The 121,885-nt window shown below is 39.0% G+C and overlaps 3 protein-coding genes across 10 annotated transcripts; 2 read left to right on the top strand and 1 right to left on the bottom strand.

Moving 5' to 3' along the window:
- The first annotated feature begins 32,501 nt into the window (after window positions 1-32,501).
- ABRAXAS1 (abraxas 1, BRCA1 A complex subunit) lies at window positions 32,502-51,715 on the top strand. 2 transcript variants are annotated; one of them, XM_058547425.1, is made up of 9 exons: window positions 32,502-32,624; window positions 34,850-34,940; window positions 37,709-37,745; window positions 41,411-41,477; window positions 43,092-43,288; window positions 44,057-44,176; window positions 45,853-45,937; window positions 48,350-48,464; window positions 48,861-51,715. In XM_058547425.1, exons 1-9 carry the CDS (start codon window positions 32,538-32,540, stop codon window positions 49,295-49,297), a joined length of 1,236 nt encoding a protein of 411 aa, XP_058403408.1. In that variant the 5' UTR covers window positions 32,502-32,537; the 3' UTR covers window positions 49,298-51,715. The 2 variants fall into 2 exon arrangements, with proteins under 2 accessions (XP_058403408.1, XP_058403409.1); XM_058547426.1 differs by lacking the exons at window positions 32,502-32,624; window positions 34,850-34,940; window positions 41,411-41,477.
- Window positions 51,716-52,311: 596 nt separating this feature from the next.
- Window positions 52,312-57,341, bottom strand: MRPS18C (mitochondrial ribosomal protein S18C). 2 transcript variants are annotated; one of them, XM_058547422.1, is made up of 6 exons: window positions 57,115-57,326; window positions 56,265-56,317; window positions 54,298-54,381; window positions 53,198-53,255; window positions 52,515-52,574; window positions 52,312-52,430 (listed from the first exon to the last, which is right to left on the bottom strand). In XM_058547422.1, exons 1-6 carry the CDS (start codon window positions 57,212-57,214, stop codon window positions 52,354-52,356), a joined length of 432 nt encoding a protein of 143 aa, XP_058403405.1. In that variant the 5' UTR covers window positions 57,215-57,326; the 3' UTR covers window positions 52,312-52,353. The 2 variants fall into 2 exon arrangements, with proteins under 2 accessions (XP_058403405.1, XP_058403406.1); XM_058547423.1 differs by lacking the exons at window positions 52,312-52,430; window positions 53,198-53,255 and having other exon boundaries at window positions 52,518-52,574; window positions 57,115-57,341.
- Window positions 57,342-57,488: 147 nt separating this feature from the next.
- Window positions 57,489-105,512, top strand: HELQ (helicase, POLQ like). Of its 6 annotated transcripts, none has more exons than XM_058547416.1 (18): window positions 57,490-57,832; window positions 59,105-59,825; window positions 64,182-64,360; window positions 64,947-65,147; window positions 65,578-65,650; window positions 69,556-69,653; window positions 70,846-70,944; window positions 72,239-72,384; window positions 76,049-76,288; window positions 79,958-80,099; window positions 80,470-80,574; window positions 87,962-88,184; window positions 89,665-89,822; window positions 90,794-90,892; window positions 94,018-94,191; window positions 96,559-96,672; window positions 97,805-97,939; window positions 105,304-105,512. In XM_058547416.1, the coding sequence occupies exons 1-18, from the start codon at window positions 57,515-57,517 to the stop codon at window positions 105,409-105,411; spliced, it is 3,333 nt and encodes a 1,110-aa protein (XP_058403399.1). In that variant the 5' UTR covers window positions 57,490-57,514; the 3' UTR covers window positions 105,412-105,512. The 6 variants fall into 6 exon arrangements, with proteins under 6 accessions (XP_058403400.1, XP_058403399.1, XP_058403401.1 ...); XM_058547420.1 differs by lacking the exons at window positions 57,490-57,832; window positions 59,105-59,825 and adding exons at window positions 59,847-60,283; window positions 60,366-60,603; XM_058547417.1 differs by lacking the exon at window positions 97,805-97,939 and having other exon boundaries at window positions 57,489-57,832.
- Window positions 105,513-121,885: the final 16,373 nt, after the last annotated feature.

Genomic DNA, 121,885 nt, shown 5'->3' with positions numbered 1-121,885 from the left:
CTTCATGTCAAGATGGCATCTTTCTGCCCATTCAGACTCAGGTGCTGAGTGCCCACAATCTGCAATGATTTCTGTTGCTCATAACCAAACTCCATGAACTGGTTTTGGTTTTTTAGTTTTTTTCACTATCATGGAAGAATTATTGTCCCACAAGAGAATGGTGGAATGGAATTTGGAGTCTTAGATTGACTCCAGCAGACACTTAGAAGCGTGAGCAATTCCTATAGTCCTGCGCTGCAGCTTTCTCATCAGTAAAATGAATTCTTTTTAGGGTCGAATGTGATTAGAGTATAAAACTGCTTTGTAAACGACAAAGCTCTATACAGAGATCAGAAGGCAGCCTGGTGCGAGTATGAAAGCTCCCCATCTTTTTCTCAGGTAAAACACAGGAGAGCCAAGATAGGCTCATCTTTGCCCCGATGAGGGAGAGAGAGGGTAGAGAAGAAATGGTGGGTGGTCCTAGTGCTCCCTTTTACTCACCTCACTCTACCCCTTGAGGCTCTTTCAATTAAACCTAGGTAGGACCCTCCTCCCTTCCTGTAGTTAGGACACCCTTCACTTACTGTATTAGCTTTCTAGGACTGCCTTAACAAATTACCACAAATGTAATGACTTAAAACAACAGAAATTTATTCTGTGGGTTCTGGAGGCCAGAAGTCTGAAATCAAGGTGTCTGCAGGGCCAAGCTCCCTCCAAAGCCTCTAGGGAAGAATCTTTCCTTGCTTCTTCCAGCTTCTGGTGGCTCCCAGCATTTGTTGGCTTGTAGCAGCATACCTCCACTCACTGTCTCAGTCTTCACGTGGCCTTCTTCCTAACTCTCGTCTTCCTTTCTCTTCTCTTATCAAGACATTTATCATCCTGGACTAAGGACCCACCCTGATCCAGGATGGTCTCATCTCGAGATCCTTTACTTAATTATACTTAATCTGCAAAGAACTTTTTTCCAAATAAGGTCACATTCACAGGTTAGGATTCGGGCATATCTTTGGGAAGGCTACAGTTCAACCCGCTACGATTATCATCTCTGTAAACTGGGGATAATAACACCTACCTGGAGAGCTTGTTATTGGGATTTGAGATTATATATTTTGTTGAGCTAAAGAAATAAAACAGCTAGTTATTTTACCAGCAAAATGGGTATATTCGGGAATAGCAATTCGGGACGAACAAGCTATAGCAAAAGCCATAAGCAAGTCCAGCAAGCAAAGGAGAGGAATTTTATAGATAAAAAGGAGGAAATTGGGAGAAGTTGTTTTGAACAAAAGTCCATTGGTGGAAAGCAAGTTCAGGTTGGTGACGGTTTCTGATTGGCTGAGTTGCTAGAGTAGTGGATCTCTTGTTGGGATTGATACATAAATGGCAAGCAATAGGATATACTGGAGCATATGAGGAAGCCATTTGGGGTAAAACTAATTCGGCCTGAGTTTGTTTTTCCAACAGGGTCTGTCGCCTTTAAACATGCATTGTGTATCTGCTTTACCATGTCCCAAGGAGAAGAGTAAATGCCCTTAAGATAATGATGCAACTTCCCCCACACTGGCATTTCCTTAAGGATAAGCATTTCTCCCTGGGCTAGGATTTGATTGCTGCACTCATCCTGTGACCACCCAGCTCGAGACAGCAGACCTGCTCCCCACTGTGTCCATCAGTAGCTATTCTGGTAGAGCAATCTGGCAGGGCGATCTTGTGGCTATTGTAAAAGGGATATTGCAATCGTATGTGATACATACTCTTTGACGGTATATAACCGCTCTGTACACCCCACTTCTTTGGTGCCCTTCCTTCCTTGGGGAAGGAAGCCCCCGGGCTATGGTCCTCAAAAGTTAGCTCATAATAAACTCACCCCAATTTTGATTTGTAGATTGATTCTGGATTATTTACGTCAACAGGATGGAATGTACCTCTCTTCCTATTGGGGTCTGTAATTGACTATTTTTCCTGTTGAGGACTTCTTTACTGTTGGGGTCTGTAATTGAGGAGTCTTCCTGTAATTGACCTGGAGTGGTAGCACGTGATAGCTCCCCCTTCTGACCTCCTGACTCAGTTTAAATGAGGTTTCCTTTATTCAGTTTCACAATTTAAAATTTAGATGATAGTAAATGCTCAATAATGAGGTTGTTCAAGACAATCTTGTTTTTCACTTCTTGTCTGGGTATATATTTTAATAACGCTTCCTTTCACTCTCAAAAATGTCCTGGTTTGAGTGATAAATCACATGGTTCCCTTATGCTTCCATAATTTCTAAGATCCCTTCCAGTCCTAAAATATTAGATTCTTTGACGAAACTCAGTGTCAAGTGCATGCATTGCTCCTTCTCAACTTCTGAGGCCAAATAAAGTTGTATTGGAGAATGAAGGGATTAGCGTTTAGTCCAGAGCTTCTCAAATTTAATATGGGTAGGAATCCTTGGCTCTCTTGTTAAAATGCAGATTCTTAGTCAGTAGGGCTGGGATGAGGCCTGAGATTCTGCATTTCAACGAGTTCCCAGGTGCTGCTGATGTTTTTGGCCTACAGACTATGCCTTGAGTAGCAAGCCCTTAGAGTATGGACAAAGAGGGGTGTTTTACATTTGACTGATAATAAAAGGCCATCAGGGTCCTGGTAAGTCTCTGGGAGCCAACACCAAAAGAACTGATTCTGAAGAGCTCACTCTACCTGAGGACTCACTGTATTATTTGTATCTCTTCATACCCCTGCTTTGACAGCAATTGTGGGCAATGTGAAGAGAGGGGTTTAGGCGAAAAAGCTTTGAGCAAATGTCGATACTGTCATGAATAGATGCTTATGGCAAAAAAGATGCCATAGTTGGAGCCAAATGACGAATATTGATTTAATTTAAGAAGTAGGGAAGAACTGAGAAATCTGGGGGTGAAGCAGATTGCTGACGCATTTTATTAAATGGACAAGTTTTGCATTTCTCATCTGCAGTCTCTCTATGAGACCTCTCTTTTCTCAGATTTCACCCTTTCTTGGGTCTTCATCATATCTTGCCTTGATTTGTGTATTTGCTTCATCATCCCACTATAAACTGCTTAATATCAAGAACAGCATCATTCATCCGTAACTCCCTGCCCATCATTATTCTACCCCTTCTCCACCTGCACAAAATTTTACTTCATGCCACACTACTGTTCAAAGCCAGCAGTGACTCCCTAATGGTCACAAATTAAAGTCCAAATATCAAACATCTTAGGCTAGATCTTGAAGCACTCCAACTTTAACTTCCATAACATTCCAACAAAACCTTTCTCACCTTCACCTGGTTTCTGCAGGATTTCCTCTTCTCTGGGTCTTTGATCACATCACAATGCCCCCCCACCCTCACCCCTCCCTGCCCCACCCCCACACACCCATCCTGATCTCTCATCCAAATCCCTCACTCCACAGTTTAAGGATACAACATAGGTATCCTTCCAGTTGCTGAGTATGTCTATTCCAATTATGCATTCCAGAACTGAGGAAATGACCACAGGATGGATTCAGGGACTCACTGGGCCCACTGTTAGATGGACCTGAGCTAAAACTCCATTTTTTCACCTGACATCCGTAAGTTCCTATTTCCACTGATAGACCAGAGTGACATTTGGGGTCTCTAGGTGTTAGTATCAATTCAGAAACAGTGTCCAGTAGTCCCTGAAAAGTCTGATTATTTCCCTTTCTTCAATGCACACTCTGGTAAATGGTTATAGGCCCCTTTAGGGAAGACTGGGAGACAGGTTAACAGTATAGAACTTTGGCAGTCCTCAAGGGGACCCAGCCTCCCTGTCTTTCAAGTGGTTCTGGGTGTGTAAACTGGCTCAAGTTTGGGAATTAATTGAGAGACTACGACTATATGTTGTGATTCAAATTGGACTTCTGTTTACTAAACCTAGATCTCTTCCACTTGCACAGACTACAACTGAGAATTTAGTAGACTGCCCATCTATTTCTTTTGATCAACTAGTCAACACCACAGGTTTCTTCAAGTCCGACTATTCTGATTACTACTTTGACTCTGCTGTCCATTACAGTTATCATACTCACCTTGTTTTTGGCAATTAAGTGCAGCCACTTGGCCCTGCCTTCCTAAGTCCCATTCTCCCCACTGGATTTAGAGATCCCAGTTCAATGGTAGCAGTTCCCCCTGTAAATTCTGACCTACAGAGAAGAGCAACCATAGAGTTCTTCAAGGATTCTGGGGCTCCCCTCACAAATTTATTTCTCACAGTTGAGGTACAAGGTGTATCTTTGGACCTTCTCAATATGAGTCATCAGGTCTTACATGATAAATCCACTCTAACATTCCAATCTTCCTAAGCCTTTGAATACTTTCCTCTACAGTATACCTGTTACGCCACAAAATTGAGGTTCTCTGCCTGATGTGCATAAACAAGCCAATTCATTATGGCATCAGCCTTTGGGGGAGAAATCAGCTTTTATTCTGTGAGATCATTCTGTAGGGAGACAGGGGGCATGTGCCCTCAGATCTTCTCCTCGGTTCAGGATTTGGGGCAAAATTTACGAGGTTAGGGAGAACAGGCTGGCCCATGGAAATGCTGGTGGGATAGTTTTTGATTGGTGGGCTTATGGCAAGGTTTTAAACGTTTATGACAGGGTTCTAAACTCTTATGATGGGGTTCTAAACATTTTTGCATGAGGTGAGGAAGGAATTTTAACACCGGATCTTCCTGAATGGGGGACCCCTTGCTTCTGATAAGAGTGCAAGTTTCAAGTTCCAGTCATGTCCCGGTCCTTGGGTTCCGGGGGGGGGGGTCTTTAGTTCCAAGGTCATTTCAGGTCATGATTTTTTCTTGTGCACATTCCCTGGCTTCCTGACTTTGCATTTTTTCTTTTTTTTTTTTTGTGAGGAGGACCAGCCTTGAGCTAACATCCAATGCCAATCCTCCTCTCTTTTTTTTTTTTTGCTGAGGAAGACTGGCCCTGGGCTAACATCCCTGCCCATCTTCCTCTACTTTATATGGGACGCTGCCACAGCATGGCTTAACACACGGTGCGTCGGTGTGCGCCCGGGATCCAAACCAGCGAACCCCAGGCCACCACAGCAGAGTTCAGGCACTTAACCGCTTGCGCCACCGGAGTGGCCCCTGCAGTTTTTCTGTAAGACAATCCTTAATCACTCTGTTGATAAGAGATGGGATCAGTTGAACTGGTTCTTTTTTTTTTTTTTTTTAATTTTTTGTTTATTGCAGTAACATTGGTTTATAACATTGTATAAATTTCTGGTGTACATCATTATACTTCTATTTCTGCATAGATTACATCATGTTCACCACCCAAATACTAATTACAACCCATCACCACACACGTGCTGAATTATCCCTTTCGCCCTCCTCCCTCCCCCCTTCCTCTCTGGTAACCACCAATCCAATCTCTGTCTCTATGTGTTTGTTTGTTGTTGTTATTATCTACTACTTAATGAGGGTGAACTGGTTCTAAATGGGCCTGTGGTTACATACCAAGTATACCACACCCTTAATATCCACTGCCACACATATTCCCCAGATTTCTGCCGGTATAAAATGGAAAAAATCATGCAGTTCTTTTGGAGCATAACACACCTCCTTATAGGTCACACTTTGTACCTCACCTTTCAGAGCCTGCTGGGACTTGAGTTTAGTTACAGGTCTAGAAGCAAAGAGTGGTGGAGGCAGGTCCTGAAAAGAATCAGCAGTATCTTGCCAGGCAAGTACCTCAGGGGAGGCCATTACAGGTTCTTCAGGCAAAGGAGGGCTAACTTCTTCAGGCAGAGGTAGAAAAGCTGCTTCTACTGGCAAAGATGACTCAGCAGAATTTAGGGACTCAATGCTCCCCACTTCATCAAAATCTGCCCATATGTTCCCATGCCAATTTTCAGGATCCTGTTCCTTACCGATCAATGATCTCACTTCTGTGTTGTAATTCAGCCACTCACAGGATGAGACTCTAGGTTTGGTTTTCAGAAATCTTGGCCCATGCCTATAGGAGATAATAGTTTCTTTCAGGGCAGATATAGAAGATTTCAGGTCGTTTATGTAGATCTCCATCTGAAAATTTGAAGCCCTGAGCTCACCCTTTTCTTTATTCCTGGAGTGCAGTTAGAAGTAACCAGCCAATCTCATTGTATTCCTTATTCTGACTAAAATGTTGTAAAATAGCAAATACATGGTGACCCAGAACCTTGCCTTCTATTGACATCGATTAGGAGTATCCAGTGGCCATATTTTGCATATCTCTTACCATAGCATGACATGGGCTACCAGTTACCACGGAAGATAGAGGCATTAGTGCCTTTAAATCTAATCAGATTAGAAAAACAACTCCAGAAAACTCATCCTTAAGATTTTGTTCCTCTACAGCCACTTCTGCTACCAAAATCTCTGTCAGGGTTAAACCAGAGAAGCAGAACAGTGGGAGATGTATCTTAAGAGATTTACCTCAAGGAATCACTTATGCTGTTGTAGGGGCTGGCTAGGCAAGTCTGAAATCCATAGGACAGGCTATCAGGAAGGGCAGGCCGAAACTCGCAGGCACAACAAGCTGCAGACCACAGGTGGGATTTCTTCCTCTTCAGAGAAGTCTCAGCTCTGCTTTTAAGGCTTTTGGACTGACTGACTCAGACTCACCCAGATTATCTAGGATAATCTCCCTTACTTAAAGTCAACTGTCTATGTACTTTTATCACATATACGAAGTAACTTCACAGCAACACCTAGGTTAGTGTTTGATTAAGTAACTGAGGACTATAGCCTTTCCTGGTGCACACATCAAAAAGACTATCAATCACACATGTGACAGAATGAAGGCAAAAAAGGAAAATAACATCTTAGTATTAGTTGTGATTCATGCAACCCCTGAAATGGTTTCAGGGACCTCCAGGAGTTCCTGGGCTGTACTTTGAGAACTACTGATCTACAAAAAGTATTTCTCCAACAAAAAAATAATAATGCGTGGAGGCACATTATTTATGGTGGAGATGCCTAATGCCTCATCTTCATGCCTCATTTAACTTATGTGAATTAAATTCATATTCAAATCATATTCATTCAAAATCATATTAAATCATATGATTGAAAAAATGAAAAGAGTAAAAATGAAATAGTGGACATTCCACTCAGGTAGCATTTTGAGATGGGAACATAAATCTGCTTTTCCTTCAAGTGGTCTCAGTTTCTGGGGTCTCTCAAAGTGTGAACATTTCCCTTCACCCCACCCCCAAGTGTGATTCTAGTATTTAAAGCTAGAGTGCATATTTTCAAACTGCTCAGCCATAAAAGCCAAGCAACTACTTCATCTGTGCTCAGTCCAAGAAGCAATGAATCTATTCTAATATTGGAGGGAAAACTGACATGGTGGGAGGTAGTCTATTGATCTCCACGATAGAACATTCCTAGGGAACTTTTCAAGGATGATTTTGATATACCCAACTTATTCTTTATGGATGGGCTTAGAACCTTACTCTTGGATCTAGGATGTGAACCCACAGATTCTAATCTACAGTCTGATTTAGACCACTGTCTTAGGACCTGCTATCGGAACCTGCTATATCCAGTCTCTAAGGTAGTAGTGAGAACTAGCGGTGAGAACTTTTCATCTCAGGGCAAACTGTTACAATACAGTGACATACTCAGTGCACACTTGCTGAATTAAACAGAATGTCCCCAAAGGGCAAGAATACAGCTTCAAAGAGAGTGCACACTGGGCCGGCCCCATAGCTTATCGGTTAAGTGTGCGCACTCCGTTGCTGGCGGCCCGGGTTCGGATCCCGGGCGCGCACCCACGCACAGCTTCTCCGGCCATGCTGAGGCGGCGTCCCACATACAGCAACTAGAAGGATGTGCAGCTATGACATACAACTATCTACTGGGGCTTTGGGGGAAAAAATAAATAAATAAATAAAATTACAGAGAGAGTGCACACAGGGGAAAGGGAAGCCTCTGACCAGAAAGCCCAGGCTCTCCTCTTCCCATTTCATTTATTCACTGATTATTTGTAAATCCGCAGTCAGAAACTAGAGGGCCTTCACAAGGACCCATACAATGTTTTTTTAGAAAATTTGAATTGATTGCCCACACATTAAAATTTTTACACTAAAATTAAAATCTCTGGATTCTCTTATAATCAGGCAATGCTGAGCTTGCATTCCTATAGGACATAACCTCTCCAGGGTACTCTATCTCCATTCCTCTCGTGGTCTTTTGTCATCACCACGGCATTGATGCATTTCTTATAGAAGAGGAAAATAGCATGTACTTTGTACCTAAGCACTTATCAAAATTTTTCTTGGGACTGGCCTGGTGGCATAGTGGTTAAGTTCACGCACTCTGCTTTGGCAGCGCAGGGTTTGCAGGTTTGGATCCTGGATGCGGACCGACACACTGCTTGTCAAGCCATGCTGTGGCAGCGTCCCATACAAAGTAGAGGAAGATGGGCACAGATGTTAGCCCAGGGCCAGTCTTCCTCAGCAAAAAGAAGAGGATTGGCAACAGATGTTAGCTCAGGGCTAATCTTCCTCACCAAAAAAAAAAAAATCTTAATCCCAGCTACTTCCTCATTTTCATTACCTGCCCAGCCTCTTTCAGTAGGTATTTGAATTTCAATTTGAATGCAGGAAAAAACTCACCTGGACCCAGTTAGAATTTCTTCCACAGGGAATTCTATTACCCCATCACTACCAAAACTTTAGATTTTCAGTGTTCCTTAGGAGCTGGATCTCATGAATAAGTAAGTTCTTTTTCTCTTTTCTTTCTTTCTTCCTTCCTTTCTTCCTTTCTTTTTGGTTAGAAAAAGGAGAGAATGAGTTTGATGGCCGAGTGCCCTGTGTCCCCAGGACAATATTAAGACAGAAGACCCCACCTTGGAGTTTGGCACCTTTGGGGAAGGGAAGAGAGATGACAAAGGGGAATAAAATTGGAGAATAATAAAAATGTTCGCAAAGTTTCCGTTAAGAAACCACTCACAGGGGTGGCCCTGTGGCATAGCGGTTAAGTGCGCGCGATCCGCTGCTGGTGGCCGGGGTTCGGATCCCAGGTGCACACCGACACATCACTTGTCAAGCCATGCTGTGGCGGCGTCCCATATAAAGTAGAGGAAGATGGACACGGATGTTAGCCCAGGGCCAGTCTTCCTCAGCAAAAAGGGGAGGATTGGCAGATGTTAGCTGAGGGTTGATCTTCCTCACACACAAAAAATATATATACAGTGAATATCAAAATGTTGGGTACTTAATAAGTGCTCAATCAACAATAGATATAATAATATTATTATTCCTAGCTCTTTATTTCAACAGGCTCGAGTCTTTCCCCATTGGCTACCACCCTCTCTCTCTCTTCCCCTTCAAAAAAAAAAAGAAACAACTCACTTAGGGAGGGTCTTCTTCCTCAGGTAGCTGTAATCACTTTATCCCCAGTAATATCCACTTTTACATAACTTACCAGTGTCCCCAAAATATTTCTCCAATTTTGGAAGAATCATTGCATTATTACAATAACCACTAAAACTTTTAACAGATTTTTAAAATTGACTTTACATTTGAATTTTCTGAATAATAGCAAGATTTGCTCAGATACTGATACTATATCTAGCCTTCTGACCTTATCTGAGAGTGGGTAAAGTCTTCATCTCTCTGGTGAAAATGTTGCCCCATATCTACACGCATGCACACACACATATGTGCATGTACATAGGTCTTGTTGGTTTGGTGATTCCAGGCATGATTTCATGATTTGTAATTCTCTAATGGTGTAATCAATCACACACTGAAATTCATTCATGGTTGGAAAACATGTCATAGAGATTGATTTTCTGTCTTCTGTCCTTAAAGTATTCACATTTCAGGGAAGATAAAAAATTTTAAATTTAATCTACTTTAAAAATAAAAATTTTAAAAGACCAAATGCAGCTCTGAATTATATAGTTGGACAAGTGGTAATAAATGGAAACTGGTATTTTAAATATTATTTAGGGGCATACCTTTCCTTCGCTAAAGCAGAATAAAAATAAGTAGGATTAATAGTTAAAGAGAACAGCCAGATTTATCCCAGAATTAGTCTTGGAGTCTTCCATTCTGCCTGCAAGTTCGTAAGTTAAAAACCTTTTCAAATCATGAGAGTTGCTTTTAATTAATGGATTACTGTCACCATCCTGTAATATATAGTGCTAAAGTTCACCTCTGCATTTTGAGCAGAGAGCAACTAGCTGACAACAACAATTAAAAAGAAAACAATCTGCTCGCTAATTAGTAGCTTCACTGTACTCTGGACTCTGTTAAAAATAAAATCTCTTCAGTTACTATGGCGACTGTTATAACGCACTCCTATTATTTATAATGCTTCACCCATTACTCTTCATTTGTCCCTTCCTGGTATCTCCTCCCTGGAGTCCTGAGGAGAAACACTCCCCTCATCACACCAGAGTTTAGTTGAGCAGAGCTTGAAATAGGTAGTGGTGCCAAGCCCTTCCCAGCTGATTTCTGTGCTTCAATCATTCCCACTATTCTTATTGTTATTTTAACAAACATAAACTTTTTTGTTGTACTTACGTTTAAGTCCATCAGGTATTCTCGCTAGAAGACTAACATTTTGGGCAGGACCTCAACATAAATGTAAAGAAAACTGGTAACCCAACCTTGTCTGTGAGGACACAGTCAGGTGAAGACAGTGTTCTCCCCAGTGCTTCTCAAAATGGAGTCCCTGGGACCCACGGGGGACACAGACATATTCTCGGGGGTCTGTAAGTCCTCTGTGAGTAAGTAGTGGCCATCTACTCTTTAATTCAATATTTCTTAAATTACAGTATGCAAACATCTTAGAGATCTGAAAATTCTCTGGTTTAAGCATCCCAGGAAGATGGTGATATGGTTCTGAATCTGATGAACTTGAAGCCAGAGGAAGTGTTCTTTGGAACCAGGGAAAGCCCAGCCTATGATTTTGTCATTAAAGACCTTAAAAAGCAGACGGTTCACCTACACAAGTATTTTAAATGAATTAAGAAGCACATCAGCTTACTTACTCTTGACTGAAATCTCAGCCTCTTAGATTTTGCTATTGACCTGCCTTTATAAAAGTGCATCTGGGGAGCATTTTTTTCATGACTCCTACCTGGAAAATACCATGACCAGTATCCCCAGCACTCGTAAAGCCAAAAGCCATGCAAATGACTCTGCAGCAGAGATTCCGCAAGACTGTCTAGGAATGAGCCACTCTGATGAGGCAGGTTCCTGCTATAGGATTCCTATGGGGTTAGAGAGGGTGAGACAGGGGCCCACCACTACCTTAGTGTGATAACCTCCATTTGGGATAGCTAAAATAGCCCTTGGTTTTAAGATCAAAAACTTTATTTGGGGGCGGGCCTGGTGGCAGAGCAGTTAGGTGCGTGCACTCTGCTTCCGCAGCCTGGGGTTCACAGGTTCGGATCCCACTCATGCACCAATGCACCACTTGTCAAGCCATGCTGTGGCAGCATCCCACATAAAGTAGAGGAAGATGGGCACGGATGTTAGCCCAGGGCCAACCTTCCTCAGCAAAAAAGAGGAAGATTGGCATCGGATGTTAGCTCAGGGCTGATCTTCCTCACACACACACAAAAAACACAAAATTTGATTTGGTCAAGCTTTTGTGGCCAGTTCATAATAATTGAATTCACAGGAGACTGAGCTATGAATCAGAATGCCAAGTGCCATGTACAGTGCTAGATATATTTTTCTAGTGACCAGAACATCTTCAAACCATGGTGCCTTGTCTTTCATTGTGTCAAAGGGATGCGTAAGGGAAAAAAAATTTTCCCTCTACCCTTCTAGATTCTTGACTGAGAACCACCTCCATAAAAAAAAAAAAAAAAAAAAAAACAGATTAACAGGAGAAAAACAAATTTAATTTTGTACGTGTATACGGGAACCCCACAAAGATATGAGACTCAAAGAGGTGACCAAAGCAGGAAGCTTTTATACCTTTTAGATAAGGAAACAATAAATTTGTGAAAAATTGGCAAGACAAACATGTTTGGGCTTGGGTTAGTAAAATGGGGAAGAAGTAACAAGTTTTGTTTATACAGCCTTCTTGGCCCTAAATTCCCTATCTCTGTTGATAAGGATGTCTTCTACCCTCCTGATACAGGGAGGGTACCTTTCCCATGGGATATTTATCTGCTGCTTCAGGGGGACAAAAGAGGGTCCAAGTGTCCTTCTCACCAGCTGTTTCCCAAATATCTTTAATTCAAAATAATCAATATGCCAAAGTGGCATATTTTGAGGTGACATATTCTGAACCCCCTACAGATGGAAGGGCAAATTCACAATCAAAAGAAAAGAGAGCAAAAGTGCTGTATGGTATGGAGGGCTCTTTTGTCCAAGGCCAGGAGAAACCTGGAGCAGGATCACTGCTGTGTGGCTAAAAGATGGGTGACCACCATCCTCGCCTCTCCTGGTCAAACTACATAACCACTCAAGTCAGCCTCTCTGGTTTCTCTCTTTTTCCTGATTCCACTTGCACTCATGTCTTCCTTCTTGAAGAGATTTCTCAATAGTCCATGAGGTCACAAGTTCCTTTCATGTTAGTCATATTCTGATCATTTTTCTGGGAAATCTACTCTAGTCACCTTCATGGGTGTTCGTCACATATCTTCAGCAACACATTTACCATTTTTTTTCTGATCAGGGTTTATCACTACAAATGACTCATCATGCATAGTTTCATTCATCCTCTTAAATCATCTTTGGAAAAAGATGAGAATAAGTAATCAATAAAAGAAATGGTGAGCAAAGAAATAAATATATACATTATTTTCAATCTCAAAGGATGTTCTGTTTCCAAATTCTGGTGATCCAAGGATGTCTTACTCCATACTCTATATAATGACTTTTTTAGTAATCTCCTAATGAAAAAGTCCATTTATTCCATAAGCAAATATGGAGGGCATACTATGTATATGCCAGATACTATGATAAATCTTGGAGGTTTAAAGAAGAATAAAATGGTCCAGTGCATGCAAAGAAATTAACTAAGGAGATCCATAAGTATAGAAGAATCTAGAATAAATCCACTTTTTCCCCATTTTTCACTCTGCTACTGAAGCAGTCATTTTGAAAGCCAGCATCAGCATGTTTTGGCTAATTCAGTCTTACAGTCACGTGTAAGATATCAACAATCCAGCATAGATTGGGTTGTGCCAAGCTCAGTCCCGTTCCTCATTACTGTCTCTTCTAGCAGGACATGATGACTCTGGGTCCTTGGCTCTGGGGCAAGAGCTCTGGATCTCCTGCAAGTAATTCTTGAATCAGCGCTCCCCACCTCCCCAAGGGTAAACCTCCTTTGCTGTACCATGAACTCTAGGAATAAATAGAGTCAAGAAACATTTCTCAACACAGAAGAAAATGAGTCTTAGTGTGTAGCAATGATTCAACTATATACAACTATTTAGAGTCCAAACACAGCATTCATTAAGACTTGTGTCTAAAGCATCTACATTCTTGTTTGTCTTTTAGTTTTCTCCTAAAAACAAAAGGTAAGTAGTTGCTCTACATTGGTGTAATTAAAGGATCCATTCGGGTGATTTCCCAGAACAAAGAAAGAAACAGTGCACAGTTGACTCAAAATAAGATTCCAAAATATACTTTGAGTTTTCTCTTTCAGATCAGATAACCTTTCCCCACGCTTTGGTCAGGGCTTCCACACAGGATGCTCCTTTGGTTGGCACTTGTGCTTTCCCCACCTCTTTTCATCCAAAGCACTTATGTCCTTGAGAAGGCTTTCCCTGATCCCAACGCTAGGGGGTAGGTACCTTAGTTATCCTTGCTTCTAGCTTTCTGTATTTTTTCCTACTAAATGTTTATCAGAATTGTAATTACATCATCATATAACAGATTATGTCTTTAATGTTTCTGTCTCCAACTAGATTATAAATTCCATTAGGGCAGACACTATATCTATTTTGTTATTCAACATACCTACAGTGGCTAGCGTGGTACCTGATTTAAAGCAGATATTCAATAATTGTGAATTCATGAATACAAGGAAAGTATAAGGCAGGATTCCTGCCCTCCAAAAACTTAGAATCTTATGGAGGAAAGAAAAAAAATCCAAGAAACACCTAACTATGCCCAGCAGTCAATAATTAAGAACTAAAATGTCTTCATTCCACAAATATTTATTGAGTGTCAACTTTGATCTAGGCACTATTCCAGGGACTGAAAATAAAGTGAGAGTAGGGGGACAGATAAATAATCTCTACTCATATGAAGCTCCCATTCTAGCAAAATGGTTGATATTGATAAAAACGATTCCATAGGAGTGAAAGTAACTTTCTACAATGGAGAATTCAAGGAGAAACTGGAACTCCAATAGGTGGGATGTGGATTTGTAGAAAAGAGAGAAGACATGAAAGGGTTGCTATGGTCTGAATGTTTTTGTCCCCACCAAAATTCATACTTTGAAGTCTTAACCCCCAGGTGATGCTATTAAGAGATGGGGCCTTTGGGAGCTGATTAAGTCATGAAAGCAGAGCCCTCAAGATTGGAACTAGTGCCCTTATAAAAGAGACCCCAGGAAACCAGCTCATCCCTCATGCCATGTGAGGTTACAGGGAGAAGTCTTTATCAAACACCAAATTTGCGGACACAAAGATCTTGGACTTCTCCGCCTCCAGAACTGTGAGGAATAAATGTTTGTTGTTAATAAGCCACTTCATTTATGGTGTTCTGTTATAGCAGCCCGAACAGACTAAGACAGGAATATAAGTAAATAAAGTTCCGTAGAGAAAGAGCATGACCTTGGCAGGCAGTGGAGAAAAGACTGTGGTTCAGGGCAGTGAAAGATTAGATGGATTAGACAGTGAGGCTTTTAAGCAGCAAAGTAATCTGCTATTTTAGGAAGTGTATTAATTTGCTAGGGCTGCATTAACAAAGTGAAATAAATTGGGTGCCTTAAACAAGAGAAATTGATTGTGTCACAGTTCTGGAGGCTGGAAGTTCGAACTCAGCAGGGCAGGGCTGGTTTCTCCTGAGGGCGAGGAGGGAGAACTGTTCCGTGCTGCTTTCCCAGCTTCTGATGGTTTGCTGCAATCTGGCCTTGCTTGGCTTGTAGACACATCACTCCATCTCTGCCTTCTTGTTCACATGGCGTTCTCACTGTGTGCGTATCTGTCTCTTTACACGGCATTCTTTCTATAAGAACATAATTCATACTAGAGCAGGGGCCCCTCCTATGAGGTAACTTCAGTTTCCTCATCTTTAAAATTTGGATAATAAAAGCACTTATCTTATAATCTCCTGTAAAGCAGTGGTTTACAAATGTGAAGACTATCAGAACAACTTTTTTAAAAAAATGCCAATGCCTGGGCCTCATCTCTGATGATTCCTATTCATTAGCTCTGACTTGGGGCCTAGGAAGCAATTTTTAAAAGCTTCTGAAGGGGTGCTGGGGGCCTAGGGGATAGAAGTGGTAGGGAGACATACCACTGCACACCTACTTGGTAAACTTTGTATCATATGGTGGTATACATTATTTTACAAGAGTAAACAAAATCTAAATAAGATAAAATAAATATAACTCTTAGATGATTCCTAAGATTGTGGTTTGGGAACCACTAATGAGGGAACCTCTTAGTAGTATGCCTCACATGGTAAATGCTTGAAAACATTTTCTCTAATTATGAATTACATATTGTATTTATTTAATTCATGTTTATGAAAGCAAAGATTTGCATTTGTTTTCTTCTTTCTTCATTTACTCATCAGTTCTGATATTTTCATAGTGTGAAACGGGTTTCCAGGAATGGAACTCCAATTTGTGACATTGCATCTATAGGAAATAAGGATTTGGTTGACTAAAACCTTTGAGAACTGCAAAAACTCTCAGCATGAACACTCCATTCAAATCCCTGCAGTAGGAAACTTAACCAAACTTTAGTATAGCTTCTAGCAGCACTAGGTCACACTCCCTGTGGCAATCCAGAAGAGCTCAGGGCTGCCAAAAGAATTTACTATTTGTTCTAGCAACACCTGATGATAGGCCCCTGACCTCCCTTTCTTACAGCATTTATTAAAAAGGGTTTATCATTATAAATTCTTCCTCTGTCCCTTTGAGATGTATTTGTATCTCCTACAACCCAAGAATGTCTTTCTCAAGGACCTGAAAACCATTCCTTTGAAATGTAATCATCAGAAAGAATAGGGTCTCTGTCTCCCAGTCTCTTTGTGAGGGTGGAAGCCTAATTTCCAGAAAAGCTAGTTAGCAGACAAAAATGGTCTACTCCCATTTACACTGACCAACCTCTTACCCCTTTTGGTAACTTTTCACTTCCCTGACTCTGCTCAAGCCCCAGCTCGCTTTCCCTCCCTACTCCCGCATTCTCCCTTGAAAACGCCCAGTCACCTCTGCACAAACTGGAGCGGAGCTCAGCTCTTTCCCCTATGGCAGTAGTTAGGAAATAAAATCTGTTTTTATCACTTTAACTAATATCCAACTTGGTTTATCTTTGACAATACCAATGCCATCTTGATACATAGAATGTTTGGAGAAAACTTTCTAATTCTGGAAGACACCTGCTTATGGAGACCATTTAATGAGCCTCAGGATCAGGTCTCTAGTGGAACTAGATATCTGGGATCCTAAACACAACAGGTTGGTGGTATAGCCTGAATTGTGTCGTCCGCCGCAAAACACTTACGTTGAAGCCCTAACCAACAGTACTGTGACTATATTTGAAGGTATGGTCTTTAAAGAGGTAAGCTAAAATGAGATCATTAGAGTGGGCCATGATCCAAATGACTGGTGTCCTTGTAAGAAGAGGAAATTTGGATACACAAAAAGACACCAGGAATGCTTATGCACAGAGGAAAGACCATATGAAGACAAAAGAAGGCAGCCATCTGCAAGCCAAGCACAGAGGCCTCAGGAAAAAAACAGTCCTGCTGACACCTTATTCTTAGACATCCAGACTCCACAACTGTGAGAAATAAATTTCTGTTGTTTCAGCCACCCAGTCTGTGGTATTTTGGTATGGTAGCCCTAGCAAACTAATATAGCTGGGAAGCATATTCCCACAAGAGTATGCATTACAGCTTAGGAAATGTATTTATGATCTGAAATGTTCCTTTCTAGTATGCTCTAAGGCTGACTTCTGTTGGTGACTCTTCAAAGAAGAGTATGTCTGGTAATGTTCCTTTTGGAAATGTATCTCGTACCTGTTGGACATACACTATGAAAATGATATTTTGAAAATACTTGGCAACATTGGAATGTACCATGGAGGAATCTGTCATAGTAGGAGTTAAGCCAAGTTTCATGAGGCATCCTATAAAAATTTCATACGGTGAGAGTTTATGGGGATTTTGAGGTAGAGATTATATTATCATTATGCTGGGGTAAAACTTTAGGTGAAGAGAGATTATGCTTTTTAGAAATTTTCAATTGTTCTGATTTTATAATAGATTATCTCATTTTACCTTCTGAGAGTTTGAGGAATGATATGGACAATGACATTTCTGATTCATGAGAGTATCTTGCATAGCTCCTTAAGTATTTCACCTGTAAAATGAGGATTTTTAAAACTATTAAAAGGAATTTTTATTTTATATTTTTAATTTATATTAAAAGGAATTCCCCAGGTCGGAAAAATAAAATCCATGGGTTTTTTTTAACAAAATTTAGAGAACAACAGGGACAGTTTAAATCTGACCAGAAAATTTATAAACTATTATTCAAACATACTTAAAGCTTTGCAATTTGAGTCACTGGAGGAAATCTATTTGTAAATTTTTTTTTTTTTTTTTTTGGTGAGGAAGATTAGCCCTGAGGTAACATCCATGCCAATCCTCCTCTTCTTGCTGAGGAAGACCGGCCCTGAGCCAACAGCTATTGCCAATCCCCCCCCCATTTTCCCCCCTTCCCCCCAAAGCCCCAGCAGATAGCCGTATGTCACAGTTGCACATCCTTCCAGCTGCTGCACGTGGGACACCGCCTCAGCATGGCCAGACAAGCAGTGCATCGGCGCGCGCCCAGGATCCAAACCCGGGCCTCCAGCAGCGGAGCGCGTGCACTCAACCACCAAGCCACGGGGCCAGCCCTATTTGTAAATTTTTAAAACAGGTCTTGAAGTGGAGATGCCAGAGTTGCTCTATTTTTCAGGTTTTCCTGAGTTATCACATGCCTATGATAAGGCAAAGTAAAATCAGAAAAAATTCTTTTCACCTATACTTCAATATTGTTTGAACTGATTTGTCCCTGTCATTGTGGGTTAGTCCTTGCAGTGTTTAGTTGTCCTGTTTTGTTTTCTTTAATTCAGAACAGTTTTTTTTTGCTTGAGGAAGATTGTCCCTGAGCTAACATCTTTGCCAATCTTCCTCTATTTTGTATATGGGATGCCGCCACAGCATGGCTTGATGAGCAGTATGTGGGTCTGCACCTGAGATCCAAACCCACGAACCCCCCAGGCTGCCAAAGCAGAGCACACGAAGTTAACCACTATGCCACCGGGCTGGCCCCTAATTCAGAACAGTTTCTTAGTCTTTGTGTTTCATGCCAATGACATTCATGGAGTGTACAGGTCAGTTATTTTATAAAATGTCCTTCAATTTGAGTTTGACTGAGTCTTCCTCATGAGAAAATTCTGGTTTTGTGCTTTTAGCAAGAATGTCACAGAACCAATGTTGTCTTCTCAGAGCATCATATCAGGAGGCATCTGACATTGATTTGCCTCTTTACTGGTGATATTAACTTTCATTCTTTGGTTAAGATGGTGTTTGTAAAACTATTTTTCCTTCTGTCATTCATAAATATCTTTGGGGGAGTTACTTGGAGACTATATAAATAGCCTGTTACTCAAAGTTTACCCACTAGTTTTAGTATCTGTTGACTAAATCAATTATGATGATGATGATGATAGTTGCCAAAGAGGATTTTCTAATTTCATGGTTCCTTCTATATTTGTTAGTCGGTATTCTACTGTAAGGAAGAGCTTTCTTCTGCCTCATTCATTCAGTCAGTCATTCATTTATATCAGTGTGGACTCAAAGATTCTTATTTTATTCAATGAGACATAATCCATTACTATCATTATCTATTTTGATTCTTAAATTGCCTCAGATTTGGTCAGTATCAGCCCTTCCCACCTGACTTCTATGTCAGATTGACATATTTACATCATTCTTTGAGCCAATCTCCACTGCAAGAGCGATGCCTGCACAGATGGTCTGAGAGGTGTCCAAGAGCTACCTTTGCTTCATTTTAATGTTGAGATCTCCTCCCCAAGAGGAGCTTAGGCATTATTACCATAACATGTGATACGTGTGGAAGTGTGTTTTCAAACTGCGCCTGCACGAGTGAATACCCACCTCTACAAGTGATGACAAAACTTCCCTTTTGAATATTCATTCCCCATCTGAAATAAAAGGTACCTGTTTTCCCTTGCTTGGGAGCCACAGCTTTGGAAGTGATTCACCATGGTTTCCCTTATTTGCTGCAAATACATTTTACTTTGTGTGACAACTACTTCTGGTGAAGGCTTTGATTTCAATTCACCAAGGAGCAAACCCACTTTGGTTTGGTAACAGCTCCATGAACAAGTGAAGAAGTACCGATTACACAATTGAAACTACCTAAGAGAAAAATTTTGACCCATAATATTGGCAAAGATTCCATTTAATGATATTTCATTTTTTCAAGACACTCATTTCTTATGGAATTGTAAATTAGAACAACTTTACTATAGGACAATTTGATAATATAAATTAAAAGCCTTAGCAGGTTTTGGTTTTATAGTTCTAGGTAGGGGAAGTGTTCTCCTTCAGATACAATATCTATTTCCACAAAACGGGTAATATAAAGGTATTATACCTTTATATATAAAGGTATAATAGGAGGTACAAAAGGTATAAAAGGAGGACACAACCTCCTCACATAAAGCCAGTTTAAATGTAAAAATTTTTATTCAAACTTCCCGTTAATCCCATTATCAGCTCTTACATTTCTGTGTTCTCTCGTTCTAATTGTAGCCCATGTTAGGGCTTCGCCAACAGGAGGTGGTTCCACAGTGCATAAGGCTCCTGTGTCAGGGAATCTCAGAAACTTCTCTTCTTTATTTCCTGACCATTTGACCCACTCCCGGGTGTTAGGATTTGGGTCCCCGGCCAAGGGACCCTGGCCCTTTTGTCAATCTTTATCTTGATTAATCTGCCTATTGCCCCAGGCCATTCCAGATCAGGTTTCTCACCGTATTCTTTGCCTTCCCATCTTTTAAATTCCTCCAAACTAGGATAAATAGAGCAGGACTTATTTGGGGCATTTTAATGTTGAGGGGCTAGCAGGGGGTCCATTTTGTCCCACCCAAGCTTTGATAGAGCTGTATTAAGACTTTTTTTCAACCCCATCAATATCTGTTCTATTTATCCCATTTTGTAATAACCATCTAAAGATTTCCACCTTCCTGGAAGAGTCCCTTGACTATCCTCTCAGCCTTTCTCCATTTTCTTGATAACTAATTTAATGTTTTTATTAGCCTATATAAGACCCGTGAGGTGAAGCAGAGAAAGCAAATTTGATAAGGTTTCTCAGAGAATTGCTTGATTTTGCTTGAAGAACCACGTCCTGTAGGGGCTTGTTTTTTTTTTAATTTTTTTTTTTTTTCTGAGGAAGATCAGCCCTGAGCTAACATCTGCCAATCCTCCTCGTTTTGCAGAGGAAGACTGGCCCTAGGCTAACATCTGTGCCCATCTTCCTTCACTTTATATGGGACGCTGCCACAGCATGGCGTGGCAAGCAGTGTGTCAGTGCATGCCCGGGATCCGAACACCAGGCCGCTGCAGCGGAGCATGTGCACTTAACCGCTATGCCACTGGGCGGGCCCCTCCTTTAGGGGTTTTAATGCAGGTTTCATTATTTAGGCATGATTGATTAAGTCACTGGATATTGGTGATTGAACTCAATCTCCAGCCTCTCTCACCTAAGAGATCAGGAGTGGGGCTGAAAGTTCCAATCCTCTAATCAAGGCTTTGGTCTTTCTGACAACCAGCTCCCATCCTTAAGCTATCTAGCTCTCCCTATCCCCACCCCCAGACCCCCTCAAGTCACCATTAGCATACAAAAGAAACTTTTGTGACTCAGGAGACTCCAAGGGTTTTAGGAGCTTTGTTCCTGGATGCCAGACAAAGACCAAATATATTTTTTATTGTACCACTGCCATTCTAATAGGTGTGATGTGGTTTTTCATTGTGGTTTTGATTTGCCTTTCCCTAATGATTAGTGATGTTAAATATGTTTTCATGTGCTTAATGGCCATTTGTATAACTTCTTTGGAGAAATGTCTATTCAAATCCTTTGCACACTTTTTAATTGGTTTGGCTTTTTTGTGTTGTTAAGTTGTAGTTCTTTATATATATTCTGGATGTTAATCTCTTATCAGATATATGGTTTGCAAATATTTCTCCCATTCCGTGGGTTGTGTTTTCACTCTCTCGATAGTCTTCTTTGACAGACAAAAGTTTTTAATTTGATGAAGTACAATTTGTCTATTTTTTCCTTTGCTGTGTAGGGAAGCAGAATTTGCCAGCCCAAAATGTATCTCTTCGGCTTGATTATTTTTAAGAACAAAAGACTCAGGAAGAAACCTTGACCTTCCCCCTAACTGCCTAAAAGAATTTAGGATAGAAGGTCTGTACCAAGAAGGAGCTATCTCCATAGATAACTATAGTATAATATGAATAGGTGTTGTAGACAGGGAGGAACCTAGAAAGGCCCTTTTGATCAAAGTCCTCTCCATGTCCCAGTGTGCCTGCAAGGCATGGCAAACATTTGTTTACCAAATGTTTGCTTTTCCAGATCCATGTGAGTTGCCTTCATCCCCTTTGAAGTTACAAACCGCTACCCCCAACATCCTCTTTTGTCTTTAGCTGAAGATGGCATTTAAGACAGTGGCTTTAGCTATTTTGGTGAGTTACTCAGTTTTCCTGGGTTTCTCCCATGCATACATGTTATTAAACTTTATTTGATTTTCTCCTGTTATCCTGTTTCATGTCAATTTAGTTTTTAGACCAGCCAGAAAACCTAGAAGGGTAGAGGGAAATTTCTTCCTCTCCTACAGTTGGCAAAGAGGGTGGGACAAAACTTAACTGGCTGGATGCTGCTTGCTCCAGGACTACTACAGCTGAGAGACCCTGGACCTCTTACAAGAGCTGGCAGGAGATAAGAGTTCTTACCACATCAGTCTCCTGGATCTCCTCCTGCAGGGTGCACTGAAAGTGAGAGTGGTAAATTTTTTCCTTTTCTAAGTTTAGATTAGCAGCAGAAAAGATTTGTGAAATTAGTTTCTAGGACTTAGCGACACTGGGAAGTTTGGCAGAATACTCTTTGGTTTTTATTGATCCTTCTCTTTCCAGAGATGGTCACTGTTTTTCGTTGTCTCTGTCTTGTGTCATTTGTCACAAAAATGGAAAACCATAGTGCAGGACACAGGCATAGGCCCTATAAGCCAGTTGTTTGGGCTGGCCCCGCAGTCTGGTGACAAATTTTGCTGTGGGTTAATATGCACATGAGGTAAAAGCTGTTGCTAGGGGACACCTTGGAAGCCAAAGTCACAAAAGCAGTGAGCACGGGTTGAGCATTTAAGAGCCATTAAGGTGCTCACCACCTCAAGAAGGCTCCAATGATAGGATAAGTTGGTCACAGAGCAGATTAGATTGACAGTAGGTCACCTGCCAACCTCAAGAAAATTTCTGTGTAATGAGGTACTCTGTAAAACACACACTCCCCAACCCCACAGCACATCCTTTTTAGGAACTGCTTTGGCTTCAAGAGACCCAAGGCTTAGCTAAAGCTCCTAATGTGCATTTTAAAAAAAAGGATGAGGTTTTTCCTTTTGTCTTGTTCTATGTCTTGAGAGCTTGGATTTTCGACCAGTGAGAATATTCTCCTTGGTCTCCACCATCCAGAAGGTGCATTTATCCAAGTGCACCTTGGTGGCCAGTCAAATAGACTGGAGTTCTGAGACACTCTTTTTCTGGCTGTGTCACCTCTCGGGGGAGTTTGTCAAAAGAGGTTCCAGTCCATAAAGGGCTTTTGTCATCTCGACATTCATTGCTTGTTAGTGCTAGCAAAATCCCATTCCAGTAGCACCTGCCAGGTATCACAGATTAGGAAGTTTGTGACTGGAAGTGTCCCACATTCCTCTGAAAGACCAGAGACACCATTTTCACTGCACCATCCTTACTGCCTGTGCATCAAAGGCCTTTGATTTCTTAGACTGTTTTTTGGAGTGAACTTTCTGGATCTTGTGAGGGCTACTTCTTTTGCACTCTTTTCTTGGGGACACCTCTTATGTCCATGGCTAAGCCATAAAGGCTTATTGGTTTGAGTTGCTTTTAAGATTCTACTCATCAATAGCCAGATTATGGCTTCTTTAAATTGGAGAGACTTCTAAATTGGAAAAATTTTTAGTGAGCTCTTATCATAAACAGCTGTTTTATTGGTACATTTAGAAAGACCAAATTAAAAAAAAACAAGAGGGCCGGCTCCGTGGCTTAGCAATTAAGTGCGCACGCTCCGCTGCTTGTGGCCCAGGTTGGAATCCCAGGCACGCACCGACGCACCGCTTGTCCGGCCATGCTGAGGCCGCGTCCCACATACAGCAACTAGAAGGATGTGCAGCTATGACAGACAACTATCTACTGGGGCTTTGGGGGGAAAAAATAAAATAAATTTTAAAAAAATTAAAAAAAAAACGCACCAAGATACTTATATTTATATTTATAATATAAATTATATATTTATAAATGTAAATTTTTATTTATATTCACATGACTAGCCTTAAGAACTTAATCAAATTTGGGGTCCCAGCTTTCCCTCATGCTCTTACAGATGCTAATGAAAATGTTAAGTTAATTAAGAAAAGAATGGGAAGAAGCCAAGGGGAGAGTCAAAGGACTCTTCCCAACAAGGTGGAAATATTTTAAAGGGTTATTAGGAAATAAGATAAATAAAGCAAATATTGAAAGGGGGAGAACAGAGAAATCCGAAAGGGAAGAGTCACAGGACTCATCCGAACAGGGTGGAAATCTTTAAATGGTTATTAAAAAATGGGATGAATAAAATGGACATTGATTGGGGTTAAAACAAATAATAATCACTATCTAAGATTGGGTGGGCCAAAGGGTCCTCCTACCAATTCCCCTCAAATTAAAGGGCCCCAAACAAGTCTACTCTATTTACCACAGTTTGGAGAAGTTTAAAAAACTAGAAGGCAGAGATCACAATGAAAAACCTGACCAACAATTGCTTGGGGCAAGAGTTAGACTGATTAATCCAGTTAAAGGTTGACAAAAGGGCCAGGGACCTTGGCTTGCCCTCTCACTGGGGTCTCAAAGACTTGTGCACAGGAATGTGTAAAATGACCGGGAGATGGAGAGGAAAATTTCCAAGACTCCTTGGTGCAGGAAACCCACAAGCTGTGGTACCAAAACCCATTGGTAGGACCCTGACTCAAGCTACAATTAGGTTAAGAAAACGTACAAGTGTAAGCGTTGATAGGATTATGAAGGTTGGAATGTTTGAGCTAGTATTATATGAAGAGGTTATGTCCACTTTGATTGAGTGTTTTATGGGAATGGATATTATGTCTGGCCAGGAACACATTCCCTACCCAGTATTATAAGACTGAGACTTTTGATGGGGTCCAGATGAAAGTTTGTAGAAGAATTGATGTATTGAATTGGCTTTTTTTGTGTGTGTGTGTGAGAAAGATCAGCCCTGTGCTAACATCTGCCAATGCTCCTCTTTTTTTGCTGAGGAAGACGGGCCCTGGACTAACATCCATGCCCATCTTCCTCCACTTGGCATGGCTCGCCAAGCGGTGCGTCGGTGCACGCCGGGGATCCGAACCAGCGAACCTGGGACTGCCGAAGTGGAGCGCGTGCACTTAACCACTTGTGCCACTGGGCCGGCCCCTAAATGGCTTTATGTGAAGTGATTGCATCTATTTTGCCTGATTGTATTATGGGGATGAACATTGTGTCTCACTGGGGAATATTTCCCCTGCCTGATTGTAAAACATGGGGCATATAAATTCACCCTTCAGGCAATGTTAATCAACCATGCTAAAGGCAGTCAATAGGGTTGCCTGAGCCCATAGAGTGTGAGATGAAAACTAGAGGCTGATATTCAAGGGCTAATAGAAAGGATAAAGGAAGCTCCCCCACCCCCCACCAAGGTGAATTGGTCTAGGGTTGAATTGTACACTTGGAAAGAGGGCCTTTGTTAAACACTTTGTGCAGACTTTTTGAAGATGTGGTACATTGTCCTAAAGTTCTAGAACATAAAAATCTTTTGATTTATGTCTTAGTTAAAAATTTCACTAATATAAAGAAGCAAATACAAGAAAGTATAGTTGGATGAGCCAATCAGCCTTTTGATATCACTCAGGCTACAACCCAAGTATTTGAGAAAATAAAAGGAACTATTTTTGTCTTGCAAATGTCTACAAAATCCAAAATGTAAACAGAGCCCACAATCATCTGAGACTGAACCCTGTTAGCTCAGTCGGTAGAACTTAAAAAAAAAAAGAGGGAGAAGAGGAGGAAATATTTGGAAATTTGGCAAATAAAAAAATCTTAAATGTCCTCTCCACAAATATTAATAAAAAGATTTATCTGGAGAACTTAACCGTTTCCAACTGCTTAAACAAAATTCGGACCCAACTATTCTTTTATAAACTAGTGAGTTTTGTATTGTACCTGATTCATAGCAAAAATTTAATTCATAGCAAAAATTTAGTGGAAGCTATAGGGTTTCTGTCTGTGTCTGTCTGTGTGTTCATGTATGTACATCTATATAAAAATATGTCATAAATGTGAGATATTTTTCTACCTCCAGATGGTATAGCCAAAATTAAGAGCTCTATTTAATTGGTTTAAAGTAAGCACTTATATAAATTATGTCTATATGTAATAGAAACTAACCCAAATGCTTTTCAAGTTAACATGATACAAAATAATCTTTGATAAATAAAAGCTAGTTTAGTGCCGGCCCCGTGGCGTAGCGGTTAAGTGCATGCACTCTGCTGCTGGTGGCCCAGGTTCGGATCCCAGGCGCCCAGCGAGGCACCACTTGTCAGGCCATGCTGTGGGGGTGTCCCATATAAAGGAGAGGAAGATAGGCACAGATGTTGGCCCAGGGCCAGTCTTCCTCAGCAAAAAGAGGAAGGATTGGCATGGATGTTAGCTCAGGGCTGACCTTCCTCACAAAAAAAAATAATAATAATAAAAAAAAATAAAGGCTAGTTTAAATTTGTTGATTTACTTAAAAATAGACATATCTTTAAAGTTATCAACATTGAACATAATGCAGATAAACAACTTTTATTCTACCTGAGTTTATTAGTCAAATAAGCTCATGTTATTTCTTTTATAAAATTTGTCAGCAAAAATAATAACTTAGAATGATAGCTAATTCTGTCTAATGTCTTATGAAGTTTTCATGGGTAGTCTAAACATAATTGTTGGGAGCAAGTGATTTAGATAGACGTTAAGTGAGATAAGAGTTTATAGATAAACTTTTTAGCAGTAATTATATTTTATGGTATGTGTACTTAAAAATAGCTTCCAAAATCTCTTTGGTAACTTGAAACCTTCAAGTTTTGCTAAGTTAAATTAAATGATGGAAAATTCATTGAATATCTAGATTATTTTCAAAAGAGATAAAATACTGAAACATTAATTGCTAAACAAGTCGAAGTTTACCCACATTTATCTTCTTATTACAGAGAAACTAAAGATGTTTAGGTCTATTAGTAAACATGTCTTATACCTTGTTGAAAGATTGTACTATGAAGCAGCATATTTCTGGAAGTTATAAAAAATATTTATAAATTTCCCATGCCACGGAATGCTAATGTAAAAAAGAGTTCTTTTTTTTTTTTAAGATTTTACTTATTTATCTTTTTTCCCCCCAAAGCCCCAGTAGATAGTTGTATGTCATAGCTGCACAGCCTTCTAGTTGCTGTATGTGGGACGTGGCCCCAGCATGGCTGGAGAAGCGGTGCGTCGGTGCGCGCCCGGGATCCGAACCCGGGCCACCAGCAGTGGAGCGCGCACACTTAACCGCTAAGCCACGGGGCTGGCCCTAAAAGAGAGTTCTTAATTGTTTATTTCTCTATTTTTCACTAGAAATTAAGGTGTTTAGAAGTTAAAAATTCAAATATGAAGATACACTTTGTTAAGGGAAATGAGAGTAATTTGTCTAAACTAGAACTTCTGGTTATGAGGGACAAAACTAAACATATACAAAAGGTTAAAGAGAGAGAGAAAGAGAAATTTACTTTGTGTAATCAAGTTGGCTAAAAAGTGAATTTTTATAAGAAGAGTTTTAAAATTAAGCTTTAGTATAACTAGTGTACTTATGTAAGACTAGAACTTAATTTTATTTCATCTGCTAAAATGAAAGTTTCCTTACCTTTTTAAATGATCTGCCTAGAAGATGAAGAGTCTATGTTTTATCAAAATAATTTCCTGTGTTTGCTGTCTTTATCAGAGCCCCAATTACTTAGGAAAGATGAATCTTAATATTAAAAGAGCTAAATTTTGCTAACAGCCATGTGATCTTCTGTATTTGCTTTTAATCTTTTACAGTCACTTTGGTTAAATAGATAATTAAGTACTATTTCATATTCATCTGTGATCCTATTTAATCGAGTGTCCAAACCTTTGATAGCTTTAGCAAACTTCTCAAAATCAAATTCTAAAAATGAAGTCTTTTTGATCGGGAATAAACTTTGGGATTTTTCCAGAAGGCCCCTGGAACATTCCAAAGTATTATTGAACTAATTTGGCTTGTTTGGTATGTTAAATTACATGGGAAGAATTGTCAAATAAGTGATGCTAAACCTCCTTTATGGATATCCTTGTATTCATATGTTGTTAATATAAATGCTCTAGGGGCCAGCCCTGTGGCTTAGCGGTTAAGTGTGTGTGCTCCGCTACTGGTGGCCTGGGTTCGGATCCCGGGCACACACTGATGCACCACTTGTCCAGCCATGCTGAGGCGGCGTCCCACATATAGCAACTAGAAGGATGTGCAACTATGACATACAACCAGCTACTGGAGCTTTGGGGAGAAACAGGGAAAAAAAGGAGGAGGACTGGCAATAGATGTTAGCTCAGGGCCAGTCTTCCTCAGCAATAAAAGGAGGATTGGCATGGATGTTAGCTCAGGGCTGATCTTCCTCACAAAAATAAATAAATAAATAAATAAATAAATAAATAAATAAACAAATGCTCTAGAAATTGTATGACCTTTTCTCTGCTATGTCTTGGTATAATGTTATCAGTCATAATTCTAACCACTACATTAAAATGTGTGTTACAGAAATAACCAAATTTCTTAGTCATTTGCATTGTAATCAAATCTTTAACCATGCCATTTTAAATCTTTTGTCATTTTCAGACATTTATTGTTTTACTCTGATGCTTTTGCAAATGTATTTCATCTTCAGAGAGATTCATAGAAAGGATTCTGACACTTACTCTAGAATACAGGTTTCTGATAAACTTTCAGATCATAAAACTGAACTGGGTAAGAAATTACAGAATACCATAAGAAATTACAGAACTCTAACAGAGAAACTGATGGCTTCATAAAACTGCTAACAAAAGATGAAGGATTACGTGGGACTGAATGAACTGATGAGGATTATCATAATTTTTATGACTTTTTGTTTGAAATATTGCTGTTTTTTTTAATGTTTTGTTTTTCCAGATTTAAGGAAACTTTTTTCTCTTAAGCTAACTGTGACTTATAGCAATTTGGTAAGTTATACTTTTGTAAGCAGAATTGAAACATTTATCTTTTTCTCGCTAGCTGATCCCTCCAGAATTTGGAAACTCCAAGTGGATATTCTTATTTTTATGGCAATATAGTTATTTATATAAGTTCAATAAGAATCTGTTCTCCTTATAACAGGACACAATTGGAAACATTGGTTACATTACCAGGACTTTGCCTGGAATGTCATATTGGAGAGAGACATACATAGACTCAGATATGACCAAACAGCTTTAAGGAACAAAGATTGACTTTATGGAACAAAATAAAGCCCCTAGGAAATATTGGCCTAGTACCTTGCTTACAGGGTTCCCAGCAACCTTACCAGGTGAATAAAGAAAGTCATTTCCTGGCAGATACAAGAACCTCAGGATATTTGGGGGATCTTAAGAAGAGAGGAATTCACCCAAATCTATACATATTGCAGGGAGAGTCTGATGGCAAATCGTTGGCTTGGCTGTTCTGGCCTCAAGAAGCCTTTAAAAGGTCGATCTGAGCTTCTGTATGAAAAGTTCCAGTAAAACAGATTTAAAAGAGCCTCTATGATCAGTTACTATTCTCCCTGTACTTATGTAAATAAACAGGCCAAGTTTATTGAAACTAGACTTAGTATACAAACAAATCAGTCATAATTTGACTATCTTTGGTAGAAATGAGGGTGATTTTAGAGAGAAAAATTATGTTTCAGTAGCACACCTTTGGATATTAGATTCTAGTTCTATTAATTGTCTTTGAGGTTTTATTTTCTGCCTATAAGCTGAATCCTAAATTCTTCTAGTTTCCTCAAATATCTGGCTACAAATCTCCAAACTAATGTTTTCAATTTTTTCCCATCCTTTTAATTTGGAATCATTGAGAACTGAAACCACCCTTTTTCCTGAAGCCCTGCACACAGAAGCTGAAAAAATTGATATAAACTTTAGAGAGATCACTACAGTAGTCCATGTTTAGACAATCTTCATGCCTGTTGCTGTGTAAGCCACTCAGAAAGATACTTGAACACCTGATGACATCATCAGAGAAATTTTAAACTGCAGAGAATGCTTCGACCCTGACATCTAGAAATCTTCTTGACTGGCTGTCACCTGGGCTTAGAAATTGGTATATAATTTCCACCAACCATTAACCTTTGTTTTTCTTTTGTTTCCATAGAAATGCCTGTTATTAAATACCTGATTGCTTGCTTACACATTATAGGCCTAACTTTGGGAGCCCACCTGCATCACTGCCCCATGAAATAAATTTAACTGGATTGACCTGTTGTCAGGACTAGGAGACTGGTTCACTGAGATGGAACAATCTACCAACTCAGCTTCTGGACAGTGAAACTTCTTGGAGAAGTTTCAAAGGTGGGACTGTAGGGAAACAGAATTTGCCACCTCAAAATATCTCTCTTTGGCTTGATTATTTTTATTTATTTTTTTGAGGAAGATCAGCCCTGAGCTAACATCCATACCAATCCTCCTCTTTTTGCCAAGGAAGGCTGGCTCTGAGCTAACATCCATGCCCATCTTCCTCCACTTTATGTGGGACACCACCACAGCACGGCTTGACAAGCAGTGTGTCAGTGTGCGCACGGGATCCGAACCCGGGCTGCCAGCAGCAGAGCACGCGCACTTAACTGCTACGCCACGGGGCGGGCCCCAGGCTTGATTATTTTTAAGAACAAAAGCCTCAGGAAGAAACTTTGATTTTCCCCCTAACAGCCTAAAAGAATTTAAGATAGAAAGTCTGTCCTAAGAAGGAGCTATCACCATAGATAACTATAGTATAATATGAACCAGGTGTGGTAAAAAGAGAGGAACCTAGCAAAGCCCTTTTTTTTTTTTTTAAAGATTTTATTTATTTATTTTTCCCCCAACGCCCCAGTAGATAGTTGTCTGTCATAGCTGCACATCCTTCTAGTTGCTGTATGTGGGACGCGGCCTCAGCATGGCCGGAGAAGCGGCGCGTCGGTGCGATCCCGGGATCCGAACCCGGGCCACCAGCAGCGGAGCGCGCGCACTCAACCGCTAAGACACGGGGCCAGCCCGCAAAGCCCTTTTGATCAAAGTCCCCTCCATGTCCCACAGTCTCTGCAAGGCATGGCAAACATTTGTTTACCAAACATTTTCTGTTCCATCTCCATGTGAATTTCCTTCCTCCCCTTTAAAGTCCCAAACCACTACCCGCAACATCCTCTTTTGTCTTTAGCTGAAGATGACATTTAAGGTTGTGGCTTCAGCCATTTTGGCGAGTTACTCAGTTTTCCTGGGTTTCTCCTGTGTATACATGTTATTAAACTTTGTTTGATTTTCTCCTGTTGTCCTGCTTCATGTGAATTTAATTTTTAGACCAGCCATAAGAACCTAGAAGGGTAGAGAAAAATTTCTTCCTCCCCTACAGTTGTCTGTGCCTTTGGTGTCATATCCAAGAAATCATTGCCAAATTCAATGTTGTGAAGCTTTCGCCCTATGTTATCTTCTAAGAGTTTTATAGTTTCGAGTCTTTTGTTTAGGTCTTTGATCCATTTTAAGCTAATTGTGGTATATGGTATAACGTAAGGGTCTAACTTCATTCTTATTGCAGTTGTTGAAAAGACTGTCCTTTCCCCAATGAGCAGCCTTGGCAACCTTGTTGAAAATCATTTGACTATATAGGCAAGGATGTATTTCTAGTCTCTTGGAATACTGTTACATTTTATTTTTTAACCCTTTAGATCATTACTGTCTATAAACCACAAATTATGTGAAAATCTTTTCCTATCAACAGTGACTGTGGTGAAATGAAAGCAAGAAACTTAATTTTAGGGAATAAACACAGAACTATTAATTCTATACAGATCTTCAAGGCATTACTCAGCCAAAAATGGCTTCCACACAACAAAACTCAGAAATGTGCACTACTAATTCAATTCAGTAGTCTGATATTTTCCTGAATTTCAATCATTTAAAAACCATAGCTTTACATATTGTGCGTGTGTGTGGTGGGGGGGATTGTGGGGGGGGGGGGTTGGGGGGATTGTCAAGCCTGGGTCTTTTGGTTCCCCTTACCATTTATACCAAATGACCCAACACACTATGGTTATACCTATCATTAAACTATCAGAACAATGTTAAAAATCTATGTATTTTTAAAATTAATCTGAGTTCTTAATTTTCTAAAAGCAAGCAAAGAAACCCAATTCCTTTTCTGTCCCTCCCCCCACACGGATGGAACATCGCTGGAAAGATCTAGAAGAGACAATCCCTGAAACGGGCATTAGTGTTCCAGAAGTTTCAGTGGGGAAAAGGCAGCATCATGCACTTTAAAAACCATAAACGTGGCACATCCATTGTGACATAAAAATGTCACTCAGCAATGCTTTTATTCTATCAGCAGTGTTCCTTTTTAATAGTTTTGCACATATGCCACGGGTCCCTCAGCAGCAGCTGCCCACCCAAACGCGCTCCGTGGTTTCCTGCAGGGGTGCCCAACACCAAGCGGCGTTTAGGCAGAAGGGGTCAGCGGAAGCCAGGGGACGATCCCTAAGCATGAGCACAACGCACGCCACGCTCCCCAGCAGAGGGCACGCGCGCCTCCCACGGCCCGCCCCCTCGGCGGAGCGCGCCGCGGCCTGTGAGCAGGCGCAGGCGCCGGCGAAGGCCCCGCCCCCCGCTCGGCCCCGCCCCCCTCCCCCCCCCGCTCGGCCCCGCCCCCCTCCCCCCCGCTCGGCCCCGCCTCGCCGCCTCAGGATCGGCCGGCCCCTACCCGCGCCCCCTCGAGCGGCACGGCGGCGGAAGCATGGAGGGCGAGAGTACGTCGGCGGTGCTCTCGGGCTTTGTGCTCGGCGCGCTGGCCTTCCAGCACCTCAACACCGACTCGGACACGGTGAGCCAAGGGGCGGGGCGGAACCCGCGTCGCCTGAGAAGAGGCCCGGCGCGCGGACGCCCTCCCCGCCGTCGTGGCCCGGGTGCCCGCCCGCGAGCTCCCCGACGCGGCAGCGCGGGGCTCTGCCCTCGGGGCCCTGCCGCCGCCGCTGCCGGGCCGTCCCGGGTGTGCCTCCCGCCGCTAGGGCTGCTCCAGGATTAGCCCGCCCTCCTCTGGCCGGTGTGTCCGCGCCCCGAGCCGAGGGCCCCACGCCCCACCGCCCTCGCAGCACTCCCTCTTCTCTGGCTACACCTGGTTGCGAGGGCAGCCTCCACAGCGGTCTCGGCTGCTGCTGGGGACGGCGCCGCTTACGTGCGCGTCTCCCGGCTGCCGACAGTCGCTTTCAGCGAGAACGGAGTGTTGCATGCAGAGCAGCTGCTGTGCTCGTTTGTTGACATGGCAGCTGGGAAGGGGTAGTAGGTGTTGCATCCAGGGGCTGTTTTTTGGGAAATGTTAGTGGATGAAAAAGCTTAATTGGGTATACCGGATATCTGACTTTTGTTTGCATTAGTATCAAATATATTGAAGTGTAAGCCCTCAGCTAGTTCCTTTTCTATGCTTTCAGTTATAATTTAAACATTTAAGTTTATCCTCAAATATTAGATATTTAAATGCTTACTTCATACCTTTTCTTAGGTTCAAAACCTCTGGATGAGATTAAATAGTGAAGGTTTAAAATACAGTGCCTATTTTTTTAAACGTTTATTTTTATGAAATTAAAAAAACACTGTAAAACATTGAGCCCGGAAAGTACTGTAGTGTCTTAGAGTAAGTGTTGAGTAACTTGCTAATACAGGTTAGAGAATACCGTACTGAACAAAGCCTAGTAATTTCTGCTAAATTTTGTACCCTTTGTTTTATAATATAAGGTCTTTTTTTTGTTTTTGGAGGAAGATCAGCCCTGAGCCAACATCCGTGCTAATCCTCCTCTTTTTGCTGAGGAAGACCGGCTCTGAGCTAACATCTATTGCCAATCCTCCTCCTTTTTTTCTTCCCCAAAGCCCCAGTAGATAGTTGTATGTCATAGTTGCACATCCTATAAGGTCTGTCTTATGCAAAATAGTTTTTGGCACAGTCCTAATAGGGTTGGAATTGGTATCTTTCATGTATACAGTTTTAAATAACCTTGTAGATGAACACCTACCAAAGAGCAAATATATGACAATTTAAAATGTATGTGGCTGTGGAAATTATTTTGGAATGTCTTAGTGTAAATATAAACAGAGTGGGTCCTTAAGTTCTCTGTACCTTAAAGGATTAGCCCTTGAAAAGTGCTATAGTGTTAGAGAGGCTCTTGTTTCTTAGATCTTTCTCCTAAAGTCTTTAAAAGGTGGTTTTCTGGATAGTTGTACTTGCATTGCCCCTGCTTCCTTTCCCAGGATTTGCCTGGAACACTTGAGCATAGAGTTCTGGATTGGTCCCCCTTGATTCCAGAGAAGACTCACAGTGTGGAAACATTCCTTTTGTGCTCTTCTTTTAATGAAATGAAAAAAAAAAAAAATTCTTAACTAATTATAAGGAAGATAAAATCCTCATTGTCAAGGACATTGGGTCTTTAAATGTGCCAAGAGAAATAATTGAATTCTCTGGAATTCAAAAAAATCACTACTGTTGTGGCAAAATGTGTTTTTAAAAGAAGGGTCACAGCTCCCCTTTGAGAAAGCAGACTCTGATATTGAATCCCAAATCTTTAATATTTTGCACAATTTTTAATCTAAAAATACTGATCATTGCGTCATTTCATAGCTGGGAAGCCTCCACTGGCTGCTAGAAGCACGTCCCATTAATCCAGAGTCCTTGGCTAATCATTTGGGATGTTCCATTATTGGTGCTATTCCTGTCTGTCTTTGATTTCCTTAGTCATAGTGGAGCCTTCTGTTCCAAGGCAAACTGCTCTGCTCCTCGTTGCTCAAACATAGTGTGCTCATTTCTGGCTTTAAGCCTTTTGTGCTTCCAAGTGTGCTGGCAATCACAGTGGTATTTACAATCTCTTCTACTCACTCATTTAACTCTTCATGTTTCCCAACTAAACTGGAAGTGCACCTGGTCTTTCTTTTGTGTGCCCCCTAGTTAGTAGCACACACTTGGACACTGTAAAATACTTGGGGAATAGTGGTTAGTTAAGTGACTGAATGGTAATTCTGTCAGTGTATTCAATATACTGCTGCTAATTTTTGTCCTCATAGGAGGGTCTTCTCCTTGGGGAAGTGAAAGGTGAAGCCAAGAACAGCATTACTGATTCCCAAATGGAGGATGTTGAAGTTATTTATACAATTGGTGAGTCACTTATTTTTGTGTCTCCTATTTTTGATAGTTTATGCTGAAAGAGATCAACATAAATTACTTTTTAAATTGTTAAAAAATAGATACACATTTTTAAAAGCAGATTTTAAAAGAATATATTACACTCTTTTCTGAATTAAAATTATGGCCATGGCCTAGTCTAGAGCAAGAAACAGTATGGCATATAGGAAGCAGATAAGATTACTGTGGGGAAACAAGGATGAAATAGCTCCTGCATATATTTAAGTGGCAGGAAGATGGCCCAGCAAAAAGAGGAGGAACCAATGAGCAAGACTAAGAAAAAAGATAAAACAATTCAGACAAAAATGTTAAGTGCTGCAGAAAAGTCAGAAGATGAGAACTGAAAAAACTCAGTGATTAGCTAATTGAAAACCTTAAGTAATTTCTGGAGTGTAATGGGGGAAGGATCAGACTGCAGAGGGTTCAAGGAGTGGGTGGTGAGGCAGCTGCACCGGGGGCAGCTGTTCTCTCAGGGAAAAGAGAAAAGGGGGCTTTAAAATACATAGGGAGTTTTCTGATTAGATAACATATACAGTTTTTTCTAAGCACATTTTTTTAAACAAAATTGGTGGTGTACTTTATAAAAAATTTGGCATCATGACATCATAGTGTATCATGACCATTTTGCCATGTTAAATAATCCTCTAAATATGATTTTTTATAACTGCATTGTATTCTCTATGGCCTTACTTTTATAGCTATATGTGATTTCAGCAGTCCTTTAAATAAATAAATTATAATGAGTTATTTCCAATTTTTCATTATCATAAATTATACTACAGTGAACATCCTTACATATAAATATTTTTCTACATCTCTTATAGATAGATTCCTGGGAATGGTATTACAACGTCAAAGAGTATGAATATTTTTAAGGTTCTTGAACTGTAGTAGCAAATTGCTTTCTAGAAAGATTACATCAGTCTATATTCATACTTTGTCATTTTTTGTTTGCCACTTTAACAGGTTAAAAATGGAAGTATATATATGTATATAAATTTATATACATATAAAAATGTAGTATATATGTGTAAAGTAAATATATAAAGTAGATTTAAACTCACTCTCATTAGAGTCTTCTCTGGCAACAACTGTTAGTTTTATGAGTATTTTGTTTTACTCATTAACAGCACACATAATACACACGTATATAAATGTGTATATATTTTTATTTACACAAACAGGGTCATACTACACATATATGAATATCTCTAAGATATCATTACTGCAGAATAGTATCAATGTTTATAGTTTTTCATTCTTTCTAATGGCTTCAAATGCCCATTATATGGCCACACCATAACTTATTTAACCAGCTATGAATGACTTTCTGTTTTTTTGTTAATACGAAACAGTATAATAATGAACATTTTATAGTGCATATATCTTTGTGCCTTTGAGTATATATGGAAGTCAGAGTCCTAGAGGTAGACCATTGCCTTTTGGAAAAGTCATGCCATCTTCAACTCTTCCACGGTATGCAGAAGTGCCTCGGTGCCCACACTCTTGCCATTGCTAGGGATTATCAGATCTTTTAATCTTTGCCAAGTTGATAAGTGAAAAAAAATATCACTTTAATGGGCATTTCTTAATTACAAATGAGGTTAAGTGTTTATGTATTTGACTTTTTTGGGGGGCCTTTTTCTTTGAAAAGAACAGGCCTGTTCCATGCTTTGCCTGTATTTCTACTGGGCTACTTTGCTTTTTCTTACTGATTTGTAATACCATATTATAACCTAAGGATATTGGCCTTTTGTCATGTGTTAGACATGTTTATGCAGTTTGTAACTTTACTTTGTTAATGGTGTTTTTTGTCTGCTCAGCCGGAGCTTTAAAATCAAGCCCTTAGGGCATTTTTTTTTTCCTAATTGTAATTAGCATGCTGCCAAAAGTATGTAACATGTTTTGAGGAGTTTAATTAAGCAACCATTTTTTGAGCAACTCCCTTGTGCTTGGAGCAATGCTAAGCTTTAAGGTATCAGGCAAGTGCTGTTTGAACACTTAAGTATTTGCTCAAATTATTTTAAAATGTTGGATTACTTTAAAACAGATGGCTAACAAGTACAATTCAAGATCTACAAATTAGTACATTGCTTTGGTTAATGAGATTTTCATCACTTTTTTTTTTTTAGTGAGGAAGATTGACCCTGAGCTAACATCCATTGCCAATCTTCCTCTTTTTGCTGAGAAATATTAGCCCTGAGCTAACATCTGTGCCCATCCTCCTCCACTTTTTTTGTACGTGGGACGCTGCCACAGCATGGCTTGATGAGCAGCACATAGGTCCATGCCCAGGATCCAAACCTGCGAACCTGGAGCCGCTGAAACGGAGCATGTGAACTTAACTGCCACGCTACTGGTCTGGCCCCTAGATTTTCATCACTTTTATACTTTCCCTTATGTACACTAGAGTATGCTTGGCCGGTTAGCAGTTACAAAGACTATTTCTGTTTAGTGTTTTTTCAGAGGGATTTATGAAAATGTCTAAAAGAAAATGTGTAAAGAGAATGATCACTTTTCCTATTTAGATGTATTTCTATTGACAAGAGAATAAAACTCACCACTTAAAAGATGTTACCTCTGCCTGTTAATGTCATCTTTAAGATGGAAGGAATGATAACATAGGTTTGTTGTAAGGATCAAATGACATAATAGTAAAGTACTTCCTGGCATGAAATGTTCAATATATGTTGTTCAAATGATAATTAATGTAATCATAACTAAAAATTCTTTTTTTCCAGACATACAGAAATATATTCCATGCTATCAGCTTTTTAGGTGAGTAGTAACAGCAAGTAAATGATCCATTGTGAAAATTATTCTCCACAAGTGAAGTAATTTTTAAAACTAACAAAGTATCTTAGTTACCAGTTATACGTGGTGGTATTGATTAAAACGAAAAGACTGTTTTTTAAATACCTGAAAATTCACTTGTTATTTCAGCTTGGTCTAATAGTTCCTTCTCTGTACTGATATGCTTGCTTTAGCTGGCTCCACTGCCTCTCCCAGGTACCAGTGTACCTGAGAGTTGCTTTTCCTTCTCATACCAGTCACCTCATTGCATAAACCCAGTGACACATTCTCATACATCAGCCGCAGCCTTTTTTCTACCCTTTTATTCCAGTTTATCATCTGTTTCCTCACTATCATTTTTTTTTTGATGAGGAAATTAGCCCTGAGCTAATATCCATTGCCAATCCTCCTCTTTTTGCTGAGGAAGATTGGCCGTGAGCTAACATCTGTGCCCATCTGCCTCTATTTTATATGTGGGATGCCTGCCACAGCATGGCTTGATAAGCAGTGCGTAGGTCCACACCTGGGATCTGAACCTGCAAACCCTGGGCTGCTGAAGCAGAGCGTGCAAACTTAACCACTATGCCACTGAGGTGGCCCCACTATCGTACTTTTTTTTTTGGTGAGGAAGATTGGCCCTGAGCTAACTTACGATGCCAATCCTCCTCTTTTTTTTGGCTGAGAAAGATTGGCCCTGGGCTAACATCCATGCCCATCTTCCTCTACTTTCTATGGGACGCCACCGCAGCATGGCTTGACAAGCGGTGCATTGGTGCACGCCTGGGATCCGAACCTGTGAACGCAGGGCCGCCGAAGCGGAGTGCATGCACTTAACCGCTACACTACCAGGCCAGACCCCCACTATCATATTTTTTAATGTTATCTTTTGTCTGTTAACTGGTTAGGTTCTTTATTTAACTTGCTTCCTATTGCTCTTCTAGGGTGAAAACTTAATGCTCTTAGTCCTATAGATAGTAGTAGTACTGTTAGCCCTAATAGGCTATGATATCTTTAAAAACTTTTTATTGAGGTATAACATACATGTAGAAAAGTACACAAATAAATGAATTTTCATAAAGCAAACACCTGTAACCACAACATGGTGTAATTTTAATGAAATAGCTTTGTGATTTACATAAACTGTACATGAAAAGTCAGCATTGCTATCTTAGAGTCACACTGTATGTACACATCTCTACAGTTATGTAAGAGTTACAGTGGAGCATATGGTTGGTGGTAGATGACAGAAATAAAGGCTTTGTGTGCTCTTAAACTGCTGTACCAGAAAGCCACCTCCCATAGTGCCTTTTATACAATGGACATACAAAAATATTTGTTGAATGACTGAGGGATTCTTTGTGGAGACTCATAAGTTCTTCCTTGAGGGACTCTGGACCAGCAAAGGATTAAGAAGGGAGAGTGAAAAAAAAAAAGTGATTCAATATCTTCTGGCAACTACCTTAAATAGAGCAACTTAATAGAGTCTTAGAGCTAAAGAAACCATCTGATCAAATGATGAGAAACCCATGCCTCAGCCTTTTAGCTTTACAAGATCAAGGGGTGGGAGTTGGGGTAAAAGGAGAACCACCTGAAATGGCTCTCATTCAGAAAAGTTTACTACACACTTCGTGTTTCCTTAACAACAAAATAATAGGCATAAAAAGTTTATGATATAACCAATGCCACAGAACTGGTCAGGGGTAGGGCAAAAACTAGAAGAAGCAGTATTTCTTGAGTTAATCCAACAGCACACCAGGCTGTTTCTTCCCTGTTTTAAATAATATAGGTGAACACGTTAAAAACAAAGTCTTCTGATACCATCCTTCTTGGAGTCCGAATGGAATAAGCTTTAATACCTAGTTTTATGTTCTAATACAGAGGGTGGCAAAGTATGGCCCCATTGCCTGTTATTATATTGCCCTCTATGAATAGTTAATATATTTTTTAAGGGTTGTAAAAAAAAAGAACAACGCAGGAATATGCAACAGAGACTATGTGTCCAGCAAAACCTGAAATATTTCCTGTCTAGCCCTTTACAGAAAAAGTTTGCCAACCCCTCTCTAATACATTGCTTCTCAAAGTTTTCCACTGAAATAACACTGATATGCTTACCTCAGAAATCCCTGGGAAATACCTGGAAAACAGCCCATTGAAGCCTAAAACTTAAAGTTATTTTTAAAAAAAATATGCAGTTTAACATAATTCTACTGCACAATATATCTATTTCTACGTAAAAATGACCCCCTTCCCAGAAACTTCATATAAAATCAGTGTTGCACAGATGATATACACTGTTCCCTATTGTTTCTTATACACCCTGGTGTATTGCCTTATGCCCCAGTTTGAGAAGCTCGGAAGTGGACCATCTAGAGAAATACAGGAATAAACTCTATACTGAGAGTTTTCATGTTGGAATAATAAATAGGTGAAATGGAGAGATCTGTTTGATCAGCTGAATATCCCCCTTTGGTAGGTAGAACACTTTATTGTGTCTATTTTCCCATTAAAATTTTTTTTTTTTTTTTTTTTTTTTGGTGAGGAAGATCAGCCCTGAGCTAACATCCATGCCAATCCTCCTCTTTTTGCTGAGGAATACTGGCCCTGACTAACATCTGTGCCTATCTTCCTCCACTTTATACGGGACGCCGCCACAGCATGGCCTGACAAGTGGTGCCTCGGTGTGCGCCCGGGATCCGAACCCGGGCTGCCAGCAGCAGAGCGCGCGCACTTAACCGCTACGCCACAGGGCTGGCCCCCCCCATTAAAATTTTTTAATTGAAGATTTTTAATGTAAGTCTTTGTAAGTTAAAAAATATATATATTGCCTATTAGGATATATTTTTTCAGTTTGCTGTAGCTAAATTTTTTCAGTGTACAGATTAGAATTACCAGTAAAAGCCTATTAATAGTGAATATTATTTGTAAAGGATTTTGCATAACAGATATTTCACCATCATAGAAAAGAATATTGTTGATCTCAATGAATTTTAAAAGGAGGAAAATATTATTTGCAATCCCTGTTATTAGAAGGGAAAGAAAGCTGGAAGTAAATGCTTTAGAATCTTTTAGAATTATCTCTCAATTCTCCCTACATCTTTGACATTCCAACTATAGAACAAAGACCACTAAACTAAACCAACACCTATTCCCCGCCACCCCAAAAAAACAACCAACTTCTAAAGCATTTCTCTTGATTTGATATAAGTAGAGCTTTTGACATTAGCAGTGAATAAATTGTCATGTTATTGTGCTTCACACTCATGTGACACATTCTTTTGTATGTATCAATACTGAAAAAAAGAAGTTTTAATAAGCAAATTGTGAACTGGCTGTGTGAACTTAGAAACACCTGTACTTAAAGGATAGTTTGTTTTGTTTTAGGTTAAAAAAAAATGTAATGCCCAAATTTATCTTTTGAAGTTTCTCCACTCCTTTTCCTTTTTCATTACTTATGGACCTCATATGTCTACCACTTTAAATCTGTTAATTTGAGAACTTTCCCTATTTATTTTAGAACTTCATCTGTTAGGCAACTAGGAGTACAGATTTTGGTTGGGTAGTTGGGTTTGGAATAACTAAAATTAAAAGTGTTAATAAAATCATTCATATTTTTAGCTTATTTGAAATGCCTTTAATTTTGGCTTTTACAGCTTTTATAATTCTTCTGGTGAAATAAATGAGCAAGCACTGAAGAAAATATTATCAGGTGTCAAAAAGGTATTCCCTGATTTAGCTTTTCTTTTTTGGTATTATTTGTATTATTTTCGGCTCCTAAAAACGTGTAATACTTTGAAAGAACTTTTAACAGCATTTGTCTTCACAATGTCTTATAAAGCAGGTGAGGAAAGGCTTGTTCTTTCCAGAATTTCAAAGCAAAACTAGTCATTAAAAGTATTAATCTTGTTTGCATCCTTCCCTTGACTATTCTAACTAACATGATCTCTTCCTCTTCTACATTTCCCACCATACCCCTTCCCATTACCATTTATTCTAGAACTTCATCTGTTACTGTTATTTTACGTAGCTGCAGTTACTATCTTTTATGGTGCAGGGACAATTTCCTATACAGCACCTAATGTGAATCCTCCACAGCATACTTGGTGTTCAGTTAAAACTTGTTGAATGATCAAAATAGAATTTTTTTCCAAACAAAATTTTTTCTGTGTACTTTTTTCCCCTTAAAACTTTTTGATCTCTGAGTTCAGAATAAAAATAGATTCCGTAAAAGAAGTTTCTTTTAAAAATACATCCTTTATTGAAAGTGCTTGGGCTTTTCCCCTAATTATAATGGATATTTAAAAATGTACCAGTAAAAATGTTTTAGTTTTAAAAAGAGAGAAGTAATTTTAATTTCCTCAATTTAAATGTACAAATATAAAACTTAGTTACTGAAACTATCACAGACAGATCTCTAAGCGAACTGGTTGTTTTTCCCTTTGTTATAATTACTAAGTTTTCAGTAAATGAGATTTATTTTTCCAGTTTAAAAAAAAAAAAGGTTTAGGGCCAGCCCCGTGGCTTAGCTGTTGAGTGTGCACATTCAGCTACTGGCGGCCCGGGTTCGGATCCTGGGCGCGCACCGACACGCTGCTTCTCCGGCCATGCTGAGGTGGCGTCCCACATACAGCAACTAGAAGGATGTGCAACTATGACATACAACTATCTACTGGGGCTTTGGGGAAAAAAAGGAGGAGGATTGGTAATAGATGTTAGCTCAGAGCCGGTCTTCCTCAGCAAAAAGAGGAGGATTAGCATGGATGTTAGCTCAGGGCTGATCTTCCTCACAAAAAAAAAAAAAGGTTTAGTAATACTAACAACACATTTGTTGAGCATGTTACAGTTTAGAAAATCCTTTCACATTTTATTCAATTTTGAAACCAACTCTGTGGGCTAGGTGGTATCATTCTCATATAAATTTCAGTTAAAAGCTATTGGGTTCAGCTTACTTATTTAGCAAACCAAGTATCCATACAGGAAGTTAACTTGTTTTCATTGACATTTGAATTTTGACTAAAGATTAAGATTTTGAGATAGCAAATGCCATAAGACATTAGAGGAAGTTAAGAATTTTTTTGTCTAATTTTTATTGAATAAAATTGTAGCCCTGTAACTGAATGGAAAGTAATTTAACTGCAAGTCAGTTTGCATACTTTACAAAAGTAAAGTATATACTTAAGTGTATGCTTTGTTTATATATGCTCAAAATCTTGCTAAATATTAAGAAAGCCGTTCTTAAGGCTTTCAGTTTTATTGCTTAATTATGACAGCAAGACACATAAAAATTGTAACCATTAAGGTATACACCTGATATCTTTTCTCTGTTTCTTTCAGGATGTTGTGGTTGGTTGGTACAAATTCCGACGTCATTCAGACCAGATCATGACATTTAGAGAGCGACTGCTTCACAGAAACTTACAGCAGCATCTTTCAAGCCGGGAACTTGTTTTTCTGCTGTTAACGCCAAGTATAATAACAGAAAGCTGCTCTACTCATCGGCTGGAGCATGCCTTATATAAGCCTCAGAAAGGGTAAATGTTGGCCAGTCACTGGCTATCTTCAGCTAATAGAAAAGTACACCCAATATTTTTATTGTACTTTTTGCAGCTTACCAAGTATTTTCATATATTGTTGCATTCGATTGTCACAATAGCCCTCTGAAGTCGGTCTTACCATCTCTTCTTTACCAATGGGAAAATGGAGGTGAGATAAAGAAATCAGAAGCCCAGTATGGAATGATGACTTGTGTTTTGGGCACTGAGAATTTGCTATTATTTATCATAAAGTGGAAAAAATATGTGTACTTTAGAAATTGGTTGCCAAAAGATAGAATGTAGAACTGAAGCCTAGGTGCTTGAGCAGCTTTTTGTAACCTCTGCAAGGAAGCAAGGTAGTGCTTGATGATCCACGAAAATGAGTTAACATGGATTCCCCATGGGTTGTGTAAACCACATTTTCATGGAATATGAGAATTAAGTTTAAAACAGTACCAACTAAGATTAATTTTATTATTCATGAAAGATAGGACAAATCTCAACAATACTGCCTTATTTTTACATGTGCTAATCAGTTAAAATAGCCATTAAAGTATTTTTCACACAATTATCTTACACTATGCACATTTTACAACTTTTAAAAGCCCTTTGCCTCAAGTCAGTAAATTCTGTCTTTGACAGGTAGTAAGGAATGGAGTTTTTTGTTTGTTTTTTAATCTTGTAGGGGAAAGGTAGTCTGTACTAATAGGTAGATGCTAATCTTTCACTTTATTCTGTTTATATTTTAAAATTTTATTTCTTCAGACTTTTTCATAGGATACCTTTAGTGGTGGCCAATCTGGGCATGTCTGAACAACTGGGTTATAAAACTGTATCAGGTTCCTGTACATCCGCTGGTTTTAGCCGAGCTGTAAAAACACACAGGTGAGACTCCTCAGTTGCTTCCCCACTAAACTTACTCCTATTTATTTTTTTTTAATTTAATTAATTAATTTTTTGTGAGGAAGATCAGCCCTGAGCTAACATCCATGCCAGTCCTCCTCTTTTTTGCTGAGGAAGACTGGCCCTGGGCTAACATCTGTGCCTATCTTCCTCCGCTTTATATGGGACGCCGCCACAGCATGGCCTGACAAGTGGTACATCGGTGCGCACCCAGGATCCGAACCCGGGCCGCCAGCAGTGGAGCGCACGCACTTAGCTGCTATGTCACAGGGCCAGCCCCCTCCTGTCCATTTTTTGAAATTAATTTTTTCATTGCACAACACCAGAATAAAATGAAAGGAAAACTGACTAATGACCATATTACTCAAGTAAACCAGACTGCTTTTACTTTTTACTTTGTGCATGTGTCCTTCTAGCACTTGTCCATTTATAAAGTATTAAAAAATGGGGGGTTGTTGCATATCCTGCATATGTTAATGTATTTATTCTAAGAAAAAGTGGCTAGCCTCAAAATAATTTTCTAAGGCAGCAGTGCAGATTAAAGGCATGAAATTAGACTAGATAGTAAATAAAGACAAAAAATGAGGCTCACTCATAGTATAGCTGAGGTATAACTTTTTTAATAAACAATTCGTAAGTTTTGAATTGTGTGCCATTCTGAGTAGCGTGTTGAAATCTCACACTGACTTGCTTGGTCCCGTGCGGATCGTGAGTCATCCCTTTGTCCAGCGTACTGGATATGCTACCCGCCTCTTAGTCAGTTAGTAGCCAACTCGATTATCAGATCAACTGTCAAGGTATCGCAGTTCAAGGAACCCTTATTTTATTTAATGGCCCCAAAGCACAAGAGTAGTGATGATGGTGATTTGGATATGCCCAAGAAAAGCCATAAGGTGCTTCCTTTAAGTGAAAAGGTGCAAGTTCTCGACTTAATAGGAAAGAAAAAAAATCATAGGCTGAGATTGCTAAGATCTATGGTAACAGTAAATTTTATTACAGTATATTGTTATAATTGTTCTATTTTATTATTGTTAATCTCTTACTGTGCCTAATTTATAAATTAAACTTTATCATTGGTATGTATATATAGGAAAAAACATAGCATATATAGGGTTCAGTACTATATGTGGTTTCAGGCATCCACTGGGGGTCTTGGAACGTATCCCCCAAATATAAAGGAGAACTACTATACCACATTTCATTGATTATAAAACGCACAGTTTTACATTTATCTCAAATTGGGATCCTTTACAAACCATGCCTTAGTGTTGTTTTTCTTTCTTCATGTTATATAAAATAATGTTGCCTCTTTCAATCAATGATGACTTAAATTCAATAAAATATTTTAAAAATTGACTAGTTCCCATTGCCAAGAAAGAAACGTTTTTTCTCCCTCCACTCTTCTATCTTTATCTGTTTTTACTTAACCTCTTTTTTGAGTCCTGGCAATAGTCTTTAGGATGCTAAAAAGTTTGCTAATGTGAAGATAGACGAACTAGGTTTTCTGGTTGGTTATATATAAGTAGGTTGACAAAATTATGGTCGCTACAAAGCCATTAAAAAGAATCTTCGTTGCTCCTCAACTACAAAGAAGTTTTTCATTATATCATTAAAATGAGTTCTGTACATTTGCCTGAGAAAATGGTAATTTTTTACAGCTCTGAATTTTTTGAAGAAGATGGATCTTTAAAGGAGGTACATAAGATAAATGAAATGTATGTTTCTGTACAAGAGGAATTAAAGGTAAGTTAACATATCAAATATCAAACACTTAAAGACCACTTCTAGATTTCATATGAAATTGATCACTGAAATTTTTTAGGGATAACCTGACATTTTATTAGATTTCTTTTTCTGTGTTAGTTTAGCTTCAGTAACAAAGACCTCATTGTCAGTGGCCTACAGAAACAAAAGTTTAGTCTCACTCACATTATATCTTGGCTACAGCTCTGCTCCTGTTATAAATGTCATCTTCATTCTAGGATCCAGACTGAAGGAGCAGCCCTTATGTGGGACTCACTCTTCTCATGACAAAGGGAAAAGAGCAAGAAAGTTGATGGAAATTCACAACAGCTCTTAAAACTTCTGCTCAGAGCTGGCATGTCACTTCTGCTCACATTTCATTGGCCAGAAGGTGTCACATGGCAATAGGCAGGGATATATAATCCTTTTACAGGATAAAAAGGGAAGCAAATATTTGGGAACAAACAATCTACCACAGTACCAAGTTCTATCTCATTGTGGCAGTTCAGGTCCTTTGAGAAGAGACATCAAGATGGGATTAGACATGCAAGAGATTTATTGGGAGCAAGAGCAGGCAGGGAGACTTGCAACACAAGTCTGACACCTGAGAAAGGAGGTGGGAGAAAGGGAGGATACTTGAGTAGGAAGAGCTTTTAGACTGCAGGGCCAGAAAAGTTTCAGCCAGGCTTATGGGGAGGCTTTGAATTTGAACAAAGCTGTCCTACAGGAATGGATTTGTACTAATACCCACTCTGTGCTCAGTGGTTGGCTAAGAGCAGCCTTGGGGAAGCACAGCCTAAGCACAGACACAGTAGTGGACCCAAACGGATGGCCGCTGGGGCTGTCAGTCAACTATGCTTCCTCCAAATGGAGATCTGAGTACTATATTTCCATGGCCACGATACTCATCAGTATAGCACACTAAGAGAAATGGGGTGAATACATTTTACACACTACTAATATTCGACTCTATTTTTAATATGAATGATAATACAGGAATTTTAGAAAATAGAGAAATATCCAGAATCCCAACATTTTAACATAACTATTTTCACTTTGCCATATTCTCCAGTTTTTCCCTAATGTGGACATGCTTTTATGCAGTTGACAGTAATGGGGACCTATAAATTTGCACCATGATTTTTATTTATTTGATGCATCATTAAACATTTTTCATGTTGCTACTTATTCTTTAGTTCTTTTTGATGGCAATATATTTCATAGAGCAGTATATTAGAATTCTTAATGTTAAAAGTGCCAACTTGCAGGGCTGGCCCCATGGTGTAGCGGTTAAGTGCACGCACTCTGCTGCTGGTGGCCCGGGTTCAGATCCTGGGTGCACAGCGACGCACCGCTTGTCAGGCCATGGGCATCCCATATAAAGTGGAAGATCGGTAAGGATGTTAGCTCAGGGCCAGTCTTCCTCAGCAAAAAGAGGAGGATTGGCATGGATGTTAGCTCAGGGCTGATCTTCCTCACACACACAAAAAAAAGTACCAACTTGGGCTAAAATAAGGAGAGTAGGTATGTTACAGGAACTGTAGGCAGAAAGCAGCTGAGCTTCAGGAAGGAATTGGATCCAGGAGCTGGAATGCCATCAGAACTTTCTCTTTCTTTGTGTCTGCACGTTGGTTTCCTCCATAGTATCTACAGATCTGTTTATTCATCCACTGGCCGAACAGAGCACGGCCATCCCACAGCTCCTGCATTTAGATCTCTTCTATTCAAGAGATTAGAATTCGCCAGTTGGCTATGTAATATCTCTGCTTGGGTCAGCTAGGATGAAAGTTGATTAAAGGGGTTACTGGTGAACTTTTATGGCAGGGTATACAAGTTCATGAGAAATAGGCTGGGCAGACATCCTAAAAACTATCCACTAAAACTCGCTATAACAACCTATTACCCTGTGATTGGAAATTAGTTACTTTTCATTTGATATTATATTAGGAAACATAATTTTATATAAATTTGTTATTTATATAAGATGTATTCCAAAAATGAAATCACTGAGTCAGAGGGTATTAGTACTTAAAACTGATGACACATAAGTCCAGTCTGCTTTTCAAAAGTAGTTTCTTTTACAGGAATTAAAATCTTTTATAAAGGCAAATGTTTGATATTATGGACCATGAAGGATTTTATATTATTTGTGAACCTAGACTGTAGTACACAACTTGGAATTCCCCCCCCCCACCCCAAGCCCCAGTAGATAGTTGTATGTCATAGTTGCACATCCTTCTAGTTGCTGTATGTGGGACACGGCCTCAGCATGGCCAGAGAAGCAGTGCCTCAGTGCGTGCCCGGGATCCAAACCCCGGGCTGCCAGCAGCGGAATGCGCACACTTAACCGCTAAGCCACAGGGCCGGCCCTACAACTTGGAATTTTATCTATGCCCTTTTTTTATTTTGCAGACTATATGCAAAAAAGTAGAACACAGTGAGAGAGCAGTAGAAAAACTACTAAAGGATGTAAATAGATTAAAACGAGAAATTAAAAAAAGAAAACAAGCACAGATTCAAGCAACACGTAAGTAAAAAGTTCACACATTACTACTTTCTGTGCTTTTAAAAAAAATTCTTACTGATTTGAATTATGGATGAGCCAGCTACACTAACTGATGAATTTGTCCACCTTAGGATTAAAATTGTTTTATTAATACTCTTAAATCCCACTGAAGAAAGAAATGGTACTATTGTAGCTATACTATATTGTTGATATTAAAGAATATAACTTTAATTTTCTCTTAGAGTATTGTGGCAGATAAATTGATTTGGGATTATGCATGTCATTTTTCTTACTTGAGATATTTTCATAAAATTGTTTAGTTTAAGTCTTTTTGACTCAACTTTACTAACAAATAGATGGTTATAAAAGCTTTGTAGAACAAATATTGTATGTTGAACTGTATTTTATTTTGTTTAGGAGAGAAGAATGTCCAAAAAGACCCTCAGGAGAACATTTTTCTTTGTCAAGCTTTACAGACTTTTTTTCCAGATTGTGAATTTCTTCATTCATGTGTTATCTCCTTGAAAAACAGGCATATTTCTCCAAGTAGCTGTAATACCAACCACCATCTCAATGTGGTAGACAACCTGACCTTAATGGTAGAATACACTGACATTCCCGAAGCTAGTCCAGCTAGTAGTGCACTGCAGATGATTAAGCGTAAAGCTTTAGATACAGATGATGGATGGCCATTCAAGAAGTCACGGCTGTTAGAGATACAAGACAGACGATCTAAAGCAGATACTGATAGTAGTAACCCAGAAAAAGCATCGACAACGACCAGCCCAGAGACGGATGAAGAGATTGAGAAAATGAAGGGTTCTGGTGAATATCCACAGTCTCCTACATTTTGATCCTTTTAGGCCAAAAGATTTCTGGTTGGCTGAAGGGTAAAGCCAAACATTTCTATTGTTTTTACTATGTTCAACTATTTGCAGGAATACACAGATAAGTTCTAATGCATTTATTTTATAAAGTACTTTAAAAAATATCAGATGCTTTTATTTTAAAACCAAAACCTTTTTGGCCCCTTTTACAAAACCTTTTTTGCCCCTTTTCTTGAGGGAAAAGTTTAAATAGATATTCTTTTAAACTTATACAGCATTCTTGAGAATTGGAAAAGAGAGACTAGCTAGCCTTTCTTTCACAATAGAAAGAAGTCTAAAGTTAATATGAAAATTTACTTCATTTTTATCTAAGTCATTAAAATTCTTACTTCTTAAGTTGTGATAAATAGTACATTATGGCTAAGGTTGCCAGATAAAATGCTGGACACCACGCAATATTAGGGACATACTTATATTAAAAAATTATTTGTTTATCTGAAATTCAAATTTAATTGCATGTCCTGTATTTTTATTTGCTAAATCTAGCAGTTCTAATTATGGCACAACTATAAAGCAGTACAAATAGTAGTCTCTCCCTAGTCTAGAGTCCTCTACACAAAATTGAGTGAATTCAGAATTTGAGTGCAGAGCAAGCCTGGTAATGCAATGTATTTGAGATCAGCAATTGGTTGATTAGCTGAAAAGGTCAGTTAACGTGGGACTGAGAAATGATATATACATATATTCATACACAGGATGTCTATCACAGAGATTTCATTTTAACATAAAGCAGGAGTATACATTCATCAACCTTTTGTTGTAGGGTCCCAAACTTTTCTGCAAGTCTAAGTCCAGTGCTTGGAGTCCCTGTGTAAATCACACCCATTACTTAACCTTTATAATTCCCAGTTTTAGTTTCGTTAAAGTGAAAAATTGAAAGAAACTTGCAAAGCAACTTAAGTACAAAATGCTTCTAGGTTTTTTCATTTCGCAGCATCCTCCTACTCCCAATCTTACTCAATTGTCCTAACCTATTGAGGTTATAGACCTCATTTGACAACTGTTTCTTTTAAAGCTATCAAGTATTTCCAAAGCATTTAATTAGTTTTCATTGCAACAGTAACTTTCTTTTTAATGCTCATATTTCATCAATGCAAAAACAAATACAACTGAACAGGTCTGGGAACAAAATAGCTGATTCTTGGTAATGCAGATTAAGGAAGATTGTAAATCCCCAGTTTCATCCAGTGAGTTGGTTAAGTGGAGCTTGGCTAAGAGAGCCATTACTGTGTCTTTTTCTATTTGTATTTTCCACAAGTGTGAGAATTTTACATGAGGCGTACACATCACGTGAAGCCTTCATGTCTCACTCACTGGATGACGTGTGAACACACACTTTGACCATTGCTCTTCCCTCTGTTACTCCCTAAGTGACAGAGCAAATGCACAGCTAGTATCAAAAACCATCATCTTTTATCTGTGTGTTAAAATGCATTAGCTACCATGGGGTGCTTATGAAGCCCACGGGATAGCAGGCATGATTTGTGCAGATAATGAGTTTCTGCTGGGACTGTTTTACTGGTTATGTAAGAAGCCTTGTGGTGTTGCACAGGGCAAGAGGGGAAATAGGCTGTCAATCTGAACCCTAATTTAAAAATAACCACAACCATCACCAGAGCATATAGAATTTAGCACACAACATAGATAATGACTAAATGCAAACAACAAATGAACAAAACTGGATGTACATGCTAGACTAAGAACAAAGAAGCAACAAGCAGCCAACATATGCAAATGTCTTCTCAAGACAATAGCTTGAGATTTTAAAGACTGCTTACGTACTTGTTCAAACTGAAGTCTAATCAGGCCTTCATACAAAGTTCAATTTGCTAAAATGCTAGAGAGGTACAAAAGCATTTAGCTCATACTTTTGCACAGTGATCCATCTCCTTTGAAGAAAGCAATGCTAAAATTTCAATCATAGAGAAGCTTGCTGAGGTCATTAGTACACAGCTGACCTTCCATTATTGAGTTTCATGACCTAACATTCAGGGTATTCAGTGAAAAGGAGAAAGAGTCCTTATGAGACTTTCTTCCCCATTTACTCCATCTTTTGGCAGTTTTTATCACTGGAGTTAGGATAAGATGACATAATAGACTGCCTATGGATCAGTTTATTTAAAGGACACTACCAGTTTCAGGATAGTCTGGTCCAGGAATAAATATTAGGTCCTGTGATAGCACTGATATCCCTCCCCATGTTACATCTCTACAAAGGGAAGGCCCACTGTCTTAGCCAGGCATGCTTATATTTGATAGTTACAAAATCTTCCTGAGGAATTTCAAATCCACACCCTGTCACATAGGATTTCTGCATTACACAAGCATTTCACTTCCCTGTACCCATATCCCTAAAATTCCATTTACAAGACAGAATCTGAGCCTAAATTAGCCATCCCTTCTATATTTAATATCCCAACATCAGTGGTATATTACTGTATGAGCTATTTGTGGACCAGATATGAGACAATCCTACAGTACCAATTCTTATGTATGTAAAATGTAGTAAGTATTAACATTTTAAATAATCTTTTTTTTTTTTTTTTTTTTGTGAGGAGATCAGCCCTGAGCTAACATCCGCCAATCCTCCTCTTTTTTTTTTTTTTTTTTTTTTTTTGCTGAGGAAGACGGCCCTGGGCTAACATCGGTGCCCATCTTCCTCCACTTTATATGGGACGCCGCCACAGCATGGCTTACCAAGCAGTGCGTCGGTGCGCGCCCGGGATCCGAACCAGCGAACCCCGGGCCACCGCAGCGGAGCGCGTGCACTTAACCGCTTGCGCCACCGGGCCGGCCCCTAAATAATCTTTTTTTTAAATGAACATTCACTGGTATGGAGAGGGAGCTTCACTCCTGAAACACTTTTTCCTCATGAGATTTCAATTTATTAAGTTAATTTGTAGTTTGGTTTAGCCTATTAATTTTCTGTCCAAAGGCTATTAAACCTTATAGTTTGAATCAGTATTAGCATCACACAACCATTTACTGTTAAAATAAGTTTATTGATGATAACCTTATATAATTTACTCCCGATATCTGATGTTACAAACTTTAGGGTCTTTAAGATATGCAGGATCCTTGTATGTAACTGGCATAAACCCTGTAAAGAAATAATTGAAGTTCTTCATAAAAGATATTGAGCAAAATTTTAATTAGCCCAAATCATTTTTTAAGATGCTCTTACCCATTATTTGAGCTCTCTTAATTGCTTTTGTGATTTCTTTTTGTTTCTTCCCACAAAGACCTATAAAAGAAAATGCTTTCTTATTCATAAAAAATGCCAATACTCAAAATGCATAACAATTGTCTAAGTCAAGGAAGGGTTAGACAATCTGTAAAGAGCCAGATAGTAATATCTTAGGGTTTGCAGGCTTTGCGGGCCATACGGTCTCGGTCATAACTTCTCAGCTCTCCTGTTGTAGCTCACAAAGCAGTCACAGGCACTATGCAAAATAAGCTATTTACAAAAAGTGGCGGATCCAATTTGCCCTATGGGCAAGAGGCCCCTGGTTTACTGGTTTAAAGAATAGTCCAGGAAGGATTATAGTGTACTCCAAAACATCAACACAATTTTTTTTTTAACTGTGAAATTTTTGTTGTACATTATTGTTTGTCAGTCACCATATAAGAACACAGTTTTTTAGGCCCAAGTTTTCTACATGTTGTCAGCCTCTCTAGTTAACTCTGAGCATAAGACGACATGCAAAATAATCTTTTGGCCTAAGAAGGGCCTTTCTTAAGTACCTCTAGTATCTGGTCTAATAGTGATTTATAGCACTACTTGAAAATTTGCCAGTTTTCTTAAATAACAGAAGTAGATTTATATAATTATCTACATTTAAGTTGCTATAATAGAAAACAAAATACCTGTTATGTGCCTTCCATAAATGCATCCAGTAAATGGAGAAATAAACTGGGACAAAAGCTGTTTGGAGTTTTATTTGGAAAGAAAAAATATTAATACATTTGTTATTCAACCTTGTTTGTGTAAATTTCAAAAACCAAACCTATTTTATGTTACCTTCAAGTTATATAAAGGTTTATTAATAAATTTCAGAAAACTTCATAAAATATGAATAAAAATGTTGAACTATGCTCATCCTATTAATAGGTCATCTTTTTAAATAACTAAAGTAACTACGAAAGTTGACATCTCTTATCCACTGTGCAAAAAAAGTCTATATAACAGATTAACGAGCATATTCTTTCAGTACTAAAGCTGTTCACTTGACTTTTCCACAGATACTTTTCTAAGATACTGCTGCTTACAAAAAGGTACTAAACATTTCATCTCTCATGATAAGCTATCACACAGTATCAGACTACAGTGAGGTCTTCAAGAAGTACAGGTACATTGGGCCATTTGCTGTAATTTATGTTTTACTAATTTACATTGTTTAGCACTTTCCAAGTGCCAGGCACTGTTCTTGGCACTGTGCATAATCTTAATATGTTGCATTTTAAAATTTCTTGGTTTTTCTCCCTCTAAGGCAGCTATCACTATACTGTCGTCAGTATACTTAGCTCCAGCACTATTCTCTCCACCAAATTTGCCACTTTTAATTTGCTGAGTGATGGACAACAGATAAAATTATATTTGAAGCAGGGTTATCGGTGGTGAGATGGAGATCAACTTCACCAGAGGAGCTTTTTCCAAACTACTCAACTCCACCAACTGAGAATCACTGCCATACTGAGCTATTATTAAGACATTTGAGGGAGAGAAAAGAGAAGAAGAAACGCTGAGCTGAAATAATGGTAAATGAGGGAGAGCTAAGGGGCTCTTTATTTGAATAAAATAGGCCTTATATACATGGAAGTATAACCGGATTGAAATGATGAATTGCTAAAACAGTTGCCTCTACACAAAGCTTGTTATAAAACTGACTTGAGTCTCTTTAGTTGGGACTAATAAAGAAGCAAAATCCTAAAATCAAGTATCATAGTGAAGTAAAACCAGATCTTACCTGTACATTCTTATAATCTACACGTTTCCCACACAAGACACATTTTTTAAGAGGCTCCTTATAAGGATTTTCCATTGGAACGGGCTAGGACAAAGGAAAAAAAAATCTGATAATATAGTTTGATGTGTTAATTTTGAATTAAAAAAATTAAATATTAAGGTTCCCACATTTAAATCTATCCAAAGGATTAGTTGTACCTTTCTTACTATGAAAAAGAATAAATACAACAGTTTGGCTTGTAAAAAAATCAAGTACTTCTGAAAAGGATTCACCATTTTAAAGATTTCAGTGTGCTTGTCCATATTTTGTAGAAGTATTTTGTTTTAGTTTGGCTAAGGAGAAATTAAGTCATGGAGGACTCAGGGATAAAATGTAATCTGGAGAAAAAAGGGTTTATGGGAGGAAAAAAATTGAAATCTGTGATAAGTGATTCTCTCCTCAAATGTTTTGCCCATATTGTAGGTGACTAAAAATTCTTGGATTTAAATTAAGAAAAACTTATAGCACAACATAAAATATGCAATGCTTAAAATAGTATACTCCCTAAATCCATCCCCATATTTCTCTATCAGATGTTTTATCACTACTTTTTTTTTTTTGTGAGGAAGATCAGCCCTGAGCTAACATCCATGCTAATCCTCCTCTTTTTGCTGAAGAACACCAGCTCTGAGCTAACATCTATTGCCAATCCTCCTCCTTTTTTTCCCCAAAGCCCCAGTAGATAGTTGTATGTCATAGTTGCACATCCTTCTAGTTGCTGTACGTGGGACGTGGCCCCAGCATGGCCGGAGAAGCGGTGCGCCAGTGCGCGCCCGGGATCCGAACCCGGGCCGCCAGCAGCGGAGCACGCGCACTTAACTGCTAAGCCACCGGGCCGGCTGCTTTATTGCTAGTTTTATGTTATAAGAAGACAGTGCCCCATGGTTTACTGTAACATAAGGTTCTCTGACCAATTTTATGGCCCCAGACTACTTTACAAATTTGTCAGCCTTTTTGTTTTTTCTTTCTTCACTACTGCCTCTAATACTTCTGTCACAATACCTCCCTCCTACAATCAGTACAGGTGTCCCCAGTCTAGAGATTCTTAATCTAGAAATGGCTAAGAAGTCCTTGAACCCCTCCCTATAGTTTTATGTAAATTTCCAAATGAATGGGACTGTGTGCCTTTTTCTGAGATCCCATAGCTTTCATTAGAGTCTCAATGGGGCTTATGACCTAAAAAGGAGCTCTAATTTCCTTTACTCTCTTGAACTATGGTGTGAATTAGATGACCCAAGATGGATGCTCAGAGGGACTAAAGGAGTTCCTTTTGTTTTTTCCAACTCCTCAAACTTAAACCAACTTATACTCAGCTCACATGTAATGACTGACTATATTTCTTCTCTACACTGTGCTAAGTCCTTTGTATGGTCTGATTAGTGTCAAATTATCTTTGCATGTAGCAAGAAAATCTATATCACCTGAGTCCAATGCTAGTACTTGAAACCCATAAAAATACATTTATAGCTTAGAAGAAATTATATTTGATGTCCTGGTATAAAATTAATTTTGATCCCTCATACATTAAGACAGCCTCCCCAAAAGTGATGAATGGGACAAAGATAGAATTGAATTTGAAATGGGAAAGAGAGCCAACCTATAGGTAAGCTTTGTACAGTCCCTTTGGATTATCTCCAATTATTCCATCCACCAAAACTACGTTTTTTAATTCCCAAACATGCATATCCTTAAATTTAAGATCTAGGAAGAAAAATATGGTATTACAGAAACCGTGCTTCTTTTTAGAATTCTAGGAATTCTCTTGCTTCAAAACTCAAGTGACTACTCGTCAATGAATTATAATTTTCGAACTCAGGCTAATGATTATTGTTTTGTCCTCCAGCTGAACTCTATTCAAATAGCTAAAATACAGGAATTTGGTCTTATTTGCAAATGCCTTATAAAAAAGGAAGGAAAAAAGTTCTTACCAGGTCCTCATTGCTGGTTACCTCTTTATATTGTGAACAACTTCTCCAAAGCACTGCAATTAAATAGAAAGAGCAACAAACCAATTCTTTTTGTTAGCTGAGTAGCTAAAGAAAAATTTTTGTTTTTCTGGAGGCAAGTTGCATCAAGGGACACAAGATAAAAGAAAGGTTTTATACTCATTATACTCACAATGACTGGATAAAAACCTTTATATTTGAGACAGATTAGGACTTAAGATGGATGTGTTTTCCAGGGCTTTGGGGAAAGGGCATATATTTCCCCACCCATAACAACCTCTCACCTACTTTCTTCCTGAAATTTATTTTTCCTTCTCTCCACGGTTAGAGGCAGATTTTAATGCAAATTCTTATGGAGAAGCAACAGAAAGGCATTGTCATACCAAAGGGAAAATAACAGATCTACAAAGAGTAGTTATTGATAGAGAAGCACAGAAAAGATAAAAGGGCGGAAATGATCGATTGGAGGGCCTGTGTCACCATTTCGCCCTGATCTTGGACTTCAGACATTCGGCATTTGTGCTGGATGACTCTGGAAATGTCCTTCCTTACCAAGTTTACCCGGAGATCTTAGGCACGTCTCTGCCTCTTTTTGATAATCATATCACTCTCCTCGTATTTTTTTTTTTTAAGAGTGTACTGGACATCTCACGCCCCCTTCAGCTTTAAAATACCAGTCCTCGGCCATTACAGATTCCCGCCTGTCTTGGAGAAACTCTTAATCGCCTAGAAGCCGGCGTCGTTTAGCTAACAGGGACGACTCCCCCGACCTAACCAGGGCTGAGGGAAGGGCTGCAAAGCTACAGTGGAGCGTAGGACATGGAGACTTTACCCGCGGGAGTTCCGGGATCTGTCAGGCAGGCAGCAGCCTTTACGAAGTGGGTCAACTTCTTCCTCCCCAGACCACCGCAAACAGCAACCATAGCTGCCATGGTTCCTCGTCCCTCCCCTTCCTTTTCTCTTTCGAAATCGTCCTGACAAGTCCCTTCCGGTGCTCTGTCCCTGTTGCCCCGACTGCTCCATTCAAGGGTTCCGCGGGCGAACGCTGGGACACGAGAAGAGTAGGAGGTCTTTCCAATGCGCCTGCGCAGCATCTCTGCGTTGTCACCCCCACCGCACCGCAAGCCCGGGACACTTATGATTGGACGAGACGAAGGCGGGCTCCGACGCTTGCGCCTCCGCTTCCGGTCTGAGAGCCCTGACAAGTAATTGGTCGCCTTTCCCAAAAGTGGATGGCCAGGCGCGCGAAGTTTCGCGCTGTTGCTGCCTGGCCTCGGTTTCCACTCACTCCTCCGCTGGGGTTTGGCGGCTCGGTCACGGGGGACGACGTTTGGGCAGGGCCCTCGGCGCCTGCCATGGATGAAGGTGGTTCCCGCATCCGCCGGCGGGTGTCTGTCCGCAAAAGGAACCGTCCTATCCTAGGGAGCTTTCTTGACGCCCCCACCGCGGCCGAACTCAAGCCGGGCGAGGAGGAGGAGGACGACGAGGAGGAGGAGGAGATGGTGGCTGGGAGCCGGCGGCGGAAAACCGTGGGCGTGCAACCGGTCGAGGTACACCCCCTCAGCTCTCAAATTACCCCGAGTTCCTCGTCCCCTGTCCCACTTTTGGGGCGATGATACAAACCCAGGTTTCCTACCGCGCCTACCCTCTGAAAGAGTGGGAGAGCAGCTATAGAAGCCATGGAACTTGAAACTCGACAGTTTTGGCCATTCCCTTCTCAGGTGCAAACAAGTGACCAAATATCTACCAGCCTTCGTTTGCGCACCTTTGTTATCGCTGTTAAAGCCTCACTTGTGAGGTATTGCCTTGTTGTCCCCGTTTTTATGTAGGTATGAAACGTAGACCCCGAGACATACAAGTTGTACACGCAGCAAATAAGTGGCATGACTGAGACGCAAGGCTAGACTTCGAAGTTCCGCTGCTCCTACTGTACTAATAAAATCTACCGGTTATTGCAGACCCATTATGTGCTGGGTGCTTTGATAAACTGTTTATATTACCTAGATTTTAAAACCGAAATCAGGCCTTGAGAAGTTAAAAAACTACACTTATAAGTCCAAATCCTGTGTTTTTAATCACTGCAGTATATTACTGCCTCCAAATTTACATCTCTTCTGTTCAGCAGACGACCCTAAGTCAGCGTGGGATCTCTGCCTCTCAATTCCAAATACCTAGGAACAATCTCCTTGGAGTGTCCAGTAGGAAAAGCATGGGGGTACTGTAGTATTCAGAAACTTCTAGTGACATGACACATCCCAATAAATGTCTACCAGTCTTGCTACCACTTTAAGGATTTAGCACTGTCTTAAAAATTAGGATCCCAGCATCACCATACACTAGGAGTGCAGTTTAGACAAGTCACGTTACATCTCTGGGCCTCCATTTCTTCATCTGTAAAATGGGCATGATAATATCTATTTCATAGAGTTGATTTACATTTAGGTCTATGATCCATTTGTGACCATATATTTATATACCTGGTATAGCCCTGGGCTGAAACTTTTATTTTTTTATTTATGTTTTTTTTTTTGGTGAGGAAGATCAGCCCTGAGCTAACATCTGATGCCAATCCTCCTCTTTTGGCTGAGGAAGACTGGCCCTGGGCTAACATCCGTGCCCATCTTCCTCTACTTTATGTGGGATGCCGCCACAGCATGGCTTGACAAGTGGTGTGTTGGTCCGCGCCAGCATCCGAACCTGCGAACCCTGGGACATCAAAGTGGAGCATGCAAACTTAACCGCTGCACCACTGGGCTGGCCCCTGAAACTTTTATTTTTAATGAAGCTAGAGTTGACCACAAATCTTTTTGTTTTCTTTTCAGATTATTGACAGTGAAGAGGACATGTTCAGTGAATATGATAGCTTTGCTGAAAACTCTTTTTTAGCTCAAGTTGATGACTTGGAACAAAAATATATGCAACTTCCTCAACATAGGAAACATGCAACAGACCTTGCTGCTGAAGATCTTTGTTCAGAAAGCATCAAACATCACAAACTCAGCACTACTACTGTAGGCAACTTTACTGAATTAAAACCGGATGGGTACACAAAGTACCAGAGCGGGCATGAGGATATCTCTATTGAACCTGGAGCTGATCTTTTGTATGATGTACCTTCTTCACAGGTTTTATACTTTGAAAATTTGCAGAACTCTTCAAATGATTTGGGCAATCAGTCTACTAAAGAGAGGAATTGGAACTCATCCTCTCACAAGACTGTGAAGGAGGAATTGCCCTGTAATAGCATGGAGCAACCCCAGCAAATTATAGATGAATCCTCTTCTACAGTCAGAACTAGTTCAGATATGAATAGGAGAAAAAGTCTTAAAGATCATCTAAAAAGTACCATGACTGGAAATGCCAAGGCCCAAACACCAGTATTTTCTAGAACTAAGCAGCTCAAAGAGACGCTCCTATCTGAAGAAATTAATGTTGCTAAGAAAACAATTGAGTCCTCATCAGATGACCTTGGTCCTTTTTATTCATTACCCAGCAAAGTGAGAGACCTTTATGTTCAATTCAAGGGAATTGAAAAATTATATGGTAATGCTTTTTGCTGGAATTAAAAAAAATTTACTATCATTACCATAATATTAGTGCAAATCAACAGAAAGCAGATGCTTCCATGGTCATATTTCTCATCTTAAAAACAAATCAAAATATCAATTCTCTCTCAGCCTTCTCTTCCTATCCTGCTGCTACTAAACCTCTTTCCTTCGCTTCGTGGTCATACTTCTCAAACCTGTTATCCTTGCTGTCTCCCTTTCCTCACCTCCATAATTCTCAGCCCACTCCAACTCTGGGTTCTGTGCTCTCACTTAAGATATAATGACTGTGGGGTCTAAACCCAATGATACTTTTAGTTCTTACTTTACCTGACTTCTCAGTAGCTTATCTGACACAACTACCCAAGCCTCCTTGAAACATTCATTTCTTGAGTGAAAGAAATTAGTGATTAAAACTAAACATCTTTAAAGACAGCTGGAGTTAAGTGCAAAGAGGTAATATTAATAACAATGTATCTTATAATGTTTTTCAAAAATCCTGGGTCCTTGCGTATATTTCAAATATCTGTCATTTTAGACAAAGGAGGGACAGCTGCTGCCATCCTGGAAGATGAGCCTACCAACCAATCACTTCATAAATATTTCTGAAACTCCTATGTTAGTGTCTTATGAACCATATGGAAACATGGGTTCTCATCTCAGGGAGAAGACAATCAGGTTGGAGAAGTAGGACTACAGGAAACAAAGTCTAATATAAGACTCTACAAGAGTCTAGTAAATTCTAAATTGTGAGGTTTGCAGATTAAAAACTAAAGGTGTGTATTGCCCATGAAGTAGACGTTAACTTTTTTACCTTTGCTTTTCTCCCAGCACCTTGTTTTTTGTTTAATCTGCATCTCCCGCCAGAATGAGTATGTGAGGACAGGGCTCTATCTAACTCATCTTTTTCTTACATAACTAGCATGGTGCCTGGTACACTATGGTGTACACTCTCAACTGCTGGAGGTTGTCAGCCTACTTATGAATTCTGTCCCTGTCACTTAAACACGAGTTTTGCACTCTGAGCCATAGTTCCTGATCTATTAAAGAGGAATAGCAACAGCAATAATAGTAATAGTCGTTTTGCAAGTTATGTTCTGTGTCAAGGACATGCCAAATTAGGCCTTGGGAATGACGGTCAGTAATTATATTGGTAGCTTGAAAGAACTTCAGTAAATAATAACTTTTGGGCCGGCCCCGTGGCTTAGCGGTTAAGTGCGCGCGCTCCGCTGCTGGGGGCCTGGGTTCAGATCCTGGGCGCACACCGATGTACCGCTTCTCCGGCCATGCTGAGGCCGTGTCCCACGTACAGTAACTAGAAGGATGTGCAGCTGTGACATACAACTATCTACTGGGGTTTTAGGGGAAAAAAAATAAAAGTATAAAAAAATAATAACTTTTTTTTTTAGGAAGATTGGACCTGAGCTAACGTCTGTTACCAGTCTTCCTGCTTTTTACCTTTTTTCTCCCCAAAGCCCCAGTAGATAGTTGTATGTCATAGCTGTACATCCTAGTTGCTTTGTGTGGGATGCCGCTTCAGCATGGCTTGATGAGTGATGAGGAGGTCCGCACCCAGGATCTGAATCAGCAAACCGCAGGGCTGCCAAAGTGGAGCGCACGAACTTAACTGCTAAGCCACCAGGCTGGCCCCAATAATAACTTTTTAAATGTCTTTTTAGTTGTAAATCTGGCTTAATGACATGACCAATTTAAATCATAAATAGGTGTACTACGTTTCGTTGAGCTAAAGCAGTAATTCTCAAAGTGCAGTTTCTGGACCACAGGATCAGCGTCACCTGGAAACTTGAAATGCACATTCTCAGGCTCCACCTCAGACCTGCTGGATCAGAACCTCTGGGGGGTGGGACCTGGCAGTCTGCTTTAACAAGCACTGCAGGGGATTCTGAGTACCAAAAGTTTGAGAATCACTGAGTTAGAGAATCTCAACCTTATACTGTTTTTGCCTTTTTATCATAGAATTACATGCTTAATGTATTTTCTATAAATGTTGAGAACTAGGTTAATATAATTAATTTTTTTAATATAAGTATTTAAGTATTTTTGAAATTTTTTTAAAGTAAGAAAAATACATAGCATTTGCATATATTTGGGCATCACCAAAAAGCACAATAAATTAAAGTCACTTGACTGTCATTCACATGTAACTATTTTTAATACCTTTGTAATATATCCTGTGAGTCATTTTTATTTATTATTTTTTTTGCTGAGGAAGATTCGCTCTGAACTAACATCTCTTGCCACTCTTCCTCTTTTTTTTTTTTTTTTTTTTGGTGAGGAAGATTAGCCCCGAGCTAACATCTGATGCCAATCCTCCTCTTTTTGTTGAGGAAGATCGGCCCTGGGCTAACGTCCGTGCCCATCTTCCTCTACTTTATATGGGATGCTGCCACAGCATGGCTTCACAAGTGGTGCATTGGTGCGCGCCTGGGATCCGAACCTGCGAACCCCGGGCTGCCAAAGTGGAGCGTGCGCACTTAACCACTATGCCACTGGGCTGGCCCCGCCACTCTTCCTCTGTTTGCTTGAGGAAGATTCACCCTGAGCTAGCATCCGTGCCGATCCTCCTCTATTTTTTATGTGGGTCACCGCCTCAGCATGGCTGCCAATGAGTGGTGTAGGCCCACATCTGGGAACCGAACTCAGGTCACTGAAGCAGAACACGATGAACTTAACCACTAGGCCACAGGGCCAGCCCTGAGTCATTTTTAAAATTTAATTATTTTGGAAGACAAATATATATTCAAGCCCAACTTTTCTTCTTGTGTGTGTGTGTGTGAGGAAGATCAGCCTTGAGCTAACATCCATGCCAGTCCTCCTCTTTTTGCTGAGGAAGAGTGGCCCTGAGCTAACATCCGTGCCCATCTTCCTCTACTTTATATAGGATGCTGCCACGGCATGGCCTGACAAGCAGTGCCTCGGTGCGTGCCCGGGGTCCAAACCTGGGCCACCAGCAGCAGAGCACGCGCACTTAACCGCTGCGCCGTGGGGCTGGCTCCTCAACCCAACTTTTCTATGCATATATTCTTTCTAATATCTGTGCATAATTGGGTCCATGCTAACCAACACACATTTACAATCTTTTTTCTCCTAACTGCATATTGAGCGTATATAAATCAATCTACCCTCCATTTTCAAGCTGCAAAGAGTTGCATCGTATGATTGTGCAACAATTCATTCCACCTTCACCCCCTTGATGTTTGTTACACATAAACAATGCTATGATGAACATCTTCACATAATGTTTACATGCCCTTGCTTTTATTTCTATAGGTCTAGAGTCCTATAGAGGTAATACTGCTAGCTCAAAGACGATGTGTGGTTTTATTTTTGATATTGCTAAATTGCTTTCCAAAAAGAGTGTAGCAGTTTGTGTTCTCATCAGCCATACACAAGAATGCCTGTTTGTCCCCACTCTAGTCAGCTCTGGGTTTTACGTGTGTGGGGTTTTTTGTTTTTTTTTTTTTGGTAGTTATTAGTGGGGTTTTTTGTTTATTTATTTTGCCAACCCAATAGGTAACAGTTGAGCATCTTTTCATGTATTTATTAGCCATTTGCATTTCTCCCTGCTGTGAAATGTCTTATCATATCTTCTGCCTGTTATTCTAGTGGTAAAATACTGATACACATTTTGAAGACTTTTGATGATCCACATTGTCAAATTATCCTGCAGAATAGTTATACTAGTTTTCACACCATGTTTTGGATCTGATGCAATCCTTTTCATGAATTTAATCTTGCTAAGTTGTGAAAACCCTAGACGTGCCAGTTAATAATCCTAGTCTTTTATGATTTATACAGTCTTACCAGTTTAAAATGGTATTCAAGCCATTCAAAATTCAGCTCCCCGTAAGAGCTAGTTCAATATTCTTTCTTAGTTTGTACAAAACCTCACAGACATTTTTTCCTCCTCCCCCTGTTTCTCTCTGAGATGGTGTTTGGGTGAATGAGGAAGGGAAGCTTACACAATCTCCTTGTAGAACTTATGAGGAAGGCCTTAGAATTCACACAGATCCTTGTACCCTTCTTTAGCTCCTCTGATGTCCCGGATGATGCCTCTTGTCCAGCAGGCTGAAATCTTAGACCTAACTCTGCAGCTGGCGAATAGGTGGGCTAGTTGCCCACCCTGCTGACCAGGCCTGAATTAGAATTAGACTCTCACTGGCTGTGCGCATCACACATTGGGGGGTTTTTGACACTTACCAATGATGTATAATTACGTTTATCATTATGAAAAGATTGCTACAGAGAGTAGGATTTGATTTTTCCTTCTTAGAAAACTTTCTTGAGATTGTAGAAGGGAAAATAACGCTTTTTTTTTTTTTTTATTCCGCAGAATGGCAACATACTTGCCTAACGTTGAAGTCTGTACAAGAAAGAAAAAATTTAATATATTCCTTGCCAACGAGTGGTGGAAAAACCCTCGTGGCTGAGATTTTAATGCTGCAAGAACTGCTTTGCCGGCGGAAAGATGTTTTAATGATCCTACCATATGTAGCAATTGTCCAAGAAAAGGTATGATTTTTTTTAACAAGTGATATTTGCTAATATTATTTTGACATTAAGATATAAAAACTAGCATAAATGTAACAACTTTTTATTGACTAAGAAGGGGGTACCTCTGTTAGTGATGGAGAATTAATATTTTTAGGATGTGCAAAAGCAGTATGGAGGACTTAATGAAAATCTCTTCTAACACTAATTACCTGTTGCAAAAATAGTTTTATTTTTTTCTAAACTGGTGGATTAAACTCCATTTTAAATGTTCTATTGATATTTAGGCTGCTTTTTCAAGCAGAAACTAACCAATTATTTTATCAAAATAAATGAATTATTCTGATCTTTTTTACATCAGAGGAGACAGTTGAAATTGATTTTCACATTTATTATGTAGTTTAAAAGTTGCATTCATTTATTATGTAGTAAAAAAGATCAACACATTAATTATGACATTTCTTAGGCATATATGTCTTATCTGTGACCCTGTTCCCATTGATTGGTTTTAAACACTATTTTAGATTTTTTAAATCCCTCTGAGCACTTATTAGAGTTCTTATTTATCTGGGTTTTTTTTGTTTGTTTATTTTAACTAATATTCTAGATTTCTGGTTTGTCAAGCTTTGGTATAGAACTGGGTTTCTTTGTTGAAGAATATGCTGGAAGCAAAGGAAAATTTCCCCCAATTAAAAGAAGGGAAAAGAAATCACTCTACATTGCCACTATTGAAAAAGGACATAGTCTGGTGAACTCCTTGATTGAAACTGGACGGATTAGCAGTCTGGGTCTGGTTGTTGTAGATGAGGTTGGTTACTACTTTGTAATTGATCAACACTTTTATTATACTATTGTATTTATTATTCTGTGGATCTGCCTAGTACCTCTATGAGAATAAGTAATTTATTTTTATACATAGTCAATATAGATGAAGACATTTCATGCCTGGTAAATCTTAAATTCAGTTTTGTGAAGTGTTTGTTGAAGAGAGAATATGTGTGTGTGTATATTCAATTTTATAACAGTACTTAGGAGTTCCAGATGTGTCAGGATGTTGGCCCCAAACCTCATTAATTTAAAACACTGGTGAAATGATGCATTTGTACTCTAATTCCTATATCCAAAATGCTTAAGAGTTATAAAGCAATGATTCTTTCTTCATTTCATATAAATATTTGCATATTTTATAGAGGCACTATGCAGATTTACTTTTATCCCTTTTTTTTTAAATCTCAAAGTTGCACATGATTGGTGAAGGAAGCCGTGGGGCCATCCTGGAAATGACCCTAGCAAAAATCCTCTACACTAGCAGTAAGTATTTTTTCAAATGTGGTCACTATTATCAGGAGACCTAGAAAAGACTTAATTCTATCACTAGCTAGACTGTGTAACCTGGAGTAAGATACTTAAGCTTTCTACCTTAGTTTTTTTATTTCTAAAGTAGGCTTATAAATTTTTGTTGGAAGAATGGATGAATGAGTAGAATTGTCAGGATAAATGAAATTAACATTTGAAGACATCCCCTATCATCATCCTCAACTTATTGGCTTTATGTGCTTAGGCACCTGACTCAACCTCTCTGTTTCTTCATCTGTAAAAGGAGGATAATAATGGTACCGACCTGATGGGATTGTTGGGATGATTATATGAGTTAACACGTGTAAAGCATTAGCAATGCCTAGCACATAGAACTCAATAAGAGTTTGCTGCTGCCGCCACCGTCAGTATCATCATCATCATCACAACAAAGCAGTATATTTCAGTAGTGAGTTTAAGGAGCTATTTTACATCAGATAGTCTTCAAATGTATATGAAGTATTTATTCTAAATGTCTTCGCTGCTATTTATCGATATGCTATTACAATAACTTATTAGTTATGTATTGCAATAGCTTATATATGGAAAAATTATTAATTATAAAGGTCAAATCTTAAGAAATATTTTAAAAATTTTGATAGCAATGGTATTTAGGAGGGTTGTAGCACTTTATAGTCATTCATTCAAAAAATATTTATTGAGGGGGCCGGCCCCCGTGGCTTGGCGGTTGAGTGCGCATGCTCTGCTACTGGCGGCCCGGGTTTGGATCCCAGGCGCGCACCGGCGCACCACTTGTCGGGCCATGCTGAGGTGGCGTCCCACATACAGCAACTAGAAGGATGTGCAACTGTGACATACAACTATCTACTGGGGCTTTGGGGATAAAAAGGGAAAAAAAAGGCGGAGGATTGGCAATAGATGTTACCTCAGGGCCGATCTTCCTCAGCAAAAAGAGGAGGATTGGCATGGATGTTAGCTCAGGGCTGATCTTCCTCACAAAATATATATATATATTGAGTACCTACCGTGTTCCAGGCACTATTTTAAGTGCCAGGGATACAGCAGTGAATAAAACAAAGTCCTTGCCTTCATCAAACCTATATTTTAGTGCAAGTGAACAGACAATAAGCAGACAAACAGGTAGACATATGGTGTGTCAGATGGTGATGAGTTCTATGGAAAAATATAAAACAGAGGAAGAGAGGAGAATGATCACCTACTTGTCAAATCCAGCATACACTGACTGTCCTTGTCATAGTTTTTCTTCAGCATTTGACTGTTTATCATTTTTTTTTCCTTTGATTGCTGAAACATCATTCTCTCTGGTTTCCCTACTCTCTCTGTAAGACGGCTCATGCGTTAGCATTGAGAGCTGGCACAGCGTGATGGCTGAGGACAGACTCTGGAGCTGGATTCAGATCCTGGCTCACTTTTAACCCATAGGTGACCTTGGACAAGTTGTAGTAATTGTCCCTCTGTTTCCTTATGCATCACTTGGATGATAGTAATAGAACCTTCCTCACTGAATTGCTGTGAAGATGGCATGAGTTAATCTTTGTAAAGCATCTAGCATAGTACCTGCACATAGTGGACATGTGTTTGCTATTGCTGTATACTTATTTGTCTTTCTATCACCAGTGCCTTACACTTAATAGATATTCAAATGAAATGAGACTCTTTAGTGTCTCCCTCTTGTTCTCCTTTGTAACACCTCTTTCTAAGTGTGTTCATTATGTACATTGGTGTTACCATGGATTCATCTTAGTGTCTTCTATTGTTTCCTACTTTATATAGTTTCTACTAACTCTCATCCATACTCATGATTTCAAGTGCTTCCTGTGTGCTGATGGGTCCTGATCTGTGTTTCCAGCTTACACTTCTCTTCTGAGTAGTCTCATCTGCCAACTGGGCACTTCTACTTGAATATCCTGTGAATAGCTCAGATTCACCATGTCCCAGTCTAACTCATTTCCTTCAGACCCATTCTTCAGACTGAATTCCCTGCCACCGCTTGCCAGTCAGCCACCCAACCAAGCCAGAATCTTTTTTTTTTTTTTTTGGATGAGCAAGACTGGCTCTGAGCTAACATCTATTGCCAATCCTCCTCCTTTCCCCCCCACCCCAAAGCCCCAGTAGATAGTTGTATGTCATAGTTGCACATCCTTCTAGTTGCTGTATGTGGGACGCGGCCTCAGCATGGCCGGAGAAGCGGTGCATCAGTGTGCGGCCGGGATCCGAACCCGAGCCGCCAGTAGCGGAGCACGCACACTTAACCGCTAAGCCACGGGGCCAGCCCAAGCCAGAATCTTATAGTCTTTACTCTTGTACCTTCTGTCAGCAGCCAAATCCTGGTTTACCTCATAAATATATTTTTAAATTGTCTCCCTCCTGTCGCTTTTTACTACTAAATCTTCAGTTCAGCGCTTCATCCTTTCTTACCTAGATTACCACAGAAATCATCTAGCTCTTTTGCCTGCCTTCAGTCTTGATCCCTGCCCTCTCCCCCACCAAATCCATCTTCTCTGTGCAGTTAGAATGATCTTTCCAAATGCAAATCCAGTTAGTTTATTTTACTATTTACAATCCTTTAATACCTTCCCTTTGTTTCTGCATAAATCGCAGATTTCTCAGTGCAGCTCTTCTTGATTTGGCTGCATGCTCACCTCTTCAGCCTCATAGTCCACCTCCGTGGAGTGGGAAGGGACAACACGTATTCCTCTTTCAGATAACATCTTAAATGATAATTTCAAGACAAAAGGCAGCAGCAATGAAGAAGCATTTGCGAAGAAAGCTTCTTCGGTTTTTAATTCAATTGCTGAGTCTATGGAAAGCAGCCATTTTGTACTGGCCGGGAAGTCGTGCAGCTTCATGAGTTTCCACCTTTATTTAAAAAAAGAGAAAAGTTAACAACCTGATAGCAAGATCCTGTAAAGGACTTTTCCTGTGGCAAGCACCCATCCAGCCCTGCATCCTACACTGTACATCCACCTGTAGCCGTACGCATGGAACATGTCGTAACTCTTCATAATGAGGGTCCAGATAGTCAGCAACAAGCATATTTATACTCATTGTTGTCTGGAAGTCTTAATAAAGGTCGTACTTCTTGCCAAGTTTGAAATTTTATATAATTCTAAAAAGTGACTTTCAGAATACCTGATATGTTTTATTCTTTGATTGCTAGATTAGTACCCCAGTAATGTATTTGTTGTTGTTAGTGCTGTCGAGTACCGATGGCATAGCTTTCAGCATCATAGCAACACACAGCCACCCCAGTATGACAACTGACAGAAGGGTGGTGTGGTTCCCTGACCCCTGGCCACGGCGATGAGAGCATCAAATCTTAACCACTAGAACACCAGGATTCTCACCGCTGTGGCCTGGGTCTGTTTCCCCATCAGGGAACCACACCACCGGTCTGTCGGTTGTCATACTGTGGCGGCTGCATGTTCCTGTGATGCTGAAAGCTATGCCACCGGTATTTCAAATACCACTAGGGTCACCCAGGGTGGACAGGTTTCAGCAGAGCTCCAGACTATGACAAACTAGGAAGAAAGATCTGGTCATTCCAAAATAATTGGCCATGAAAACCCCATGAGTAGCAGTAGAGCATTTTCTGATATAGCGCCAGAAGGTGAGAGCATGGCGCAAAAAAAAACTGGGCAGGGTTCCACTCTGCTGTACACAGGGTCACTAGGGGTTGGAATCAGCATGGACTCCATAGCACTAAAGACAAAATGTATTTGTATTTTTCTTGCCTCTCCTCTCTCCCATCCTCCCACGCACCGCCTCTCCCAAATCACTCAGGAAGACTTCAGAATACAAAAAGGTTGCTAACATTACTATTATGATGTACTGAAAAACAAATTTTCCTCAGTACTTTGGATTTTTTTTTTTTTTAGAAACAACTCAAATTATTGGTATGAGTGCAACGTTGAACAATGTTGAAGACTTGCAAGAGTTCCTTCAAGCAGAATATTACACCAGTCAGTTTAGACCAGTACGTACCTAAGGTTTGCACTGTATTGATTTGTTTTGTATCTAATCTTACTTAGAGAAGTAGCAAACGTACTGTATGAAAAAATTCTGCAGAGTAGTGAAGGGGCAGAATTCCACTCACCATGGCTGTATACGAAGAAGAGTTTGTGTTTAGAGAATGTAAACTGTGCAGTCAGGGATCTTGGCTTGGGTCACTAATGTATCTGTAGCATCTGGAACAGTGCCTGGCCCATAGGCCTTCAATGAATGTTTATTTAAATGTAGTCTTCCAGACCCATTCCATTTTTCCACTTCTTATTCTCTAAGGTAAATTTTCTCATTTGGTCAAAATTTAGTGATTCATGTTTTGAATTACTGGCACATAAAAAAATTTATCTTAAGAGTTAAAATATTTTCAAATATTTATGCTTTGGTAGTTATAATGCTTTTTTAATACGTTAAGACTTCATATGGATTTAAATTTAAACTGCCCAATAGTATTAAAACTCCCAAAAGGCATGAAGAAAGTAAATAACTGTAATTCATAGTTACTTGAAAATAGTGGTACATATACTCTGTCTGCAGTACTAGTGTGCATATTCTGTGTCTAAATAGGTTTTCAGAAAATAATTTTAATTTGAAATTTGATGTTTTTACATTTGCACCAAATATGCAAATTTTCAAGAGATATTTTCTAACCTTAATTGTCAAGTTAGATGCTATTCTTTTAAAAATGCATTGAGCTATATTTATAAACTTTTTTTGTCTACAAATACTTAAATTAAAAATAATATGGTAGTACTTAGAATGAAAACTGATGATTAATAAAACAGAAAGTTTTAGATCTTGAGGAATAACATAAATAACTCCTTAATAAAAGATAAAGAATGTGAACACTTAACTTATTTATACTTCTTGTAACAAATACACAAGTGCCTGGTTTCCTTTTAAAGATGTGGCAATTCAGTTCAAAAGTATTTCTTCAAGGATATTATCCCCTGTTTTGGAAAGGGAAAAAGAAACTTTCAAAAAAGAAATGATAAAGGTAATACATTAAGTTAAAGCATGTTTTACTTAGAAAAAGCAGGTTTTATCTTAGAAAAGCTGAAATCTTTATATAGCTGTCCTTTTTTACAGCATATTTTACAAAATTCAAAACTCTGGAAAGAGGAATTTTTATGTGGTATTAATTGCAAATGTCTTTTTAATTCAAGGTTGAATTAAAAGAATATCTGAAAATAAACGATAAAATATATGAGGTTGACAGCAAAGCTGAGAATGGCATGACTTTTTCACGTGTCCTCAATTATAAGGTAACGTTAATAACCCTTGAACCCGAGGTTCCCAGACTTTGTGCCCAGACGCTCTGGGACACCACAGAAGGTTCACGTGGGTACCGTGGGATATTTGGATATATGAGAGAAACAGCTTATGCTTGACATCTGTTGGACACTATTCAAACTACCGGTTCAAGGTAGTCAGTTTCCAATTTCAACATTAGAGCACAAAACTTTCCTTTCTATGTCATCGTGTCGATGTGAAGTTGGTTATTTTGCAGTTACTGTAAGCAAATACCATGTGAAAATCAGTATGGGACAGGAAATGAGAGTGCAATGTCCAATCTAATTCCAAGGTTTAAAAGACTGTGCAGTGCCCAGTTGTGCACACATCCCGTTAGTGGGCCATTGTGGTCATTTAAAAATGAAATAAAAATATTTTTTCATTCAATTGATGCGTATTACTTACTCAAACAGCTACTGAGTTGTGAGGAAATACATACTTATTAAGTTGTTTGGACCTAAGTACCTAATAAACAAAACTGTTAGATGGGTTTTTTGGCTATGGAGCTCCATGAACTAAGAAAATTTGGAGACCTCTCCCTTAAATGTTTATCCCTTCAGCAACAACAACAAAAAGAAATGCGTGGGCTGTGTAGTTCAGGTATTGGTGTATGAAAATGTTAATGTCTGCTATGTTAATGTTCTGTGACTTACATGAAGGATATTAAAAAAAGGAAAAGAGTTTTACAACAGTTTTAGAATTCTTTGAAGTATATTATTCTAAATCTGTATCTTAATTAGTTTTCAGTAAAGTCAAAGGAAATGAGGAGATTTTAAATAACTTTACATTTTTCTTCATGTTCTTTGAGTTCCTTGTATCTGCTTGATAAATATATTTTTTATTTCTGAAAATATGTCCTATGGAACAATTGAATCTATGTTTTGAAAACTGTTAGTAATAGTAAAGGTATATCTTATTTATGCCGTCCTTTGACCGTTATTAGGGTCAATCTGTGTTTCTCTCTGAGGATTCTTTTGTTCTGCTTTGGTGAAGATGAGCATGCAGTGGGGTTATTAATAACATTAACTAATTTCACTTCTTTAATTTAAAACTAAATATACCTAACGAAATCCTAATAACCTAAGAGAAAAGTAGGACTTAAAATTTTGATGTTTTATATAGGTTTCATCTTTCCTTTTAAATGATCAGCTTTATTAAATGAGAACTTCAGAATTAGAGATGGTTTGCTCTCCTTTCAAAGCACACTGGTAAGACAGCAGGCTTTCATGGTTGCTGACTGCCTTGTTTCTGCATTTTGTCGTGCAGTATTCTGATACCCTGAAAAAGATGGATCCTGATCACTTGGTAGCACTGGTGACGGAAGTTATTCCCGATTATTCCTGCTTAGTTTTTTGTCCCACTAAGAAGAACTGTGAAAACGTGGCACAAATGATATGCAAAATTTTAAGCAAGTATGTTAATCTTTTAAAAATATTCTGTTCTATTTTTATCATGATTTACATGCTGTGTATTCTGTTTATTCAAGAGGCACTAATTATTTCTTGCAGAACATTATATTAAGTTGATATACTAGATTCTAAAGCCTTGACCTTGGAGAAAGTTTAACTATGAAATTCACATATGTGAAATAGCCAGAGAAAAATACTAAGGCTGCGTGTAAGAGAATGCTGACTAATATAACGGCTTAGGTCAATGATTCTCCTCCTGGCTGCACAGTGAATCAGATTGGGGTCTTTTAAAAATCCTAATGCCCAGGCTACATCCTAGACAATTCAGAATCTTGGAGAGTGGGACCCAGGCATCTTTATTCCGTAAAGCTCCCCAGACAAGTCCAACATTCAGCCAAGGTCAGCCACTGGTTTAGATGGTCAAAGGACTCATCACTGTAATCCCTGTAATGATGAATCATAGCTTCAGCTTAATTTTCTGTTTAATTAGATACTGTTGCCTTTGTTTTCTTAGTACACTTCACACTTAAGTTATGTGGACGTTTGAATTGAATTTCCTAAGTAATTAAGATATTTATTGGGGCCGGCCCCGTGGCTTAGCGGTTAAGCGCACACACTCCACTACTGGTGGCCAAGGTTTGGATCCTAGGCGCGCACCAACGCACCGCTTCTCCGGCCATGCTGAGGCCGCATCCCACATACAGCAACTAGAAGGATGTGCAACTATGACATACAACTATCTACTGGGGCTTTGGGGGGACAAAAAAAGGAGGATTGGCAATAGATGTTAGCTCAGAGCCGGTCTTCCTCAGCAAAAAGAGGAGGATTAGCATAGATGTTAGCTCAGGGCTGATCTTCCTCACAAAAAAAAAAAGAAATTTATTGGTTTGTAATTTTATAGTATTTTAATATTGGCTCTGTTATACTCATAGAGATAAGTATAAAGTGACTTTAAGTATAAACGGTTCAGTTTTTTCTGCACCTGTTTGTCCCATGTGTAGTTTTATCATTTTTTTCAGACTTCTTTTTGGCCCCTCAGCAAGTGCTATATCACTATTCATAGACCAGTACCCAGGATTCTAATCTAGTCATCCTCCACCACCCTTCCCAATCTTGCTGTCATGGGTTAGTTTAAAACAGAGTTAAATTTGTTGAATAGCACAAAGATACAGATGTTTGGGATAATGTCAAGGAGTTTCCCATTTCAGTAACTGAAAGTCTGCCTTTACAATGATGTTGATTATAAGAGCCTAAGGAAGTTAAATTGTCATTGAGGTATTCTCAGCAAATCACTCATTTTCTTAGAATAATTTAAGGTAGTGTGGCTCTGGCTAAGTGATGTGGAAATTCAGAGCCTAACAATTGACCGGGAGACATAAGGTTTATTACTTATAGCCTTGACTTATTTTGCTTTTTGATGGTAATAGTTGATTTGGGTCATAAATGTTTATGTTTAATACTGAAGCACTTAAATATATGGTTCCCAGAACAGTTAGTTATGAATTGTAATGGATACTTGAGACTTTCTTAAAGAGATAGGAGTTAACACTTCCTTCCTGAAGGAAAACTTCCTCTAAAATATACTTTCCCTATTACTTGCTGCTTCATAAGCTGAATGTTCTGGGTATAGTTTAGCCCCTTGTTTGTGGCTGTTGACTAAAATGTTGAGTTATATTTGGAGCATACTTTTTTATATTATTCTGTAATTTAGATGTATATGAAGTGAAATCTAGGGCTAAATGGTTCTGATCTCAGTGGTGGCTTTAAAACCAATTTCTTGAGATTCCTGGGCTATCAGCTTTTATCTTAATTATTTGCTTCCTTAACATAAATTTTCTGGGAAGCAGGTGCAGTCGAATCACCTGAGCAGTAGAATATGGCTGTATGTTTTTTTGTGTGTGTGAGGAAGATCAGCCCTGAGCTAACATCCAATGCCAATCCTCCTCTTTTTTTGCTGAGGAAGACCAGTCCTGGGCTCACATCTGTGCCCATCTTCCTCTACTTTATATGGGACGCCACCACAGCATGGCTTGACAAGTGGTATGTTGGTGCGCGCCCGGGATCCAAACCCGCGAACTCTGGGCCGCCGAAGTGGAGCATGCACACTTAACCTCTGTGCCACCGGGCTGGCCCCAGCTGTATGTTTATTTAAATGCAAAGACTAAAGCAGATTTTTCCCAAGTGATTGTCTCAATCTCAAGGAAAATTACCATCTTTTTTGTAGCTGTTACTGCTTTTGACTTCTAAGTCAAGAAGTCTTTTAAACATTATTTGCTGACAACTGCCAAAGCTCAGGTTGTATAAGTTTCCCTAAAAATCTTCCTAAAAATGATACCTCAGTGCTACTTAGCCTAGAATTCAGGCTCAGATCCGACTCAACTTACTTTTCCATCCTTATTTCTGCTACTCTTCACTCACCCTGCGATTCATCCAAACTGAACTACTTCTCTTCGTTGTTTATGCCATGAACTTCTCATTTGCATGCGTTTGATGTGCTTTACCCTCTGCCAAGCATGCTGTTCCCTGTCCCTTAATTGCCACCTCTCTAACACCTGCTCTTCAAGACCAGCTCAGATGTCAATTTCTCCCACAAAACCCTTCCCCTTATAACCATATCTTGTCTGGTCAGTTATAGGTGATGTCTCCTTTCTCTAAAATTATATGGTGATTATCTATATTCTCACCCTATATAGGACTTAATTCCTTGAGAAATGTTTACCCTGTATGTCCCTTCAGGACCTTGCACGCTGGCTGGAAAATAGTAACAGAAAGTCTGCTGCTCCCTACTCAGCTGTCACTTCTAATTCTTGCGCTGGTGACTCTTGCCCACTTTCTTCCCAATTCTTTATTGTTCTTTTGTCTCCTTGCCTCTCATTTCTCAACTTGTTACGTTGGCCTTCTGCAGTTAATGCCAGCCACAGCTCTCAATTCTTTCCATGAAGCACACTAAAACAACACAGGTCTATGTGTATTATATTTGTATCTTAGACTATATTTGTTTGCTACTGGTCTTCAGAAGTTGTTGCTTTACAGTCGATTAGTAGTTAGTTGTACTTAGTCTATTTTTCCTTTCTTTCTTTTCTAAAAGGAATTTAAAATAATAGGTACTTGTAGATATGGAGACATTGTAGGATATTATTGAGGCTTCTAAAATGCTAATGTTTAGACAGTGTTTTACATATAGTACATATGAATTAATAATATATATTTCCATCTTCAGAGAAGAAGATTTATGGCTTAAAATAAAACAAATCATCTTCAATAAAGATGTATGTTCTAGTGAAAAAATAATCATAACATCCAGAGCAAGGGTCTAAACCTGGCGTCCAGGGATTCGTAGGAAGTACAGGAATGAACTTCAAGAAGTCCATGAACCCTCTGAAATGATATGCAAAGTGTTGTGTTTGTGTGAATATTTGTTATTTTCCTTAGCTTTCATCAGATTTTCACAGAGCTCTGTGATCCACAAAAAGGTTGAGAGAGACTGCCTACATAGTTTAATGAAATGAGAATCAAAATTCTAAGAACATTTTATATACTTATATCAATAAAAGTAATACGTTTTTTAAAAAAAGAACGTTTACATGGCATCTACTAAAATTAAAATGATAGGCACTTAGTCACTCTAAGATCAAGTGTTCATATTTCTAACAAATCTTTTTCCTAGGGACTATCTGAAACACAGGGAGGAAGAAAAGCAGGGGGTGATTAAGAACTTGAAGAATATCAGCAGTGGCAACCTGTGTCCCGTGTTAAAGCGCACCATCCCGTTTGGAGTCGCCTATCATCACAGTGGTTTAACGAGCGATGAAAGGAAGCTCTTGGAGGAGGCCTACTCCACAGGGGTGCTCTGCCTTTTTACCTGCACATCTACCCTGGCGGCTGGTGTTAACCTACCAGCTCGAAGGTAAGATATAAGTAACTGTTGACCAGACCCCAAACTTTACAATTCCTAGCTTACCAGGAGTTTTGTTGTTGTTTTACTCCATCTCAGTACTGGGTGAGAACTTATCAAATGTTTTTTCAGCATTTGCTGAGTTGATTGTTTGGTTTATTTCCTTTAATATTTTAATGAAAAATAGCATTAGTAGATTTCCTGGTATTAGAATTCCTTCTTTCTTGTGTGCTCTCCCTATCTGATTTTGATGTTAGAGTTTGTTATCCTAGTTCTGTAGAAACAGTTGGCAAGCTTTCTACCATTTTTTATGATCTGAAAGAGTTTATTTAACATGGAGATTTCCTTGAAACCTTAGAGAATTCATCCATAGACTTTTGAGTCTAGTATCTTTTTTTAGAGTAGATCCTTGATTACCTTTTCAGTTATTACCAAAGTTATGGGCCTGTATAATTGATTTCTACTCTTTATAATTTGTGACTTTGAAATTTGTGACTTTTTTTCAAATAAATGGTCAATTTTTATAATTTGTCCATGAGTGTTAAAAAAATATGTATTTTCTGTTGGGTATACAGTTTTATATATCTCAATGAGATCACAGTTATTGTATTATCAGCTCCTCTATTTTCTTACTGTTTGCAATTCCTTGATCTGTCAATTTCAGAGACGTGCATTAGTCTCCCACTGTAATTAATGGGTTGTTAGTTTCTCCTTTTTGCATTTCTAGAAGTTTTTGCTGTGTATTTCAAAACTATTTAGGTATACAAAGGTTTACTCCAAATGTCTTATTTCTGAATTATACCTTTTATCAATATAATAGGTCCTTGTTTTTCTCATTTAGTAATTTTACTTTGACTACTAGGACTACTTTTTTTTTTTTTTTTTTTGCGGGGAAAGATTGGCTCTGAGCTAACATCTGTTGCCAATCTTACTCTTTTTTTCCCCCTCCCCAAAGCCCCAGTACATGGTTGTATATCCTAGTTGTAAGTCCTTCTAGTTCTTCTTTGTGAGCTGCTGCCACAGCATGGCTACTGACAGACAGGTGGTGTGGTTCTGTGCCCAGGAATTGAACCTGGGCCACCGAAGCAGTGAGTGCTGAACTTTAACCACTAGGCCATCAGGGCTGGCTCTACATTTTTTTTTTTTTGCCAAGTATATCTTCATCCATTCTTTTATTTTTGACTTCTGTCACTGATTAAGTTTTCCATTTTTCAGATAATTAAAAGGAAAAAAAGGAAGTTATATATCCTACTTCTCTTATTCCAATTGTTACTTTTAAAATTTTAACAGTTATAATCAAACATGTTTTTCTGTCATTTTAGAATTGATCAATAACTATATCCTCTCCTGAACATAACAAGAATCTAAGCATTTATATGTTCTCCTGCACTGCCTCATGTATGTTGCAATTACCTAGAATTTTAGTTCTAGATTTTTAACTTTCTTTCATCTTCTAATCAATAATATTTAAACTTACCTGTAAATTCTACTTGTTTTTTTTTGCCTACCACTGCTTCTTGTATCCCATGTTTTCCTTTTATGATTCATTTTTTATTTTGCCATCCTTGAGTAATTATTTTTTAAATGCTGCATTGGAGGTAAAAGTTTTCGAGTTTTTGCGATGTCTTTATTTTAGCCTCTTGCTTTAACACCTTGCTAGGAAAAGAATTCTAGGTTCAATTTTTTTCCTTTGGGGGCTTTATAGTATTTTTACATGTCTTTTAGGAACCAGTGTTGCTTATTTTTGTTTTTGCCTAGATTTGCTGTTTTCTCCTCTCCAGAGGCTTTTAGACTTTTCTGTTTAACCTTAAAATTTTGTCATAGTATATAATAATAGTTACAGCTATTACACTCCATCCCCCATATCATATCAGCTTTACATGCACTGACTTACTAGATCTTCACAACACCTCTGTGAGGAAGCTCTTATTTTATTGTCCACATTTTATAGAAGGGAAAACTGAGGCATTGAACAATTAAATAACTTACCCAACTTCGTGCCCAGCAAATGAGTTTCAAAGCCAAGGTTTGAACCCGAGAAATCTAATTCTACAATCCCAAATATCCCAATTGAGCTACTTTCCCATCATAGGGCTTAGCACTTGGGTATATGCTTTCAATCTAAAATTTGATGCCTCTCTTCATCTTAGAGTAATTTTTTTTAGTTATTTCTTTCATTATTTCTTTCCTTCTGTTATCTCTGTTCTCTGCTTTTGTAACTTCAGTTAGACAGGGTTGAGCTTTCACATCTCTTAACTTTTCTTAGACATTTTTCAATCAATATGAGCTATGTGATTTCTTCAACTTTGCCTTCTGTCTAACAAAATACTTTTCTTGTTGTTATTTGTTTTTTTCTGTTTTTGCAGGGGAAGATTCGCCCTAAGCTAACATCTGTTGCCAATCTTCCTTCTTTTTTCTTCCTTTTTTTTCCCTCTCAAAGCCCCAGTACATAGTTGTGTATAGTCGTAAGTTCTTCTGGTTCTTCTATGTGAGCCGCTGCCACAGCATAGCTACTGACAGATGAGTGGTGTGGTTCTGTGCCTGGGAACCAAACCCCACGCCACCAAAGCAGAGCACGCCAAGTTTTAATCACTAGGCCATCAGGGCTGGCTCCAAAATCCATTTTTAGCTCTATCCCATTAACAATGTTCATTCATTACTCAGTTCTTCTATTGAATTTTTAAATGAATTTAAATTTTTTTCTTAATTTCCAAGAACAGTCTTCTTTTGTTGCTCTTTCTTTATAATAGTCTGCTCCCATACTGTGAATACAATACCCTCTAGGTTAAGTTCTGCACACTCCACTTTGGCGGTCCAGGTTCACGGGTTTGGATCTTGGGGGCAGACCTACACTACTTGTCAGGAGGAAGATTGGCACAGATGTTAGTTCAGGGCTAATCTTCCTCAGCCGAAAAAAAAAAAAAAGAAGAAGAAGAATTTTTAAAAGTTTTTTCTGTTCTCTGTATTATCTGCTTCTGTCAGACATTTATTCTTTATGTTCTTATTGTTTTTCTTTTATGTTGTTAGTTTTCTTCAAGTGTTTGGTAATCTTGGCTTTCCATTGAGATTTATAAATAAAGAGTAAGTTGGTTAGTATAGGCAAATGACATAGGTTTTCTCTCACATTCAAACAGGAACTGCCTACAGACTTCTATATATGTGAGCAGGATTGAAATCATTTCTGTAGCTCAAAAACGGTTGAAATGTGCAATTTTATATACTTGACAACAATATAAATTCATAAATAAATGTGCATGTGTTGGTGGTGCATGGTCAGATTTTTCATTTGCGGAATATAAAATCAAAAATCTTTGGAGACTGTTGCTATAGTGGATTGATCATAAGCTTTGCAGCTGGGCAGCCTTAAGTTCAAATCATGGTTCTGGTAATTACTAATTTTGTGAATTGAGGTAAGCCACTTAACTTGTCTGTGCTTCAGTTAGCCCCTTTGTAAAAAAAATAAAAAGAATATTATTACCAAGAATTTTTTAAGAATTACGGATAATGTACATAAAGAACCTAAGACATCATAGATTCTTGGTAAATATTAGTTATTTATTATTTTGAATTAATATGTCATTAAATAATATCACTTAGATATAATGAAATTAAGAGTTTAAAAAATAGGTGGTAATGTTATAGATGGAGCATGACTTTTAATTAATTTTATTAATTCCATAGAGTTATTTTAAGAGCCCCCTATGTTGCTAAGGAATTTTTAAAAAGGAATCAATATAAACAGATGATTGGCAGAGCCGGCCGTGCTGGACTAGATTCCGTTGGGGAGAGTATCCTTATATTGCAAGAAAAAGACAAGCAAAAGGTAATACTCAGTCTGCTTGTTGTTGGGTTGTTTTGTCTTTTTTTCTTGGTCTTTGTTCTAGTCCTTTTATGAGATCATCTTTTAAAAATTAATTATTAATAGTCCTTTAAATAATGTTTCCTTAATCTCTATGATTAAGGCTTATAAAGAGTAGTTTGAATACTTTTATATTTCAGGCAAATAATGAAAAGTATTTTCTGTATTTATCTTTCTTCCATTTTTATGAGAACACACCAAATTCTAATTTTTTTCTTTGTGTTTTTTATCTCTGCCTGCCTCCACAAGATATATGCAAAATATAAAATTTTATATGGAACATGATTTATTTTTTATAATAATGCCAAACATGGTATTGCTTTAACTTTTGTAGGTACTGGAGTTAATAAGCAAACCGCTGGAAAACTGTTATAGCCATCTTGTTCAAGAATTCACCAAGGGAATCCAAACTTTGTTTCTCTCTTTGATTGGTTTGAAGGTATTTTTAAATATTTTTAAATCTTATTAATATTACCTCAGATAATAGAGGTTAAAAAGTTATGAAAACTGTCAAGTATGAAAAAAAATGTTAACTTGTAATCTAATGTGGAAAAGAACAGTCTTTGACATGATAAATCTGAATCTGGATTTATATGTGCATTTTTAATCCTTTGAGTTGTAAGGAATATGAAAAATTGACAAAACATAACTGGGCATCCGTTACAAGTGAGAGACTTTGGTGGATACTATCGGGAATACAAGGAGCTGTAAAGCACTGGGTCCTGATGCGGGATAATCCAGCATCTCTGCTCTTGTTAAGAATAAGGTTCACCTGTAGTCCTGTGACCATTCTAGGATATTATAAACATTTGTGTGATCAGTATAACCCTTATCAGGCAAAAAAATCAAAAAAGGAAAAAGGGCACAATAGGAAAACTCTTTTTCCTAAGATTAGAAATTAGCTCTCTTTTTTTAGAGTTACTCTTGACTTGAGTTAAACCTCTTTTTTAGGATTATTCTTAAGTAAATTTTAACTTTGTGCCCAGGGTCACTTGACTACTACGTGGCAAAGCCAGGGTTTGAATTCAGCTTTGTCTAGCTACAAAACCAGTGCTCTTAACCCATCATGCAGTCTATCTTCATTAACCTGAATAGTTTAAGTGAAAACAAAAAGGTAATTAATAAATAAAAGATACCATGAGACAAGCTTTGAGTACATTGCAGATGAATGGCGTAATATTATAATATCCCCTGGTGGTTTAGAAGAGTGAAAGTCTACAAGGAAGAAAAGGAATTAGTGCTGGGTATTGAAGGAGAGAGGTTTTAGATAAGCAGTGGGAAGGGGTAAGCCATTCCAGGTACTTAAAACAGAATGAAAGATGAGAAAGCTTAAGATGATGTGGGGCAACAGTCAGTCAACTTGATATTGTACCTGTAGAGGAGGGCTGAAGATCCTGAAGAGTAGGAGTTGGGTGGAAAAAGTTGGGCCAGACTGTGTGCTGTAGATTAGGGAATATGGGAGAGTGTGCTTAAATACCAGATTAAAGAGTTGTGACATGGTCACTCTTCAGTGGAGAATTAGTAAAAGTGTTCTTTGGTTGTTTAGAGCAAGGGCTCCAATATCACACAGACCTGTGTCCTGGTCCCAACTCTGTCTCATATTACCCTGGGCAAGTTACTAGCTCTCTCTTGAACCTCACTCAGTTCCCTCATCTATAAAATGGGGGTAGTAGTATGCAGAAGTATTGCAAGACTAGTTTGAAATTTATTTTTTTTTTCCCCCAAAGCCCCAGTAGACAGTTGTATGTCATAGTTGTACATCCTTCCAGCTGCTGTATGTGGGACGCAGCCTCAGCATGGCCAGAGAAGCGGTACGTCAGTGCGCGCCCGGCATCCGAACCAGGGTCGCCAGTAGCGGAGCGCGTGCACTTAACCACTAAGCCACGGGGCCGGCCCGAAGACTAGTTTGGAAGCTTTTGTAGTAATCCATGTATAATGTAATAAAGACCTCCAATAGGAGGATTGTGAAGGAATTAATAAAGGAGGGAGAGAGATCTTGAAGATCCTCAAGGCTTATTACATTTATATGTTAGATAAGGTAACAGACTCAGAGAATTAGTGATTAGTTTAAGGTCATTCGATGAGTTATGGTTTAGATAGGACTATAATCAGGTTCCTGCCTTGCTGGCCTGTGTTCTTTCCCGTGTGCCAGTGTGTATGTGGAACGCTCACCACGTGCACATGAAACATTCACCAAGATAGACCACATTCTGGGCCATAAAACAAGTCTCAATCAATTTAAAAGGATTGAAATCATATACAGTATGGTATCTAATGACAACAGAATTATAGTATACATCAATAATAGATATTAGAGAAATACCCAAACATTTGGAAATTAAATAGCATACTTTGACCTGTAGTCAAAGTAGAAATCACAAAGGAAATTAGAAAATATTTTGAATGGAATGAAAATGAAAACAAACATATTGAAATTAGTAGCATACAGCTAAAGAAGTGCTGAAGAAGAAGAAGCTTTAAATGCTTATTGGAAGAAAGATCCAGAATCAGTGACCTAAGTTTCACCTTAGGAAGCTAAAAAAAAACACACACCAAAAAACCCCACAAAGTAAGTAGAAGGAAGGAAATAATACGGATAAAAGCAGAAATCAATGAAATAAAAAATAAACAAACAGGAGAAAAAATTAATGAAACCACAAACTAGTTCTTTGAAAAGATCAGTAAGATTATTGATTGAATTGATGAGGAGGAAAAGAGAGAACACATAAATTACCAATATCAGGAATGAAAGGAGGGTCATCACTAAAGATCCTGACGATACTAAAAGGGTAGTAAGGGGTTATCCTTGAATAACTATCCTTGAATACTGAAAAATGAATTCAACAACTTAGATGAAATGGAGAAAATTCTTGAAAGATACAATTCCCAAAATCAACCATTTAGAAAATCTAAACAGACCTATATCTATTGAAGAAATTAAATTTATAATTTAAAACCTTCCCACAAAGAAAATTCCAGGCCCAACCAATTTCACTGGTGAATTCTATCAAACATTTAAGGAAGGAACAATACCATTCATTCACATATTCTTCCAGAAATTAGAGGACGAGGGAACACTAGTCATCTCATCTTATGAGACCACCGTTACTCTGATACCAAAACCAGACAAAGATAATACAAGAAGACAAAACCACAGGCCAATATCTCTTGTAGACATAGACATAAAAATCCTTATCAAAGTATTAGTAATCCAGCAATACATTTTAAGAGCAATATACCATGATCAATCTGAGTTTATTCCAGTAATGCAAAGTTGGTTTAACATTCAAAATTCAATCAGTGTAATTATCCATTTGACAGAATTCAACACCCATTCATGATAAAAACTCAGCAACCTAGGAGTAAAAAAGAACTTCTTCAACCTGCTAAAGGGTGTTTATTAAAAAAAACTACAGGTAGCATCACGCTTAATAGTGAAAGACTAAATGTTTTTCTTCCTAAGATCAGGAAAATAAAAGATGTCTGCTCTCACACTACTATTCAGCATATATCAGAAGTTGTAGCTAGTAAAATAAGACAGGAAGAAAAATAAAGGCATACAGATTGGGAAGGAGGAAGTAAAACTATCTTATTTTGATGACATTGAGTTTGAGAAAAATCCAAACGAATGTACAAAAAAAAAATGGGGGGAGTTAGCAGTGTCACAGGATACAGGGTCAATGTACAAAACTCAATTGTGTTTCTGTATACTCACTACAAATGATTGGAAGAACAATTCCATTTACAATAGCATCAAAAAACCTGAAATACTTAGGGGTAAATTTAACTAATATGTATCACACTTAGACACTGAAAACTCTAAAGCGCTGCTCGGAGAAATTAAGGAAGACCTCAATAAATGGAGAGAGATACCATGTTCATGAATTGAAACACTCAGTTTTATTTATATGTTACTTCTTCCCGAATTGATCTGTAAATTCACTGCGATCCCAATTAAAATCTCAACACTCTTTTTGGGGAAATTGCAGGCTGATACTAGAATTTATTTGGAAATCCAGAGAAGTAAAATAGCCAAAAATAATTCTCTTAAAGAATAACAAAGTTACATGATTCATACTATTTGACTCCAAGACCTACTGTAAAGCTTTGGTATTCAGGGGCAAAGATAGACATATAGACCAATAGAATAGTGAGTCCAGAAGTAGACCCATGCATATATGATCAACAAAGGTGCCAAGATATTTAAATGGAGAAAGGATAGTTTTTTCAATGAATGGTACTAGAACAACTAGATATCCATATGGAACAATAAAAAATTAACCTGTTCAGAAAAATTAACTCAAAATGGATCATAGACCTAAACTTAAAAGCTAAAATAAAACTTCTAGAAAAAAATATGAGAAAATTTGTTGTTACTTTGGGTTAGGCAAAAATTTCTTACATGGGAAACAAATCATGAAAGAAAAATCAATCAAATTGATTTCATCATAATTAAAAAATTCTCTGCAAAAGACTGCTAAAAAAAAGAAAAGGCGGGGGGAAATAATCATCATATGTACATCTGACGAATGTATATGTCATGAGTTAAGACTCAACAAAAGGCAATGGAGTTGGGAGGGAGTTGGAGCTTCCCTTGAGACCAGGGCATTCAGGTAGCAGGGAGACTGGGGGAACCGTCTTGGCGACAAGAATGTGGTTTTACGGGCCTGGCGATGCAAAATCCGCAGGGCATAACCGTTGCGTTTAAATTCTGTTGTAACGATTGGAGCACAGCAGCAAGAAGTCCAGGCAGCAGTGGGTTCAGATTAGCAGGTAGGGGGCTATTGTTCCAAGCCTGCCCACAGGAGGTAGAACTCAAGCTATTGGGCCCAGTCCTGAGGATAGGCCATCAGGGTTCCTCCTGCTCCTTGGGGTAGGGGTTCACAACACAGCTCTAGTTGTGGAAGGAGGCTGGAATTCTACAGGGTGCAGAACCCGGAAAATCTTGTGAGTTAGAATTGAAGCAGAAGTCAAGTCCTCTGGACTGGAACAACCATGTGGGATAGGGATGAGAAGCAAGAAGGGCTGGAATGTGAGGTCAGGAGGCAGGAGGGTAGAAGTGACCATCCATGGAGAGACTAGGTCCATATTGGGTGGAAGAGAAGGAAAGTCCAGGAGAGCATAACAGTTGTTGGGCCATAGGATCCAGGGAGCCTCCCATTATTGTTTATTTATCACAAGCATGTTTCAGACACCCCACTAGACACTTCAGGTGTTTTATCTCTGATTCTTGCATACGTTTGAATTAATTAATATAACTCCCCTTTTACTAGAAGAGAATCCGAGGCAAAGAGAGGTAGGTTGTGTAGGCTGCTTCCAACCACATCCCCGCACTTGCACACTCTGGTCCGTGCTGCCGCAGTCTCTTGCCTGGATCACTGTGATTGTCTCCTAACTGGTCTCCTTGCATCCACTCTGCCCTGCCTTCCCACATCCTCTCCAAATAATTCTTCACATAGATTGATCCTCTCAAAATGTAAAATCCGAATGTGTAACCCCCTCTGCTTAAAATTTGTCAGTGGGTGTTTCCCTTTGCTTTTGGGATTAAGCCCAAATTCCTTTTCATGGTCTGCCACTGTGGATTTTGCCTCTGGCCATCTCTGCATCCTCGTCTCTCACTAGCCTTCTCACACTCTGCGCTTTAGTCATACTGACCTTCTGTTTTCATGTCTCAAACACACTATATTCTCTCCTACTCCAGTGCTCCCTAAGCCTGGGTCTCACCCATCTCACCTCCCATCTCCAGTTTCAATCCCCCCCAATCCTTTGTCTGGTGGACTCCCACTTAACCTTCAGATTTTCACTTGACCGTTGCTCTCTCAGGGAAGCCTCCCTCTGCCTCTGAGTCCAGGCAGTCTGTTGTTGTATGCCTTATAGAACCACGTTCCTTTCCTGTAGTAGCACCTATCAGTGTGTAATTGTATTCTTGTTAGTGCAATTATGTGGCTGATAACTTTACCCCACTGGAATGTAAGCCCTGTGACACAGGGACCACATTTATTTTCATTTATCACTGAATCCGAGTGCCCAGCACAGGGCCTGGCATGTGGTTGGCACCTGGTAAATACTTGAATTAATGAATGAATTGACTTTGGAGTTGTGCATGGGTGAACTTGCAGGTTGGGGCAGCAGTGGAGAATCCAGCTCTGAAAAGCTGAGAGGCAGAGGCTGGCCCAGTGGATTTAAATCACTATGTCTAAAAGTTTTTCTCAGAGGTGTAGAAAGATAGCATGTTGGTAGCTAGAAGGATCAAGTAAAGGGTTTTTAGGCGTTTTTTTTACCCCCAGTGTTAACTGTAATCAACCAAGTAGAAAAAAATACAGAAACTAACTACGTTGATAATCTACAAACTGAGTATCAGTTCTTGAATATCTTAAAAGTGCAATTTTAGCCTAATTGAATACTATATTAAAAATGATTTTTATTAAAAGGAGGAGAAGCAATAGGAAATGTCTATGCTCTGTAATATTTTTTGTTACTCCTTATATCGGTTTAATATGAACTAATTATTTAAGTTTTCCAGTTAAAATATCATCAGAATGGTGAGAGAAATATGCTTATTGATTGACTATATTTTAGTATAATGTGCTGATTTCATTGAAATTGGCTAATATAAAATTATTCTAATTCAAAGTCAACTCTACATCTGAATACCAAATGGAGGGTTAAGTATTACTTACACATGCCATTGTTAAGTTTTAAATAGTGAATAAAAGGGGGAGAGAAAAAGGCAGCAAAAGAACAGGAAAAGGAGGGACCAGCCCGGTGGTGTAGTGATTAAGTTCACGTGCTCGGCTTTGGCAGCCTGGGGTTCTCAGGTTCAAATCCCAGGCATGGACATACGCACTGCTCATCAAGCCACGTGTGGGGCGCCCCACAAATAAAATAGAAGAATATGGGCACGGATGTTAGCTCAGGGCAAATCTTCCTCAGCAAAAAGAGGAGAATTGGGAATAGATATTAGCTCAGAGCCAATCTTCCTCACCAAAAAAGGAAACAGGAAAAGGAGATGGGAATGAGAGACAAAAAGAGGTAGAAAACTGCTATTTATTTTTAGGTAATATGTCAGAGAAGGTATTGCCTGATCTTGTTTTAGTGGAGACTTTCAGTTGTGTTTTCCATGTGTGTTTTTTTTTTTTAAATAATTTTTAGAGCTAAAGAATGCTTTCACAGGTGTCTGGAAAGGGATACAGGGATGACTTCTGAAGAAGGCTGAGCAAGAATTAGTGATAATTGGTTGGGGAGTAAACAGAGAACTCAGCTCTGGAGATATTGTGAAAAATCATTCAAAAACCTAGGGAGGTGGTTTTTTTTTTTTTTTTTTTTTGGTGAGGAAGATTGGCCCTGAGCTAACATCTGTTGCCAATCTTCCTCTTTTTGCTTGAGGAAGATTGTCGCTGAGCTAACATCTGTGCCGATCTTCCTCCACTTTGTATGTGGGATGCCACCACAGCATGGCTTGATGAGGGATGTGTAGGTCCACGCCTGGGATCCAAACCCATGAACCCCAGGTTACCGAAGTGGAGCGTGCAAACTTAACGACTATGCCACCAGGCCAGCCCCAACCTAGGGAGTTTTTGAATGAAAAATGTTTGGATGTTTTCATAAAAAGTATGATTATGGTAACTACCTTCTCTCTTTAATTGTTTCTTCTTCTTAATTTAAAAATGCCATTGTAAAATTTACTTTCATTTATGCAACTATGTAGATTTTATACTAATTTTTATTAGCTTTGAGGTATGGAAATAAATTATCATCTTGATGTGCATTCAGAATGGTGTCTTGAATTAAGGAAAATGCTCCAGTGATGTCCCAAATTGTTTCAGATTGCAACAAATCTTGGTGACATATATCGCTTTATGAGTGGTACGTTTTTGGGTGTTCAGCAAAAGATTTTGTTGAAAGAAAAAAGTCTCCAGGAAATAACTGTTGAATCACTTAGATACCTGACAGAAAAAGGACTTCTACAAAAAGACACTATTTCTAAGTCTGAAGAAGAGTTCCAACATAGTTTTCATATTACAAAGTTGGGACGAGCTTCTTTTAAAGGTAAGAATTTATCTAAATCTCATTCTTAATCTGAGGAAACGCATTGTAAAAATGGAAATTAAATTATTCTGTTACTTTAAATTGGATTTGTAATTTCATATTAATAACATTAATCTTATAAGTTGTTAAACTACTTCAACTTTAAAAAGTTGAAAAAGATTTTGAATTATACGTAATTTAGAATACTGCAGAAGTATATAGAGAAGAAGATGGTCATCCCCCCCACACTCCCCTCCCCCAGCAATCACATGAATTTTAATATGCTACCAAGAATAACAATTTGTTGTATATCTTTCCATTTTTGGTACATTTCATTTCATTTCAATGCCTAATACATACATATATACAGGTTTAAGATTTTTTTAAGCTTTTGTTTTTAAATAAACAATCATTTGTATTATTCCAGAACTACCTTTTTTGCTTAATATAATATTTTAGAGATTGTTTCATGACAGTGAATTGTTTCTTTCTTAATGACTACATCATAATTTACTTAATGAGAAATAATACATATCTATTGTTTAAAAAATCCTTCAGGGGGCCGGCCCGGTGGTGCAGGCAGTTAAGTGTGCGCGCTCCGCTGCGGTGGCCTGGGGTTCGCTGGTTCAGATCCCAGGCGCGTACCGATGCACCGCTTGTCAGGCCATGCTGTGGCAGCGTGCCATATAAAGTGGAGGAAGATGGGCATGGATGTTAGCCCAGGGCCAGTCTTCCTCAGCAAAAAAAGAGGAAGATTGGCAGATGTTGGCTCAGGGCTGATCTTCCTCACAAAAAAAAAAAAAAAATCCTTAGAACTCAGAGTTATGTAAAGGAAAATCCCATACTCCTGTCCCATTTCCACTCTCCCAGGGGCAACCACTGTTAACAATTTGGTGTATATCCTTGCCAATATTTTTATGTATATGTATATATTTATGTCTGTATGTATATGTGTGTATGTGTATACATATATACACACACATGTGCATACACACATAGTTTATTTTTTTAAATGGAATCATAGTGTAAGTGTTTTTTGGTAGGTTGCTTTTCTCACTGATAAAATTTCATGAGCATCCTAACTTGTCAATCCAAATCTACCTCATTTTCCTTTTAAAACTACAGTCATCCATAGTATGGATACCATAATTTATTTAACCATTCCCCTACTGATGGACATTTGCACTGTTTCTGATTTTTCTCAGTTATAAACAAGGCTGCATGCATCCAAAAATAGCTTATTTGTGTATTTTTGGATATGTGTGGAAATGTTTCTCTGGGTTAAAATCCCAAAAATAGAGTAGTTGGGTCAGAAAGTATATACTTATTAAATGTTGATGGATACTATCAAAATGACCTGAAAATAGTTGTGCTAAATTACATAATAAGAGTCTTTGAAGACTTTTTGCTTTATTTAGGTAATTTCTAAACAAGACTTTCTTTAAAATCACTTCTTTCCCCCTTTGGTAATTATGAACAATGAATTATTTGTGTCTTTTAGGAACTATAGATTTAGCTTATTGTGACATTCTCTACAGAGACTTGAAGACAGGTCTTGAAGGACTTGTCCTTGAAAGCCTTCTCCATCTGATTTACCTCACAACTCCCTATGACCTGGCTTCTCAGTGTGACCCTGATTGGATGATATACTTCAGGCAGGTGAGAATATAAGATTCTTTAATATAGGCTGCTTAGTTCATTAATGGTGATGTGATTTTTGTCAAGTGATTATTCACTTTTTTCTCTATTAAAATATATTTAGAATTGGGCCTTTTGTCTTTCAGTTTTTAAGATAGTAATATGGCAATATCATATTTGGTTTGTTTAACTTAAATATTACTTTTCTGTTAAATATAAACATGTTCATTATCGAAAAAATAAAGATGCAGAAAAGAAAAAAGGATCATCCTGGTCCCATTCCCCCAAAGATAGTTACTGTTATGATTTGGTGACTACTACGTTTTATAATGTGTAGAATGTAAAGAAGCCCGTGAAAGCCGTCTCTGATGATTGAGAGTTTAATTACATGAAAGCTCTGTCAGAGCCAAGCATGATGATACACCAAACCCAGTGATGTTAATACCTGAGAAGGAATATCAATTTTATTGCCAGTAGCAAGATGGAACTGGCCGTACCTGTTACAAAACCAAATGGTAGAGTACAGTCTATTATGATTTTACTGTGAACAGGGTAGATGGATGAAAACGTATTAGGCAGCAGTGGTATGCAGCTTTCAATTGCAGGAAATTAACTTTCTTTTTAATGTCATATTTTTAAATTGTTATTGTAAGTTTTTTTAAGTGGTATATATAATAATGTTGCTTTCAAAAGCTTTCCCTCTTCTCCCTCCCCCTAGACATCTCCAATATTAAACATAACCACGTAAGTCCATGAAAACCATAGCCCATGGTCACAGTACTTATGACCATTCTTTAAATGATTCTACTAAAGTATGTTATGTTTTAATAATTTTTAAGCTTGCAATATTTGTAAATAAAATTTGTGTTATTTTTTCATATCCTTTAAAATCATGAAAATGTGATATCGCAGGAAATAGTGGATTTGGTTCAAATGGCAGATTTTTAAATTACAATGTGATTTTTCTGTATATTTACTCTTTTTCTATGTAGTTTAGCCAGCTCAGTCCAGCAGAAGAAAAAGTAGCTGCTCTTGCTGGAGTCTCTGAAAACTTTATTTGGAAGAAAGCATCAGGTCAAGCTATCAAGAAGGTACCATAGTCTTTTTTTCCTTCCTAAATAACTAAGTTCATTTAACAAAATTAATGCTGTAGTATCATCTCCTTTGTTGACTTAGTCTTTTCGTTTCACATTTTTTTCTTTAAGATAATATAATTCCCCTGTTACTTTTTAAAACATCTGAGGGCCAGAAATTTAAGCATTTTTTTAAAACAGTCTTTATTTCTGGGTAGTGTGATGGCCTTTTTTTGGTACCTTTGTATTTCTGAAATATTCTGTCATGCACATGTAAGACTTTTATCGTAGGACAAGGTAAACCTTATTAATCTATTTTTCATAGGCTACTTATGGTTTACATTATAAAAATTGTAAAATATTTATAAAATGTTTTCACAATATTATATAATCCTGAAAAAAATTTAATTCAAGGGAGAAAATATATTTTCTAGAAACTTTTTATTAGGCATTCTACTTGGTATCAGAGATTCTAAGATAGGATAGGTTTGGGGTTTTTGTTGTTGTTGCTGTTTTTTGTTGTCCCCAGAGAACTCCCAGTTTAGTATTTGAAGTACATAAAGCATTTTAGAAGGTTCAAGCAGATAAGCTAATATTCTTTTGTGTTATATCTTATATTTCGGTGTTTTAAAATTCAGTAAACAAGCATGAAGCATGTGTCTAGTGCATACACTGACTAGAAGAGAAGTGGAAATAATTCTTTGGCAAACATGCCTTCAAATTCCTTAAGTTAATATCATTTTCCCCCTCATGATACACTATTTTCATTTTCTTTCTTTCTTTCTTTTTTTTTTTTGAGGAAGATTGGTCCTGAGCTAATATCTGCCAATCCTCCTCTTTTTTGCTGAGGAAGACTGGCCCTGGGTTAACATCCATGCCCATCTTCCTCTACTTTATATGGGATGCTGCCACAGCATGGCTTGACAAGCGGTGCGTCGGTGTGCACCTGGGATCCAAACTGGCGAACCCTGGGCCGCCGCAGCGGAGCACGCACCCTTAACGGCTTGTGCCACCGGGCCGGCCCCTATTTTTCATTTTTAATTTTCTTTGGTAATCCCAATCTTCATTGAAACCTAATTATTTTACCTACCATTTCCCTCCAGTATCTTTTAAATTTTAACAAATAGTACTGATTTCATTTTGAAAAATGGAAGATGGTGTTGACTTACATTTGAATTGAATGGTGCAACTGTCCCACATATTGCTGTATCATAAAATTATAAATATCCATTTAGTACTTCAGCATTCATGTTATCACAATATTTACATTGGGGCTTTCCCCTCAGAAATGGCTACATTGTTTAGACCTTCAAAATGTTGAATTAAAATATTTCTTAAAACAAACCTTTTATATCAAACTCTAAAACATAAAACAAAAACAAAATCATACTAATTTGAAACTCATTACCAAATAATAAGCGTTTACAGAATCTTATTAGAATAATACATCTTTTTAAACTTGAATCAGAATTTATTTTTGTTAAATTTTATGAAATACAATCAATAAATGTTTGTTCAATTGATAATTAAATATTTAAAATAGTATGGGCATGAATTTATCTTAATTACAAGTGGCTTAGCTATTCGTTTAATGTTTTGAAAGTTTCTTTTTCTTAAATTCTGGAGAACATAATATTTACTTAAAATCTAATTGATTTCTCCACATTGAAAAAGACTCTCCCTTTTTTAAAACGTTTCTTATAAAAGATCTTGAAATTGGCATAAAGCATCTTATCTTGCCGCATAATATAATTATATCATTTTTCTTGGCTTAGAAAATACATTCTAAGCGAAATCTACATTGACTCAATTTATAGTTAATAATGCAGGTGTACTAAAATTGGGAAATTTAAAAGCAATCTTTTCCTACTTTCTATTCAAATTATGCTTTTTCAGCTTAATGCTTTTAAAGAGAGTGGTCTAGTATCAACATGCAGAATCTGTAATTTGTACATCCTTTGATATGTCACCCTAAGTTCTCATTGCAAACATTCTTTTACTATAATAGACAATATAATTTCATATTTTATACCTACTTTTTCTCTTTCAAGTTCATCCTTGTTTTCCTCTGATTTTAAGTGTGAGTTACTCAGTTTCTAAGTTAGCTTGATATTAGCTATGAAATACTTTACACAAAAAGTCACTAGACACCAGAGGCAAAAGCAGATAACCAGAATAGAAGCTGTCAACTACAGGAAGCATTTTTCTCTTTCACTGTTTTAACTTTGGAAACATTAATTATTTATCATGACCATGTGAAAATCATAGAATCTAATATTTACTCATAGTTCACAATATAGACAGCTTATTAACATATTTATCTAAATAAATGCATTTGTCTAACTTACAATCACACACATATACAATCTATAAATACCATAGTAAATGTAAAGGTCTCCCCAACTCCTTCCCTCCCTATATTCTTTTCCTAGGGCTACAGTAACAAATTAGCACAAACTGAGTATCTTAAAACCACAGAAATTTATTCTCTCACAGTTCAGGAGGCCAGAAGTCTGAAATCAAGATGCTGTCGAGGTCAGTTCCTTCTGGAGGCTCTGAGGAAGAAACCATCTTGCCTCTCCCCTAGTTTCTGGTGGTTGCCAGCTCTCCTGGGTGTTCCTTGGCTTGTAGACTCATCCCTCCAATGTCTGCCTCCATCTTCACATCACTTCTTCTGTGTCACTCTGTGTCCTCTCTTATCAGGACTCCAGTCATTGAATAAAGAGCCCTAAATGGCCCACTGTACATCCAATATGATTTCATCTCAAGATCCTTAACTAATCACATCTGTAAAAGATCCTGTTTCCGAATAAGGTCACATTCACAGGTACCAGGGGTTAGGACTTGAACATGTCTTTTTTGGGGGAAACACACAGTTCAACCCACTACATTCCCTATAGAAGGAAGTTTAATTCAAATTGGAAACAATTTGGCATAGCTCTCTTTTTATATTTGGAAAAATGATAATCAATTTGAATTAATCTAAAGTACAAGTGTTAGAAATTGGTTTTATTTCTATGGAATCATTCTATCCTTGCTCTCCTGTAGTACAATTTCATTCACTTTACCTTTTGTCCAATTTGAGTATAATGTACATTTTTAGCAGGCCCAGTACATAACTTTATTTAATTGTGTCTTTCTAGAAGGTGGACAAGGGCATTGTCAACAGACTATACCTGTCTTTTGTCCTTTATTCCTTGCTCAAAGAGACCAACATTTGGAGTGTGTCTGAAAAATTTAATATGCCTCGAGGATATGTACAAAATCTTCTCACTGGAGCTGCCTCATTCTCATCTTGTGTGTTACATTTCTGTGAGGTAATTCCCTTAAATTCCATACTTTGTGCATCTTCTTGTTTTAACTGTTAATAAACTCATAAACCAGTTAGTATTTTCTGACTGTTGACTTATTCTGTCATTACAAAGCACTCAAAATTTATTTAAAATATATCTTTGCTTTTATCTGCTTACAAAAATACTATATACATACTTATGGTAAAGATACAAAAATGACAGGATCAACTAAAATATATAATGAACAAGTAGAAATCATCAAGTTATCCCTACTCTTAGAAGCACCATTAATATTTTCAAATATTTGGAATCAACTCTTAGAAATGACGTTTCCCCATTGATGGATGTTCTGTGTGAGTGTCTTTCTCATGAGTGATAACTGTGTCAAGTATTTGATTACCAATATCCAACAGCTACCTTGTGACTGCCTGGTACCATGTTCTCTTGATTGCCACAGAAACTTGCCATTTTTGCTTCTAATGTCAGGCAGCTACTTTAGATTTCTACATCAAATGTTTAGTTTATAAAATAACTCAAGAAGAAAATGTTATTTTGGCCATCTGCCTTTGGGATGGATTTGTTAAAGACTACTAAAAGAAGCTTTCAGAATTTCCTTAAATGACACAACAAAGCTTACCAGACTTTTCTAACCAGATAATTTTTTGATGAATTTATAATATAAGCCATTTTTGGTGCATTTAAATTTCTTCTTTGTGGGTGGCATAATAATTCTTTCCATATTTGTTTCTACACTTAATTTTTTTTAACTTTTTTTCCCTATGAATTTACTTTTAAACTTAAAATCTACTTTATTTGCTCTATCTTAAACCTCTACATTCTGTGTATGTATATGGCAATTAATTATCATACCTGCTAATGGAGTAAATAATTCAAAAATACTTCACTTTGGATTGAATGATAATTATTTTAGCAAATTTACCTTTCTAAATATCTTTTATCTATGCTGATTTTTTTAATATTAGCTTACGCTCCCTAATTACACACTGACTAAGCAGTAGACAAAAATTGTAGGGGCCAGCCCAGTGGCGTAGTGGTTAAGTTTGCACGCTCTGCTTCGGCAGCATGGGATTCGCAGGTTCGGGTCACGGGTGCAGACCTGCACATCGCTCATCAAGCCATGCTGTGGCAGCATCCCATATACAAAATAGAGAAAGATTGGCACAGATGCTAGCTCAGCAACAATCTTCCTCAAGCAAAAGAGGAGGACTGGCAATGGATGTTAGCTCATGGCCAATCTTCCTCACCAAAAAAAAATTGTAGATAATAAGGAGAAGCTAGCCTTTAAAATGTATTTTCTATGTTTGTGGGTCTTTATATTTATAGATGCTTTTGCTAATAGTCTGTCCCTTTGTTTTACTTAGGACTATAAGGACTTGAGCCTTATAGAATTGTTCAAGTAAAAGAATCTATGTGTTGACCTTGAAAACCAACTCTAATTTGATGGTTGATCCTAGGATCAATCTACATGACAACTTGTGTTCTCAAGAATGTATTTTCAATAATTTAAAGTGTTTTTTTCTTTTTAAAAATTATGTAAGTGGTATAAAATAGTATACCAATCATATTAGTTAAGATACTTTTAACTACAAGTAACAGAAAAACCCCTTAGAAGTTTAAACAATAAGGAAAAGTGATTATCTTATGCAACAGGAAAGCCAGAGCTAAGATAGTTCCAGAGTTGATCAATTCAATAGTTCTAGTCAAGGTTTTGTTTTCTTTTTTTTTTACTCTGCCATCTTTAGTGCATTGACTGCTTTCCTAGTGGTCACAAAATGGCCAGCCTAATGCTGTTCCATGTATCATACACTCTCACAATGATACCCAAATGTTAGAAAGGAAACTTAAAAAAAGATAAACTACTCTTATAGAAAATTTTGAACATATATATAAAAGAAGACAAAGTAGTATAATGAATACCCATTTACCCACCAGCTTTAATGATTATCAACTCATGGCTTCCAATTTTTATTATTTGAAATATTTCTGCACTGAGCATCATGTTGCATATCAATCCTTCTATATTTAATATTTTGGCTTCAGGATAAATTTCCAAAGGGAGGAATTGTTTTCAGTCATTTGGGAAAGAAAAACTATTGATTCACTTCCTGATGTTTTGATAAAGATGAATAGAGCTCTTCTTGTTGACCTGTTTTTCCATTTTCAATCTTTTTCCTCATCCCAAAACCAGTTCATCAAATTCGTCAGAGTCTCTGCCATGTTTCCTCATAAGAATTTTGCTTGGGATCATTGTTCATCTCTGGCTTAATACGAGTTCCAGAACTTACATAAGGGAACATCCCCAACCATACAAATTCAACTTTGAAATAACTTGCCAGCTTTAAATTTTGTATATTTCTTTGTGTTCTGCAGGAACTTGAGGAGTTTTGGGTTTATAGAGCCCTTTTGGTAGAACTTACCAAGAAGCTAACCTACTGTGTGAAGGCAGAGCTGATCCCTCTCATGGAAGTGACTGGAGTTTTAGAGGTTAGTAGCTTCCCAGTTTCCCAATCGAGATGATTTCAACTAACAGAAACATTATACTTTTTTAGTAAATTGCTGCCATGGCCTGCCAGAAATCCCTTGTTAATCTGAACGTAGTCCTGATGAAAAATCACATTTGTGAAAAAAACAACAGTAGGTTTAGGGGCGACTCTCTTCAGATATGTGTGTGCTACCACTTGTCCGTAGCATCTCTTCCTTCCTCCATTCCAACGAAGAATTACCTCTGTTAGTTTAGACTCAGTGCTTCTTTATGGTAGTAGTGATCACATGGTAACAAGGCTTATTTACATTTCCTAAGAGAGTGAGATGAGAGTATCCTCAGCTGTTTTTCAGCTTTCTGTTTTTGGCCAACCCTTGATTTTAGTTTATTCTCTGTTATTCAGTTCTTGAATCAGAGGACTTCTTCTGCTTGGGAAGACACACACACACAAATACACCAGGAGTCCCCTGAGTAAATAATCAGAACGTTTTTAGGATACTGGACCAGAACATTTTATTTGAGGGTCTGAAATAATAAACGTTTTGTTTGTGTCCATCCCAGGACCTGGCAGATGTGGCTGCTCAATAAATATTTGTTGAAAGATAAATAATAATAATAATGAAATAATGCCCCCAGCCTAAGTGCCTTATTGGGTTTCTCATTCCTGATTGCAGCACACATCAGTTGACTAAAGCTACACAGAAAGCTATCTTTTTTTTTTTTTATAATTTGATTTATTTATTTTTTACCCCAAAGCCCCAGTAGATAGTTGTATGTCATAGTTGCACATCCTTCTAGTTGCTGTATGTGGGACGAGGCCTCAGCATGGCCGGACAAGCGGCACGTCGGTGCACGCCCGGGATCCGAACCCCAGGCCACCAACAGCGGAGCGCACGCACTTAACCGCTAAGCCACAGGCCGGCCCTCACAGAAAGCTATCTTGCTGTCTGATTGGAACCACCCAAAGGCGTCTTTTTAAATTCCTCAGGATTCTGATATCTCTCTTCTTATCTACTTTATTATCTTAGTTTATTCCTGTCTCTTGCATGTGAATTTTTTCCCTTCAATAGGACACTTAATTTTTTTTTCCTAATCTCAATTTCTGATCCCACTGGTTTTTGTAATACTTTTCAGGGTCGAGCAAAACAATTATACAATGCAGGTTATAAAAGTCTAATACATTTAGCTAATGCAAATCCCGAAGTGCTAATAAGGACAATTGATCATTTATCAAGACGCCAGGCGAAGCAAATTGTTTCATCAGCAAAGGTAAGCAAACAAACCATTTTTTAACCTTTATGATATTTTGCAGTGTTATCTCCTTATGCTTTAGACATAAAAACAAAAACATTTAACTATAGACACGAAAGTGTATATTTACAATATGTGGATAAAAATAGTGCATCTGTAATTATACAAGGCTTGCTAACAAAAGAAAGAGGACCTTCTGAAAAATGAAGACAATTTCAAGAGTTCATCAAAGTTCAGGGAACTCTGGAGCTCACTGAGTTCTGCCTCCTCACACCCTTTTCACGGAAGTCCTTTCCTCAGCATCCCCAACATCTGCTCTTCCCACCTTTGAACACCTTCCTTGACAAGGAGCTTACAACCTCAAAAATTAGGTAGTTCTATTTCTGGACACTTTGAGTGTTACAAAAAGCATCCGAATATAATGAGGCTCAATTTTGCCTTCTTAAAATGTCCACCACTGCATCGTAATACTGCCCTCTGGAGCTAGTCTATTCCTTTGTTCCTAGGGTAGTTTTTCACACATTTGAAAACAGCTCTCTTTGCCCCCAGGATTTCCCTTTTCTGTTTCTTTTATCCGCATCAAATAATCTAGTTGTGGGCCATTCACCATACCAGTTACCCTTTTGCTAGATGCAGTCCGGTTTGTTTGTCGTTACCCTTCTGCTCCATGGGGGTAAAGCCATTACACAGCAGCTTGAGATTATTTCCTTCTTGATCTCAACTATAGTTCTACACTTGTAGCCTGAAATTACTTAGCTTTTTTTTAAACTTCATTGTTACACTGTTGTCGTATATAGATCAGAATTAGCTAACAAGTAAATTTTCATCTTACTTTTTTGAATAGTGCACACGTTATTTATATTGCCTAAATTGATCTTTACAACAGTCCTATGAGGTGAGCAGAGTTGGTGTTATCCTCAATTTACAGATAGGGATGCTAAAACTGACCTTGTTCCATTAGATTAGAAGTTCTTAGTGTTGGTGGAGAAGAAGTTATAGTCATTACCATTGCAATAGCACCTAGCACAGTACTCAGCCTGTAACAGGTGTTTAACAAATATGTGAGTGAATAAATAAATGAGATTTAAAGAAATTAAGTGATTTACCCCCAGACACAGAGCTAGTCAGTAAGTAGTAGAGCCAGTACTATGGCGTTAGACTAGTGCACACTAGTGGAGTCCATAAGGATGACCAAAATAAGTGACTTTGAATTTTAAAAGTTTATTAGACAAGTTCAGGCATAAGCAGTTCACAGCTGATATGGAAATCAGTAGTGTATCCAGGGACCCATGCTCCTTCTGTCTCATTGCGCAGCCATTCTCCATACACGGCTTCCATCTTATGAACTAAGATACATGCTCTGGTTCTCACAACCCCTTCTGCTTTTCAGCCAGCTTGAAAGAATAAAATGGATATTTCTCACAGGATAGTTAGTAGAGGAGTAAGTTAGAGGTTGCAAATAGGGGAGAGAGAATGGAAATAAGGAAACCAGTTAGGATTATATTGAGGTTATACAGTTTTTTTGCATAAATGCCACAAAAATGATATGTGTCCTTCCTAGTACATCGTATCAGGAGCCACCAGATGTCAGTTTGTCCCATGACTGATATTAACTTTGATCATTTTGTTAAGGAAGTGTCATCTGGCAAGTTTCTCCAGTGTAAAGTTACTGTTTTTCCCCTTGTAATTAGTATTTTGGGAGTGGACACTTTGAGGCTAGGTAGATATCCTATTCTTCATCAAACTTGCACACACTTGTTTTAGCATCCACCGATGATTTTTGCCTGACTCATTTGTTTCTATGATGTTTGTCAATGTGATTTTCTAACCCTGTTATTCCTTCTACATTTATTTATTGGTACTTTAGTATGAGGAAAAGCTTTTCATTCTTCATTTATTTATTCATTCATATGTTTATATCAGAATGAACCATGGTTCATACTTATTCAATTACTGTCATTACTTTTTTTGGTGCTCAAATGGGCTCCGATTTCGCCAGCAGAAGCCCCTGAAAGCCGGTTCCTTTGTCTTTTTGACCTGTCCCCATCATGACTGGAGCACTGGTCTAATCATTAGGAACAGAAACCACACAGTAATGGGTGGAATGGGAAAGTTTAATATAAAGAATTAGTAACTAGTAACAGAGGTTACTATTTGGCTTCCAAGAGGTAAACAGAACTTTAAAGAATGCAGGAAGAAATCATGAGAGAGGGTCCACCCCCACCCCACATCACCCCCTATGGATGGGGTTCAGCCTTCACTGGAGAAGGTGTGGCTGTGGCCCACTAGACAGCAGTTCATTGCAGTGTTACAGCCAAGTCTGGCAAGCAGGAAACTGCCCACTAAGATGCCCGCAAAACTGCCAGGAAGCTCTCTGAGTGTGCTGTTGAGCTTGCTTGGAAGCTAACTTAAGTGCTCATGGAACTCCCCGAGAAGCTATCTGCCAGGGTACTGTTGAAACTCACTGTAATGAGTGCCACCGGATGTTCAGCATACTAGACAAGCACTGCAGGAGCCATAAGAAAAAGGAGGGAAGCAAAAGAGGGAAGAAACTCCTTCCTCTTATAGTCTCTCCAGTGCCCTCTATTGACAAAGCTTAACATTATACCAGCTGGCAAAGGAGAAACATTTACAGGATCCAGCTCTAGTATCTTCAGCAGGACAGTGAGGGATGGATTTGGAGCTGAGAAGCAATAAAATTAATAACCAGCACTCTGGCACAACAAGGTGTTCCAGATTCAGCTTGTATTTCCCTTGCCGTAGCCATGGAATCACCCATTTTTCCAAAGAGCCCTGGTTCCTTTTAGTGAAGAGGGGTCTTTAGAAACCCAAGTTTTAGGGGCTAAGTATGCTCGTTACCAGACAGATATGTCATTGCTTCTAGGTTCTCTCAGAAGACAGAGGCCACATATGTCTATATATTTTTCTATACTTTTTGTGTATGTGTGAGAGGAAGATCAGCCCTGAGCTAACATCCGATGCCAATCCTCCTCTTTTTTTTATTTTTATTTTTTGTTTTGGCTGAGGAAGACTGGCCCTGAGCTAACATCCATGCCCATCTTCCTCCACTTTATATGGGATGCCGCCACAGCATGGCTTGACAAGCAGTGCATTGGTGTGCACACGGGAGCTGAATCACGAACCCTGGGCCGCCGAAGTGGAGGGCGCGCACTTAACCACTTGTGCCACCGGGCCACCCCCAATATGTATTTTTCTATACTTATATATAAATTATGAAAGGCTGTGAGCTCATACTGATAATTCTGATTCTAATTTTTCCAGATACGTGCTGCTGCATAACAAAGTTTTACCCCAAAAACTTAGTGGCTTAAAACAGCTATTTTATTCTGCTCATGTTTTTGTGTATTAGGAATTCTGGAAGGGTTCAGCTGGGTGATTCTCACTTGGAGTCTCATGCAGTTACAGTCAGATTATGACTGGAGCTGTAGTCCTCTGAGGGCTTGACTGAACTGCATATCCAATATTCCATGTACGTGGCTGGCAGTTGAAAATTGGCTGTCATCTGGGGCTTTCAACTGGAGGAACTACATATGGCCTTTCCATGGGGCTTGGGTCTCTCATAGCATGGCAACTAGGTTTTGAGAGGAAATGTTCAGAGAGTGAGCATTTCAGGAGATCAAGGCAGAAAATGAACTAACCTAACCTCAGAAGTTGTGCAGTTTCACTTCTGCCACATACTGATGGTTACTAGAGGGCCATTAAGATCAGCCCAGATTGCAAGGAAGGGGAATTAGACCCCCACCTCTACATACGGGGAGTGTCAAATAATTTTCAGTCACCTTTAATGTCTGCCTTCTAGTCACAAATTATTTACATTTCTCCCACATGCAAAATATACTCACCCCCAAAAGATTTACTCCTTTATGGCATCAGACTCAGGCTCAAGGTCCAGTATTTCTTCTAAAGCAGGTCCAGGTGCAGGTGATGCTCCTTGAGTACAATTTCACAAGTATAGTTTCTGTCAATCTAAAGACCTGTGAACTAAAGAGATACCACATACAATGGTGAAACAAAGATAGGATAACCACTGTACACTTCCCTTCAAAAATAGGGAAAATGGGTGGTACACAGCAGCAAATCTGAATTCCAGCCAGGTATGCGTTGCCATTTCCTTGATTAGGACCCAGTTCTGCTCCCTGGGAATGATTCTTCCTGGCCCATATTTGCAGCCAGGTAGCTTTCTTAGTCTGCTTCCTGTCTGTAGAAGTTGTAGGGTTCAAAGGTTCTTTTTATTTTGTACCATCTCTCTGTCTCTTTTTATTCAATCTAGTTTAATTTCTTTTAAAACATTGTGGGTTTCTTATTTATCTATTTATAATCCCATGTAGCTTGGGTTTCTTACAGCATGTTTGCTGGGATCTGAGATGGAGCATTCAAGAGACCTTGGAAAGGTCTCATTCCAAGAAACCAAGGCAGAAACTACAAGACTTCTTTTGACTGAGCCCTGGAAATCATGCAGCATCGTTTCCACTGCGTTCTATTAGTTACAAGTGAATCACCAAGGCCAGCACAGGTTCAAGAGGAGAATTGGATCCCATCTCCCCATGGAGGTGTCAAAGAATTTCCAGTCATCTTTAATCCACCACACTAATCCTGCACTGCAGGACTCATTATAGTCTTTCCCCTTCTCTTTCTTTTTTGGTGAGGAAGATTGTCCCTGAGCTAACATCTGTTACCAATCTTCCTCTTTTTGCTTGAGGAAGATTGTCCCTGAGCTAACATCTGTGCCAATCTTCCTCTACTTTGTATGTGGGATGCCTCCACAGCATGGCTGGATGAGCAGTGCATAGATCCGTACCTGGGATCCAAACCAGCGAATCCTGGGCTGCTGAAGCAGAGCGCACGAACTTAACCACTACGCCACCAGGCCAGCCCCTCCTTCTCATATTTTTAGTTCCTTTCTCCAACAGTAAGAAATCTAGCTCCTATTTTCATCAATATATTTATCTGTTTTGCTCAATCCTAGAATGCACTGAAAATAATTTCAAAATTGTTAAAGCATACCATTGCAAAAAGCAAACTTACTAACTTGAGTTCCGTATTTTATTTACAGATCTTTTTGTCCTTAGTCTGAGAATATATAATTGAAACAATGTGTTTAAGTGTTGCTTTTTTTTAATTTGCTTCAGTTGTGGTTATGTTACTCATTTCAAATACTGTTAGATTCTGTTTGTATTCCATTTTAGTCCCCGACCCTCCCAGTCCTTATGAATTTTTTTTGAGTTTATAAAACATTTATGTATTTTCTTTATCTTTAAATTGAAATAGTTTTACAAGGATAATATCTTTATTTTCTTTTATTTCTGGAAGTTTTCCTAGGTTGCAGTTTTAAATATTAACTCTAATCCATTTTTTAATTTTTCTTCTTTAGCAATTCCAATTATATGTATGTTGGGTCTTCTTTGCCCATTTCAGTCTCTCTGACCCTTTTTACTTCTTTCTTTATCTCATTTTCATTTTCTTGATTGTTTTCCTGCTTTTTTTCTAATCACCATAATTAGGTTTTTAGTCAAATTTGTTCTTCCTTAGGTACCTCATTACTTAGTTCTTATTTCTGTTATGATTTTGCCTTTTTCCTCTATTGCTTTCCTGAGCTTACTCAATTTTTGTTTCATTTCTTTTTGTTTCTGGTCCATTTCTGTTCTTAGTTCTTGGACTTCTTATTCAGGGTATATTTTTCTCCCCATATCTCCAAATGTTTATTTGAGAATATTTAATTCAGTTTGAAGTGTCGCATTACAGTTTTTCTTCTTCGTGATTTGCTTTCAGGAAAGGAAATTTTTATGAGCTGAAGTGCTTTGAGTCTCTCTTTTTTTAAAAAACATATATAGTAGTTTTGTATAGATGAGAACTGCTTCTCTATTTCTTGGACAGGGATAGCCATCTGGAGTGGTTTATGAGAATCCTAGTTTATGAATAGATTTATAAGTGTCTCTTCTGTCAGTGTAGCAAAGTACAGTTTCTTTAATGGATGGCTTCGGATGGGAGAGGAGTGCAAAGAGATGTTGTATTCTTTGATTTTTTAATTTCCTTTTTGTCCTACAGGATCCTTAATTTTTCCCTCTTATTTCTTTTTCCCCTCACTGCTCATCTTCCAAAGAGCACCTCTCCCTTTTTATCCATTCTCTCCCTCAGAAGTGTTGCCTTTCCAAGACTGCCTTCTAGAGTTCTACACACTTTAAATCCCTTCTTATAAACAATGGTTTAATCTACCTAGATTCTTTTCTCAGTAATTTTGTACTTGGTAGCCTTTCTCTCTCTGGAGGTGACTTTATTTAATCTTAGACCCTCTGTTCCCCTCTTCTCTTTTCCATGTAGTTTTTTCTCAACCCCACCTTCATCTCTGCAAACACTTGGAGTGGGAGCCTGACAAATGGCTCTGCTGGAAGTGGTGGGTTTCTTCAACTACAAGTAATTTGAGGTTGATGGTGGTCTCTGTGTTCTAGTAATGCTGACACATGAGTTTTATGTGGTTTACTTGTTGTTCTTGTTGATCTGTATAGTTTTTAGAGGATGTGTTGGGACATTCATTTTACATGGTCACCATTACCTCAGCTATTGGAAAACTTACCTAATTACATTTTAATCTCTTTTATGTATAATGCTGTGTAATGCTGTGTTTTATATCAAATTGGTAGAAAGTGGTTTTTTTCACTTGCACTTTGTGTCATATGATGTTTTTTTCTCTGTTATTTTGCTAAACTTTTTATTATACAAATTTTGTAACAGAATTAATGAAAATACTTCACCCCAAAATACACAAAACCCAGCTGTAACAAATACCAACATTTTATTTCTGATTTTTAAAAGAAAGGGGAAAAAATTATTGTTCAGCAGCTATTCATTGACATCTACTATGTGCCATGTTTAGAAATACTTTCTTTGCTCATTTTGAAATGACCATGTTAATTTTAGGACTTGAATAAAACTTTTCTCTGAAACACTGATGGGTTTTTAAAAGATAGCATACTAAATTTTGAGAAATAATAAAATGTGTATAAAAAGGATAATATTTTCAAGAGCTAATTAAATTTTTGCAAAATTGTCTTAGATTTTATAGATTAAAAGTTAATTTTTAAGTGGCTGAGTCTTCAATAAAACGAATCTTCGAGAGTATTACAGCTCCTTTATTTTTGATATACTAAATGCAGTGATCAGCTAAAGTGGCTCTAACTAAATGCCTCAGCTTCATTTAATAGAATCACTTGTTCTTAAGTGGCCATTTTTCAATTTCATTTTTAGTTTTAATGTGTAGATTGCTGATATGTAAGGATTCAGGTATCTAATAGACGGTGGTAAAAATGTTAGCAATTCTCTAGCAATGAATATTTGACCTCATCTCTTAATTTTTTTTCTCGTAGATGCTGTTGCATGAAAAAGCAGAGGCTTTGCAAGAAGAAGCTGAAGCGTTACTGAGATTGCCTCCTGATGTCCCTGGTATTGTGGCCTCTTCCGTTGAAAAGGCATGAAGCTATCCAATGAGCATTTTCAAATATGAATTATTTATTGTACATATGTTTTATTAAAGATTTCCTATAATTTATAAATGAAAAAATATATTTTAATTAGACATTAAGAATTATGGATGATGTTTGAATTACCTCTCACCCGTAATTGCAGTAACCTTCCCACTAGTAATCCCTCTTCTTCAGTACTTACACATTATTCCTTTGCTCAAAAATCTGTAGTGTCCACTGCAAAATGAAATCTAACTTCCTCAACATCTCTCCAGCCTACCTTTGTAGCCAGATCCTTCATTATTCTCTTATCCATTTCTTTCATCAAACTGCACTATTTGAAATCCCCATAATTTTCCCTGGGATTTCCAAACCTTCCATTTCTTAACTGCTTTACACTATTCCCAATGCATGGAAAATTATCTTTGAAATGTCCTCTGTACTTCAAATGTCAACTAAAAATGCTCAAATACTGTCTCCTCTGTAAAATAGTCCAAGTTCATCCTCATCCCCACCCCATATGTGGGATGCTCTTTCCCTCCTGTAAGTATTGTGAGCCCATCATTTAGACCTGTATCTTTTTTGATGCTACTAGTTTGTAATCCCCTGGAAGGCCGAGATCTTTTTTATCGTCTTTGTGTGCCACACAGCACATACCACAGTTCACTGGACAAAGTAGGGACCTCTGTGAAGAATGAATACTACCCAAATCAACGATTTGAAGATGCTCTTTAAACACTTTAAATATTCCCTTTCCCTCTCCATTTTTAGATTTACAACTCAAATGACTGGTCATCTACGGGAAAAAAGGTAGTAACTAGCAATATGTATGAGTACTGAACTGGTTTGGTTAAAGTTCTACTCATCCATTGGAAACTTTGCAGATAGATCCACAGTCTAAGTTCTTTGTGCCTTAACATTTTAGACCTTTACAATATAGTAGTCATTTACCTAGTAATTTCTATGTGCCAGGCACTGTTGTAAGTGCTTTATGTGATTAATCCTTACAACAACCCTATAAGGCAGGAACTGTTATTATCCCCATATTACAGATGAGTCAACTGAGACACAGAGACACTAAAGTAACTTGCCTGAGGTCGTGTTCTAGTTATTGCAGAGCAGGTATTCAGACCCAGGCAGTTCCAATCTAAAGTCTGTGCACTTAACTGTTAGACAATATTGTCTTGCTAGAATTTGCCCATTTTATCCCTTCCTAAGTGTTCCTTTCATCTGGCCTTCATTTTATCTCCAGCATTACATCCCATCATTCACTTCAACCCTATCCCTACATCTCTTTACATGAGTCAAAGTGTGACATCTTAATGTCTTAGTAGAACCTTGGGCTTCATTGCACATATTCTGTTTATTGCAGCTAAAAAGATTATAAAAGAGCAGCTGGCTTGCCTGCTGGCTCCTTGGGCCCAGCCACTGAGATGTGCTCACAGTGGTCCATAGTCTAGTCTTCCGTTTTTTTTTTAATGTGGAAACCCCAGTTTTATTAGTTTGCCTAAGAAAGTAAGGCTATAAGTGAGCCCTGATTCTTGCTAAGCAATTTATGAGACTGATTAATAATCCCAACTTAATTTATTAATTTAAGATTGGAGATGGCAGGGTTGGAGGGGCACCTTTACAGAAACCTGTAACTGCAGTCCAGGACAGTCTCCCCCCACCACAATCAGTGCCTCTCCATGTCAGTCTACTGAAGGGCTGTATGAAGTGTAATGATTGGTGATCAGCCCTAACAGATCCTAAGATGCAAAGAAATTGAAACAGCTCAGCTCTAGAGAAGAAAAGTAGGAACAGAGTGGAGAATGAAAATAGATTCAAATATATTTAAGAATTTAATACATAATAAACATAGTTTCTCAGTTTCAAGTGATAGAAACCCAAGTATATCTAGTTTAAACAAAAAGGAATATTTAGCAGCCACATTCTCAAACCACGGCAGCGATAGAACTTGCTCTGAGGCCAAACCCTCAGCAGATTACCAAGCAGAACAGGGATCCTCAGATACGGGGTTGTACAGACAACCAAGAATCACCAAATATAATTATGAGTAAAGTCAAAACCATAAAAGACAGCAATTCAGTGAAGAATCAATATCTAAGGAGACAATGGATAGAGCAACAGATCAAGGTTTTAGAAAAAGCATAATTACTATCTTGGGGCAGATGCTAGATTGAAGATGAAAATAAGATCAAGAATATTTTGATCAAGGCCAGCCCAGTGGCTTAGCGGTTAAGTGCTTGAGCTCCGCTGCTGGCGGCCCGGGTTCGGATCCCGGGCACGCACCGACGCACCGCTTCTCCGGCCATGCTGAGGCCACGTCTCACAAACAGCAACTAGAGGGATGTGCAGCTATGACATACAACAATCTACTGGGGCTTTGGGGAAAAAGAGGAGGATTGGCAATAGATGTTAGCTCAGAGCTGGTCTTCCTCAGTAAAAAGAGGAGGACTAGCATGGATGTTAGCGCAGGGCTGATCTTCCTCACAAAAAACAAACAACCAAAAAAAAATATTTTGATCAAAATGAAAAACTTAGTAGATGGGTGGACTAGCAGGAAGAGCCAACTAGTAATTTCCAGTTTGAGCTGAAGAATTCTCCCGAGATGCATAACCAAAGAACAAAAAATTGCAAACTATGAAAGAAAACAACCAAAGGCATAGAGGAGAGATCCGGACACTGGAGTGTCTGTCTCATAGGCATACCAGAGGGAGAGAACTGAGAGTCTGACCCGGAGAAAACAATACTAGATATAACTTCCCTGAAGCTGATGAACAACTTAGAAAGGACCCACCAGTTGCTGACCCATACCTAGACACATTGTCATGAAAAATCAGAACACACAGCAGAAAGCTTCCAGAGGAGAAAAAAGAAAAAAGATTACAATTCAAAGTAAGAATTATATTAACATCTGTTTATCAGCTGCACTGAAAGACAATAGAGCCATATCTTCAGAGTTGTGGAAAATAATCTATGCTCCTCAGTCTAGCGATAAAAGAAACATTTTGAAACATGCAAGGACTTAGAAATCCTCTCTGAGACTCCAGACTAAAATATCAGAGAAAATAAACAAACTTTTTAAAGCCATTTTGTTTGGGGGGTATTTTTAGCACAGCAGTTTATCCTTTTCCCTAAGGATATGACTTATTGGGACCTTGTGCCTGTTCTTCATTGACTGTAGATATCACCATATCTATCATAAAATAGAAGCTATTTTAGCACAATACAGAAAGATCAGCTTCAAAGGAAAATAATTTATGACTTCACCTTCCATACCTAACCTGGAATAAGAATATGTCCATTTCCAAGAACAGTTCTGATGTTAGCTTTGTATCTATGAGGCAGTCTCCACTGTCTAGTAATAATAGTGATATAAATAAGGTAGAAAATGTCCAGAATGAAGAAAGGCTAGGAGCCAAATCACTATTTCTCTGCTATTTTTAAAACATGTTCCCAGGTATGAAGATCACAAGAGATGCCAATATTGACAAGCAATGGCTTTTCAATGTTCCTGTTGTAAAAATGTAGAGTCTATCAGGTTTAGACAATGGATTCACTCAGAAGTTCCTGAAAGGCATTAACACATGTGAGAAAAGACGGAGGGTTGAAGCTGACTGAATTGTACCAGACTACATGAAATGAATGCTTAGTTTTCTGAGAGCCGTACTCTCCAGACAGCTGGCATGATCACAGCAAAACACTGGATGACTGTTTTCTGCTATTCACTGCACACCAGCAAGGGGCCCAACACCACCTGTGGAGATGTATGAGGTGCCTTGCCCACTGAGTGGGGGACACTGAGCTCTCTTTCGTCCCTTATGATTGTGTTTAGAATGTTCCAAAACAAACTGAGTGTGATGAATTAGCGTGCTTCATTTCCTTCATTTTTCATAGTTAAAATGGTCTTTTGATCCTTTTCTTCAGTAAGTAGTTACCCAAATGATATGTGGCCATTTGGAGTACTTCTTGGAGATGTGGTAATTGTCTTTCAGGAGAACGTCTGTATGTAACATATAAAAATTCTGCTATTTAAGTTATTACTATCCCTCTAGAGGAAATGAGTGGTTTTGCTCTAGCTGAACCAAACGTATTAGATGATTAAACCTCCCCAAAATGAGATGTATGCACAGAGCTGGCAGTAGGAGCTTTAGTGTCAGGTCTGCACTGAAACAAATGAACCTGGCAGTGCAAGTTAATATACTTGTAGCATCTGGTGGTTAAAATTTGGTACATTATACATTTGAGTATGTGTTTCATTTCTTCTGAGTATTTTAAATAATTAACCTATTTTTGTTGTTTTAAGAATTTTAACTCAAAGACAAATACTGTATGTTCTCACTTATATGTGGAATCTAAAAAAGCAACTCATAGAAACAGAGTAAACTGGTGGTTGCCAGGGGCTGGGGAAATGGGGAGATGTTGGTCAGAGGGTACAAACTTTCAGTTATAGGATGAATAAGTTCTGGGGATCTAATGTACAGCTTGGTGACTATAATTAACAGCACTGTATTGTATACTTGAAAGTTGGCAAGAGAGTAGATCTTAAATATTGTTACCACACACATACACAAAAGGGTAGTTATAAGAGGGGATGGAGGTGTTAACTAACCTTATTGTGGTAATCATTTCACAATATATACATGTATCAAATTATCACATTGGACACCTTAAACTTACATATGTTATATGTCAATAATATCTCAATAAAGCTGGACAAAAAAGAATTTTAACTCAAATGTGCATGATACCTGGTGTGGTAGGCAGAATACTTAGCCACCCCCCTCACAGAGATCCACCTCCTAATCCCCAGAAACTATAAATATGTCATGTTACCTGGCAAGGGGGAATTAGGGTTGTAATGGAATTAAGGTTGCTAATCAGCTGACCTTGAGATGGAGAGATTATGCTGAATTATCTGGGTGGGCCTGATGTAGTCACAAAGCTCCTTGTGAGGGAAAGAGGGAGACAGGAGAGTCAGGGTCAGATATGATGCGACAGACTCAGCCAGTCACTGCTGGCTTTGAAGATGGAAGGGGCCTCAAGTCGAGGAATGCAGGCAGCCTCTGGAAGCAGGAGAAGGCAAGGAAGCGGATTCTCTCCTTGAGCCTCCAGGGAGGAACTCAGCTCTGCCAGCACCTGTTGTTAGCCCACTGAGACCTTTTTCAGACTTCTGTCCTCCAGAACTGTAGGATAATAAATTTGTGTTGTTTTAAGCCACTAAATTTGTGGTAATTTGTTATAGCAGCAACAGGCGTGAATACATCTGAAAATAGCATGGCAGCCTGGGGTGCTATGGAACATGACTGGAAAACCGCCATTCTGGAGAACTCTTCCTGGATCTTAGCACATAATGATCTAAGTTAAATGTGTTGTGCCCCCTGAAAGGATTATTTTGCATTCCTGAAAACTATCTGTGTAGAAGTCAACTGTGATAGATGCCTACCATTTTTATTAGCTGCACTTTTCTCCAGTGAAAAGATTTCTTTTGACTTATCCTGTTAACAACAGCTTAAGTAAAATGTAAAAGACCCGTCCCTAGTTGATTAAAACAAAACTACAGAAAAGATCCAGTTACCACAAAGATTAGAAGTTTGATTCCCTAACTAGAGGCATCTAGTCTATGAAAATTTCCCAAACCTTTTTTTCTCTCTGTAAATGGGCATAAAATGTTTATCATAATAAAGAGATATGCATAAAGCTGTGAAAATGTAGGCTAACAGCAATGTGAGTATAAAGAACTAGCTATTATAATGCTATATGCTAAATTATTTTCCTTTGTGGTAAAATATAATATTACTGTATGATCACACATAAAATTGGAAAAAATCCACAGGCAACAGACTCCTCACTCTGTACAAAGTACAGTGACACTAGTTTGATTATAAATTTGTAAACACTTGGAGAGTTATAACAACACAGTCTATGCTCATCCTAGAAATGATGAAGGAATTCAACATCATTTTGCTGATACTTGTCAAAGCCATTTCAAAGCTCAATGAAAATATTTAAATGTATTTTACTGAATAGTTTCAAAATGCTTAGTCTGATGCTAAATACTGGTAGAACACAGAGGTGGCATATTTGGTTCTTATTTCTTTTAGGAGTAATAAAGCATAAATACATGAACCACGAGCCACTGATGATAACAAGACAAAACACAGTGTACAAAAGATAAATGCTGACAGGCACGAAAGGGAGAAGTGGGAGGGGGAATCTTTGAGAAAGAACTCGTGGAAGAGGGAGACCATGAAACAGATGCTAAAAGGAAAGGAGAATAGGGAATGTCCAAGACGAAGAAAGAAGGGCGTCTGTGGGGGCGGGGAGACACAACGGTGCTCTTCTAGCTGAGGTATGCAAAGTGCAGGCTGTAAGCCACACCATCTGTATATCTGAGCTCTTAAAGCAGTGATGAGAAACGAAAAAAACAGCAGCAAATGTCTGTGCTGAGCCACCACTGCTTTCTCATCTGGTGTCCCTTGTGATCAGTGACAGGCACTTGTGAAACACCTGACAGACATGTCACATGTGACCACAATATGGACAGAGCCATCTGGGGATCAAGTAAGTTCATGACCTTAGCCTTGTTAGCACTGTGATCTGTCCGTCTAAACTAACTTGCTAAACTAAACTTGCTCCCTAGGGCAGATGTAAAATGTAGATCCGGCCTTTGTCAAAGCTAAGCTGGACACCAGTTAAAGTGGTGAGGACAGACTATTCAGTAATAACCACTGCAGTGGGCAAGAGAGTCCAGTGTGAACTGAGCTCAACTTTGATCAGTGCAGAGGTGATGGGCGTCTTAAAGGGAGAATGAGGGAGTAGGGAGGGGACCAAGTGGGACTCCAGCAGAGACTCGGTTTATTAATTGGTGCCTCTGGAGAGAAGCAAACTCCTAGTATCTTTATGACAGGAGGTAGTGGTGCTAGTTAGGGCAAGCTTCCCAAATAGACTGCTCTCAGGTTCTTGAGAAGATAGTTCTGGGGGGTGGAAGATCTACATCTCAAAGCCAGGGAGAAAGGATTTACAACTGCAAGCTTTCTAAAGTAACTGTTCAAAGTGGGGGTGGGGATGGGGTTCAGGGGCCCATCTGTCTATGACCAGGTTTTGGCTGGAACGAACAGTGATTCTGGAGTTTTCTCAGGCAGACACTTTCACAGGGGCTAGGGTCATCCTAGGGGTGTGACCCTGAGCTGTTAGCAACTATGTTAGTATTTGTTCAAGTCTTTTAGTGGGCGTTTTGGGGATCGGGCGGCAGATGAAATCATTTGTGCTGAAAGCCTGCAGTTTTCATAGGCCAAAGTTAAGGCCTGGTCAAAATGAGGGCTCAGAGGAAGCTGTCTAAAGTTCAATCAAGAAGGGACTCTTGGTCACTTTCCAGTGTTTGTTCAAAACGCACTACTTAGTTCGCTTTAAAAAATGCCATCACTAAGATTGATACTTGGTTTCCTTCAATCTATATTATATAACCTGGGTCTTGGTCTTTACTTTTAGTTCTTGGTTCTTTTTCTCAGCATGATCACAGGGGAGTAGGAAGAGAGTTTTGCATAAGTTATTCTAGCTCTTCACATAGCTCTTAAGTTCATCGTTCAAGACTCCTGCAGCAGGAGAAAGCCTTCAGAAACTGAACGACCTTGAAAACCTTCCTCTACCCATCGCTTGGGCCTGAGCAGGTGCAGTTCAAAATGACCTCAAGGGGCCTTGAACTTTTATAGACAACAGGCTGCACTTTAGTTGTTCCAGCCTGTGCAGACGTGCTAAATCAAAATTAAATGTTAATGTTGGTGGTGTCTGTGCCCCTCTGCTGGGGAAACTAAAATGCAGAGAAACGAGGCTCTAACAGCTGTCAGTAATTGGGTCACTGCCTTCCCCTGTGCCCTGCTTCCTAGATTTACGCCAGCACCTACTGTCATTAATGGCGCTGCTGCTGAAAAGACGTCTTTGCCAAGATGTCGGGCTGGAGGAACACGTGTTCTTGCAAGAGAAGCTGAAAGTCCTTGAAAGCCCAAAAGTAGGACATGAATCCACAAATTGGAAAAGGTAGGAATGGTCTGAAGCCTCACTAAAAAGTATGACACATGGAAGCAGCTTGGAGTTGCTGCGTCTGCCATTCTGTTACTGGGGCAGTGCCTACTTCAGGTGGAGGCTGACTTAGGCTGTGACCTTTTGGGTTATCTTTTCCTGCAAAATGAGCAGATTCTAGCAGATGCTGCCAAAACTTCTTCCTTGTCAATTCAGCAGAGAGAAAGAGTCTTTCCTATCATTTATTCCAAAAGCATAATTGGCATGTTACTGGTTCATGACAGCTAATGGTTTTATTCATAAATAGTGATCGATTGGCTTCCTACGTCTGATACAGGCCACTAAGCAGGCTAAGACCAAAGAATCCCACTCTGGATTTCCGCTCTTCTGTGGTGAACTTCAGTGATCTCTGTTGAATGAGAGCTTGAATTCCACTCTTAGTAACAGATTCCCTGGCTGGTCTCAGCTAGAATTGTAGGGAAATTGTTCTGTAGCTAACTCAAACGGCTTGAAGAAGATGTGCTCTACTCCATCTCTCTGGGAACACTTGTCACATCTATATTGTGAATTAAGCTTCCAAGTATTATTCGGATATTTTACTTAAGCACTTCAGTTTGGTGTTGCATATAAACCAACATAAATTAGTAGTTTTCATGCATGTGACTGTTGGGGGCACGGCAGAAGTCTCTCAAATACAAAGCTCTTCTTGCCGTTTAGGCAGTACCATCAAGTTAGCAATTTTTTCATTATTTTATTTTATTTTTTTTTGCTAAGGAAGATTGGCCCTGAGCTAACATCTGTTGCCAATCTTCTTCTTTTTGCTTAAGGAAGATTGTCTCTGAGCTAACATCTGTGCCAATCTTCTTCTACTTTGTATGTGGGATGCTGCCACAGTGTGGCTTGATGAGCAGTGTGTAAGTCTGTGCCCAGGATCTGAACCTGCAAACCCCAGACTGCCAAAGCAGAACACGCGAACTTAACCACTATGCCACCGGGCCAGCCCCCTAATTCTGTCTTTTCTTTTGTTAATCTGTCTTTTGTCAGTTAACTTCGCAGGCCCCCAGCTACTGAACCTAAGAGGGTAGAAGAAAAGTTTTTCTTCTCCAGTGAGCCAATGAGAGACACTGGCAGGAGATTGGATAGCATCTCTGGCTGCGTCTTCTCCAAGCTTCCAGCTTCTGCAAGACAGCCCCTCTGCGGTCAGGTCCTCCAGCAGCCTCCAGTGTGGTTAGTCCCCAGGGAAGGTGGTAGTCCTGCCTCCGGGACTCCTAATACCACCTTCTCCCTTGACCTCTCTAGCTCTAGGGGTCATAATAGCTTTCTGATGTTGCCAATATATGGCTTGCCTCCGTGTCTTTTGTTTGACTTTTTGACTGTTTCAACACTTTTATAATTAGTTCCCTATATCATCTTTTCTCAACTGAATTATCTGATTCCCATTTGTTTCCCAAACTGTACCCTCTCTGATGAAATAGATTGCCACATCTTGGCCCTCCTTAGCACCATCAGGGCCTTTCCATTGCCAGCCATCCTTAAACTCTTTACAGGAAGAGAGAATCTATTGGTGCTTTGAGGACAGTAGGAACTCAAGAAACATTGACTGGCTGGCAAAGGAGGGGACAACTGAGCTGTTTGGCCATGGCGTGTTTCCATAACTATGAGCAAGGAATAACACAGAGAAAGAAAAGATGGAGTCCAGAGAGTGAAGGGGAAATAAATGGGCCCAGCTTCCAGAATCTGAACACTGCTGAAAATCTTCCTCTAATCTTACTGTGGAAACCAGAAGGGCATCAATTTAAGACACATGTAGATCACAGAGTTTGGAACCTGTTGAAGTTGCCTCATGCAACCCATATTTTCGATTGAGGGCCTGCTGTGTGCTGCGGAGGATACAAAGGTGACTCTGACAGAATCTGGTTCTTAAAATACATGTAGCTTAGCAGCACAGAGAAGGCATCCTCATAAATAACTATAACAAAAGTGATAAGGAGAGGAACTTCAGAGCAGATGTAGAAGCACAGCATGAGGGAGATTAGAAGATGATGTAAGTAGCTTGTGCTTCTACCTTCACCTCCCGGATTCATTTGGAGAGAAAGGAAAGCATGGAGAGTCTGTGAGTGCTGTGTGCTCGATGTATGCTAAATTCCCAGCCATGGCTTTGATGACTTACATTAACAAACAATTCAGAAGTAATGGCTTCATGCCTGGCTAGATCCAGGGCTCAAAATTTGTCCCCCGGACACTGTCTCCTTTTTTTTTTTTTTTTTTGGTGAGGAAGATTGGCCCTGAGCTAACACCTGCTGCCAGTCCTCCTCTTTTTGCTTGAGAAAGATTGGCCCTGAGCTAACATCTGTGCCACTCTTCCTCTATTTTGTATGTGGGTCGCCACCACAGCATGGCTTTGAGGAGTGGGGGTCTGTGCCCGGGATCCAAACCAGGGAACCCTGGGCTGCCAAAGTGGAGCACACCGAACTTAACCACTACACCACCGGGCCACACCGACACTGTCTCCTTTTATCTTAATTCTGCTTCCCCCTGAATTGCTTCCATTCCCCACTCAGGATCCCCCAGGACGGTGGCCAGATGGCTGCCAGCAGACTCAGACCCTCACAGCTAAGCAAAACCATCCAAAAGAACAATCCCTCTTTCATCATTTTCATGATGGCTGGAAGGATGTATTATGGTGATTGACAAGGCCTTGGATACAAGACAATCCCTAGAACCACAATGGTTTGGGTTATAACACCCCTCCCCACATCACAAAGACTGTGAAAGATAATCAAGATGTTACCATAAAACAAAAAAGGAAACCGGCTGCTGGTACAGACAGAGATGGCCTCCTCTAAGAGGACTGTGAGTTCCTCTGAGAATAGCAGTGTTCAGCCCATGCATCACCAAACATTACTGCAGCATGCATCAGACAGGTGTGGCTCATGTAGTGAGAGCAGCCCAGCCCAGTCTAGGCTCAGCTCTCTGTTTGGGCTGCGTGTTTTGATAATTTGTGCAAGCCAGTGCTTTCCAACAGAGGGTGACTCCCACCCCTACACCACACGGCACATTTGAGCATATCTGGAGACATTTTTAGTTGTTGCATGTTGGAGTGGGAGTGTGCTCCTGGCATCTAGTGGGTGGAGGCCAAGGATGCTGCTAAACTTCCTACAATGCTCAGGACAGCCCCCGCCACAAAGAATCATCTGACACAAAAAATTGGTAATAGTGCTGAGAGGGAGCAGAATACGTGACCCCAAAATGTGCTGCTTTGGCATGTGGATTATTTTGAGCTGAAGCAATCAAGGCCCAACAGACTCAGGAAGTTTTTTTTTTACCTCTCCCTTAACAAAATTTAGACAAGGAACTTGTACCAAGAAAAGAGCTATTATTAGAAACAATTTTTTACACCAGAAAGATTTATCTGCACAGCATGGCAAACATTTACCAGACATTTGCTTTTCCCATCTTCCTATGAATTATCCTCTTTGAAGTCCCAGACACCTACCCTCTTCTCCTTAGCTCAGGATGGTGTATGAGCCTCAACTGCCTGGCTGTCTGGGAGTCTCATATCTTTGGGGTTCCTATACATATGAAATTAAATCGGGTTTTTTCTCCTGTTAATCTGTCTTATGTCAATTTAATTATTAGACCAGCCAAAGAACCTAGAAGTGAAGAAGGGAAACGTTTTTCTCCTCTACAGTGCCATGGTTAAAAACCCTGGTCTAGGCAATTAGGAAAAAGAGTATGTTTCTGCTGTTTTACCAAAAAGGAAAAACTGTATACTTGACATTTGCTGAATTTTTTTTTTTTTTTTGCTCATTATCTGGCACAGATTGAGTGAATTGATAGGTTACCCCACAGTATGTGTAAGGGCAAATAAGAGGCTTAATTTTTCTTGTTGGAAAAAGGGAAAAGACTCTCCCTTTTCCATTTCTTTCAGAATTTTTCTCTGTCCTTTTCGAAGTATGTAAATCTCTTTAATGGCTAAACAAGCCTCGTGCCAATCTCATGACTCAGGAATGCTTCCCTAAGGACCTGGGAGTCATGTCTATGAAATGTAATTATCAAGGAAGATGGCACCCTGTCTCCCAGTTTCCCAGGAGGAGACGGGCCTAACTTCACTAGCGCCTCACTTCAAAATTGCAAATCCTACCTAATGTCCTCTCACTCAACTCTAAGTGAGTGAGATTTCTGTCTTTGCCATCTCTCTTTTTTTTTTTTTTTTGTGAGGAGATCAGCCCTATGCTAACATTTCAGATCCTCCTCTTTTTTTTTTTTTTTTTTTTGGCTGAGGAAGACTGGCCCTGGGCTAACATCCGTGCCCATCTTCCTCCACTTTATATGGGACGCCGCCACAGCATGGCTTGCCAAGCAGTGCGTTGGTGGGGGCCCAGGATCTGAACCGGCAAACCCCGGGCTACCGTAACAGAGCGCGCGCACTTAATCGCTTGTGCCACCGGGCTGGCCCTGTCTTTGCCATCTCTTTAGCAGATTGCCCGAGATGCATACCACATTCTACTTTAACGCTTATTCAATAATAAAACTATTTTCTTTCTTTTCTTTGGAGAGAGGTTTTCTGAGTAGTGAAGAGATTTTTGTCTTTAATTATATTGCCCCAACAAATGCCAAAGTGGTTAAAGTGCAAAATCTGTCAGAGGTGTGGACACACACATGTCTTTGTGGTTTCCTAATAAGGCTATTTGACACCAATTTATTCTTATGTTCTTTTCATCTTGATTCAATTCAATATTAAGTTCTCTGTTGTTTAAATGTTCTTATAACCTGTCCTTAACCAAATTATAATAAACGTTAGTGTTGTTATCAAATAACCTGTAGGGGATCTTAAAGTCACTGTTTCCGGGCTAACCCAGTGGCGAAAGTGGTTAAGTACATGCGCTCCGCTTTGGTGGCCCGGGGTTTGCCGACGCACGGCTTGTCAAGCTATGCTGTGGCGGCGTCCCATATGAAAGGGAGGAAGATGGGCACAGATGTTAGCTCATGGTCCATCTTCCTCAGCTAACAAAAAAAGGCGGGGGAGGATTGGCATCAGATGTTAGCTCAGGGCTGATCTTCCTCACACACACAAAAAAAATTACTCTTTCATATTCCTTTCCAAGAAATCATTCTATTCATTTCTTTTTAAAATTTTTTTAAATTTCTCCCTTCCTTTATTAATAGAATCTACACTTAATAAAAATAATTTCCATAGCTTAGTGATTAGCTGGGGTATTTTTTGCCAAAAAAATTAAAATAAAATGAGCTATGGTTTCAGGTTTGGGAGGCAAATGTTGAACCCCTGCATAGACTGCAAGATCCCAGAGGAAATGATGTTACCTTCTGCTACCTATGCAACCATCCAAAGAGCAAGGAGTGCTGAATATGCAGTCAATGCTTAAAAAGCAATGTCAAATCTGGACTAAAGGTAAAAAAGAAAACAAAACAAAAAACAGCAAACAAGAGTGATCTAGAGGATATTGCCTATCTTGTTATTTTTAATTACTTTTGTTTTTTAAATAATATTTATCGTGGAGGAAATAGCATTTTTATTATAAAACTAATATTCACTGCTGAACATTTAGAAAATAAGGAAAAGCCCAAAAAAAGGAAATGTTAAAATGTCCCCATCCTGAGCCAGCCCTGATGGCCTAGTGGTTAAAGTACAGCACTCACTGCTTCGGCGGCCCGGGGTTCGCTTCCTGGTCGCAGACCCACACCATACGTCTGTCAGTAGCTATGCTGTGGTGGCGGCTCACAAAGAAGAACTAGAAGGACTTATAACCAGGATATACAACCATGCACTGGGGCTTTGGGGAGAGAAAAAAAAGAGGAAGATTGGCAACAGATGTTAGCTCAGGGTGAATCTTTCCTTGCAAAAAGGAAAAAAATTGTCCCCATCCAGAAATAACTCATGCTAACACCTTGGTGTGTATTCTTTCCTTCTCACCTTGCAAACACATATATTTTAACACTGTAATTGGGTGTGCTGCCTGTTAGTCCTGTGTAAGGGATACAGGGGTCACTGTGAACATCTGTGGTTCAGACAGTTCAGCAGTTGCTAAAAGCTGATAAGAGCAATAATGAGCGCACCTTTTTTGACAGAATCATGCATCCTTGTTAACATAATGTTCCAGGATGTTTGTGTTTGTATATAGGCAAGTCAAACAGCTACAATTGAAAAAATAACTCTTTTCCAAAGCCTTTGTAGAGGAGGAAAAACTTTTTCCTCTACCCTCTTAGGTTTATTGCCTGAGGCCTATGAATTAAACTGACAAAAGACAGATTAACAGGAGAAAAAGGTTTCTTAGTACACACAGAAGCCAATAAAAGAAGCAGCGGGCTAGTTAAATGGTTAAAGTTAAACGCTTATATGTCTAACAGCTTCTATGGGGAGAACAAATAGATTTCTTTAGGAAAAACAAATGGATTTTTAGGAAAACAAATGAGAGATAAGAAAGTTTGTGCTAATGTATGTTTATGCAGATACAAGTGGTCTTTCCGTCTTCTTCATGGCCATGAAACACCCGTGGAGAGGGAATATATGGTAGGTTTACTCTTAGTTTCTCTTCTGGGAGTAGAAACTGGGGTAGAAACTACCCCAAAGGAAATTTATGGCAGCCTCATTTCTCGGAACTTCCTGCTTTAAGTCAGATAAAGGAAGTTCCATGAAGGCTTTTTTCTACATCTGTTGAATCTCAAATGTCTTCAGCTTAAAATAATCTTTATGCCAACTCTAGAGGTTCTGAGTGGGTCCCCACACCTTCAAAGAGGGAAAAGCAACAAAAGGGTTGGAAGCTAACACTTTCTGAATCATGGCACTGGGCTGGGTCCTTTACTCACAGCAGTTCCGTGGGGTTGGTTTTCATTAATCCCACTTTACCAATAGCAAACTAGAGGCTCAGACATTAGGTAATGGACCCAATAACCTGAGCCATATTGTATTTGAGCATCTAGAACCATTCTATTTTATTCAACAAACATTTAGTGAGTGAATCCCATGTGGCACTGAGGATGCCAAATAATAAGTTGTTCCTGCCCTCAAGGCACTGCAGTCTGAGGGGGATCAAAGCAGAGTGAGGATTACTGTACAACGTAACAGGTGCTATGACAGAGCTGGGGACTCTGCACAAAGGTGGGGCAGGTGCTGTAGAAACACAGAGGGGAACACCTGCAGCAGCCAGCTGATAGCCCTCTGGCTGAATCTGGCCCTCACAGGGATCTTATTTGACCTCTACAGTGTTATGGGTTGAATTATGTCCTCCAAAAAGATATGTTGAAGTCCTAACCCCAGTACCTTAGAAGGTGACCTTATCTGGAAATAGGTCATTGCAGAAGTGATTAGTTAAGATGAGGTCGGAGTGGAGTGGGGTGGGCTCTAAGTCCAATGTGAAGACACAGGGGGAGAATGCCATGACGGAGGCAGAGATTGAAGGATGTGTCTACAAGCCAAGGATGGCCCTGCTGACACCTTGATTTCAGGCTTCTAGCCTCCAGAATTGTGAGAGAATACATTTCTGTTGGTTTAAGCCACCCAGTCTTTGGTACTTTGTTACTAATACAACAGTGTAACACTTAAAAAATAATAACTTGATGACATTGGTGGTGATGCTTCCTTCCCACTCCTGGTCTTCTCTTCCATGTGGATGGAGGGAGCTCTGCAGTTCAAACACTCCTGAACACTCCTTCACTCAATCTTCTTGTCAGCTCCAAGAGGCAATTCAACTCCTGTTGACCCTGTGTACAGCAGGCAGAACCCTGCTCTGCCTTTTTGCATCATCCTCTCACCTTCTGGTGCTGTATCAGACAATGCTCTGCTCTTATTCATAAGGTTTTCCTGGAAGTGGGTGGGCAGGTCCTTCTTCCTAGTCTTCATCTGGAAGCTCCAATGAAACCTGTCCACCACGGGTGACCCTGCTGCTATTTAAAATCCCAGTGACATAGCTTTCAGCATCCCAGCAACACATAGCTGCCACAGCATGACAACTAACAGACAGGTGGTGTGGTTCCCTGCCCAGGAAATGAACCCAGGAAAGCAGCACCAAATCTGAATGACTAGACCACCAGCGCTGGTCTTCCCCAGCAGAGGGGGAGTGACTTGTGATTGCCAGTCTCAGATATGGAACAGGGCTGGTATCCCAGGTCTGTCTTCTGTTAGAATGATCCTGCCGTCGGAAAGCCTCTCTTCTGTTCAGCCCTTCCATGCTATGGATTTTACCAGGGCTGACCTCCCTTTGTGGGTGGGCCTTTGCTTGGTTTCCCCAGAAATAGAACCTGAGAAGCACATTCATGCTCGACTGCTTTATTGGGGGAGCGCTCTCCAGAGAAGCAGAAGGACGGAAGCAGGATCGGGGAATAACGTGAAGCGAGCACGTGCGCTCCGCGACGATCCCACCGAGAAGCTGGGAGCACACACGGCAGCGCATTGGTCGCGCTGAGGCTGCTCGTACCTCCCGCACCAGTCATTGGACGGTGACGG

The sequence above is a fragment of the Diceros bicornis genome, chromosome 8 (genome assembly GCF_020826845.1).
Source record: "Diceros bicornis minor isolate mBicDic1 chromosome 8, mDicBic1.mat.cur, whole genome shotgun sequence".
Taxonomy (NCBI): domain Eukaryota; kingdom Metazoa; phylum Chordata; class Mammalia; order Perissodactyla; family Rhinocerotidae; genus Diceros; species Diceros bicornis.
Note: the sequence above shows the minus strand (reverse complement) of the source record. Positions and strands in the feature narration are given on the sequence as shown.

Bases quoted from the DNA above. Each gene is read 5' to 3' on its own strand.
- MRPS18C (XM_058547422.1), bottom strand. From the start codon at position 57,214: ATGGCAGCTATGGTTGCTGTTTGCGGTGGTCTGGGGAGGAAGAAGTTG. The intron at 56,318-57,114 runs GTAAAGTCTCCA...ATTTAATTGCAG, and splicing joins AGATCCCGGAACTCCCGCGG to TGCTTTGGAGAAGTTGTTCA. The intron at 52,575-53,197 runs GTATTTTGTTTT...TTTCTTTTATAG, and splicing joins TTATGGAAGGCACATAACAG to GTCTTTGTGGGAAGAAACAA.
- ABRAXAS1 (XM_058547425.1), top strand. From the start codon at position 32,538: ATGGAGGGCGAGAGTACGTCGGCGGTGCTCTCGGGCTTTGTGCTCGGC. The intron at 34,941-37,708 runs GTGAGTCACTTA...CTTTTTTTCCAG, and splicing joins TGAAGTTATTTATACAATTG to ACATACAGAAATATATTCCA. The intron at 45,938-48,349 runs GTAAGTTAACAT...TTTATTTTGCAG, and splicing joins CTGTACAAGAGGAATTAAAG to ACTATATGCAAAAAAGTAGA.
- HELQ (XM_058547416.1), top strand. From the start codon at position 57,515: ATGGCCAGGCGCGCGAAGTTTCGCGCTGTTGCTGCCTGGCCTCGGTTT. The intron at 72,385-76,048 runs GTATGTTAATCT...TCTTTTTCCTAG, and splicing joins ATATGCAAAATTTTAAGCAA to GGACTATCTGAAACACAGGG. The intron at 89,823-90,793 runs GTGAGAATATAA...TTTTCTATGTAG, and splicing joins GGATGATATACTTCAGGCAG to TTTAGCCAGCTCAGTCCAGC.